Source organism: Parasteatoda tepidariorum, chromosome 8 (assembly GCF_982258835.1).
Source record: "Parasteatoda tepidariorum strain Cologne lab strain chromosome 8, Ptep-v5.0, whole genome shotgun sequence".
NCBI lineage: Eukaryota > Metazoa > Arthropoda > Arachnida > Araneae > Theridiidae > Parasteatoda > Parasteatoda tepidariorum.
The window spans coordinates 93,444,537-93,588,715 of NC_141762.1; the positions used below are offsets into that span (position 1 = coordinate 93,444,537).

The 144,179-nt window shown below is 31.0% G+C and overlaps 3 protein-coding genes across 13 annotated transcripts; 1 reads left to right on the forward strand and 2 right to left on the reverse strand.

Moving 5' to 3' along the window:
* Positions 1-9,089: 9,089 nt before the first annotated feature.
* Positions 9,090-76,203, reverse strand: cora (erythrocyte membrane protein band 4.1 like coracle). Of its 8 annotated transcripts, none has more exons than XM_087169415.1 (18): positions 75,721-76,143; positions 52,234-52,428; positions 50,460-50,564; positions 48,549-48,591; positions 47,341-47,358; positions 46,396-46,471; positions 43,459-43,503; positions 43,180-43,353; positions 41,830-42,070; positions 40,329-40,426; positions 38,194-38,387; positions 37,933-38,114; positions 35,063-35,191; positions 31,194-31,676; positions 29,352-29,552; positions 28,213-28,482; positions 26,043-26,244; positions 9,090-9,320 (listed from the first exon to the last, which is right to left on the reverse strand). In XM_087169415.1, the coding sequence occupies exons 2-17, from the start codon at positions 52,417-52,419 to the stop codon at positions 26,056-26,058; spliced, it is 2,634 nt and encodes an 877-aa protein (XP_087025541.1). In that variant the 5' UTR covers positions 52,420-52,428; positions 75,721-76,143; the 3' UTR covers positions 9,090-9,320; positions 26,043-26,055. The 8 variants fall into 8 exon arrangements, with proteins under 8 accessions (XP_087025541.1, XP_087025546.1, XP_087025543.1 ...); XM_087169420.1 differs by having other exon boundaries at positions 43,180-43,318; positions 75,721-75,936; XM_087169417.1 differs by lacking the exon at positions 31,194-31,676 and having other exon boundaries at positions 75,721-76,165.
* A 12,939-nt stretch (positions 76,204-89,142) lies between these two features.
* Positions 89,143-125,216, forward strand: LOC107441597 (calcium and integrin-binding protein 1). Of its 4 annotated transcripts, none has more exons than XR_015435949.1 (8): positions 89,143-89,748; positions 109,831-109,902; positions 110,280-110,314; positions 113,509-113,608; positions 118,442-118,589; positions 120,881-121,079; positions 123,281-124,026; positions 124,409-125,216. XR_015435949.1 is itself a non-coding variant. In XM_043055779.3 (7 exons), the coding sequence occupies exons 2-7, from the start codon at positions 109,852-109,854 to the stop codon at positions 123,300-123,302; spliced, it is 555 nt and encodes a 184-aa protein (XP_042911713.1). In that variant the 5' UTR covers positions 89,214-89,748; positions 109,831-109,851; the 3' UTR covers positions 123,303-125,216. The 4 variants fall into 4 exon arrangements, 2 of the variants coding, with proteins under 2 accessions (XP_042911713.1, XP_087025540.1); XR_015435950.1 differs by lacking the exon at positions 89,143-89,748 and adding an exon at positions 102,744-102,919 and having other exon boundaries at positions 124,409-125,093; XM_043055779.3 differs by having other exon boundaries at positions 89,214-89,748; positions 123,281-125,216.
* On the reverse strand, positions 97,512-98,245 carry LOC147806543 (uncharacterized). The gene has a single exon (XM_087149670.1). The coding sequence runs from the start codon at positions 98,100-98,102 to the stop codon at positions 97,512-97,514; it is 591 nt and encodes a 196-aa protein (XP_087005796.1). The 5' UTR covers positions 98,103-98,245.
* Positions 125,217-144,179: the final 18,963 nt, after the last annotated feature.

The following is a 144,179-nucleotide window of genomic DNA, read 5'->3' on the forward strand; positions in this document are numbered from 1 at the left end:
GGATCAATGTCATGCTCATCAATTCCTCTTTCCAATAAATCATAAAATCTGTAAACTTGAGGCCGATTGAAACCTCGTGCTCTTGCAATTGATGTTGGTTCTGGTTGCCTAACAATTATATTAGAATGTCGTTTGTTATAACCCAAATACCAATCATTTCCAGCACTGCCGTTCTTAAGGCGACAAGGGGGTTTCGAATTTTTATTTTTAACCAATTTACTTGTAATTTTTACAGATTATATATATTGATGAAATAAGTGTGGAAATTAAAATTCAGAGTGATATCTTAAAAATTTAATTAGTTATTAAACTTTAAAATTTAATTAATTAACATTTTTAATAACGCTCCATTCGTCTCATATTTGAAGTAATTGACAAAATCTTATCTCTAAAATAGTTAACATAGCCACAATAACATTTTGTTGGACTCACATTTTTTTATATTTTGTCTCAAATTAGAAAAAATTAAAAAAATCTAAGTTCGATAAATTTTTAGCAAAAAAAAAATCATCGTTTCGCAATGTAAAAATCAGAAGAATGTTATGCCAAATGATTAAACATTTTGTTTCCTCGTACAAACTGTTCTAAACATTATTACGTAGTTTATAAAAAGTTATCATAAAATTTGGTGAAAAATTGAGACGCATGGAACATAGTGAACATTACGTTCACTCTTAAAAATTTCATTATGAGAAAAAGAGGATTTTTAATATATTAATCAAAAATTTACTTCTAAATACTAACACTATATGTTGTTATTTTGCATGCTAAAGAATTAAAAAATATATAATAAAGATAACTGACATAGAGAAAGACAGTTAATATGAATAATAAACACAAAAACATTTATATATTGTGTGATATAAATACTGTTTGAAAAAGATTTATTGATATATGAAGTAATATGTGACCCATATCTATGAAATATGCAAAATTTTTATCTGAATATTATAAGTTAAAAGCCACCAGAACAATAGGTTGCTACCTCTTTAGCTTGTTTTTTTTTTTTTTTTTTGTCATCAGAAGATTTCTTATATTTTTTGGAATTTCTCTTCTGACGACGATACTCGCTTGATTGCCGAAATCTCTTTTGAGAAGCCCTGCGTTTTTTTTTTCACAGCAATAGCTAACGACGCACTGTTAGCATCGAAAAAAGATTCCGGTGAAGCTAACTCAAGCGACTTTGCGCCACCAAGATTGAACTCGCTTACAGCAGACGTTACAGCAATGTCCAACCGTTTTTTGGAGATAAATGTCTCCTTTGAACATTTAGCCCAAATACAGCTACGGAGACATTCATTTGCATTTTTAGTTTTGTTTTTAGTGCAGCGCGAAAGAAGCTCAGTTGATGCCAACCGCTGACAGATCGGCATTATCTTCTCGACTACCTGCTGGCTCAAACATGTTCTCAGCGTGGAATGTTTTTTCGGAATGGTATTTGTAGCCAAAGCCTTATTGTTAAAACACCAAGATTCTGCACCAGGTGGACATTTTTGGTATAGAGGTTTTTTATCTGTAGACATACAATGAAATAATGTAGCATGAATGGCAGTTTTCATGTTGTCGACGTTTGGGTCATTGTCTCGATATGCATTTCGATAGTAAGCTTGCAACATAGTTATGGAGCTGTCCTTCAAGCTACCACTCTTGCGCCCACCAAGAGTAACACCTTTTGCACGCCACTCTTTAACCTTGTTGCGAAGCCCTGTTCCCACTCTTTTGGCAACGTGGTTCAAGCACTCTTCTTTTTCTATTACGGTATCAGGTCCATACACGTGAGCGTCATTCAGAGCATCAAAAGTTTTTGTATCTCCATCCGAAAGTATAGTTGTGTACCTGAGGAGGCAGGTATCGATGTAGCGCTTCCACAGAATGAGAGCATCATGCATTTCCATGCTGTTAGATGAGCCCTCAAAGTTTTTTTTCACACTAAGACCTATGCCCTTCAAACCATAAATGTTGTATTCAGGTGTATCAGCACCCAAATCTTTCGCTGTTGTGGTACACTCGTGGCAGTACTTTAATAAGATTTCAAAGTCCACTACCAATCCTGTCACAACTTCAATTACAATTCCGATTCCATACAATGACGTATGGTCACGCTTTTGCCATGTACCGTCATATGAAACGCAAACATCAAAGACTCTTTTGTCATTGAGGTTAGAGTTTGCTTCGAAATGAACTTTTCTTACAGTTTCTCGTGAGGTTTGGAGAACATCGTACTTCAAATTTTGTTTTAATTCAACAATAGAATTGAAACATTCACGGAATGTCCAAAGCAGACATTCCCAGAGCCATAGTAAAAGTTTCTAGGGCTGCGTGACCTCTGCCTACATCAATAAAGGCAGAAACTATTTTGTTGTTGATATCAAACCGACGACTATTATCAACACGCAGGCTTAAAAAAAGTTTAACCAGCTATGTTACCATCCAACAGAAATACAACTTTTTTTTTATCATTCTCACTTAAATAAACATATTTGTTTTTAATGTAGGGTAAATTATCATTTTGAGTATTAAGATCAAAGTTAGAGCATAAAGATTTTAATGTGTTTGGATGAGGCAATTTTATGTAATTAATATTTCTTATAAAGCGATAAGCATGCGGAGAAATTGTAAATGGAAGAGTACTAAATAATCAGCTGAGTATTTTAAAGCGTTTTTGTTCTTTTGTAAAAGATCTATTTGTTCTAATAACAATACAGAGCAAGTTTTTTTTTTTTTTTTTACTGCCATCAATATTATTTAAATGATAAGTTAAAACATTATTAATTGATGTTAAAATGTCTTTCATACAGTTATTAGAAGTATTTATCTTCTGTTCTAATAGAAATAAAATATTTTCCAAATCATTCACAGAAATACATTTAAAGGGTAAAGAAAACTTACCTAACATATTTAAAGGTATATCCTTAAGATGCGCTTTAACTTCACAATTTTTATGAATCATAATACATTTATCAATTTGTGGACTAAGTTTGTCATCAATATGGAAAAATAAAACATACTGTTAAGTTCTCAAAGCATTCCATAAAGTTGAAAATATAGTTTTGTTTAATAAAACTAGCAGTTCTTTTATAACTTGTGAAGCTGTGTGAAACATTGTTCATGGCTTTCAATGCTTTCTAAAATAGCTTGATTAACATGAACATTTTCGAGTCTTATATCCTCTCTCGCCACAATGTAACACCATTATTGCAACAGCAATGGGACCTCAAAGTTCTCAATAAATTGCATAGCATTAAATCCGATTTAGATAATTTGCCAGTGCTGCGTTTGCGTAGTGCTGACGCAGAGCTAACCTGACTCCGAATCGGCCACATCCGGTTAACACGCCGCCATCTATTGTTTGGAGAGCCTCCTCCTCAATGCAGTACGTGTAGCGTTTCTCTCACAGTTCATCATATTTTAATAACGTGTCCATGTTTTAATCAACTTCGTTTAAAGCTTTTTGGGAGTACTATTTTATGTATGCAAGATTTGTTGGATGACACTCACCATCCTAACATTTTTGCATTTTTACGTGCCGTAGGTATTTTTAACAGCGTATAAAAGTTTTAACACATCTTCAGTTTTAAACATATCTTGCTACCTTTGTACATTTTACTCACTTCGTGCGTTTTATACTGTTCTCAAACTTTTATCTGATTTTCATAGTATTTATCTTGTTTTATTCACTGTTTTATAATTGTGCTGCAATTAAATTTTGTATGTACTTTTGCATGCTTTTGAACAATTTTACCGTATTATCTGGCGCAGCATGTCCTCATGTGGACTTAGTGTCATTAAACCCTACATTCAATCAATACAGGCCTTTAGGCCCGAAGCCAATGCAGCCCCAATTGAAACGCTTCCTACCATGCTCTACCTCCATCTAGTTGTCATGGTACGCAGCCATTTCAATCCTAGGTTTATGAAAGTCATCGTTAGGTACACAGTGTTCTAAAATGTCCTGGTCAGTTATTGGCTGGTCAAGGGGATCTGAGGTATAGTTCAGAGACCAGCCCGCTGCTCCGAAAGGAGCGCGATTTTTGATATCACTATTGACTTTCCAGAACTTCATACGTCCTGCTGGCACAGTTCGGTCAATTTTGATGTGTACGTTTGTCACCCCGACAAGATAGTCTGTGTCCTCCGTATAGCGGTCGGCGGATGTTAGGACTGTGTCGGTATAAATGTCAACCTGAGGTACACGATGGGTGCTCCACAATGTATTCAAGAGCCACATCATCCTCTGCTAACTTAGCGATGGTTAGCAAACTAACGTCTACAGGTTTTTCAGTGATCGCAGCTATGAGTAAAGGGTTAAAATACTAAACCCCATGATTTGTATAATCCAAAGTTGCTGTACATAATTGTGTGATGAAGGGTTCCATATCTACTTTTGTTGGATACCATCACATGTTGGCATACACGGGAATGACCTTGCTGATATTACGGCTAAAACCACTCAAAATGTAAGCAATAACCTTATAACATCTCTTGTAACAAAAATAATCATGGCATTAAGTTGAGTTGCACACATGACGCGAAATGTTTAAGCCTAGCCTACAAAAGCTATAGCGGCATGACGTTTATCTGCAGAAAGTTGTTCTCACCACTATGTTTTTATACATCAATTCCTTACAGTAGAGGCAGTTGCGCAATCGGGAAACCAATTCCTTACACAAGAAATGCATTTGCGGCGTTTAACTCCTTCCTTCTCGCTCTCGTGAAAATGACGGGGTGAGATTTCGCCCGCTATTTCTCGCGCCCGTGATATTGACCGGCTGGAGTGTTCAGTAGTAATGCGCCAATAAGAATAAAACTAATTCATTTCTTTTGCCCGGAAAACATTTTATTTCTCATTTTAAACACCTGATGGCAGTACCAGGATATTTTTAAGGTAATTGTAGATAGTTAGTTTATTTTAAACAAGTTGCAACACTAATCAAATACAAAAGCCAAAAAAATTGGCACTTTTAAGACCGTTTTCTTGAAAATTAACCGATCGTTAAGGGTTTAACTGCAAGCGTCATTTTATAAAGATATATTCGGAAAAAAATAATTTAAGGTGGAAAAACGGTGTATAAGAATAGAGATGACTGGAAATGTGTATATTTTTCGCGTAAAAGTTGACAGGTATGTAACCGATATCGATTTACCTTTTTCGGTAGTTCTATTTTAACCTTGTAGGATCTCTCATATCATCCTAAGCTATTTAAAATTTTATCATCTAATCTTATTCACGTTTTGCGCCGATTTAGCCTGATTTTACTCACTTTTAGATCTTTGCATTACCTTGTGTACAATTTGTACTATGAATTTTACCTTTGATTTGATACTTATTGTTTTGCACAAAGCGTCCATTAGTGGACCTTGTGCCATTAAATCATACATTCAATCAAAACCTCTAAAGTTAGTAATTGATAAATGGTGTACCTTCCCTTCCAGAAGTTCGTTTTGGTAAGGAAAAAAATGCTGATCAAGCAACCTTTGAAAACAAAGACTGCGTGTGATGAATTGAATCAGAACAAATTATTAAACTGTACATAGTAACTTTATTTTTTATTAGAGACTTTTCATCAAAATATCACAAAAAAGTTTAAGCTGTGAAATTTATCGACTTTCTTTTGTTATCAATGGCAACATCATATCAAATGAATGGCACATTAGCTGAATTTCACTAAACAAAAAATTACAAATGATGAAAAGCAACACCTACACCGGGGGGGGGGATGGTCAAATTTAAATACATACTTTCTTCTAGTACTAATACATGTAAATCATAGGACATAATTGAAAGTCGCCACCAGCAACAGGACGATTAAATATAACTAGTCTTTTTTAATTTCAAGAAATGCTTCAAAAGAAAATGCCTTACAATATTAATAATAAAAAAAAATTTAATTTTCAGCCAAGTAGCCACAGGTTTTAAAAAAAGGCCACTATTAAAAATGCTACAAAATTTCTCAATTTTGCCCTATAATATAAATTCAGATCTTGTATGAAAATTCAACACAATCCATTTCATGATTAATGCTATAGAAAGAAGACCATTAAAATTGTGCGGAAAAAAAAGACTTAAAACATGATTGTACAAAGATAAGCTTTTAGAACAAGAAACGACTGAGTGTTCACTATATCCCTGGTTCATTATAAGGAGATTAGAATGTATAAACTTGATCTATAAAATTTACATAGTACCATTAACATATACAGAAATAAAAAAAGTTCAATCACCGAGAGAAAATAAATAATACACACATACATAATATGTATGAAATAAGAAAAAGCATAGCAAAGGTGTAAAAATACTAAACAAAACACTAAAATTCACAAGTGTAAAATAAAACCAATAAAATAACTGAGTAAAAAAAAAAAGATGTAAATATTTTTTTTTAAATGTTTTTACGCATTTGAATTAATATTTTAATCGTAATCTAATAACACAAATTATATTGTTTAGATTATACATAATTTAGAACAATCAAAATAATATATCATTTATAACTCATTTCTTTGCACAATACAAAATCAGAAAACAAATATAACAGTAACAGCATAATACAGTCAATTTCCTTTAACCCGAATAAGTTAAAAGCAATGACTCAAATATAAAAATTTTGACTTCACTGCTAGACTCACAATTTTAATATTACAACATTTGTCTTTTTGATAGTGGGTTCATAGTATTGATTATCATTCAAGGATATTGAAATAATATTCTATACATCATCATGATTGTATTTTGGTCCAGATTTTTAATTATCTCTGTTAAGTTATAAGTTTTTAATTTTCCCTCATTAAGAACGTCTGAATCATATAAATTTGAATGTATACAATTATATTGAATCCTCTCAATTCAACAAATTAATGCAATGCAAACAATATGCTCTCAAGAAAACAGGTTACGCGTGGAAATCAACATCAAACTTATCTATCAATAGGTATCTCAAGATTGATTTGAGTTTGCATCTTATTATGTACTAGTTAATTGAGATTAATAATTGTAGTGGTAGTTATGCCACAATACTCTCCCATCAGAATTTTCACAGGGATAGAATTTGATGAACGGATACCACTAGATGCCATAGTTGCGAAAGACTGGGAGATCTATGTTTAATTCACTGGATTTTTGTGCACTTAAGGTGAGAGCTGTATTGAATTCACTGTTGTGTGTGTGGTCTCTAACGTGTTGCTAATAGCATCCGAGTGAGAGCAGAATTCCGTTGTGTGTAAATGAGATATAGCATATCAGCAGGTCACCAATGTGGTGGAACCGCATAAAATTCAACTTAAATTTAAACATAAAGTTAAAACGGACTTTATAATAGCAATTTTTGCTGCATTAGACTAACTGAATGTTAACATCAATGATCTCTGTGTGACAGCGTTGAGTTCGCATACAAATTTGGACTTACAGTGTTGAAGATTCGCTCAGTAAATTTTGCTACCACTGAGGAAAAAAAAAATCATAAAATTGTTCCTTGGATGTGAATTTTGATTTGTAAGGTATGTTAAAGATCTAGTTTAATGTTTACATCAATGATCTCTGTGTGACAGCGTTGAGTTCGCATGCAAATTTGGACTTATAGTGTTGAAGATTCGCTCAGTAAATTTTGCTACCACTGAGGGGAAAAAATCATAAAATTGTTCCTTGGATGTGATTTTTGATTTGTAAGGTATGTTAAAGATCTAGTTTAATGTTTACATCAATGATCTCTGTGTGACAGCGTTGAGTTCGCATACAAATTTGGACTTACAGTGTTGAAGATTCGCTCAGTAAATTTTGCTACCACTGAGGGGAAAAAAATCATAAAATTGTTCCTTGGATGTGAGTTTTGATTTGTAAGGTATGTTAAAGATTTAGTTTAAAAGAATAAATAACAAGAAATTTAAGAAAGTAAAAGCATCATTAAAAAATTATCAAGTTAGTTACAAAAGGTAATATTCAAGTTAATAGGAAATTGACTACATTATGCATGTAACATATGGGTGAGGGATAATTTACGTAATAATATAATGTAATCAATATTCCTTAATCGAAAACTCGAGTATTTTCTTAAATTACACAGTTGTGACAGATGAGCAAACTAAATATTATATATGAGTAAACTAAATGCAAGCAATAATAAATAAGATTGAGTATTTCATTTTTACCATTCTTAAATATCTATGTAAAGCTAGAAAAAGAGATTAATAAAATTTATTGAAACTTTAAAAATACATTTTTTTTCTTTTTCAAATGAAATATATCAAGCATAATAAACAGTCGATAAGTGTAACCTGCAACTATGTGTCAACTATATATTGTATATAAGAGTGCTCAACAATTAACTAATTGTGCATCTTTATACATTTTTCCAATATAAATAAATGAATAATTTGATTCATAAAGTGTCCATTATAATCAAATTTTATTCCTTTATTATCTTCTATTTGATATATTTCATGAAATAGTTTATTCATTTAATATAAAAGAGGGTGTAGTAACAAATTTCATCATAATATTTTTAAGTATAATTACTGTAACTAGGCATTTTTCAACAACTTTAAAATAAATGCATTTGACAAATTAATTGTCAAATTTTCAATTAAAATTATTAATGCTCTTTGATGCTGTTCACCATAGTACAAAATGCAATCTACAAAATATACTCACACAATTATTTAAAGACTGTTTATTAGGAAATTAATGAATTTAAAATTTCAAAATTTTCAATTCACATGAAAATTTTAAACCAATGACGAGATCCAAATTTATAAATTTATGAAATATACATTCTTTAAAAAATTTTAAAAATTTTTTTTTATATAAAATTAATTTAGGAATTAAATTTTTTTAAAGAATTTTGGAGGTTTAAAAAATGAAAGACTAAACACAAATATATAATCTACAAAATTTTAAACATTTCTGTTTGAAAAATCACTACGCTTTATAAACCGAATCACTTTAAATAATGGAAACGTTTAATGAAACATTGATCAAGAAATATCTCTTTGCAAAACAAAACCTAATTTTTCTATTTGAAAAATCCTTTAAATTCAGCTGAAAAATTTTAGTTTTAATTCTAAGAATCTGTAAGCAGAACTTTATATATCCAGTATTTTAATGAAGCACCAAATTCAACAAAAAAAAAAGATATTCACAAATTTAGTTTAGTTAATTTAAAGAGAGGAATGTTTTTTTTTCTTCTTTCTAATAAAATATGTATGTTAAAATATCACTAAAATTTTACAAGGAATGCGTCCTATCTACATCACACAATCACAGCACATATTAAAAATAGATACTTCATCACAAAAATGATTTCTGGTCCATCTTTGTTAATAAAAACCTATAAAGAAAGAAAATATTTTTAATAAATATTCAAAACATATTAATGATTCCAGGCGTCAAAAAAACACGAAGGATTTGAAAAATTTAGAAAGGGATAGCAATGTTTGGTTTATTGCATTTTGCTTAAGAATGCAATCAATCTATTATCTCAAGTACACAAAGCTTGTTAATAGATGCTGCTGCTGACTGAGTAAAACTACAATAAAATGTTTTCCTGCATGCCTGACTATTCCAACACACAATATTCACAGAGGCACGTGTAATTTTGAAAACATTGTTTTACAGATTTCTCTATCCTCAATTGTTGATAAACTTTGTAACAAATTTTGATATATAGCTGATTTCTGAAGCAAAATGCAGCAAACCATGTATTTCTATTGTGCATGACTTTTCAAATGATCCACATTTTTCATATACTGGAAGAATACAGAATTAAAATATTATAATTAATCCCTGCTTTAGAATATACGTTCTTATTTTTAAAATCATCTAAAATTACACAATTTTTAGATCCAACTAATTATCTTATTATACATGCCTCAAATGAAAGTGAATCTTGACCCAGTGTTCGAATTAAAACCTCTGAGGCAACATTGCTTTAATTTTCTCATTTATCTATTTTACTTGGTGACACTTTTCACTAATTTTAAAATTGGCTGAGTTGCCAGTAACTAAAAACTTATTAATTGGCATCAATAGCCTTGGTGGCTCAGGGGATAGAGCGTTCGCCTTCCTATGAGCCAGTGCTGAGTTCGAATCCCAGCACTTGCTAGTCTATACTAATTTTGCACCCGAATTGCACCGACCACGGTGCTGACATCGAATATCCTGAGTGGTAGAGGGAGCATAGGTTAGAGTCCACTTGTCGTGAGACTAGCCGCGGAAGATTTTCCTCTCCATGTAACGCAAATGCGGCTTAGTTGCCTGAAAAAGTCCTATGAAGACAAAATTTCTCCCAACATGGGCTGTTTAATGAGGGTTATAAAATAAAAAGTATATCCTAGTGACCCAATCAAATTATTTAATTAAATTTTAGATCGTGAAAAATAAAAAGCGGATCTCAGAAAGAATACTTTGCTTTGTGGGCATTTATTCAGTACATTATAATTTAATATTTGTTTTTTGCCCTGATTCGCCAGGACAATGCAGTGTTCCTTTACATTTTTGAGCTGTTCATTATAAAAACCTCTCCATTTATTTTCCCTGATTTACTGTCTTTTTCTCAAAGTGATTTTTGATTGTGGTATGATTAAGAGAATAAAATGACATAGAAGTGGTTGTGATTATGTAGAAGATGGAGCTTTGGGGCAATTGACATTGGTGCAAGTGGCAAAACTAGTTTTGGAGAAAAAAAACATTTTGGAGCACCGAAACAAAGATTCGGAACATATTTGATAAAAAGCTTTTATAGGTTACTAGTTTGACTTTTATAAAAATAAAAACTTCATAAAACTTATTTAATCTAACCTTGTATACTATGTACATGTTTTTTTACCATGACTAATTACTTTTGGAACTGTAAGCACTATTTTAAAAATGAACAAAAGAATTGTAAAATTAAAGAACGGAATTTTTTTTAAAAAAAAAAGAGAGAGAGAGAAATGAAAAACCAAGAATTTTTAATTTTGTTTATTAATAACAAAACTTATTTTTTACATTTTTCGAAGGTCCCTGCATTAACAAATTAAGTTTCTTTTTGGAAACTTCCAATGCTGTTAAATACTCTGCTGTCCTCGACTTAGCCTCAGATAAGAGGACCTGTTCTATAATAAACATGCCTTTATTATTTAACCCATCTTTAACATTTTTTTCCAGCTGTGGCTAAGAGATCCTGTGAAGCCTTCAATTTTTTTTTTTTGCAAATCAAATTCAGCAGCTTTCAATCTGCTTTCCTCAGTTTCAGTGTCTTCTCATTCATTGCACACGCCAAGTAAAAAGACCTGGCACCTAAATACATAGATTTTTTTTTCTCCCCTGAAGAAGATAAAGATGCCATCGCCTCTGTGGTATCTAGTCTGATATCTATTATTGAGTTGATGCATAAGTTCCCGCAATTTTTTTTTAATTTTTTTATAGCTTTATTTTTTGATATAAAATAACAATTTAATCTATAATGTACTCTCCGTTGTTTCTTACGACTTCCTCCCAATGTTCAACGAGTTTTTCGATGCCATTTCGGTAGAAATTACCCGGAAGCATCTCGGAAAAGTCGTCCAACCAATTCCGTAATTCGACGTCATTATTGAACGAAACGCCTCGTAAAGCATTTGAAATCGCACGACACAACTCTCTTGAGCAGCTTCTGTGGCTTTGGCACCTCGATTAAATGCAACAAGTAGTTGGTGTCAGTAACGCTCGTTTTTGTCAACATGACACTCTATTTAAATGCTCTAAAAAGTAACAATAATTAAAGTCAACAAAAAAGTGAAATACACTATTTTATAGAGCGAAAAATTCTCTTTCGAATAACACGAAAGATTATACCAAAACATTTCATTTCCAACGCAAATTTTTTAAATTACAAAAAGCGCAATAACTTATGCATCAGTCCAATAAATTTGAATTTTGCCAAATTTCTGCATTTTCTATATCCAATGATTTTAAACCATGTCCCGATAAACTGAGAAAGCAGAATTTTTTTTTAAAAAAAAAAAGCCCTAACAACGTTTTAACTAGAGACACCATTTTATGATACAGCAAGTGAATCAATTGTGTCTCAGTTTGAAAAAGACCTAAAAATATGTTTAAGATATCAGAAATATGTTGTTGTTTTTTTTTTAAAAAAAAAAGAGCTTTCAGCAAAAGCAATTTATCTTTGAGGGCTTGCTTTATCCCTTTGCAGCGAGCACCATCTCTGCTGGTTGAACCTTGATCTTTTTCGAAAAATGTTGAAATAAGATGGAACGTCTCAAGAAAACGCTCTAATGAGGTTTCTAATGACAGCCAACGGCTACTAACGTGTCTAAAAAGAGCCTTTTCTGTCGCATTTAGTTGGCCTTGCAACTTTCTAAAGTCTACTATTTTTTCAAACATTCCTCAGAGTGCAAAGGTTAATTATTAGACCTTCTACTTCTTCACCCAAAACAGTTAAAGCTTTAGAAAAGCTGTTATGAACTTTGTGTAATGAACAGGTGGATATGTCTAGTAACTGAGTATTTTGAGACTGGATCTTCCCTTTTAGACTCTTCATTATATTTGGGCCATCACTGAAAAAACACAAAAGCTTATCTTTTGGCAACTGATAAAAAACCTCACAGAAACATTATTTCAGTCGTTCCATGGCCTGTGTGAAAACTCTGTAAATGCTGGACAATAACTTGCTCTTTTATACCACCGTAAAAACGAATAAGAACATCCATCTGCTGCATGCAATTTTCCGGTAAAAGTGTTCCATCTATCATAATAGAAAAGAACACTCCACTATTTCTTTCAGAAGACTTTCTTTAAAATGTGGACCAAGACCATCTGAAATAAGGTATAAAGCTTTAGCTCTAGAACAAGAAAAGCAATCTCGGAATCAGAAAACATTTATGAAATAACATTGCAGTTGTGTCGCAAAACCGTTTCAGGGCCAATGTGAAAACTCTGTAAATTCTGGACAATAACTTCTCTTTTATGTCACCGTAAAAACGAATAAGAACATCCATCTGCTGCATGCGTTTTTCCGGTAAAAGTGTTCCATCTATCATAATAGAAAAGAACACTCCGCTATTTCTAATTTCTTTCAGAATACTTTCTTTAGTGGACGAAGAACATCAGAAATAAGGTATGAAGCTTTAGCTCTAGAACAAGAAAAGTTTTTAGCAATCTTAAAATCTGGAAACATTTGTGGAAATCACATAGTAGCTGTGTCGCAAAACGATTATGAAACTCCTTTCGCTGCCAAAGAGACAACAAACTGTATTTCAGCATCGGATACTCTTCCATTATGAGTCAGTAATAGTTTAAATACTGGACCGCTTTCCTCAAAAGGCCAAAATTTGTGACTGTCCCTGTCATGCCTCTATGGGTAGTAAAATTTTCTATTACCCAATTTAAATGATATCTGAATTTCTCGGCCATGTTTCACAAATTATCTGACGAAATGGATTGGGTTCACAAACGTGATAAATTGGAGTTTGAATCTTGGCAAGGTGTGTGAGTTGAAGTTTTTAATTTTGTGGATCTGTTGTTGTTGTTTTCGTGTCCATGTATCTTTAGATCACATCAAAGGTCTGTACTATTGTGGCCGCCAGTTTCGGCGCCTCTTGACTGTAGAGAATAGCTCTGATTGTCCTCAATTGGCACCCATCCCAATATCAAAATGTGTGGTGAGTGCGGGGCACTCGAAAATGTGTTTTGGGGCCAACATGACATCTGGGCAGTTTCTGCAGGGAACTTGTCCGGGAGAAAAATTCATCCCTTTGAAATGACAAGTCTTGCTATTACCGATGTCAAGGTTCTAGGGCAGTTGAAGTCAGTGATAAGTGGCTTCTTAAAGGTGTGAGGTAGGAACCTGTTTTTGGCAACTGCATTTTGCATCTGCAAGTGTGATGGTGTTACACGGTTGATAGTCTTCACGAGCTTCTTTGGCCAATTGGTCAGCACACTCATTGCTCTCGATGTTGACGTGTGCAGGGATCCACTGAAGATGACATGATTTTCCCCTACGATTCAGACTCTCTAGCAGTACATTTATGGCAGAGGTGATGTAAAATCATCAACGCGCATTTCAAAAAATTAATGTCTTTATAAGTTAAAATCATCGACATTTTCAAAACATGAAATTCTAAATAAATTATATGCAGCATAATTTAAATGAATAATTATGTATAAGTTTACTTTTATCTCCAATTACATTTATTATTATTATTAAACGCATAACTGCAATTTTCCTTTAAAAAAAAAAGGAACTGCTTGAAGTGAACAATTAATAAAAAATTAAACAAGCTTTTTTTTTCCTTTTTCAAAATATTTCTTAGTTTACTTAATATATGCTTAAAATTTTACACATACCAATGAAAAACCTGGAGAAACAATTGAAATTTACTTATATGTCTTTCTTTCTCGAGTTGATGATTAGAATAACTATTTACAGATAAAAAAAATGGATATTAATCTTTAAAATAAATTTAAAAAGTTTCTGGCTCTCCCTTATAAAAAAATAAAATAAACTGTGTTTTTTTAAGTTTCACTATTGGAAATGGAGTTATGAAGTATCTATTAGGAAAAAAATATTTACAAAAAAAAAAAAATTGCATAATAAAATTCATTTTCATACTTGAATTCAGAAATAACATTAATATCAAACCTAAACTTTACATGTGCAGTATATCAGATCTGATAATTGCAATGAATTAATAAATTTACAAATAAAAAAATAGTTTAAACTGAACTAAAGAGATTTTTAGAATAAAAAGAAATATAATTTAAGACTCTGAATGCTGGAATTTAAAAAGGAAATGGATTCTTCCAGAAAAAAAAAGTATTTACAAATGAGATAGCAGTCAGACATAAATTTTACTTCTAATAATTTTAAATGAATACAGGAATTTTTATACGTTAGTTCAGTTGCAGCATTAATATCAAACTGCTAAACTTTACTTTCATCCCTGACTAATACTACAATAGTTTCTCATGAAATCAAAAACTTTAAAAATAAACAAGACTTGAATTTACAAATCAAATCTTGAAACGATAGTTACAAATGAAAAAAATTTCAAGTATAAATTCTACTTCTAATAATTTTAAATAAAATGCACGGGAATTAATTTATTTTTTGCATAAATTCAGTAGCAGCATTAATTTCAAATTAACTCTCAACCTTAACTAATACTATAATAAGCATATTAAGTCTTGGTACTTAGTTTGTTATGAAATCAATAAATTTAAAAATAAACAATACTTTAAGCTCCACTAAAGAGATTTTTAAAATAAAAAGGGATTTATAATAAGATTCTGTATGCTGCAAAAATTTACAAAGGTGATATACTGAACTTTAAATTTTGAATCAAAAAAGAAAATATATTAATGTTTTTTTAAAAAATTATCTAACTTTATATGCTAAAAAGAATTTTAAAGTCAAGTTTCCTCTTTTTTGCATTACTCATCAAACTATAGTCTGAATTTTTATCAGATTGGGGGCTGCCTATAGAGTCAGTAGAGCTCGAAGTTATATCTGGTTAGCCAGCATCCCCTTTCTTGAACTGCGCCCAAGATGGCACTGAGGATCTTTCTTTCGAAGGTGTCCAGTGACCGCTGTCTGAATTTAGGGTCCAAGTTTCGCTTCCGTAAAGCAGTACAGGAAGTATGAGTGTCTAATAGAGTTTTAACTTTATTTAAGAGATGAGAAGATTTCAACAGTCCAAAGAAACATATGCCATCCAATGTTTCTATTTTAAATATGCAACGATTCTCATTTAAAATATTGTCCATAGCACTAAAAGCACTTTCTACAAGAGGACCATGAAAGCAGCTGAGGCGTGTTTTCACTAGCCTCTCTATCATAGGGTATTTCATTCAATTGAAACACTGTTGACCAATATTCATCAATAGAGCCTGTGATATTTTCTTTCAAATTATGGTCAGATTGGTGTCAGATCAGATAGCACTAAAAGCACTTTCTACAAGAGGACCATGAAAGCAGCTGAGGCGTGTTTTCACTAGCCTCTCTATCATAGGGTATTTCATTCAATTGAAACACTGATGACCAATATTCATCAATAGAGCCTGTGATATTTTCTTTCAAATTATGGTCAGATTGGTGTGTCTGCACTTCCAAGAGTTAAAGTTGATTTCTTTTTAACATAGAATATATGACTTTAAAAGTTTGATAATTTTTCAAAGGGGTTTGTCGGAGTTTTCTCTCAATTCTGGATCTATAGCCGTGAAGCTTATAAGATATGAATTACCCAGTGGCAATTTCTTTAGCATGTACTGTGCAGTGCTTTCATAGGCTTTACAATGCAGTTTTAACCTACTTAACTATGGATAATTAATTGATAAATTCTTTAGAAGAGCTGAAGCTTCAGAACCAACAAAAATTAATTTACAAGGCAAATAAATTTTACGATTACTTAGTCTTACAAGGAATTGCTGAACGGAACCTGACACTTTGATTTTATCGCAGGTTTAATAAAAAATGAAGGAAATTTTAACATTAACTTAAAAAATACTTGTGTGCAAAGTATGCAGCATAGGAGATTTTACTTCAAACAATTTAATATAGAAATTGAATTCAGGTAAAACTGCTGTATATGCAGACATATACGACAGTCTTTTTCTGACTTACAAATAGCCCATTAATAATCCTTTTCTTCAGTGCCATAGCACCTTTGGTTAATTGAGCTTTTAATTTGCTATAAATTGTAGAGACGTTTGCTTTTTTTAGCAGGTGATACTTGTCTTTGATTGTAAATATCTACAAATGATGAATAGACAGCCTTGTCCTTCTCATCTATATGAAAAAAGTAGAAGAGCATTCCATAATTCTTTTATTCTATTTAGTACTGTTAGAATATATAACCATCAGTGATCAGGGTCCTTCTAATCTATATGAATAAAGTAGAAGAGCATCCGATAATTCTTTCCTTTTACTTATACTGTTAGACCATCTGTGATCAGGGTTTCTCATAGGGTTAAGTCAAGAGACTTAAACCTCTGAGAAAGTGCAGAACAAATTTTAAAAAAGCTTTCCTTTTTGCTACAACTTTTCATATCAAAATAGATATCATCCAATAGACTCTCTAAATGTCTTTAAAAAAATATCTTCTTACAATTATTAATCACGTGGTAGGTGTCAGCATCTATATCCATTAAATGTGGCGTGTTGTTTTTCCGAATACTTGTTTCAACCCCACTCTTTTTTTCACGCATGGTGTTGCACAAATCCATCAGGACGACACTAATTAAATTATTCCAAGGAATATCATTTTCTTCTACAATAGCACAATTAATAGATGCAGCATTACATGGTTCAAGTTTAACTGAAGCAAGACGATGCACAGTTAATTCGTTCAGTTCTGAACTATAAAATTGTACGAGTAGTGTCAACACACTCTCCTGAGTATCACTTGTACTTTCGTCGAAGTTTTTAATCTTTCAATATTACCATCGTTTATTGTTTTTGCAAGTACATACTTTAACTTATATCCTGCAATAGTTCTTGTTCATTGAGAGTGTATTTTAAAGCAGTCTGATGTCGACTTAATATTTGACAGAGTTCAATTAATTTTGGTGCCAAACTAAATGAATTTTCGGCAAGAAAAGAATATATTAGCACTTCTTGTCTGGCTTTCCTGGAAATAATATCGATTGGTCAATGCTTTGGATTTTTTGCATTTGCATAATGATTGAAGTTGATTGAACTCTTAACACATTTAGCACTTTTTATATGCAATTCAACTCGCGGTAATTTGACATTGTTTTGACAGTTTGAAGTATTTAAGGATATGTCATTGTTAGATGCAGTATTGTTAATAGTTGTACTATTATTTTCGTTTAATTTTAACATTTCATCTTTTAAGGTTATTTTTAATTTATCTAGTTTTGAAAAGATATCATGCATTTCCTCTTCATAATTGTTATAATCTGTATCTTGACATGTGCTTAGTATGTCAATATTCAATTTATCGATTTCGATGTTTAATGTGTTATTTTCATAGACTTCAATTATTGAAGTAGATATTGTTTGATTGTTAAGTAAGTCAATTTGATTAGTTAATCTAGTTAGCTTACCTTTTAGGATCCTTTTTTGCTGTAGTAATTGATCCATTGTGTTTGTGACCTTCTCAATTAACAAGTGCGATGGTTTCGCTTTCGATTTGCTTTTGGGTTTTTTGAATGTTATTCCGTTGATTTAGAAGTTCCGTTGACTGTGTCACTGTCATTCATCTTAAAAATTATATGCTGGGGCTCGGACGGACCATTTCGATGATGAGACGAGACAAGAAACAGCACGCGCTTCTAAATCTAACTTTAATCCTCTTTGTTTACACACACACTGAACAACAAAATTAATGATTTGTGTTTGTTAAAAGATGAAATTTGCCACCTACCAAGTGGAAAATGTGCAGAGTAGTTCAATTACACCCCGGTATTGACAACCAGGTTAGAGTTGTAACTGTTAGAACATCAGATGGCATATTTAAAAGAAATGTAACAAAATTGTGTCTCTTACCAAAAGCGCACCATTAATGTCTTTAACGTAAACAATCGCAGTAGGCAATAATACGCCACGAGATACAATTGTACTATTGCTAGTAATGGTGAGTTCATTTCCCTCAGTTTGCGAGTCTGATTTGTTTTCGCTCGTATTTTTTGAACATAATATTGTATTGTGTGGTTTCGAACAATTTTTACACATGCTAGCTCTACATTTAGAGAGTGGATGACTTCTATTATCTTTTAAACAATTAGAACATAAACGGTTACTTTTAATTATTGTCCATTTCTCTTTAATCGATAAATTTTTAAAGCTATCGCAATTAAATAGTTTATGATTCTCTCCTTTGCAAAACACGCATAAATTAGAGACGATCGGATGAGAAACTTTATTCTGCCTATAACCGCAAAACGAACTTTGACCTTGTTTTTCTTTCTGGCAATTAGCCAAGGATGCGAGCACATTTGCTCTTTTTAATATAAATTCTTTAAAATATTGAAAAGAAGGTTTAATTTGTTTTGATTCTTCTAACGACCAATTTTTGAGTGTTTCGTGATCTAATTTGTTGCGCATGTTTAATGAAGGCTTTATAGCTTTCTGCACTATGTTTTAATGTTGAATTAAAAAGAGCTCCACCAGCAGAATCAATTTTCTTAAACCATAAGCTGACATCATCACTACTAGAATCCTTCCTTTCTTTCTAGTCATTTACAATGTAGTTGTCGTGTCCATGGATGATGTTGCGCACTAGATGCCATTTCCTCCCTAGAGGGCACGTCCCCAGGTGGAACATAAGGGAATGTCTCCATTGTATCTTCAATAGGCGGTAGAAGGGAAATAAAATATCTTCTGTGAACCAACAGGCAGAAGTCCTACCTTTCCAGGTTCTGGCAATACTTCATAATGTTATAGTATTCGCAGATCTGGTAACTTCGTAGAAAAGTTTTCAGGAGCAATGATTAAAAACATGAGGAGTTTTTAGAGTCATTTCAGGACTGTAACGCTAAACAAATTTAGTTATATTTCTATGCATAAATTTAAAAACTATATTAATAGAAGAACATATTTAATAGAAAATATGGAAAAGGGAAATTAATAGTTTTTCAATAATATTTAGACCATCTTAGATTATTAAATCATGATTAAATTATCTTTGGTATTTGGTAAAAATTAACAGAACTATATTATTCAGTTTTTTTATCAGTTTCAAAAAAAGTATAATTAATTTTAAACTGACAATATGAAGTGAGAAAACTATGAAAGAATAATTATGAAGCAAATGAAAAATAATAAATTTTAATTAAACAAAAACTCTCCTCGTGATATTGCTTCACATAAATATCAAAAATTTAATCTTTCTGTCCAGTCAAAGCAACAGAAGAAGCTTTTTTAGCTTTCAGTAAATCTTTCTCAGTTAATAGCACGTTTCAGTATTTTTTTCATTTCTCTATTAACAGTGCCTCCAAGGTTGGAAAAGCAAAACTGGACCTAAGATCAGTTAAATTTTTCTTTACTATTGAAAACACCCGCTCACAAGCAGCATTGCTGTGAGGCAAAACAAGTATTGATGGTAATGTTTTATATTTCTTTGCCTCATTCATACCCACTAAACTGGATATAAGAGTCCAAGCTGTGTCACAGCGTTCAACTGGTAGAATCTCTTCATTTAGTGTTACAATTTGGTATAAAGCAAACTTTTGTTCAATTTTACTTTGTTGTTCCCCTGAATCAGAAAAGAGAGACAGAAAATAGTCCAAAGAAGCAAATTTTGCTTCATGCCGAATGGCTATATCAGCAACTTCACAGTGCTTGTAAATTTCAATGGCATAGCTGCCAACCTCTAGTTATTAAAATGCAGAAGATAAACAAAAAAATGCAGAAGTGCCTAACAATGCAGAACATTCGCAACTGCATACTAATTATTAATAAATTTATAAAAAAAAAAAAGCTGATTTTAATCATTTATTTATAAATCCACTATAAGATGAGCATAAAAAAGCAATATACTCACCTATTTTTTAAGAAAAACAAGAAAAGGAAAAACATTTTAAAAGAACTTTTGACCAGCTACTTGATGGTACAATATTTATTTATTAATTCTTGATTAAAGGGAAATATGTATTATTTTAAGACTTATATTAACATTAGTTTAATTACAACATAATACGTTTCTATATATAATATAAACGTATGGAAAAAGAAATTATACTAAAAGAATTACATTATAAAAAATTATTTTTGAAAAGATGCTTTAGTAACACCTTTTTCTTTTACTAAAAATTCTTTCGAAAAGTCTCTTTCAAAACAAAGTCTACCTTCTTTAGACTTAATTACTAAAGGTTTTTCAAGTCTCATCAGACATCGCCGAGCAAAATTGAGTCCTATTTTTTTTTCACAAGAGAAAACACCCTTTCGCATTGTAAGGTATAGTCAATATAGCTTTCAGTATTTTTGAAATTTTTTTATATTTGGGGCAACCTTCTGCATCATAGATATTAATTAAAGCTGCAACTTGTTGATCCATAGGATCAGAGGAAGTGCTTAAGTGTTCAACTTGCAGGGAATTGAATTCAGTCTCAAGATTATCTAAAGCTTCATTTTCTCTTGTTAATAAAAAAGGAAACTTTTTAACAAAGTATCTTATACTGGCGAAAGACTTAGAAGAAATTTTGGCCAAATCTGCCACTTCAGCATCCTCCATTATCTTATCATTTAGAGAAAATCTCTTAACAATATATTCACACAGAGCTACAAAAAACTCCCTGACTTCTGCATAAAATTCTTTTCTTTCCTCAATTGTTAGATTCCAATATACTTAATGTGCGATTGCCTACATGTAGATCACCATCTTTTTTTTTTTGGACAGTATGATCCTGAAAGGGGACTTTAATAAACTCAAAATTTTTTAAACAACTAACATCAATAAAATAAAGAAATATGGTTTTCAATAGATTTGAAAGTATTTGCTTCAGATTATATAATAAAGCCTGTATCAAAATGCCTTATTAATATTAGAAGATAAAAAATAAAACATTTTTTCTTCTCTTTTTACAAAATTATTGTTACTTGCCACTTTACCTATTTTTTTTATTTATTTATTTTATTTTTTTAATTTTCCTGCAGTTGACAGTCTACTTGTCTTTTCTTGGCATTTGAAGGGCCCTATTGAACTCTTTCTGATCTTTTTTCATTGTACAAATTATTGGATGACTTTTCTGCTACTTTGGGTGTTATATTCTTTTTTAGACTAGTAGGTAAACTTTCTCTTTTTACTTCACTGAGAAAGAAGCTGAGAAGAGGATCCCACTGATCTAAAATTTGACCTAAGCAATGACCAAGAGACGGCCACCTAGTAGGGGCATGTTTTAAAATTTTACGCATTTCAACATCATGAAGTTGTTGAAAAAGTATTTTAATTTTTCTTAGAACTAAATTCCAGGTAGTAAAAAATTTCAATTACTGCCTGGTCAAGAGGAAAATTCATTGCAGAAATAGATTTCTGTAAAGCTAAATTAAGAAGATGACAAGGGCATCCAATAATAACCAATTAATTCATTTTGCACATCTTTCAAAAACTTTTGTGTACCATTTTTGACACCGATCATTACAGGTGCATTATCAGCACCAAAGGACACACATTTCTGAAAGGGTAAGTCTAGAGTGCTTAACTTGTCCAATACACCATTCGCAATATTAACCTCAGTACAGCCATCTTTAACTAAAACCCAGACAAAAAAGCTAAAACACAACTTTGAATTGATTCATCAAGAAATGTTACCACTAATGGATGGAGTTTTGAGTCAGAGTGATTTGTTCCATTATTTATTGCAATTGAAAAGGCAGCGTTTTTCAATTGATTTCTGCAGTTCATTGGCCATCTCATTTACTATAGCAGAGCTCTTAATTCTGCCACAACTATAATTCTTTGCTATATAAGAATCGGGAAACATCTTTTTAAAAAGTTTTCCAGCATGATCGGCTGCTCTGATTGGTAAATTATGCTCTATTAAAAAAGCTGAGTAAAAAGCGTGCCTCAGTATAAAATTTTCTGATCGAGAAATAAAATTGGCTCATTTCTTCTGAAGAAAGGTCTTAATCTTTTATGTATTGACTTATCTTGCCACCTATCACAATTTCAGAATCATCTTTTTTAATCTTAGCTTTATTGAAGTTGATTTCAAAAACTGAACTTGCATTTGCAATACATGCTGGTTTTATAAATCTAGAGAAAATATTGCTAAATAAGTTCATAAGATCTCTCTGGTATATATGAATCAATGGAGCTTGTTGCTGCATCATTGTGTTACATGATTCAAACAATGGGATAACAGACTGTAAAAAGAAAAGATAGAGTTGAGTTACCTTCAAAAATATTCTTTAATCATATGAAAGTTTCTTAAGAGCCATTCTCTTCCTCACAAAAAAATTTCTTTAGGGCATTCCACTTCTCTAAAAAATGATCAATGGTTTTGCCCATTATAGCCACCTTGTAGCCCCATACTTGAGAACCTTGCTGTTTTCGAGGTTACACAGTTCTTCGCAGAACTTTAAAAGCAGAATTCTCTTTGCACTTTCTTCAAATAGTAGTACACATCTATAAAAAAAACTTTCGACATGGAAATTGATCTTTTTTTTTGTAGCATGTTTGGCAGCTAGATGGATTAAGTGGCAAGCACAACCATGAATGATGACATTAGGATTCTTTTTCTTAATAAATGATCCCACTCCTGTATGTTGTCCAAGCATTACCAAAGCATTGTCAGCGCAAAAAGCGATACAGTGTTCCCAGGAAACACTATTTTTTGATAACACACTATCAAAGAGTAAAAAAAATATTTTCACCTGTACCATCTTTGTTCAACTTTGGGAGAGAGAAATGGGTTGTCTTAATTTTATCTTAATTTTTTTTTAAGAAAATAAAAAGAAATATAAAATTTAAAAAAAAAAATACAAACAAAAATTGAAAAAGGAAACAATTTGTCTATTAGTTAGGGCATTTGATTAAATAGTATCCAGAGCTAATTGGTCAAGTTTAGTAGTGGTTGGTGCTCAGCATTGCATAATTTTGTCATTTTTTCATGAAAATTATTTCAGGATTTCCTTGTATTCTTCTAGAAAATTAATCTGGTTGATTGCCTTCTGTTTCAACTTTGGATTATTATAGACTCTTCCAGACTATGAGGAATTCTAGCCTTGGTTGTTTAAAGTGGTAAATGAACATTCTATTGCATAATGCCACACTACTCCTCCACAGGCATATGTGTTGTCAGTAGCCAGGCAGAAGCGTTCTAGATATGCTTTAAAGAGGCCATGCTCTGTAAAGAAGAGGATTAGCTGGCTATTCCATTCTAAAGGTTTGAATGAGACACATGGTAAAATTCTCAAATTAATATTCCTGATTTCGATATGTGATGATGCCTGCCAGTAGTGTTTCCAGTCCTTTTTAATTTGTGTTTTAGATTTAAGCTTAATGAATGAATGAGGAACTTTGAGGTTGAAAAATTGACCCTTATTAATTGCCTCTTTAGCTGAGTTATTAGCTTGTTCATTTCTATCGTTGTTATTATGTGCTTTAATCCATGAGATTTGGAGACCAATAGTATTATTAAGTAGATTTTGGATGTCCTGTATAATCTGATGAGTGGTATTATAATTCTTAAGTGCTATTATTGTTGAAAGGCTGCCTGACCATATTGTAGTTTGGATTGCAATTTTATGTTTTATGGCATGAGTGATGGCTTCCTTTAATGCTTTTGCTTCCGCCTGGAATACATTGTTGTAGGAATTAAGTTACATACAAGAGTAAAAAGTTTGTCACCAGACGAATTGCTGCCATCCGTCGCCAAAATAAACTTTCTGGTTCTCATAATGGCATAAAAATCGTTTTGTGTTGTATCTGCTAAACTTTTGCAAATTTCAGTGGGTTTTTTCCTAGCACATTTGCATTTATCAGCAATACCAGAATCTGGGGACATGCGTTTAAATAACAGACCTCCAGATGACGTCATCGGTGAAAAAATTTAAAAATTAGCTATCAGGTTTATTTTCTGGGTAAAATTTATGGAATGAATCTTAAATAAATCATAAACTTATCTAATGGAAAAATCATAAAAGTTTAAGTAGAATATCATTAAAATTATAGAAACTAATACAATGTGGGAAAATGAAAATTATGACAACTTAGCACAACAAATAAGTTTTCAAAATCTTACCGGATATATACTTTATTTCTTTGATTGATTATCAGAGCATGATTTATAGATAACACTGAAATATTTTTCATTGAATTATAAATGAGTAATTGAAATTTCAATGGCCATATTGCCAAACATAAAAATTACTCATCTACCAACATAATGAATAAATCTAAACTGAAACTAAAAAAAGGAAAGAAAAAATAACAAAAACAAAATATTTCTTGAGTAACAGTACCACTGGCGCCATCTGTTATTGAAATTATAAAAAGAGTCAAAACAATTTATATCTTTGCGGAGTACCCGGATCACATTGGAATTTCATCCGGAAATTCCAGGGTAGCTAACGATATGACGGCTAATATTTGGGCTGATGGTCAGAAGTATGCGACGGAGACGTTAAATATCTTACCATTAAACATTAATGGTTTGCAGAAGAAAACTTCTGAACTAGGGAAAATTCTTCAGGAGAATATTGTGCATCCCCAAGGAAAGACATTTTTTACTGAAGTACAAAACAAGAAAATAATTAAGAAAGTGGCATTTTATATATATGCTTAAATTATTTATATGTTGTGGTGATTCTCGCAAGCAGAATCATAATAATGTTAATGATATTTATAAAATCAAGGGTAAAAATATTAAAATGTAAAATTTTGCTACCACTATCAAAAATTCCAAGAAAAAATTGGCAGTCTGTTAAAGTATATCATAGGAATTCTCGTCCACATGAAGCAAAAAATAATAATGAAAAAAGGCACATTAGGGGTCACAATTATTAACATGAAAAAGTTTCCAAATATTTTCAAAGTCTGATCAATTCATAAGAAAGAGGAAGAAAGGATTAAAAACTGTCTAAAACTGTTCATGTCTGTGGTTCATGAACCACAGGTTAAGAAACCCTGATATACGGGGATTGAAAAAAAGCATTTAGATGCTACTATTCGAGGTGGCTACTATTCGTGTAGGTCCCTTTCAGTGATGTTTTTTTAAAAAAGTTCCAAGAGGGTCGCTATCGGGACGGAAATCACCCCAAATATAATTAGGATATGAGCACTAATAAAAATTGTTTCTTCCTATGATTGAAAGTTCATATATATATATATAAACTTTCAAAAATAGGTATAAATTTTTTTATTAGTGCACATATCTAACAATATTATAATTGTGGTTGAATGAATTGTGAAAACATTGGATAGAATAGTGTGAAAAAAAGCTTTTTGCATAATTCGTGACAAAACCGACAAGACCTTTAAGGGCTTTTAAAAAACAAAAATAAGCACCTTTAAGTACTTTTTAAAAATGCTGTGCACCCTGTAAAACAGTTCTGTTTCTTGGTAGTATAAAAGTATTAAAATACACTTATAAGTATTAAAAAACTCACTTTTCTATAAATGCTAGACAGGCTGTTTTGGAGGCTGCTGTTGTATTTCTATTTTTTCTACGGTTAAATTGGGATTCATGAGAGTGGCTTCGTGAATTGCTTCAGCCAGTGCCTGATCATGATCTATGGGATCACCATCACTGTGAATTGTTATTTTCTTTTCTACTCTAGTCTCTATCACACCATCTTTCTCAGTTTTGTACTGCAAATTAAAAATGTTTTTTATTTCACTAAAAATTTCAAATACAGTAATAATATCGAAAACATTAAAAAAAAACATGCTTGTAACTTTACGTAAATTATAATCAGGAATTGCGTCATAACTTCTATCACATAACAAAATAAATACTGTCTAGGAATTATGCTGTAAGAAAGTAAAAATCTACAAATCAAGATATTAAGAGGACGCCATACTGCGGAAAAAAATTTTTTTCGTAAATTCTTTTCCTCCTTTATAATTAAATTACAAATTAAAGTGAAGAAAAAGTGAGTTCCGACAAACCTACAGTAAGCCATGAAGTTTTGAAATACCGAAAAGAAAATTTTAAAATATGTAAATTAAAATAAATTATGAGATGATAACTTAGGATTACGCAACTGAGAAGTTCTCTTTTAATAATTTGTTTGCATTTTAATATTTTGAAGTATTTTTTTCAGCAATTGAAACTTCATGACTTAATCTATGCATGATTGAACTTACTTTTTCTTTATTTTAAATTGGTAATGAAGGAGAAAGAGAATTTACGATTAAAAAAATTTTCCGTGGTATGGCCTCCTCTTCAGGTGCACAAAAAAAAATTTCATGCCAGGGCTATTTTGGAGGACGAATGCTGATATTGCATAGCTAAGATATCTTTGACCCAGTTGTAACGAGTAGTAGCTACACTGTAGAAAAGCTGCAAGTAAAAAAAAAAAGCTTCTTCTTTAAGATAAATCTGGACCCTTAAACAGTAAAAGCCACCAAGAAGGTAATCAATTTGCTTACGTGAGATATTTTGGCTCATAATCCTTATTTCCCAGCAGGCAATCATTTATCTCCAATTGACTATCATTTTCAGGAGCAAAATTTTCTTGTTTGTTAACTTTGCATTAATTTTAGCTTTAAAGTTAAATTAGTCAGCTTTAAAAGGTTTACATATTTCAGATGTTTCTTTTTTCCAAAATAACTTTTTTTCTAATTTAACTTTCAACTCTAGAAGTAAATCATTGATAGCATCGTGTTTAGTACACTCTGATTGCAACATGAGGTTGTATCACCAAAAAGAACCCTCTAATTAAGAGCCTAACACAAATATTTTAAATACATTTTACTTTATTTCTACTAAATTTTTTGTTTTCATATTTTTTTGCGTTTCCTTATTTGATTCTTTCCGCATTCAGTGCAGATGTATGCTCATTGCTGGGAAAGGTTTTAATGGTCTCTCCTAAAGGTATTCTTCAATACAAAATCTGCGGAAAAAATTTGGCTCCTCCTCTCAAAAGTGGTCGCAAATAGAGGTGGTCTTTCCTTGAGGTTTCACTGTATTTGTAATACATGAAAGGTAAGTATTTAAGAGACACCCAGTTATTACAGTCCCTGACCAAATTATAATAATTAAGATTCTATGTAAAACTTTTATTATCAGGTGATACTATACAGCTTTATTGTTTTTACTCGACTGAAACCGGTTTGCACTTGTTTGCGTTCGTGTATCGATGGGTTAACATTGTAATACAATACGTTAAAAATAAATACAAATAGGAAATATATAAAAAAAAATCTCCTGAAGAAAAACCCATTACATGTATGTTTTAATATAAAAGTATTGCTTATAAACTCAAGGCAAAACATGTCATTATTAAAAAACTACAGTGCGTCTAATAATTTTATCTAATTATTATAACATACTAATATAATATCTGATATAATAAATATTTATATAATATATCGACTAATTTATCCAATCATACAATTTATATTATACATGGACTAATTTGATTAATTGGTACACAAACGTAAACAAGTGCAAACCAGTTTCATTTGCGTAAAAACAACAAAGCTGTATAGTATCACCTGATAATTGAGATTTTTACATGGAATCTTACGGTGGTGCGTCTAATAATTAGGCCATGGACTGTAGAGGTAAGTATTTGTGATACACTCTGTCATAAGATTAGAAAAGATAATTACAGTGATTGTTTCTACTGTGCGTGTTTTGCTAGATACAGATGAGGTGTTGAGGATGTCTTCTCCCAGTAAAGATGTGTCCAGAGGAGGAGGTAGGGGTGAGGGGTTGGAGGAGCGACCGAAAGAGTTGAGTCCAGGCGATTGGGGGACGTCTGTTGAGTAAAATACTTTGCAAGTTTCTGTCTCCACAACTGGCACATAGGTGGTGCTTTGAGGACTACATGGCTTGCTGTTAGGATTATACACCACAGACTCCGTCTTCACAATAGCAGACTAATAATAGAAAGAAATAAAAAATGTAATGGAAACATAGCCAGATTTTTCAACAAATATAAGCAAATTTTAAGTACTTTTTAAGCACTCAAAAAATATTTTTAATTACTTTCCAAAAAAAAAAAAAAATCATTATTAGGATCTGTGCAGGAATAAAAATTATTTTTTTCTATTGTTTAAAGTTCTTAATTTAGAAACATAAAATCAATTAAATTTAGAAACATTTTCAAAAACTTTACATAATCATGATAAAATAACTAGTTCCTGATAAATATTGCAGAGAGAATTGTGAAAAATCATGAATTTTTTTTTCGTAATTTAGAAAGAGAATAGGCACGTGAAAGAAAAAAATCTCTTTTTAAAAGATAGAAGAAAAAAAAGCACTTTTTACAAACCCCAAATAAAAAGAGCACCTTTAAGGGCTTTTAAAAAAACGTAAATCAACACTTTTTAAAAACACTCCGTACCCTGCTAGTTATACCAACTGTAAGCAAAGAGTTAATTATTTCATTTCTGAATTCGCATTTTTAAAAACTGTTCTGGCAATAGTTATTAAGAAAACAGCTACTTGTTGTTTACTGACAATACCTTTTTCAAATTTTTTTCAATATTTTGATTCTAACGTAATTAGCATTTTGTTTTTCTGAGTAGTAAGGCCTAGTTTATATATACTTGCTGCATAGTGTCTAACCTTAAGAAAAATGTTTATAAAAAAGAGCAAAAGCACAATTTTTTGCATGAATAATATATACAGAGCAAAATTTTATGAATGAAATTAGAAAATGCTTCTAATCAATTAAAAATATATTTTGTAACCTGAGTAAAAATGGGAAAATTTCCTAATTCGCAATGAGTAAAATAAACAATACCTGTAACTCTTCAATAGGACAGGCAATAATTTTTGTACTTTTAGAAACTTGCTGTTGAACAGTTTTTTGTTCACTAGTGGTACTGGTTTTTTTCGTAATGCATTTTTCGGGAGAAGTTGGATCATTGGCAGTACTTTCAGTTGTGGTAATAGTTGTGAAAGTAGATGTAGATTCTGATACTATAGGTTGTGTTACAATGGACTAAATAAAAGAAAATTGAACAAAATAAAAGAAATTAATATTTTAAACCAAAAATAACTATAAATGTAATTTCAAAAATTATAAGATTATTATACTAATAAACAAAACATTTTGAAAATACGCCAATGATTCGTCATACAAAATTAATTTCTTCAAGGCATGGATTCGTAAAATTTCTTAAAAAGCTGACACATACCTTATTTTTTAGATATAAACATCTAATCTGATCCTTTAAAAAAAAACAAATGACATGCAGACTATTATTTTTGGACAAGCGAATGACATATTAAAGGAAATAACAAAAATCAAGTTATTATTCAATTTTGTTTTTTTATTAATATTTTTTAAAAATTCTATTCAATGATAGACCAGTTGAATTTAGCTTTAATAAATGTTAAAAAAAAACTGCCTAACATATGCAATTAAAATAGTACAGTACAAAGTAAGCACTTGGGCTTTGTTAAATAATTGAATCCTCAAATGTTGTTTTGGTAACAGAACCGTATTAGTTTTGAATGGTGGCAAATTGATTTGAGGCTGTTATCTATACATCTTCACAAAGAATCCACTGTTTTATTTTTTAGTCATGAACTCAATCATGAGAAAGGGTGTGAAAAAAAACAGCTAAAAATACTTATAGACTCAAATCACGCTTTCTTTCACAAAAAGAAAACATTTTAATTAATTATATAGTTAAAGTTTTTTAACAATGAGAGCCCAACAACTTGCATTTTATGAAGAAAAAAAAAACATAATATTTTGTGCGGGGTTTAGTTTGCTATAATTCTAACAATATTCAATATAAAAAATTCAATTTTTAAGTAATATGAAAATTATTATTTTAAAATTTGAAAAAAAGATTGTTAAAAATTTAACCAGATATGGGTATTTAAATTAGCACTTTTAGAGGAAAATATTATAAAAATTTTTCCTATAATTTTGCAAATAATTGTACAGTAGGGAACCGATTATCCGGGACCATCGCTATTCCGGATAACTGATTTTTCCGGTTTTCTGAATCGCTACAAAAAGCCGTTTTTTTTATTGTTAAACCCAACTAAAAAAAAAAAAATATTAGGAAATAATCTTAAAAAGAAGAAAAAATGATGAAGTAATACAGTAATGATTATTTCTAAAATGATGGTATGGTAAACATCTTTCAAAAAAGAAAGAAAAATCCTAAAATCTTATGAGGAAAAAAATTTTTTTTTTAAAAATGGTGGGAAAATTTATCGAATTTCGTTCCGGTATTTTGGTTTTCTGATTTCCGGATAACGAGTTCTGTACTGTATTTGGTAATTAATGATGAAAGTTCGATTTGCAAATCTTGAAAATTTCTAGCAAAGAAAATTAATCAAATTTTTTACTAACAAAAAAGTATCTTAATGGGCTTTTAAAAATGAAAATCAAAAATAAGCATCTTTAAGTACTTTTTAAAATGCTACACCCCTTGTATAACTAATGCATAAATTTTATTTTTTTCATAGAATTAAGTTGATTTGAAATGAATGAATAACCCAATATTTATTTGGCAGTATTGAGCTTTACTCATAAAATTAATTTAAGTTTATTTGAAAAGAACCTATAACTAATAAACTATATCCTACAAACTACTCATAGTAAATAAACACAAATCTTAACTGATTTCAGCAGTACTTCTTCGTTCACGAGTACCTGCGAGGGATCGAGCGACTGCACGTGGTAAGGTTCGTCTATAACTGAACAGTTAGCTTTTATGGTTATCTTTCGCGGCCCTTTCTGCACAATGGGAGAGGCAGCTCTCGAGATGTCTCTGTCGCTCGGGCTATCGACTTCGTATTCGTTCAGACTACCTTCGGAAGATGCTATGGATTCACGAGATTCGGAGTGGCTTTCCTTAGCAGCTGTGAAATTTTTTATGCCATTTTGAGGAAAAGAAATGCTTTTATTCGAAATCTGTTGGGGTGACTCAGCTGATGATTTGGAATCATTGTGGAACGATAAGTAGGATTGAATTTCTTCCTGTGTTAAGTGCTTACATCCAGATGGTGAGTTGATATTAGAAGTTCCTTGTTCCGTAGGCAATTGTTTCAAGCTTTTATTCAGAGGCCAAAAGTTTTGATAAGGTTCTATCTTAGGTGATATCTTGTGTTTTTTTTCCCCATAAATGTTCCACGTGCAACAGAGGTACAAAACACACACAGGCAACAACAAACATGCAAAATTCAGGCAAAAGGGTGATTTCAGAGAAGAACATGCAAATAAATACAAAGAAAATGTTTTAGAAAAAATGAGAGAAAATGTGTTTCAAAAGAAAATAGCAGAGGAACGGCTCAGGGCTGCATGAATATCATGTTTTGCTCATCAAGTGGTTGCCATCGTTATTTGATTGTTCCTGATTACTGAGAAATTTCTCGATGTACAGAGAAATCTGTGGACAAATGTTCTTTATGGTCAGGCTGTAAACTTAATTGCAGTGCAACTTGTTTAACCCTTTGAGCTGTGATTCTCAACCTTTTTTTGTCGCGGCACACTTTTAACAATTTTGAAATTTTACAGCACACAAAGAAACATATAAGATTAAAAGTTGTTTACTTACTTCTAATACCTGAGTAAAATATTTTATGATAATAATTTTGTCTGTAAAATAAAATATGTACAACAAAAACATGTTTATTAAGAGATTAATTAGTCCTTTCGACTTGTACAGTTCTTATTTTGCCTTCTTTCCTTTGCATTGCTTAATAGTTGTTTTGTTTTTTAGTAGTAATAAACAGTTTTTTTGCTAGTTCTCAATAGTTAGCTCGCTTTTTATCCTTATTAATTGTCAGTTTCTTTTTACATTAATTGTCATACTTTGTGATTCCTCGTTAACTTGTTTTGTTTTTTTTGTTGCTAATTATCAATTGTTAATTTGTTTTTATAACTATTAACTGCATAGCTTATTTTAATTGTTAACTTTTATTCCTTTTTTTAATTTAATATTTAGCTTGCTTTCTTTTGTTAATTACAGGGTATCTGCTGCATTTTAGATTTTCAAATTCATGCCTTTCCATGACTAATTCCAAGAATTTTTCGTAACTTAACAAAGTTACAATTTTCTCCAACAAAAACACGACAATAAATTTAAAAAAGCATTATAATAAAATTAATTGAAGTGATAAGTTTAACCAAAACTATTTTTCTCTGCATCTTCATATTTATAGATTTTAAATTTTAGAAACACAGTAAAGAAAGAGTTGAAGCAATAAAATAACTGAAAAAAATACAAAAGCAAATAATTTTTTCGTCTTTTTTTCTACAGAATTATGTTTGAAAATACTTTTCTTGTTCGGAAAGGAAGGAAATAAATACTCCTAATTTTTCTGTTCTCATTTTGGAATTTAAAAAAAACGCCAAAGACTGGCTTGCTACAGCCAGAATTTGTAACTGATAAAATCGATTTTGTGGTGGAGGTGGTCAGGTCAATTCCATTTTAAAAATTATATTTTTCGGCAACCTAAATCTATGACTTTCCATGATTAATAAAGCTATAGTAAATGAAATAGCTGAAATATCATCCTTAACTTTGACCATTTTTCAATAGACAAAACTAGGAAACAAAATTCTCAGTATTTTCCCAGTTTGAAAAAAAAAAAAACTCAAACTTTCCTGCATTTTCCCTGTTATATTAGGTGATTTCTAAATTCCCTGAATTTTCTGTGGAGAAATTTCATCCCTGCAAAACTAAAATAACTAATAATATAATTATGTAAAGAAAAAGAACTAGTTATTTTGCAGATAATAACCACTAAGGAGAAAAAGTTTTTGATTGTTTTTGTGTGTGAAATTTAGAAAACTATTGTAATTGTCCTTGCTCTCTTCCCCCCCCCCCCCAAAAAAAAAATTTCTTTTTTGCAACACTTATAAAATTTTCCAATTTTTTTAAAACTATAAAAATAAATATGAGCAACATTCCACCTCAAACAAAACATATATCTGCAGCCCTGTTCTTAACCAAATAAAGTTATATAATAATGTAGATAAGTTAAATAATTAATTCAGAAAGTATTATGAATAGCATAATGTTATTTTATTAATTCATTACAATTTGAATATTTTTAACTTGTTAATCACTATTAATTAGCTTATTACTCAACAATTTTTCCATAGAAATTAGTGCAATATTTTAAAAAATTGTATTACTCATTTTATACACCGCAGTGTTTATAATAAGTTGTGCAAAATTTAAGCATAAATTTATTTATTAAATGAAAACCATTGTATACATTTAAGAGGGCAAGGTTACTGATTGAAATTCTTATCATGGTTAATGTTTCAATTTACGCATTTGTCCAAGTTAAAATTTAGAAGTAAAAATTATAAATTAGAACAGATTGAACATGAATAAACAAATTAACTAACAGCATATTTCTACTAAAACACAATTATATTGAATTATATTAAAGTGGGAAAAAATGAGGGACAAATTAATTTTGTTCTTGACTATTTTTCAAACTCTATATGTAAAATACTAGTTGAAGCATTTTCAATTAACCACATTTAATTTAATTAATTTATAATGTATAAGTTATTTCAGTGTAAATGAACAAAACATAGTGTAAGCATAAAGGATTTGAAAGAACATTTGAAACACTTCAACAAGTACTAATTGCAATATCATAAATAAACAGAAAATAAACCAGTTGACACATTTTTAAACAAAAATAAATAAAGATACACATCAAACATAACATAAAACACCCCTACTTTTCAAACAAAGTACGATAAAGCTAAAATCATGCACTAACATTAAACACACAAATAAATGTATTAAACAAATAGGGTGTTATAGTCTAAAGCAGCAATTTTTTATTTATAGAGCGATTCACAATTATATTTGCAGAGAAACATTATTCTATATTAGTTATCAGCAATAAACTTACATACTTAGAAACTGATAATAAAAATCCAGTTATTTATGCAATAAAAATACTTTGGTAATTATGATAATTATACGCTTAGTAGAATAGTTTTAACCTTATTTCCATAATTATGCTAGGGATAACAAAACGGAATTCTGGAGAAGAAAAAAAAATCTTGTTATGGAATAAAAATCCTATCACAGAATTGGGTAACGTTTCGAATATAAAAAAATAGCACAGAAAAATGTTGCACATTTGCATACTCTGATCTGATTCTCACCCTTCGGTTACCCAGAAAATTTTCCCTGCCTAAATTTTTTTTTAAAAAGTACTCTCATTTAAAACATAATTAATATTACTTTTTTTACAATAGTTTTTACAGGTTTATGAGTAATTAAATACAGATGTACTTGATTACAATATAGTTTTAAATTTCACATTTCAGTAAAAACAGGAAATTATTTAAAATTATAAAAATTTGAAATTATAGAATTTATAATACAATAAAAATTATATATAATTATAATGTACTATTTGTATAAGTGCAAAAATTAAATGTTCACAGCTTACACTGGCAATAATTAGATAAGTAATTGATTATTTAAAAATGAATAGGATATGAAATACCTCAGAAATGGTTTTAATATTTTCCTCAGGATTCAAACGCATTTTACCATTAAGGGCAGGTTCTGGAGATTGCTGATTGGATCGAAAATGATCCAGGTTAGGCAAAACTGGTATTCCACCATGTGGTCGCTATATATATAAAAAAAGAAGCATACATTTTACTCATGCAGCTTAATTCAGAGTTTTAGCTTTGAAGTGTCTAAGAAAATGTTGCAAAATATAAGCACTGTCAGACCCCGACTTAAGAAATTCTTAGAAACCGAAAATATTATTCGCTAAATCGAGGATAATTCACAATATCAGGAGCAAAACTTTTAAAAAAATTGACTAACCTTAAATCGTAATTAAAAATTGACTAACCTTCAAAAAGTGTTTTTTCGACACCATGAACCGAAGAAATTTACATCTTGTTGCATAAGGTAAGTTTCACAGTTTCCAAAGCATCAGAAAAAGTAACAGTTTTCACTGGAGATTCATAATCATAGATTTCTATATCAGAGTCGTTATTCATTGTTTCCTACCTCTACTTCATTAACTTCATAAAATTTGTTAAAATACAAAATTTGTTAAATAGGGAATTTATTAACCCCTTAACTGCCGAGTAAAATTTACGTGATTCACTCTCCAGTGCCACCGTTTTTCGCTCAAGTGAACTTTCTTAAGCGGTGTTTTGGTGGGGTAAAATGATGCACGCGTTGCAACTTAAAAACAGTTTACTTTTACAAGACAAAAAGGAAAGAAAGAAAATACAAAATTTAATAATAATATACAAAATTAAATAATAAAAATAAAAATAATAAATTAAATAATAAAAATACAATATAAAAGATGTTAAAACTTAGCTGTTGTATGATAAATCCTGAAACATGGTTGTACACATAAACCAACATCACATTCATTGCACTGATAGCGGGATTCACGACGAATTTTTTTCTTGAACAAACAGCACATTTTCGCGATGCATTTGAAGACGTTGATGGATAGAATAAAAAGCGCCAAATACACACGGGAAATAAAATCGAAAAAAGAATAAACCCGACCTTACTCAAAATGAGACAAGCAAACGATTAATACGATATCACTTTTCCATAACATCCTTTTCCCATTCCCCCTCCTCCGAAATTAGTAATATATTTGCAAAGCAAACACTTTCAAGGTCATTTTACTGCATTCTGAAGTAGGGGTGTAGTTCTATTTATAGCAGCGCAATGCAAAGCATCGTACTTCGGGAAAGCGTATATATACGCCTGCGGCAGTTAACACATCGTCTGGCCGAGACGTATATATACGCCCGCGGCAGTTAAGGGGTTCAACCGGGATTCGATTGTAAAAATAGAACATTTTAAATAGTCATATTCATTTTAACCAGGATAATTCTGCCATCCAATTTTTTTACATTCTCAACATATTTTTCTCCAACATAAAAAATTATATTAAACAATTTATTATCTCTATGTGGCTATAAAACTATTAAGAGAAAACAAATTGCACAACATTATAATCTATATTTTAGCAATGTTTGTAATATTTCAGTCATTTGCCCGCAGAGATGCCAACTTTCCAAACTAGCTATCAGTAACCAAAAGTATAACACAAAAATATATACAGATAGTGTTTACCAATCAATTAGTAGAGTTTTTAAATACTACTTAAATAGTAATCAGCAAAATTTTTAAAACTAAGTAGATAAGTGAGGAAAACATTTCAAACAGATTATGGAATCTCTCATAAATTGTCTTTTTAATTACTCAATCCTAATCATAATTATGAAGTTCTAATTACAAATAAATCATAGTAGTTGCCATATCTGTTTTCCCATGTTTTAACACATGCAGGATGTAACTCATCATCCAAATACCTTTACTTTTTTGCATGATTCTAAATTGTACATAATTATTTTACTGTGTTTGCAATTTTTATCTGATATTAAATCTGAATTCAATTCAATCCATAATATTTTATTCAATGGGTAGTTATCATGGAACAATATTAAACTATGATTGTTTGAGCAGTATTAAATTTTATTTTCGTAATTTTTTTTTTTTTTTTTTTTAAAGAATACAAGAATGTTACAGTTGTTAATAATCTGGGTAGCTGCTGACTGGAAGAAATAGCTGAGATTGTTGGTAAAAACAAATGTATTATTAAATAGTTTACAGTTGAGATTACATTAGGATCGTATATATATATATATATATAATATGCAGGATATGGGAAAAAAATGTATTTCTTCATAAGTCTTGTCCCGTATTGGACTGGTCGTGCCGAGTAGAACTCCAAGGTCAGGCATTCGGTTAAGCAGGTCGGTGACCACTTTGATCAGCCTGTGTAGGGACCGAAGGTATGCGGTATCAGTCCTCGTTAAACTGTTCCACCATGAAGTACTCGACTTCTCGAGCAGATCGTCGGGCTACCAAAGCAGGGGAGCCATCCTCAACAGAGGATAAAAATTGCGATGGCATGTCTTCAGATCATCCTCAGGGATATTTCCCAGACCGTCACCAATAGCCCACTGTGCAGCTCTAGAGTGACGTACATAAAATACCTACCTAATTCAAAAGTCCGATTCTTAAACCATGTTAATATTTAATACTAAAACAAACTAATCCAAATTAATTGAATACTTTGAGATTATAGCATAGGAAAAATTCAAACATTAATTCCTTCATCACATCTTTCTTTATCAAGTTTTTATTACAGGAAAGGTTTAACACAGGTTTAAATTACAGGAAAGTTAAATAGTTTTCTTTTTACGACTGTAAGTTAATTTTTATTTTGACTAACATCGGGAAAATTTTATTATGGGTTTTAAGTTGGTATATAGACCAATGATTCGAACCTTTCTGTTAACTGGTTGAGATATTAGTTACCTTATCATAGGATTGCATAAATTCTGGCGTCGACTCGTATGCTTGTATGAAATCTGCAGGAGGAAGAATCGGCCTCTCTTTCCTGAAGGAGTCTCCGACTGGACTTCGAATGGGGTGGGCCAAAGTGTGTCGTTTGTTCTCAGTCCTGGACTCAGACATAGTTCGATTTCTGTAACCCAAAGCTACAGAAGAATGATAAATTTTGTCATGGTACGATTTTTTGTTTTCTAAAAAGATAAAATACTTAAAACAAGAGCTTACCTGACATTCCTCCATCCATACTTCTAGAGGTAAATCTCTTATTGCTCATGGTGCGCTCAAAATGAGGAGGTGGTCGATCAATGAGTGCACTAGCCATACGTGTTTGATACTGTGTACGACCAGAATATCTGAATTTGGACCCAAAGCGAGGTAAGAACAGGTTTGGTTTAGGAGGAGGTTCTGGCATCATCAACCTTCAATTGAGAGGGAAAAAAACAGAGCATGTATAATAAAAATTTATAAAACAGGGTTTCCACAAATTTTACTTTAACTCCAAAAATCAGGGAAAATTTAAATTTTTTTTTTACAAAAACCTGGAATATTCCTGTATTATAGCTGGAAAATTACAAGTCTTAAAATTGTCAGTAACAGTAATCAGTTACTGAGATTCGAGTTAAATAATTCTAACATCGATTGCAATTATTTTTTATAAAAATTTCCCATTTTAGTTCCCTTCCTCATTTAATAATATCTTTTTACACAGAATATCTAATATTTCACATTACAAATAAAAGAATCAAAGTTTTCTGATGAAAATATGGTCTTGATTTTCATTGAAATTTACCTGGAGTACCTAGAAAAGACAGGGAATTTTTTTTCTGAAATTGAGTGGGAACCCTGATAAAAGCATAAATAAAGCAAGTGAACTACAACTGTAGTAATTCCATTCTAAATGGGGATCTAAATTTCTGAAATTTGGATGTGAAGTATAACTCAGAAAATTTATTTCAACGAGGAAAAATCAATCTAAGTTTATGTAACAAGCATGTGTTTTTAAAACTGAAACTGTAGATGAAAAATGCATTAAGTTACATTATTTCTTCTAAAGATCATTTGGGGGAGATTTTTTTAAAACAAAAATGTTTTTTTCTATTGTACTACATTTCAAGTTGCAATTATATATGTTGCATAGACTAGAAATTCAAATTTGTGCAATTTTGAACTAATTATGGTACCTTTGGGTTGAAGATTAATAGCTAATTTATTTTTAAACAAAAATACAGGCTACTTTTTAATTTCCCAGCCTATTTCTTTCTATTAATATCCTTCATATATTATAGATACATAAATAGAGTAGCAAGCGCTAATTAAATTACTCTATGTATCAACCATGATTACATTATATTTAAAACTTTTCTCATAGTATTTTTATACCATTCAAAAAAGTTTTTCCTTATGTTAGTAATATAAATTATAGTTTTTTTTTTGTTTTTTCATTACTATAAGACATATATAAATAATTAAGAAAAGCTTGTTTTTTTTCCTTTGTGAATAAAAAAAGGTTTTTAAAAAAAGTCACATTTTCACATTATACTTCTTTAGGTTTAACCTTGTTTTTCTCATTACAATCAACTAACTGTCTTTCATAAGAAATAAAATGTTTAAGAGGGGTTTTAAAAAGAAAAATGTTTACATTTTTTTCTGTGTTGATATGCATTTATAATACCTTAATTAAATATACATCAAAAGAAAATTAATATTGATAAAAAATAAAGTTAAGAAATTTTTTTTATGTAAGTAATGATACTGTTTATCAAATGTATATTGATGATATGTGCAATCAAATGATTGCACGTTGAGGTAAAATAGCAGAAGATAACATAAAAATTTGAAATCAAAACAAAATATATTTTTCTAAGGATAAATATTTTCAAGGGGCAAATTAAAGAACATTGAAATACCATCTTTTTGAATTAATATTAACTCAGGAATATTGAAAATGTTAATGATTGAACTCAGGAACATTGAATGGTTAAGATACTCTGGGAATCAATAGTCACAATTAATTTTAAAAAAAAAATTTCTTAATTATGCTACTAATTTGTATTAAAGTGCTTGTTATTAAAATGCTTTTAATAATGTCTACATTTAATAATGTCTACATTTAATAATGTCTACATTTATTTATTTTCATTTCAAATGTAACTAAAAAAAAATTTTTTTTACTATGTTTTATTACCAATAATAAAACAAATCTTAGTGATTAAACTTCAGAAAAATTATAATGATAGTAGTAAAAACTGAAATAATCTGTAAAAAGTCATAGATAAATCTTTTTCTAACTGAAAATGGCCTATTCATAAACTAATTTTAAAAAAAGGCAGAATAGCAGAGCAGAAATTTCAAACTATTACCTGAAGAAAGTGTGATGTTCAACACAAACTTTCCAAAGTCTTTTTGAAGCACGATGACTGGGTAGTTTGAAACCAATAGTACTTTCAAACTGCTCAAACTAAATATAAAAGATATATTCAATCAATCATCCATGTGATGATTAATATAAAAATATGAAATTAATTAACAAGGAACAAAATTACACAGATAAATTGCAAAATCACAGATAAATTATAAATTTAAACGGGACGCATTGTCTAAGGGGACACTGTGTCCCCTGATGAAGTGCTGTTTCTGCTGACATACACATTTTTAGAGTTTCGTTTTTCTTGTTTTTGGTTTCTAACTTTTTATTTAAATTTTTTTTAAAAATTGATTATATTCTAAAATTATTTTTGTGTTTGTACAAATATTGATTGTCTATGTGAAAACATAATTGGTTATACCTCTGTCTGTCAGCATTTTTAACTATAATAAAAAATTATAAATTTTTTTTAAGTATATATAAGATGGTCCCCGCACCAATTAAATTTATCGGATGGAGCCAATGGAAATAACTTAAATATATTTTGTAACATGTCAGTAGAATTTTTGAGTGATAGACCTGGGAATCTACTCAGAGGTCTGTCTAGGTTTCTTTAAATGGTACCTATTTTGTGAAAATTTAGAAATAATTTGTGAAAATTTGAATTTATGTTAACAAATCAACAGAAAAGATAGTAAAATAAAAAAATATTTTCAAAAATTGTAACTACAAAAAAAAAATTCTTTAATGACCGGTAAATTTCTAGATACAATATTTTTTCCATATGCTCAAAAGAATTTTGCTACTGGAAAATTTTGGGCTTAAAATTGTATCCAAATTTAAAAATCATTGTCCTTTCAAGTCGTGTGGGAAGCGAATTCTTCTACTATGTCATAATAGCAAACCACGGGTGGGTTGCATTGCAAATCGAAATGCGTATTTAACTCCAAATTTATAGTTTTTGAGTGGACACAACAAAAAAATTTAAAAAAAGCAGGAGGGATTTTAGAACTTGCTTTTTTAAAAGTATTTTGTGAAACCATAATTTTTCTTTAAGTTGGATTTGTGAAGGTACCGTTTAATGGTAGTAAATTTGCCCTGGACAGACTACTGCTACTAATTTCAAAAACAATCTAAATGGGTAGTATTAACATTATAAGAAAAGCATTAGTGATGAGAAAGTTAAAACAAACAGAAAAAAGAAAGGTGAGGGAACAATAAACAAGGTTAAACTTAATTAGGAAAGATTAAAAGTATATAAAATATTAAATTAAGTAACTCTACGAGTATCAAAAAATTTAGTGCAAACAGCCATTTCAATATTATAGGTAAGCATCATTGATCAAGTGTCACAACAGAGAATGATGCACTAGACATACAAATAGAGCCTTTTTTCACATTAAAAAAAATTAATATTAATGAAAATAGTGAAACCTGAAGAAACATGAGAATGCTAAAAACAATCTAAATAAATAATAAAATGAACAAGTGCTCACCTCACCAGGACGAATTTTGATGTAGAAATTGTTACGTTTGTATGAAATTTTCAGTATCTTAGGCCAAGCGAATCGATTGATTCTCAGCCGATCCCTGAACACAAGTAATCCCGAAGCACAGACACCTAACATAATTTCGACACCTTCCGAGTCTTTAGCATCGTGAAGATCCACTCCGTACATGGCTAGTTTTTTGGCATTTTCTAAATAATGTAATTCTGACTCAGCTGGAGTTTGTCCCCTGAAATTAAGAAGATAAACTATTAAGACAATGCCAAACAATTGCATGAATATTGAAAGAAAAAGCAATACAATGAATGTTTCTTTCAACTAGCCGGGGTGATTGCGAGCCCAACTCAAAGATCCTGAAAATGTCCTGATGAGTAAAATCATTAATGACACATTTCAAAAAATTTATGTCTTCATAAATTTAAATCATTGATATTTTCAAAACGTGAAATTCTAAATAAATTATATACAGTATAATTTATATTATTAATAAGTTTACTTTTATCTCTAATCACATTTATTATTCTACCAGAAAAAATATTTACAAATGAAAGAGATGCACCAAGCATAAATTCAAGTAGTTCTAATATTTTTAAATAAAATATACAATAATTTTTATGCCTAAATGTGATCGATGATTTTTGTTTATGTTTTGTTTAATCCAATATATATTCAAAAGTTATTGTAAGTATTAGTAGTGCTTTTTTTTGCTAATTTTTTCTTACTTTTTTGCTTTTATACACATTGTTTACAAAAAATGATAACAAATGTTAGTAAATAATAAGACATGATAAATAATTCAGGCAATTAAAAAAAACTTTTTAAAAAAAATTCGAAACAGCAAAATTCCCTTTAAAATGGAGGATTCAGTAGAGATTTTGCTTACAGTAGCTCATAATTTTCTGATAACTGTGTGATAACAGTTTTACACAATAAAATATAGAATCATCGTTGATGAATGAATTATCGTCATCTTGCTCAGGGTGTGTAGCCAAATTTTTCAACAAAAAATAAGCACCTCTTAAGCACTCAAAAAATATTTCTAAGCACTATATACATTAACAAACTGCAAAATAACGAAATGGATTGTGGTCGAATTAATTGTGAAAATGTTGAATAGATCAATGTGAAAAGCACACTTTTGCATAATACATGGCGAAAAAGACGTGGAAAAAAAAAATCTCCTCTTTGAAAATGGAAAATTAAGCACTTTTTAAAAACACCCAATGAAAAAAGCACCTTTAAGGGGTTTAAAAAACGGAAATAAGCACCTTTAAGCATTTTTTAAAAACGCTACGTACCATGTTGCATATTACTTTGTTCAAATGTTTTGATTATTACCTGTGCTGTCGATGGAGAACAGCAACTTTTTCCTCGAGCTCTGGAGTTTGATTGGGGGCAAAGCGAAAATCGGACAGGTAGTTGTCTGCGTGTTCTTCAGGGTCGTAGTCTCCGAGCTCTGATTGCACGAGATAGGATCCTAGGAGTGCGTAAGTTATAAATGAACATGGAAGTCTGCAACGAATCAGGCACAGCAAGGTTGAAGGAGGGAATAAAAAATGACAGACTAAACAGAAATAATTTTTAGATTCAATCTAAAACAAATTTTTTTCAACTCACTTTCCAGACAGAATATCATTCCGAAGTTGCAAACACAATAGGTACCTAGAATAGAAACAATGATTAGTTTAATCACAATCAGTTAGTAATTACAAAACTTTCATTTTTTCCTCCAATTGCAAAAGGAAAGTGACAAACTCTTACAGATTTATTCTGAAAAGAAAAATGTTCGATTTAAAAAGAAATATCATTGTTATATTATTTATCAGTCATTAGGTACTACTTAGTATAGAGTGACTTCACTAAATACAGGAAACTACGTGCACTTTGGACCCAGGACTTTCAAATTACCATGTCCTTTTTAAATAAAAGCATGTCCCTTCTTAAAATAACATAAATTTTTTAGAAACATTCTAAATTTCAAAAAATTATAAATTCTACATGAAGTAAAACAATTCAACACTTCAAAAATTTATAAAAATAAATTAATTAATTAAAAATAAAAACAAACGGGAAAAGTTGATGGAAAGGTGGTTTTGAAAATGGGGGGGGGGAAACTCACAAAAAATTATCTGTGATATTGAGTACAAGATTAATTCTCTATCTATTAATCAATCAAATAACATGAGCATTTTATAAGTATTCCTTCTATTAATAGACACAACAACGGATTTTAAAAAAAGAGAAGAGTTAGTTTTGAAATCAAACTTTTTATTAGAACTGATCAAACATTTGCATTGAGGAAATGCAGGTATGTAATTTGGTAATCAAAATCACTTTTTTTCTTCTTTTAGTTTGTTCAGAGAAAAGTTTTTTTCAGAGGCGCAGAAAATTCTCACAGCCTTATATATTCTCAGAACTTTTTTGTTGTTGTTAATATTTTAACCAACTTTTGAATAAACTAGCATGTGTTAAAAATTATATGAAATCAAAATATATTGGAATAGTAGTAATATATACAACTATACTTATGGAATTAAAGGTAATTAATGAACAAAATAATATATTAAGTTATTAGTGTTTAATTTAATACAACAGAAAATATTATTTTCCTTTTTAGAAAGTAGGTTGATAAAGCTTTAAAAATGCATATTTTAATATTTAAATGATAACTTACATATCTTACTGGTACAAAAATTAAATTTTTAAGTTAGCAAGAAGATTTAAAAATTGGTTGGAAATTTTTTTTTTTTTTTAATAACACTAAAAATTATCCCAATGGATCTATTTTACAAGAGCTTTGTTTATTGAATCAGGTATATTCCGCACTACTGGTTTGGTTTAGCTCTGCCTACATAAATCTCTGCAGGCATAACTTTTTTTTGACGGAGAACCAGCGAATGTTGTCCCAATTTTTTTTTACCCTCCCACTATGGTTTACGCTAATTTGACATGCAATAATAGCACATAAGTGAAATCACTGGCACACTATATTAAGGTTTTGACATAACTATACAACACTTTTTATTACTTGTTTAATTCAAATTTTCTATCAGGGTACGCAGCCAGATTTTTCAACAAAAAATAAGCACTTTTTAAGTACTCAGAAAATATTTTTAATCACTTTCCAAAAAAAAATTTATAATTAGGATCTGTGCAGTTATAAAAATCATTTTTTTGTATCATTTAAAGTTCTTAATTTATGAACTTTTATGTTCATAAATTAAGAACTTTAAATGATACAAAAAAAAAATTTTTATAACTGCACAGATCTTAATTATAATTTTTTTTTTGTTTTGGTTGTTGTTGTTGAAAAATATTTTCAATCAGTAAAATCAATAAAATTCAAAAATATTTTCACAAACTTCACATAATCATGATAAAATAACTAGTTTCTCATAAATATTGCAAAGAAAATTGTGAAAATCATGCATTTTTTGTAATTTAGAAAAACAATGAATACAGCAAAGAAAAAAAATATTTTTAAAAGATAGAAAATTAAGTTACTTTTTACAAACCCCAAATAAAAAAAAGCACCTTTAAGAGCTTTTAAAAATGTAAATCAAAAATAAGCTTTTTAAAAATGCTACACACCCAGTCTATGGTGTAAGCTTTTAAAATGAAATCAGGAAGACAAAATATTCTATATAAGGCATATTTAAGTTTCATCTTTTATAATAGTATAGTTTAAAAAGTATCTAATAAAATAATTTTTTATTATTTAATCAACTTAAAATAAATTTTTCAACAAAGGATATTTTTTGAACAGCATTCAATAAGTAAATTTAAATACTTTTTTAAAAATCTAAAATGTTCATTGAATGATAATTTAAAGAATTTGACAAATCTGTTTAAAGAAAAATTTGTGTGATGAATACTTTCAATGCATAATAAACTAAATGTAAATTCCTTTTTTTAAAAAAAAAAAAAATTCTCTAGTTCTCTTAAATTTAACTTTTGTTAATTTTCTATTTTTTGAATCAATATTAACTTTTAACATTCAATCAGCAAGATTAAATAGAAAATACCATTTTAGGACAAGTTCTTTAAAACAGTAATTAATGTGAAATATTAGGCTACGCGCAAACAGCTTTTTCGCTCGTCAATGAAATCGATGCCTCACAAAAACAAATTGAAAGAAATTTAATCCCACCACAAAATTTGTAGGCTACAAGTCGTTTGTGGTTGCTCCCTTTTACATGGTAGACTATACAGGATGGGGGATGGGACTGTGAGAGGACCATCCATAGGGTTAGCAAAGGAGATAAGGATTGATAAATTTATGAGGAATTAAAATGCAGAAAGCCTTATCCTAACAATTTGTTCTTTAGGAATGTAACATTTCTTTCAATTTGTTTTTGTGGGGTATCGATTTCATTGAGGAAGGAAAAAGCTGTTTGCACATAGCCTCTCAAATTATAGTCATTATAAAGACCAGTTTCTGGAAAAGTATTTATTTTGTAGAGCTTGAATGACTCAAGTGTATTTTTTGACAAAATAAGTAAGGGAATTGTTAATAAAATATATTCAAGAGAGAAAATTCTAAATTTTGCATACCTAGTTATGTCTTCTTGCAATTGAGAAGGATCTGGTGGATAAAATTTAACTTCAAAGCTAAATTCCCAAGGACCTCCTAAACAGGGCATAAAAATGATGCTTCAGAAAAATAAAATATGCATAACACAAATAATGAAGGAATTATGAACCAATAGAACAGCTGAAAATGCAAGTGGAGTGGGGAAAAACAATCTGATAGACTTTGCAACATTGACATAATATAAATTTTATCCAAACTATTTCACAATAAATGAAGAATTTCACATACAAGGTATTTTAAGAGTTTTATACAATTAATAATGGAAAAAAAGCTGTAAGGTTTGTAAAATAATAAAAATGTTATACAAAATATTGCAGAGTATGACAAATATTCAACACACAAAGAATATTCAACAATCATTAAAAGAATCTAGTAGACTTTGAAAATAAAAAGAAATGTTACATAAACTATTGTATAATAAAGAATATTTCACACAAATAATATTTTTTTAAAAAAACATTGGATAGAGTTTGCAAAAATAGAAATATTATTCAATATTATAGAAACGATTGCAATCTTTTCCATTCGTAATTAATACTAATGAGCTTGAATAGAAAAAAATTATTATGCACATCATATCTTAAAATTCATGACTTTTAATTAAAAAAGTCTCAATTTTAAAAAGTCTGGAATTATTAAAAAATATATATAATACCAATTGATATAGAAAAACTGTAATTATTACAAAAAAATTATTCACTTGAGTGGTCATTTAAAAGACAAGAATTTTTTTTTTTTACTTTTTTGAGCAAGAAATAAGAGCTGTTAAAATATTTGTTTTTATATATTTTGGGGATCTTGAAATCAGAAAAAAATATAAACCTAAATTCAGGTGAAACAAGCAAAATCAGATACAATTTAAAGCTATGCTACAGCATAGTAAGAAAAATAAATTTGTTACTTGCCTTTATAAAACTTCAGTTCTGCATGAAAGGAAAAAAATGCAAATAGTTTTAAAAAAAAGAATCAGAAAGGAAATAAATGAAACAACTAAATTTATTTGAATGAAAACTTTTAAACCTAATTAGTTTTTACTAAATTTCAATTTCCACCAATACTCTCTAGTTTAACTCTCTACATGTTATTCTTAGCATTTTTAGAACTTTTAAAACTGGTTTTTCACCATCATAAAACTAGGTTTTTGTCTGCCTATGTTGGAAAACTATAGTAGGAAATGGAAAAGTAGTTAATGGCAGATAACTTTCAGTATAATATATCCAGGGATAGTATAATATATTCAGTATAACATAGTATGTTAGAGGAATTTCTTCAATGACTACAAATTTTTTCATTTAGCAGTGCATGGTTCCCTGGACTGCTAAAACATCCAGTCTTGAGGCTGCTTTTAAAAAACTCTTTAATGAAAAGAAATAATAAATTTTAGTGAATAATGACTACTATAATCTTATAACAACAGAAATATAATTAAACTGCCTTGATTATTCTTGCTAATGCTCACTATGCTAAAAATGAAAATGGTACAAAACTGCAATATCAAAAAAGTCCATTGTTTTTTTTAAAAATGAAATTAATTTTTCAATACATTAAAAAGCTGTATTGTTTGGGGTTTATAAATAGGACGAAAATTGAAAATTATTCATTTATTATAATAATTTTTATCAAATTAAAAAAGAATCTTGCCAAATAAATTTGATGCTTTCTTGTTTTTTTAAATAAAGAAAAAAAAATTTGTGGATATTTTTAATATTTTTTTCACTTTTAAAGTCTAATTTTTTTCAACAAAAAATTATAGTGAATTATAGAAAAATAAGAAATTATAATTACTTAACTAATTTATTGATTAAAGAGAATTAATCATAACACCATTAATATATAAATTTGAGAGTGCTATGGAAATAAAATTACTCTTTACTTCAATGGCACTCAGCTGTAGCATATTAATTTAACTAGCAAAAGAGCCTAAAATAAGCGACTATTCAAAAAAATTATTTTCTATTTACTCATTTGTCTTACTGATAAGATTTATAAAAATATATTAAATAAAAATACTACATTAAATAAAAAATGTATTAAACAAAAAATATATTAAACAAAAACTTTATTAAATAGAAAATATTTTAAATATAAATACATTAAATAAAATGCTACTTGCCTCTGACTTGCTTTGAAATTCTTTTTTCATAATTCAACCAATTCTGTTAAAAATACAAAAATGTTAAAAAATTTTATAAATTGGTTATTATACAATGATAACATGTGCATAAAAGTTTGTTTGAAATTTTTTTTAAAGAATAAACGGAAGATTTGGTGTATTCTCAGTCATTTAAAAAGCTCCTCATACTTTTCAAGGACAATTTTTAAAAAAATTAAATATTATATCCTAATTCATTAATTGAAATATTTTTTTTTTCATAATAAATCGACACAGGACACATTTGTAATTTGTCCCCACAAAAATTTTATTAACTTAGACGAGCAAAGCTTGATACAATAATAATCAGTACAGAAAACAATAATAATACAGTCGAACCTCATTAAGGTGAACACGTTTAACATGATTTTTTTTAAAGAGAACTAATTTCCGATCCCCCGTCTAATTGAATACGCATATAATGCTTCAAAGTACTTTTAACGTGAACTCGAATTTCATTACTCTTGGAAAAACTTTTACTTTGAATGTGGACTGAAAATTTATTTCCTCTCTTACCAGTAAGAAAATTGATCATTCACAATTTTATATCAACAAGGGAACGCATTTCAATGATTTGTTGTAGTTTTAATAATTAGTTTATGCTTGGTTATATTAGTTGAATATGTTGAAAGGAGGTGACATTGCAGAACACAATACAAGCCTTTTTGTATTCTTAATAAGACTAGAATTTTCTTTACCTCATTGGGGGAGGGAGATACCTGTTAAGTATGTTTCCAAGAGAAATGACCATCCATATTAATCCTTGATTGATCCAATTATTTTGTTAATAACCCTCTCTAACTGGTGCAATAAAAGAAGTTTACTTTTTGAATTTTGTCTAATAATATATTTTTCTTCCTTTCTAAGCTTATAACATTTATAACTTTGTTTTATTTTTTTTTAAGTAATAAGTTGTAATTATTATGAAAATATGTTAAACAGTTATTAATTTACATATTCATATTAGAAATTTACACTTAGAAAACACAAATAGATATAATAAAGAATGTCTGCATATTGTATGATTTTCATAGAAAAAATCTGCACCGATAATGTGAACTACTTTAAACGTGAACAAATTTTCTGTCCTCCCTCAAATTCATGTTAACAAGGTTTGACTGTATTTATAAAGTACTCCACAAAGAACAGCAAGTTAACGCAAGTTTAATATTTGCAGATCCCCCTCACTAGTTCATTCTTAAATAAACTGGTTTTAAATAATTTAAATACCTTTTTACCCTTCCCAAATTCAATTATGATTGAGTAATGATTAGTCCTACATCAGAAATGTTTATGGAGAAATCTTCAGAGGAAGGTATTGACCCACATTGGACTGTCTGGCCAACTATGATGATGAGTGGTTAGTCCTTCCAATATAAATAATAATTCGTGATTAGTGTTTCAGTGATTAATTTTTCAGTGGTGAAATGCTAAAAATTCCAATATACTTTTTTTTCTTTTAAGAATAACATGAAGTGTTATAGAAACATCTGTTTGGAACTGCATTTGGCTTAGAATTCTGTAGCTTATAACCATTTTAAAACAGAATTGTTTCTAATTAATTTAAATTTACAACATAATTAAAACAACAAAAGGGGCTAGTTAAACAATTCTTTTGAATTAACTACAATATCCGGGATGGAAAGAGTGATTAAGGATGTGTGACTAGTTTTGGTATTTTGTGTCAAACTTTCCTGCAGTGTAACAGCAGCAAGAAATGACATTGCACACAGAAATTCTATTTTTCAACAAGCTTTAAAAGAACAAAAAAATTTCAATGCATAAAAAAAATACAGAAATAAGCAAATTTAGCAATACATAAAAAAATTTTATGACTATGATGAATTTGATAAAAATTTTAAATTTACTCACCCTACTTCCATCCGGATCCCGAAATGTTATTCCAAAATAGTCTTTTTCTAATAAATTCAAATGGTCTGCAATTAGTAAAGCTAACTCCAAACCTCTGGAAGTTCTCTAAAATCAAAGAATTAACATTTTGAAAAAGGAAAAATTATGAGGATATTCATTTTAAAACATTTTCATAAGCATGTATTTAATCAAATAAGCAAATTCATTTCAAAGTGCATTTTTGCAAGAATATTATTCCACATTAAGGACAAAACATGCATGTTTCAATAAGGAAATGGAATAACCATTATCATATCATTACGAAAATATTTTAAATCATTCTTGAAAGATTCTGGTATTGTGTAAGATCATTTAAATTTGCTACTCACTTTATAGATTTTGTTTTGTTCTGTATTTTCTGTTTTTTGCTTGATATGTTTTATTTCCCAAATATTTTTTACTTAATCTGTTCTATTTTCGTTTAGTTATTTTTTTAGCGCTCCCCACACTATTGTATTAATATATTTCGCTTTGGCTATATTAATGCAATATCAGAAAGCACTCTTTTATGCGGATATAATTGTGTGAGCTGATGAAGAGATTATATCTTTTCATTATTTTGCTTTCTGGCTTTATAATATTTTTTTTAAATATTTTATTGTTCTTCTCTTTTCATTAATCTTTATCATTTTCCATGTTTCCTCTATATTTTTAACATATATATATACAACAAAATAAATGAATACAAGAAAACAAGAAGAAAGTTAAGAAAAATAATAAGTTTCATTTATTGCGCATAAGCAGCAAGCAAACAGAACTCATTAGATAAGTTCAAAATGAAGATAAAACAAAGGAAAATTATAGACATATGGAAAAAAAAGGGGGGAATAATAATGAAAAAAAATAACAACTGATTTTAAAAAAAAGAAGAAAAAAAAAGGATGACATTTTTTTTTAAAAAAAACCGGAAAATAGAAGATATAATCTTTTCATCAGCCCACACGATTATATCCGCAACAAAGAGTGCCTTCTGATATTGTATCAATATAGCCAAAGCAAAATATATTAATACAATAGTGTGAGGAGCACTGAAATTTTTTTTTTACAAAAATTACAACAAATAAAATATAACACAATAAGTAAAAATAACACGTAAAAACAAAAAATAAAATAAAAAGAAAAAACAGTATAAAACAAAATCTATAAAGCGAGTAGCAAAATCAGATGTACTTACATGAACGGGAGATTTTTCAAGAATGATTTAAAAATATTTTCGCAACAAGATTGCCAGATCACAAAATATGAAAACAAAAGCGCAAATTGAGTGTAACTAATTCCTCTAGTACGAATTTTATATTTAATCTGTACGAATTTCAATTTATTTACGAATAATAATTTGAGTAATGATTTGCAAAATTCGAAAGAGGAAATAGTGCATTTTTCCGCCTACAAAATGCAAGAATATCGCCTATAATATTGGAATTAAAAAAATATTATTTACGATTAAAACTTTTTATAAATTTTTATTCTATACTTTCGTCTGTAAACATAACGTTTCTGTTACTTTAAATTAGTAATTGTTATAATTAAAAGTATCTTAAAGCCAAATATCAGTGCTAGGGAAGTTTGTCACAGAAAGCCTGAAAAAATTCTGCCAAAGGTACTATCTGATGCTACGCTTAATTTTATACTCTGCACAATAAGTAGAAATATCTGACTAACAAAACTATAATTAATGAGTCACGAGAAGAAGAAAAAAAAATGAGAGTTTTTAAATGGTGAATAAAATACCAACATCGAGGTCGCTCTCAAAATCTGTTCCATCCAGCATCCTAACTCTGCACTGTATTTTCTTGGAACGATTCACACTTTTAGTTCGCTTCTTGTGAATTTCATAGTGTGGTTCATAGTCATTGATGACGATTCCACTCTCTGTGATGGGAAGGGAGGTGTCCATGGGATTGCTGCGAATATCCACCATGCTGAAGGCCTAAAGTAAAGAAGAAAATAAACCATTGGTGCAAATGCCAGAAATTCAATCACACACAATTAAGTCCATTAAAAAATATCTACACTTTACTTAAAGTGGGTTTTCACTTATTCAGAAAAGATTAATTATTTAGTGGAGGAAATTTTTCTAAAAAATTACTGAATAAGATATTAAAAAAATAATAATAATATTTGTTTATATCTTCTACTTTTATGAAATACTTAAAAACAACTTAGCATCTCTTTTTCTCTGTTAAAAAAAAATAACAAATATTTAAAAAAAAACTAAAACAGTGGCACTAAATTTTGTTATAAATAGGGTTTCGCATCAGCAATGAAAATGGAGTGGTCTATCTTTTCCTATAAGATCTATCTCTTCATGACGCTAACAGAAGTGGCTTTTCCGAACCAAGAAAATGACATTGACTAAAGATAAAATCATTTGCAAAAAATCATGCACCTTCGGTGAAAATTTTGAAGTCAACGCAGGCAAACTTCATCAACGACCATTTTACGATGCAACGGAGAGGTTTCACTGTTCTTAGAAAAACTCTTACCAGGGGTCTGTCCAGACATTTTGTGAAAGTTCCGTTTTTGTAAAATTGTGAAAAAATTACTCGTAATTTGTTCATATAAAATAAACGTTAAGCCACATTCTTTCAAACAGGGTCCGCTTTTGTGAATTTGTGCAAATGGGCCCGTTATTGCAAAAAAAACTTTTTCAAGGAGTTTTTAAATTTGTAAAGACATACAAGATTATGCTCAACACTGTAAAATCATAATTAAAAAAGTAAAATTTTAAAAAATAAACAGCAATTGCAGCTTCTAAATTTGCGATGCAACATATAAATATTTGGCATTTAGCCTATACTGCTGTACGCAGAATATTCATTTCGAACGAATAAAGGAAGAAGCGTCTGTGGAAGACAAAATTTAGTTCCTTTACATCTGTCTTTCTTTCCCCTCCCCCCCTTCCTGGGAAGGGTATATTCGATTAAATAAAACAATAATGAAGATAAACAAATTTTTGAAGGGTCCGATTAAAAGAAAAATTATTTTGTGAAGGGTCCGTTTTTAAGTTAAAATATTTTGTGAAGGGTCCGTTTTTATGAAAAGATATTTTGTGAAGGGTCCGTTAACGGACCCAAATTTCTTCTAAACAGATCCCTGCTTACCATTATTAAACTTCCTTTCTCTCTCTCTCTCTCAAAGAAAAAAAAAAGCTATTACGTGGTATTTGATTTGATAATTTCAGAAATCGTTTATTATTCATCAGGGTGCGTGGTCAAATCTTTCAAGAAAAAATAAGCACACTTTAAGTACCTTTCAAGCACTCGAAAAATATTTTTAAGCACTATGTACATCAATAATTGCAAAATAATTTTCAAAGACTTAGCATGATTATGATAAAATAACTAGCTTCTGACAAAGAACTCTTTTCTTGATTATATTAGCCATTATAAAATGATCAAGAGAATTTTTCGGTTCGATATCAGAGGGTGGAAAATGAAGCCTGAAATTGAGAATATATTGTAAAATGCAGCAGAGTTGCACATGAGAGTGCAAGAATCTCACTGAACCCAGCTCAGTGACGCGCATTTGGATTCCCTGGTATTTCATCAAACCTGTAAAATGATTGGCGCTTTCATACGCTATGGACCGATTGTACACTGAAATGGGGTGGAATAAATTGTGAAAACGTTTAATAAAACAATGTGAAAAGCACGCTTCTGCATAATGCGTGGCAAAAATTGACATAGTAAAGAAAAAAATATCATTTTCGAAAAGAGAAAAGTAAGTACTTTTTAAAATCACCCAATCAAAAAAGCACCTTTAAGGACTTTTTAAAAACGCTACGCACCATATCTAATTTTTCATGTCTGTACTTTTTAGAGTAATATTTTAAAATATATTTTTCTACGTTTTAGAACATATTTAATTCTGAACTTGTTATCTCGAAAACGTGCTATCTCGAAATTCTTTATCGTCCCTTCAATTCTGAGACATCGAGAATATATTGTATTTTAAGTCATTTAGTGCTTACATTAGTTCAAACAACATTTTAAAGCACTTGGGGTGCAAAGAATTAAAGAACAAAAAAAAGCAAACGATCGTAAACACTTTTCAGATTACAGACTATAATATCTTCTTTTTCCTGATGAATTGGTAATGGACATTCGAAACCCCGTTTGGCACTGAAAGGAAAAGAGTGCATTATAACCCTGCATTTTTAATCATCCATCATCACAGGTACACCTGCCGTATGCGATGACCATAAAAATCACTCTTCGCCCCAGGAATCGAACATGCCAACGCCCAATTCTGGAAGATCGCCTTCAAGAAATGGAAGACATTAATTCGGAAGACCATCTAAGACACGCCACAAGACTCACGCAAACATCTCCGCCTACTTTTACGAACGCAGTATAAAAAATATATCACCTGACTATGAATGTGTATAAAAAGCGTCCTTTTTATATGGGTCGTTAAGTCCGTTGTTTTCCAAGTAAATGATGTCTATCTGTGCTGGGCATTTATGATTATTAGCGTGAAAGGGAGAAAGAATGTAAAGTTAACAATGGCAAAAAAAGTCCTTTAATGTTTGCTTGAAAGGGTGAGAAACGCTAACAAAATATTTAAAAAAATATATTAATAAAATCAATCTAAATATAATGAAATAAAATCATTTCAAAATTTGTTAATGTTAGTGTGAGTTTTTAAACAGGAGATGTAGAGTTCTTGTTTCGATAGAGATGGCTTCCAATAATATATAAAACCGCCGTTGAACAGTCGACCCAATTTCGGGTTTACGACTACTAAGGTTCAACTCTGTAGCCTTGTAGTTTTGAACCCGATCCAAAAGACAAATGAACTCCTGGATCAAGTATAGGGAGAAATCTGCCTTCGTGGCGGACTTTTTGATGGAACTAATGCAAAAACCACGAGAATCTCCCACGGTTAGCCTAACGGCAAGAGGACTCTTAACTCATGATCCGTCTACCACTGAGGATATTATGTCCGACCTCGTGAAGCTAAATCAGATTTATCAAGGCTTAAGATTTCGACTAGCGACTATCACGGCGAGTTTTTCGAACACCTATTATTTTCCATGTTTTCTCTATATTTGTAACTTCAACACACACACACACACGCACACACACACACACATAGATAGATAGATAGATAGATAGAGAGAGAGAGAGAGAGAGAGAGACGCACGCACGCACGCAGGTTTCATCATATTTGTTAATTAGAGGAAGAATCATCTTTTTTTTCAAGTTGTTTGAAACTCATGTGGGTGTCTCGGCATGGTTTGTTACAAATTACTCCCCATCAAGCAGTTTCCTAATAAGAAAAAATATTTTTTTAAATCACCCGCAACGCAAAATGTGGCTTGATTAGTAACGAAGTGAGAAAGATTGCGCAGTAAAATAAATTCTTGAAACAGGCCTTCCCCCACCCCCCAATTACCCATACTTATCCGACTTTCAATTTTATATACATTTGATGTCCAACAACTCAACATTTAGACCAACTTGGTCCGAACATCAAGGGGCAACAATCTTTAAGGCGTAAAACACAAATATACGAGAAAAATGACACTCTTAAACACTACTTTTTTTTTTGGATAAAAAAAGAAAAAAAAAGTTTTTTTTCTTCTTTTTCATATCATCAGAATATCTCTTTTATTAAACACACTAAGAATAAAAAAATAAAAAAAAGAAACAAGACGAGAAACAAATTGCGTTTAGTAATTGCTTCAACTTAATGAAGGTTGCTAAGCCGGTTAAACATTCATTCCACATTTTGAGAAGAAAGAGTCAAGTAAAATCCATCCTCAGTGGACTCTCGATTTTGACAGATCTAATCTTCAAACCCATTTATGCGACAGATATTAATTAGCAGATGACAACGGGGCTTATCTGTCTGGGGGTCACTTTCAAAAAGGTTCGTGTTGGCCCAGAGCCAGCCGAGACCGGACAGCGGTAGGGTTGGGACACACAAAACAATTGTCCGGGTAGCTAATCAAGGTTATAGAGTCGCTCCTTCAATTGAACCCATCAAATTCAATAGGATAATTTTCTATAGCTTTTCAAAAGCCGCCATTATGCAACCCTTTTTAGATGTATAATGTAACTCAGAACAAGTAATATAAAAAATAAAATAAAAAGTCAATTCCTACTTAGGGTCAACAAAGAAATTTTTTATTTTAGTAACTTTATTAAATAATTAAAAAATTTTCTCCCATATAAAACTGAAATTAATTAAATTTAATTAATGAATTAATATTTGAAAAATCTGGATTATCATTCACTACAAGTTTTTTAAAAAAAAAATTTTTTGAACTGGAGATGAAAAAAAAAGTATTTTATTAACGATCGAAAATTTGAATAAGATATATGGATATAAATAGGGAGAATGTGAATTAATAATAGGAATTGAAACAAAAAGGCAAAAAAAATATATATAAATTTGGTGACGTGAACCACACGTGCTACCACGTCATGTTCTTTATGGAATTTATCTGACACAGCGAATATAAAATAATTAAAGATTTAAATGTGAGCAATAAAGTATTTTTTTTTTTTGTTCAAATGGAGCTATAAGTTAGAAATTATCTCTGATATTTTTAAAATATGTAAAAAACTGAATGGCTTATAGTAAAATTTAAAACAATGACTCACGCTTAACCCATCAGAAAATTCCATTTCGTTTTTTGCTCATCCCTATTTAATGAATGAATAAATAATTGAAAAAACTGTATGAACATCATGTGTCATCTACTACAAGTTCAAAAAAAAAGTGTATTTGAACTTGAGTTGATGAATAAAAAGTATTTTATTAACGATTGAAAATTTGAACAAGATATAGGGAGAGTGTCAACTAATAGTAGGAATTTAAACAGATTTTTTTTTTACTCAATCTGAGACAGTAATCTGCCAACTATAGTTCTAATTGCAGTCAAGAACTAGAACTGTTATAAATTTTGTTCTCTTCCAATAACGTAAATGTTACTTTCATTTGTTTATAATTTATACTTTTTTTTGTCGAAATTCTTTTGCCATAAAGACTATTAAAAGAGGCAGTTTAAACGCCTTTTCACTCGAAGTAAATGGTGTAATTTCAAACTAACTAACTTGCCAATTATTTGATCTTTCCTCTCAACAAGCAGCTTAAATGTACGAAAATGTTTAGAAATTTTTAGAAAATTACCAACTTGTTTTTTTTTTTTTTTTTTTTAAATTAAAACAAAAATTATCAAAATCAATAAATACTTTCCTCAAATAAATACTTTCTTATTTCTAAGTAAAAATAGAATTTTCTGCCAATATTTAAAGCTCGATTAGAACTTAAATATGCGTTATACGCTCGCTCGTAATGCAAAACTTATTATTTAAAGACCAACAGACTTTAACAGGATACAGACAGAACAAACATTCCTCAGACAGGTAGCTTCGATAAAACGCCTTAAAATTATTTTGTAATTTTTTGCAACCTGCTGCTATTGTTTTAAAAAGGCTTCAATTCAAAAATTGTTTTAAAATAAATAAAAGCCACTCACACTTGACAGGTAAAAAAATTAACAAGGAATTTTTCAGCAAACGATTTCGGGCACATTTTTACAATGCGCTTTTTTTTCCCTTTTTTTTAATTTTATATTTATTACTTTTCTAGATCCGAAATTGGATATGACTTTGTTAAGAGTAAAAGAACAATTCTAATTTGCTACACCGGAAATGTTGCGGTTACCGCTGCAACCGTACCTAAGAGAATAATATTAGAGTGCTTGGCCGGAAACAAAATTCATTAATGATTCACTGCACAATTATATTACAATTCCTCGACTACAACTATTGCAATAGGGTTGTCAAACTCACAGAAAGTTCTTATTTATAAAATTCGAAATCAGAATAAAGGATTTTTTACGGAAGCATCAGTGCACAAGATCCCTTTTTCTAGGGTGCGTTTTCTTTTTCTCAACAGCGCTCTCCTCAGGACTTTTTCTACATCAAATCTCTCAACAAAAAATAAGCACCTTTTAGGTACTTTTAAAGCACTCAAAAAATATTTTTAAACACTATATACATTAACAAAATGCAAAATAATTCTCAAAGTCTTTACCTTAACACCAAAGACTTTGACTTAAAATAATTTTCAAAAACTGATCATGAAAAACTAACTAGTTTCTGACAAAGAACTCTTTTCTTAATTATATTAGCCATTATAAAATGATTAAGAGATTTTTTGGTTCGATGTGAGAAGGTGAAAAATGAAGCATGAAATTGAGAATATCTTGCAAAAAGCAGAGTTAAACATGCGAGTGCAATAATCTCACCGAATCACTAGACGCACATGCGGACTCGCAAGTATTTCATCAAACAGGCAAGATGATTGGCTCTTTCATACGCTATGGGACCGAGGGTACGACGAAATAGATTGTGGTTGAATGAATTATAAAAACATGGAACAGAAAAATGTGAAAAAGCACGCTTTTGCATAATACGTGGCGAAAACCTACATGGTAAAGAAAAAAATCTCATTTTCGAAAACGGGAATGAGACACTTTTTAAAAACACCGAACTTAAAAAGCACCTTTAAGGGCTTTTAAGAAACGAAAATCGAGAATAAGCACCTTTAAGCACTTTTTAAAAACGCTAACAATGTATATTAAATATCTATATTATATCCATATGAACCTAAGGTCTGAGGACCACTCATGTTATTTAAGACATTTTTGTGTAATCTGTAAGTGTTCCTAACAGAGTTGTAGAGTCGGTAGTTCCTGAGAGCTAGACTCCATCTAATATTCAATTAAAATTTCCACCGAATTCCAAGGAAGGGTTAATATTATTATTAGGTAGTTGTTCATTTCAAATTATGTATTACCCATTGGCGAAATGAGTGTTGTTTTGGGTTTGATGGCGAGCGCACCTTATTTGGACGTCATCACACTTTTCAACTGTATTCAAGAGTAATAGTAAACGGTGCGCATGAGTCTGCGTTGCTATGGCGACCGCTGCTGTTAGATAATTTTTTTTAGAATTCCTTTTTTTCGTTTTTAATTTCATCATTTGAACGATATTTTTGTTATTTTGTTCATTTTACCAATGGGTAACCTATGATCGCCCTTCAGCGATCAAAATTTTTTCTTTAATTTAGTTTCATTAAATGTTGTTGAAAAAAGTATACATGTCTTTTCCTTTTAATGTATCGATGAAGTAAAAGAGACTTCATTTAAAATTACATTTTATTTTCTAAAATAAGAGTAGGAAAAATAAATTTATAAAAAACCATAAATAAAAAAACTATACATCAATATTTCAAGCGCACATATATAAACGTTTTATGACAAAAAATAAATAAATTGTTTAGTGATTAGTCATGAACTAGGAAACTATCACAAATTATATATGTTCGCATATTTTTTCTTTAATTCTCCTATTAATTTAACTAACAAATTTGGTTATGGAGTTTATAAATTAAAAGATAGCTTAGAATTTATGTATTTATCGTCATTTTTCAATCGTTCCGAAGTTTTTATGCTTTCTTTTCTCAATAGTTCGTACGTTTGGGATAAGTAATAACTTAAAGGATTGTTAAAATATCCATTCACGTAATATTATTTTTAAATAATTATATCACTTTAGGTGCCGAAATAATTTTTAGATACAATCTTTTTTTTTTCATTGAGATTGGTTATAACTAATTTCAGCCAATATTGAATGAAATGTAAGATCAAGATCAAGGAAAGCCAATCTAGTGAGTTTTTTGCGCAGTATATCACTCATGTGATTCTCTTGCATTTTTTGTTATACTGTGCCTACAACTATGTTACTATCAAAAACTATGCTCTATTGCAAGTTTAGAAAAAAACATCCTTAAGAAAAGAGCCTGTTTGCACGCCAAACTCGTGGCGCAAACGTATATCAACATCGCCAACTCTTGAAACGATGTTGCACAGCCTTCGTTTTGCTTGCTTTCTTAAATTGTGTGACATGAAGAAAATAAAACTTATTTAATAAAAATTACTGTTTTTTTTTTTTTAATAAGAATTAATAAAAACGATGTCTAAAAATCGTAACAAATAAACGAATTTTTATTCTCATTCAAAGAAACTGCTGATAGAATGATAAATATTGCATCGCATGTCATCTTGGAGATTTTAATAGTATTTTGCTTGATCAAAATTTTAGAGGTTAAACAGTTTTTTCAAGTAAAAAAATTTTTCAGAATGGATTTGTTTTGGAATTTTTCTAGTTATTTTAACGCTATTTCATATGAATATATTATTTTGTAAAAAAAATTACAAAATATTATTCAAAAATTGCGATGCAGCGTATCCGTTAGAACGACTGATCACAGTCGTAGTTGGTCGTACATGTCTCAACATCACATGAAATTTCCCAATTCCCTGTAGAATTAAACACGTGAAATTGTATCGGATTATTCCCGACAATAGAGAAATGAGAATCACACAAGAGCTATAAGCGCAGATAAAAATCTTGACAACGAATAAAAATTGTGGAAAAGTTCGAGCAAAAGCACTGAAATCAAACAACACCTCCCCACCTAGTTGTTTTTGTGTGGCGTACAGACTCTGCAAACATTTCAAGAGTATGTGATAGTTGGATTGCGCAAAATAAGGAATGGCACGATAGGTTAGGCCACCACCTGTTCAGGGGTCAGCCTCGAGAGCTTCCGTGACTCCGACCACTTCCGTGAGAGTCACGCTCTCGTGAATCGACACCACAGAACAAACTTATTTTTCTTCTTTCGACGAACGAACCAATTAACAGGCGATTCTTTGCCGTTTTGGAGAGGATGCTAAAGAGACACGAGAATCACTTCTGAAATAGTAATTCCGGTCGAGATTTCAACATTTTCAGAAGGTCAGCCAATCATAGTACAATGACCAACAGAATCTGGATTAAACTTGACCACATGTTGACAAGTGGTAAATGATAAGAACTAAGAAAAGACAGTCCAGACTTGCTGTCACCTCAGTTTTGTCTTCAGAGGACGCTATCCCACGGATAAACTTTTCATGGCAAAATCTGTTTGCCTTTCATTTCTAGTATAAATTCTAATAGCAAAAGACTTGTGCTAACACTTTTTCTTTTTTTTCTTTTTTTTTGAATATAAGAACAGTCTTTCTGAACTTCCGACAGATTTCCTGCCTTTAGTATTTCAGAAGCATATTTTCCATGACGCATCATGGAAAATATTAATATGTTATAATTAATTATCATTATTACACCTGGTGTTAAGTAAACTTGAAACCGGACCGTTAACGGTTATTGGGTAGTTAAAACAAGAGCTTAAAGCTGAACTAAAGCTATAATGACAAACAAGTTTGAATTAATTTAAAAGATAAAGTTCAAAAATAAATTTAATTAAATTCATAGTAAAAAGTTTAGGGTAAATTTATAGCTCTTTCCACTGACAGGATTCAACATAAATTTTCGATAGAACTGTTTGAAAAAAAAAGTATTTTTTTTCCTCCAAACAAAAGGGGCAATCAGGTTAATAAAGAGTCACGATGTCAATAGATTGATACGTTATATATTTTTGAGTGAATTTCTTTTTTTTTTTTTTTTTTTGTTCATACAAAGCAACTGAGTATTTTGATTTAACGTACAATACAGAGCTGTCATTATATAAGAAAACTATCTTCGTATGCGGAAGAATAAAAAAAGAAGAAAATAATCAATAAATTAGTATGGAACAACACTAAGAAATCATGCGCAAAACTAAGAGGCATATACCGACACAATTAATAAAGCTAAAATAGTTTTAAATATTTTTTATTTATTTATTATTATTTGTTACCCTTCGTGGTGGCTTTACGTTATTTAATTAAACAAAACAAGTTTTTTTTTGTGTAGTTTATCCCAACAGAATAGAGATAAACTGCATTCAGCATTACTTGGCATGATGATACTGCTCGCGGCCAACTCATTGTAGTCGAAATTTACCACTATCAAGCAATTTTCTCCGGCCCTTTTGAATAGCCGTAAAGCACTGTTTTCTGCAATATCGTTATTATGCGCCGCGATGGCTCAGGGGTTAGAGCGTTCGCCTTCCAATGAGGTGAACCAGGGTTCGATCCCGACGATGGCTGATCAATACGAATTCCGCATCCGGCTTGCACCGACCACAGTGCTGACATGAAATATCCTCAGTGGTAGACGAATAATAAGTTAGAGTCCCCTTGCCTTCAGGCTAACCGTGGAAGGTTCTCGTGGTCTTCCCCTCCATGTAACGCAAATGCGGTTAGTTCCATCAAAAAGTCCTCCACGAAGGCAAATTTCTCCCAATACTTGATCTAGGAGTTCCCTTGTTTTCAGGATTGGGTTCAAAATGACAAGGCTACGGAGTTGAACATCAGTAGTGGTAAACCCAGAAATTGGGTCGGCTGTTCAACGACGGTTATAAAATATAATAAAATATCGTTATTATGGAGCCGTGATGGCTCAGGAGTTGGAGCGTTCGGTTTCCAATGAGGTGAACCGGGTTCGAATCCAAGCGATGGCTGATCGATACGAATTCCGCATCCGGGTTGTCTTTAATATTTTTATATTCAAAATAATCTCTTTATCGCATGCCTTTAATATTTTTATAAGAGATGAAGAAAAAAAAACATTCGCAAACAAAACAAAATTTATGTGAAGGCATAAATTATAATCAGTTTAAAACAAAAATTATTTTTTTAAGTAATAAAAAAACAAAAATTTAAAAAATTTAAAAAAAAAAAATTTATACACATTTTTATCAATAAGGCAAGTTCGATTTTATTTGGAACTTTCAACGCGTTACATGATTGATTCATTCGTTTAAAATTCTATAAACTTTTCTTCGCCGATAAAAGACAATAAATTTAGAAAAACATGCAGATATCGAAAAATCTAAACTAACAAGTACATGCTCCAGACTCAAAAGGGAAAGAGGGGGGGGGAAATATTGACGTGCCCAAAACGTATTGCAATTCTCTTGACAAAAGAGGAAAAACTTGTTTTATATTATTTCTCAAAATGGGGAAAATAAAGAAAACTAAATCATTTTCGAGACTGGATAAAAGAAATATGGAAGAAAAAATATATTTTTTTTTTGTCTTTCAATGCGAAAACAAATTGTGAGTTACCATTATTTTTAGAGTTCAATAAACATTATTATATTTCTTCTAAGTTGGCGCAGACTGCTGTTAGACTCTGAGAAACGGTACCAATAGCAACAACACAGGAAGGGGAAAAACAAGATTCAGAAAATTGGACAAAACAGCAGAAATGATGACTCACAACAAATAATGTCATTCACCCCCCTGCGAGATGGGGGATGTATCTCAGTGAAAACCATCCCCCTCCATCGCATTGATTCATCATGACATGATCCAAAGTGATTTTTATCAGTACGCAACCCCCCTCCCTTATCGGCATAAAAGCAACCGGAACAAATAAGAGAGACCCTTTTAATGCGGTGTTCAAAACTATAGGCGTCTATTAAATTAAGATGCCGTACAATGCCTGACAAAAAAGTGATTCATAAATTCTGTGATAAATCATAATCAATTTAATATTATTCTAAAGCAGCAGTTTCCAACTGGCGGCCGGTGGGCCGCATCCGGCCAGTGAAGCTTTTTTTTGTGGCCCGTGAACTAAAATATATTAGAAGTCATTATTTTGCGGACAATTTTCGTAAAAATCTGTATGGGTTTAAAATACTTTTCTTGTTAATAAAAACCTCATTTCTTCGCTTCTGTGAAATTTAACATACCAACGGTGCAAAAAAAAAAAAAAAAAATATTTCTCAGGTTTTGCATCCAAGAAAATATTTATTCGAATACAAAGGTAATCGTGTATGTTGCTCTTTTTTATTTCATTTTTTCGAATTTTGTGAATATAATTTAGCATGTGTGTATCAGAAATTTTCTCGAAGAAATTCTCCGATTTAACTTTTTGAAACCACTCATTTTGAATGAAAATATTTACACACACATTTTTAAATTTTAAATTTAAAATGTAAGTATCTATTCTCTGGTGGTTGCAGCAGACAATTACCTTAATTTTCTCATTGAACATTTTGTGTGCTACTATGTAAGTTCTAATACCAACCTTTATAAAGTTTTATATCTTAACAATTAGATATCTGTTGCACATTAATTGTTTAATACATAGGTGCACATTAAAGTTATTGTATTCCGAATTTTTTAATATGCAATTGAACATTTTTAAAAATCTACTTCTTATTTAAATTTGTAATTCAATACTTTTCTTTTCTACAACTTGGTAAAAATTTGACAGTAATATTTAATGTTCCTTCAAACATTAAAGAGTCTTACATGAAATTTTAATAAAGTTGCGGTCCGCCATTTGATTCGTGTTTTTCATTGTGGCCCCCCGGCCTCATATAAGTTGGAAACCCCTGTTCTAAAGAACTCAGAAGTTTCGCCACCTACTCACTTTGCTCACTAATTCCAAAGATTTTTTTTTTTTCGTCTAAAAAGTCAATTTTTTTAAAAAAAAAAAGATTTTTAAAAAAAAAATGATTATTTTTTTATTGTAATGAAATACATAATTACTATTGTAAATTTTGAAAAATGGGGAATGAGAACCAAAAACATTTTATTAATATGACAATTGAAACGAAATAAAAGTTTGAAAAATAAACAACACTTACACTTCCTGACCAAATTATTCGACGCACTATAAGATTCTATGTAAAATCTTAATTATCAGGTGATACTATACAGCTTTATTGTTTTTACGTAACTGAAACCGGTTTCCATTTCTTTACGTTCGTGTATTAATTGGTTAACAGTGTAATGCAATACTTTAAAAATAAATACAAATGGGAAGTATCTAAAAAATCTCCTGAATAAAAGCCCTTTACATGTATGTTTAAATATAAGAGTATTGCATATGAACTCGTGCAAAACATGTCATTATTAAAACACTACAGTGTGTCTAATAATTTGGTCTATATATTATAATATACTAGTGTAATACCTGATATAATAAATATTTATATGATATATCGTCTAATTTATCCAATCGTCGAATTTATATTATATATCGTCTAATTTAACCCATTGATACACGAACGTAAACAAGTGCAAACCGGTTTCAGCGGTGTAAAAATAATAAAGCTGTATGGTACCACCCGATAATTAAGATTTAACATAGAATCTTATAATGCGTCGAATAATTTGGCCAGGGACTGTACTTTAAAAATTAATAAGCAAATCAACTTAGGAATACAGATTTGAATGATGATACAATAATGAAAAATAATTTTAATTGTTAAAGATGTACGAAGATTACCTTATATCGTAATAACAGTTAAAATTGAAAAAGGCTATTATCTCTCTTGAATTATGTTTCGCATGTCTTTAAGAATCTCAATATAAAAGTCAAGATTTACATTTGGCAACATCTAATCTGTACCCACTATTATTTTATTCCATTTCTGACATCTATACAAGAGTGAGTATGAAATAAAGGTCTCGAGAGAGATGAATACATGCATATTATTATGCGGTTAATTATTTTAGATAAACATTAATATTGTACATCTCTCCGCTATATATATATTTAAACTAACCATTATTAGTGTTTAAACACATGAAAATAGATTCGGATAATAATGAAAATGACTGTAAAATATTAATTCAAAAACAAACATTTGTATAATAAAAATAAATAAACAAAATCTAACAGAATTGGAAATCCTTGAACACGAATGGCGATGGATTGAACTAATTATCAGAAAACCGGGAAAGTTCGAAGTAACGAAGGAGTAGACCTAAATGGACATGACACAGAAAGATTATGAATGAAATAAAAGCTGATGTACAAAACATGGAGAGAGAGATTGAAACAAATTGAAGTGCTTGGCCACCAGCAGGCTGAGGTGGGGAGAGCCCCATATTATATATATAGCTCCATAGCCCCATATTATATATATAGCTCCATAGCCCCATATATATAAAATTTTTACCAGGATTTAAATCGAGTGATTTAAAAAAGGCCAACAGTAACAGAGAGTATGCCCTAGCAATAATTTTACCTAGGTCTCAGTTGAGTTCAAATTTGGTTCAATATGGGTCCTAGAATAGCCTACATTGGCCAATATAGATCCTATATTGGCTAAATAATGGATATAACATATCGGGTAAATCTAACGATTCTATGTAGGACCGATATTGGTTGTAAAGTGGCTGTAAAATATCGGGTGAATCAGAAAATTCTATATAGGGCCAATATAGGAAGAAAATAGGCCCTTTGAACCCTTACTGAGCCAATATTCATGAATATTGGTGCAACAAGCGCCCAAGTTATTTTGATCCTAGGGTGTGAATGACCAACAAAAAAATTTAGCCATTTTTTTTTTTTTTTGTTAAATAATTACCACAATCCGTATACGTACCAATATTTGCAAAAATTGTGCTACTAGTCCTAATAATAAAACTTATCGGTCCGCGATAAAACACTGTTCCAAGCTACATATTTCTAAACACCTACTCTAGGTGGTTATGGTTAAGCACATCTACAGGATGCGTAGCCAGATTCTTCAATAAAAAATAAGCACCTTTTAAGCACTCAAAATATATCTTTAATCACTTTCCAAAAAAAAAATCATAATTAAGATCTATGCAGTAATAAAGAAAAAAAATTTCTATCGTTTAAAATTCTTGATTTATAAACATAAAATCAATAAAATTCAAAAACATTTTTAAAAACTTTACATAATCATGATAAAAATAACCAGTTTCTGATAAATATTGCAGAGAAAATTGTAAAAATAATGTTTCTTTTTTTTTTTTTTTGTAATTTTAGAACAACAAATCGATACGGCAAAGAGAAAATCTCTTTTTAAAAGACAGAAAACTAAGCACTTTTTACGAACCCCGAAATAAAAAAGCACTTTTTTAGGGCCTTTTTAAAAACGTTACGCAAAATGTTCTAATAAACTGCTGGTTTCAGAAGGTGATACACCGCATTCGGGAAAGAAAAAGAAAAAAAAGAGTGTCATTTAGTAGTATTGCATTTATCAATTATGAGATCGTGCTCCCTCCGAAATCACATAACAAAACCCCGTGAATAGTACCCTTGGGGGGGGGGGAATAGAGATCCACGCGAAGGCATGACGCCGGGTGCCCTTCCCAAATGAAAATTTTCAAGTGGCGAAACCTGTTTAAGGTTCACTAAACCGCACGACACAAGGTTTAAAAAAAAGAAGGGTAGAGTAATAAATGTAATAAATTGACGAGGGACAGAGTTTTTCTACTCACGCGTGGGTTTAAAATATTTTTGATTAGGAATTTTTTTTTTATAGATAAGATAGGCGTCATTTCTTTGCAGAGATCAGCCAAGCGTAGCAGAAAAAAAAGTTCTATTATTCCCATCAGTGGCCATAACATGACACATCTAACATGGGCCGCGGTGAAAGAAATTATATTTAAGTAGTCAGACAGGGGCGTACCCTTCGAAGATCAACGTTCGAAAAAAATGCGATATAAGTGTCGAAATATTGAAATAAAATATAGTTTTATGAAATGCAGACATGCTTTCCCCCTCAGAATTAGAGTTGCTGTTATAGTTGTACTTCCCGTGGCAAAATCACGGCAACATTGTCGCAGAACTTAAAATAGTTCTTGCAGAAAGATTTTGCCTTTGAAAAGAAGAAGAAAAAATTTACTGAAATGAAAAGTAAATTTTTATGAGAAGTAAAAAAACTTACTTCTCTTTTTTACGGAAATTTACACGGAATATTTGCCATTCATGCATTTAGAATTTTAGATAATCACTTTTTGTCGCGCTCAATTAACGCCGATAGTATCATAAATCGATGTCATGTTTCGATTGTATTTTTGGCAGTTATTGATATCGACTTTCACGTGATTTTTAAACATACCGATATATTTCAAACAATACGGAAAATTCGAATGGTGCATTTGAGTATTTATTTTTTAAGGCAATAACTCTATCAAATTTTTGGCAGTTATTGCTATTGATTACTCCACAATTTTTAAATCCGAGATTTTTTATACATTATTTTTTACAACAACCTAATCTCGAAACTAAATACGCGTTTGAGGCGTCCGATTCGCGTGATTTTGTCGTCGATCTTTTTTCTCCTTTTTTTTCGGCAATTACTACTGCAGATTACATGATTTTTAATTAATTTTTTTATTTTTTTATTGTGACGATTATTTACAAAATGCGAAGAAGTAAATAATTTGTGCGTTTTCCCCCAACGAAATACGAGAATATTACACATAATATTAGAATAAAAAATTATGACAAGTTCAATTTAAAAAATTATACAGTTTTTTTTCTTCTTTTTTTTTGTTAACACAGCGTATTTGTTGTTATAAATTAGTAACATATATGTTTGTTAATATTAAAAGTATCTTGCAGGAAAGATATGAGTGCTAGAGAGTTTTCTTAGCAGATAGCTCGAAAAAATTCTGCCACAGGACTTGTACTTAATATGTGTTGCACAAGAGGAGTGGGCTATTGGCGACGGTAGATGATGCGAAAACATTTCATCGCAATTTTGATCCTCTTGAAGAGCGATGAGGAAGTGCTCTACTTAGCAGGCAGGTCGTCTGGCTACTAAAATGGGATAGCATGCGAAGTTCAACATTTTACCGTTAAACGAAGACCGATACTCGCGCACCCTCGATCCCTTCACAAGCTAATGATCCAAGTCGTCACCCACTCGTTCACTGACCGATGCTAATGTTGTTTGACTTACAGGGATCTCCCCATTTTAGAAATCGAAAATTTTATCATAACATGAAATTGAGGGGGAGGGAGCATAATTTTGAATATTACTAGTATTTCTTAGGTTCATTCGATTTATGAATCCAAAACATAAAATTTCTTATTTTTTTTACTGAGCCGGTACTGACACTTTTTTACTGAGAAATAGTTTTAATATACACACAAAAATAGTTTTACTTATATACATATATAACATGTCACTTTAAAGATAATACGCGCGAGTTATTTGCGATGTTCTGTATTGAAACACTCCAAGCAAAGGAAAACGTCACGAATGTTTACAAAAATTAACTGATCACAAAAATTAACTTTCAAAGGTATATGAAAGGTTATTTCATATAGGTACCTTTTCGTTGTAAATAATATTTCATCAAAATATGCAACGCATACTGAGAAAATTATTTTGGCCAGACGGGCAAGCAATATAAAATAAGCGTGGCATTCAACTTATTAAAAAAAAAAAAAGGTATCCCAACTTACACTTAGCAAACAAATAATCTAAGAGCATACATTTTGTTATTTTAAACAAAAAATAAAATGAGAGAAGAAAAAAAAGGCAATGTTAATATTTTGGGTCTGAATTAGATTCAGTTGGGTACACATTTTATATTTGGGGAAATAAATTGTCTCTGAAAGATTTCCTTGGGTATACGTAATAACTTTAGAATTGTGTATAGGGACTTTCGATGTTCTTTAAAAATCCATGGACACGAAAACAACAATTGTGTACAGAGATCAGTTCGGACATGCTTTCTACCCCGAAGAATATTAATCCGAGAGCCCGTCCGAAATATAAAGTCTTACTTACAGCCCGAGATATACGTCGGATAAAAGCCAAATTTTGTGGTCTGGTCTTGCCTCTCGGACTTAGAATGCTCAAATGTCAAAACAAGGAAATTAGTAAATTTAAACCTTTTTATCACTAACCTGTAAAAGAAACAGTGAAGAGAATAACTGAACCAACTGAAACTCCAAGATAAAAATAAAATAAAAATCTTCTAGACTGACAAAGTAGAAGCACTGTACAGAGGTAGCAGATCGAAGTAATTTCATATACCTTATAAATTTTACATTTTTGTTACTGAACCAAACCTTTGTTTATAAGTCGTAAAAAAGTTTAAGAATCATGAATCCGTCTCATCGCTCCAGACGATATATCTTTGTTTGCTTCAAATTCCTCGAACAATTTTAACAACTAGTTATCGTACGCTAATTAATTAAGATTTTGAATATTTTACGACGAAGAGAAAATTCCATCTAACCGTCGTTCTTTCTAACGCTTATCATTCTATCTCTAAGGAAAGAAGTTTTTAATTAAGAAAAAAAAAATCAATATAACTTGAATTGTTTTAAAATACATTTTTTTATGCGTGCAGTTAGTAGTTGTAGTTAGTGCTAGTACTAGTTAGATACCACAGCTAAGTTCTGAACTATAAAGGAAGTCACCAAAAAAAAATTTTTTTTTTAAATAAAAGGCATTTATCTTTAGAGGTCATTAAATGAGAAATTTGGGTCTGTTAACAAACCCTTCACTAAATTTTTTATCATTAAAATGGAGTCTTCACAAAAATATCAAGCTTAACAATATAATTTATTTTGTTTAAAAACATACGCAAATTTTTATCACATTTAACATAACATAAACATATTTGTTTAAAACAATTTAAATCAAAATATTTCAGGTTTTGGAAAAGTGTAAATGTGAACTTTTAGCTATGATGGAATCGGTGGTGAAAAATAGAAAGTCGACCACTAGAACAGCGGTTTCCAAAAGGCGTTCCACGGAACCCTTTCGTTCCGTGTAAGGATCAGAATTATTATTGGAAATTGGTGAAGGTGAAAATTAGAAAGTCGACCACTAGAACAGTGGTTCCTAAAAGGTGTTCTCCGGAACCCTAGAGTTCAGTGTAAGGATCAGAAAGGATTCAATAGTTAAGATTATTTTTAAACCTAAAAGCTCTACAACTGTTTCTCATCGAGTAGATTACTAAACACAATATAAAATACATTTTAATTACTATAATCAAATTCATCTTAAGAGCATTTGATTTTTTAAACCGAAATAACTACATATAGGTAAAAAAAATTTAGGTTATGAACTTTAAAAATTAAAAGATTAGAAAGATTATATACTTTGATTAATACTGAATCAACATCTAGCATTTTAATTAATTACGGCTACATTTTTTAACTGACAGAAAAATTTTAAAATAGTAACAAATTTGTTTAATCAGCAAAATTTTAAAAAAAATCATAGTTTTAAAATTTGTAAACATTTTTATCTCTTCCAATATTGTTCTTTGTATCTAAGTTCATTTTAAAACATTAAGTGCTGTTCTAGCATCTATTGAATATAAATTTACCTTGTTGGATAATTAATGATTATTGCCACTGAATGATGGTAGACATTCTACAACTTTTATTAATTCATAAACTGTTTCTATTAGGATTTCTTTACATCATAATTTATTTTTTTTAAATTCCACCATTTAACACTCAAATCAATCAAGAAAAAAAAATTCTCTGTTCACTATTATACACAATATATTAAGAGGAAACCCACAATCATTGTGCTCTTGTATGAGCTATATTAGGCTAACTATAGTTTTAATTGGTGGAAAAACTTAAAAGAATTAAGGAACAGCTTAACCTACTTAAAAAAATAATGTTATAGTAAATGAAACAGTTTAGTATAGCAGAAATATCCTTAAATATCCCATAGTATGCACCTTAAAAGGTAACCACTTTTTAAAAGACAAAAATAAGAAATAAAATTGCATGTATTTTCCCAGTTAGTAAGGAAAAACTCAAAATTCTCTGCCTTTTCTGCTATTTTAGGTAATTTTTAAATTCCCTATATAATCCAAGTTTTCCTTATTCTCCCTGAGGAGTATACGTATATGCTTTCAAAACATGAAAAAATAGAAGTTCTATACATTCAGGTAAAGAAAAACAAATAAAAAAATTATTATTTTAAACATACGTCCTACACAAATTTGATTTTACAAAATAATGATAAGGATTTTTATAAAAGGACAATTTTAGCATGTTTTGATATTGTAATAATCTAGTTTCAACTGATTTGATTTTAAAAAGCAGATGACTTTATAATCCTGTGATTTTATCAGTGAAGGTCGTTGAGTTCATTTATATCATATATTCTTTAAGAGCAAATAAAATTAATTTTTGATCGAACAAATTTAGAAAGGGCAAATAAATCAATTTTGTCCTTTCTTCCAATTCTTAATTTTAAAAAAATAACTATGCATAAATTATGTCTTCTAAAATAACTTAATATCTTACCATGATAGATAAGAATTTCCATCTTTAAAATATAAACTTTTTTAGCCACTACCCATGCAATCTGAAACTGGCAAACTAAATATTAATTTTTTTTCACTTGCAAACCTTAAATTAAAATAATAGAAGAGATAAAAATAAATTTCGCTTTCTATATTCATGTAATTTTTCCAGTCTAGCTAGACAAAAGTAGTCCAAAAAAATTTTTTTTAATAATAATAGAAAATCCTGGAACATTAATAGCATGAAATAGCTGTAATACAATGAAATATAAGAGTATATTGTGGCCAGGGTTGGGTTTTTGACGTCAAAAAGTAGTTTTTGACATGACAAGGGTATAATACTGGTTTAAACTGTCAAAAACTGAAGTTTGCCAAGAAAATATATAAACTTCAAAACTACCAACAGTTGCCATGCATTATATTGAAATTTAATTATACTATAGGTAATCAGCAGATTTTAAAATATTTTTTAATTAAAATTAAGGTAAAATAACAGATTTAAAATCTCAGGAATTTATATTCAAATGCATGTGCAGAAAAATTTTGCACAAAAATTTTTTAAATATTTTTATTTTGAAAAAAAAAAATTTTTTTTTTTGATACTTAAGGAAATTAAAAGTTTATTACTATGCATTTTTGACATATAAGGAACATATAACTAATATTTATAAGGAACTTACAAGTTATGTTGTATAAATACAAACTTGATACAAGTGTATAAAAAAAAATTTCAATGTTATACCGAATATCTTTATTATCCAGTATGTTAATTTGAATTTAAAAGTAGTTATATTTGTGAATAATGATAAATATAATTCATATTGTTTATTATACTTATTTATAATTATTACACTTATCATTTTAAAACAATTTTTAAATCTTAATTTTCTTTTCTCCACCTGTATTAAGAATACAAATAATGCATATCTTGAAAGCAAGAAGTAATTATTCAACAGCTGAATATTTAGATATTCAACAAAACTATATAGTATTCAGCAAAATGAAATTCACAAGTATTTCGATAAACTAAATTTTCAGCATAGTAAATGAATAGGCTGAATATACTGTAAATCGACACTAACTACTCTGTGTATTTAACAGAAAGCACTTAAATTTGTATTGTCTTATGTTAAAAAGATTATTAAGAAGATTTAAAAGAATATTAAAAAGATTTTTCTTTAAAAGATGTCTAATGTACAAAACTGCTAATGTTTATCTTTAAAAATGTCTAATTTTTAGTATAATCTATACTATACACTAAATTTGGTTATAAATAAATTTCTTAATATCACTGCAGATTTTCAATAACACATGAAAATGAATACATAATATTACAAAAGATGTGAGCTTTCAAAAGTACAAGATTTTGGTTACTATTCAAAATATAAGTGTTTCTTCAAAATTTTAAATTTATTTTTCTAGAACATATTTAGAAACACTATCCTTTATAAAAAATATATAAATTTTATGTATTAATTAAATTTCACATATGAATATAGGTTTTTGACGTTTTCGACAGTGAGGTTTTTGACGTGACGCTATAAACCATGGTTTAAACCGTCAAAAACCTTCCAACCCTGATTGTGGCCACAAGACAATTATTTTAAATATTAATTTAGAATTTTAATTTTTATTATCTTTAAAAACAATTTAAATAAAAAAAATATTTCAACTAAAAGAAGGAAAAAACAATCAATAATATTAGTTTCTATTGAAAAAAGAATTTTTTTTTTCTTCCCCTTATACTACTGAAAGGACAAGTAAAAAAAATAAATTTTAAATACCTACAGTAGACAAGTTTGAAATATAACAAAAATAAATATATGAGAAAGTGGTAAAGATAACAATTAAATAAGACTTATTAAATTATGAAAACTGTGCTTAATTCTTGATATTATCACTCTTTCCTCAAACAATTTTTTTAAATCTATTATGAACAGTAGAGTCGAAGTCAAATTACATTAAACAAATAGTTAGAAGTCAGATTCTTAAAGTAATAAGACTTTGATTTTACGAAAATTTAGACAAATATTTATAATCATATTAACAAAAATTTTACTTAATCGAATAGTATGACAATTATTAATATCACTTATCACAAACATAATGTATAACTTTTTTTAGCATATATTTGATTGAACTTCTGAAAAAGATAAAACAAAAAATTATAGAAAAAATGGCATTAATACATTATTAGTAATATTAATGTGTTCAAATCCGAAATGAACTTGACTAAGCTAACTTTTAAAGTTAATTAAAAAAGATAAATAAATAAATTTAATGTAGCAATCTTTCTTTAATTCAGATATTTAAATTATAAATAGGAGATACTGATATACAAATCCTCCTTTTTTTGTCTTCCAGTAACAGTAAATAAATAACAGTACTTTATACAAATATATACTTTCTTAAATTTATTCCTCCGATCTTTATCTTATAAAATATAATTCCTCCTTAAATAAAATCATTCTAGTTGTACATAAAAATAGATAATTTATCTATAATAATAATACTATAATAATTATCTATAGTAATAATACTTGCAAAGGAAACCAGTGAAAATTTTAACACAGTACAAGCCGCAGTTGAAGTCGAGCATTCAGAAACAAAAATCCGGAATCGAACAATTCTACTGCAGACTCCACACTGATCTATAACAAATAACTTGACCTTTTTTTTTTTTTTTTTAAATTAATTACTAGATAGGTTTTCAATAATGTATAGTATGCATCGCATACATTAGTAATGAAAAAGAAGTAATGCATGCTTAACATATTCTTTATACGAGCTTAATTAGTGAATGAAAGTAAATATAGTAAAAATTCCAAAATTTAGCAATAAGCAGTAAAAATTTCAATAAACCAATAACAGGTATGACTGGAATTTATAAAATCAAAATTTGGCAAGATACCAGTTTATGCGAGATGATCGATCTATAGCATATTAAAAAAAAAAATTCCTAAAATACATTTTAAATTTTCGTTAAAATATTTGGGAAAACAAATGTATACATTTGCTCTCCAGATCAAGTTAACTTTTTTTATCCAATTGAAACTCCACATACTCAAAACCAAATATGCATTCTTAAGAATATTTCATATTTTTAGATTATTATTAACTGATTTTCATAATCATGAAAAGCATGAATTATATATACAAAACGATACTCAGGATTAGGATTGATTTGACAGTAGTAAGACTTACCTGGAAGTCAGACAGACCCTATAATCAATATGAGATTTCAAAACTCATCAATTAGAAATAAATATCCATGTTTCAGTCATTAGGTGAACAATAATTCCAAAAGATACAATATAAAACACTCTCGAGTGTAAATAAACAACCGGCGTCAGTTCTGTCACACTCACAACATCAACAATCCAATAACAAGTCACGCAAAATTCTGAACAACTGTCAAAATGAGTAAAACGGATGCATTTTCATTTTTCAGTGAGATTGGTGCTCTCGTAAAAGCGATGTATGCAATGCGCACAAATCGTTTCGATGTATTCAATTCATTTCGTATAATCTGATACCCGTTTCCAGCATTTTATGAACAACAATCGTTTAAAACTGTATGACCTGCATCTATTGAAATTTTTCAGTCTATAACACTTTCAGAAGAATAACCAATAAAATGATTGGATATGCTGCCATCTAGGAGTTTCTTAATAAACAAAAATGATCGAATATGCTGCCATCTAGTAGTTTTTTCATAAACAAAATAACAATTTGTTTGTAAAATTAAACTTTTTTTTTCCTAACATTTTCTCAAAAAATGAAACAAATAATAAGCTTAAGTAAACTAATAAACTTTTTGCTAAAGGATTATTAGTACCAACGTTGATTAAAGGAGCGTATTTTTTTTCCTGAAGTGCATAAATACATTATTCCTTTTCATCCTTTTTTTTTTTTCAGAAATCATAGTCTTGTAAAACTTTTTTTTTTTTTATTATTTTAAAATTAAAAATAATTCTTTTATATCTATCCTATATTATTACTGAAATAAGAGAGAATGTAAAAAACAATACTATCCTCCTCTCACCCCCCCCCCCCCCAACAAAAAACGGGAATAATTTTCTAACTTATAACTCTCAATCGAAATTTAATTGCTTTTGCTAAGACACCAAGTTCAAGACACAGAGGAGAAAATTATAACAATAAATTAATAGATTAATTAATTAATTAACTTTGAGTTTGAATTAATATACATATAAAGATAAAAGAAAAAAGAAATTAACCAAAAAATAAAGAGATACATAAATTTTATTTACTGCGGATAAGCTGCAAGTACATGAAACTTATAAAATATATTAAAAATATAGAGAAAACAATAAAATAGTGTGAGGAGCACCAAAAAGTTTAAACGAAAATAGAAATTACTAAGCAAAAAAGGTAAAATAAAAAAAAATAAAAATTCATTCACAAAAAAATTCACAAAATAAAGCAATCAAACAAAAATAGAAAATAAAAATTCAAGACATACACAATAAAACTCAAAATGTAATATATTAAGGGAGTAACGAATCCTAATGTATACTTAACTTACAGGCATTTTCAAATTATCTTTTTATTTTTATTTGGTGAAATTTTACTCATTTCGGGTTTTATAAGATCGAAACAAAGAATTTTGAAGTAAAAATTAGTAAAAGAAAAGCTTATCTTGTAAATATCATTATCTTCAGGGGAGAAAACAAAATCTTTTATTGGTTTAATATTGTAATGTCCACATTAAAATATTTTTCCTGATTAGAAATAAAATTTACATTTAATTTGTCACTATTAAGAGAGTTTTTATTTAAGTACCTTCCAACATACAAAGATTAAATTTAATAACTCCCAACCCTCAACTTTTTACTTTAAATATAAGTGTACAAGTTGAAGTAAACGGAGATCGGGAAATAATAAAAACTCTCTTAATAGTTTATCCCATATGGCAAAATAGTTTTGTGTAAAAGCATGTAATAATTATTTTTTTTTTATAGTTTTAAATCAATGTTTTCTACTATATCTAAAACATTGATTTTAACACATTTAAAATTATGCACTCTATAATGCATAAATGCTTTATTTTTAATAACATTTTTTTTTAAATTTGTGAATGTTTTTTAAAAACACTTTTTAACAATTTTTTACTTCTCCTTTAAAAAATTTTACATCGTTTTTCTTGTTTTCTTCATATTTACATTTTTCACCACCTTTCAGGGGGGCAGTTAAATTTTAAAAACTTTTTTGGTGGAGGATATTTTTTCAGGCAAATTTATTATGTCATCAATGCACAACTTTACAATCACATGAAATAAGAAATAAGAGAAACGCATTTAAAACTAGGGGTTTAATTTTTGGGGAAAGGGGAATTTGTTTGGGAGGTCGGATGGATTTGAAAATCTTTTTATTTTATTTATTTTTTATTTTTTGGTGTAATCAAAATCTGCCTTATAAGCAAAGCACATTTATAACCAGTGGATTGGTTGAGCTAAAATATTAATTCTGATCGAGTCTTTTTTTTTTTTTTTTTTTTTTTTTTAGAGGAGGAGGAGATATTTTTAAAAACCTTTTTGGTGCAGTTATAATTTGATCATTTTATTTTACATCTTTATTATATTCAATATAGGGGCCGTTCAAAAAGTACGTACATCCCGAAGGGGGGGGGGGAGGATTCGATATTTTGTACGGTTTTGTACGATGGGGAGGGGGGGAGGTATTATACAAAGTACGTACTTTATAAACATACACCAAATTTAAATTTGACTTTATCCTACATACTCCTTAAATAAATATTTAATTTTATTTAAAACATTATTATTTTAATTTTTATGAAAAAGGGGCCTCGACTAATAAAATGCACGTACTCTAAGGGGGGGGGAGTAAGACCTTATGTACGGTAATGTACGAAGGGGGGGGTTAAAATTTCTCCATTTTTGTGTACGTACTTTTTGAACGGTCCCATACGTTAGAATTCTCAAAAAAAATTAACTTTTTTTCATGTTGCAGATCCTTATTTCTTCTGACTGCAAAACTAACAAGTGAAGAAATAAATAAGGAATAAATGAATGAATTTCTAAGAAATGAATTTGAAGCACTTTACAAATATATTACCGGGTTAAGACTTTCAATTTTACGACGTGTAGTCTACGAGAGAAATTGGTAGGTAGGTAGAACAGGTAGGTCTGGGAAACATCCCTGAGCGTTGATAGCCCAACGATCTGCGTGCGAAGTCGAGCCCTTTACGGTAGAACAATTTAGCTAGAACTGATATCGCGCACCCTCGGTCCCTATGCAGGCTGATCAAAGTGGTCATCCACTAGCTTACTAACCGCAACCAGTGATGCTTGACTTCGGTGGTCTATTGGGACGTTCTTTGGGTTTTTTAAAGATCAGTCCACTACGGGACACAAGAAAATTTGGAAAGTAATGCCAACAATAATGAAGTTAAAGATCTTTATAGAATATAAAAGAAATTTATTCTGAATAAAATTAAGAGAGAGAGAGAGAGATGGAAGAAAGACAGAGATACCTGAGAATTTTGATAAGTCTTACATAACAACTTCACTTAATCAACCAGTTCTCTTGTTTACCAATTTTTTTTCTGGGGGGGGGGGGAATTTCTTGATTGTGAACAACATTAACTTTTACAAATTGTTATACCGAAAAAGCTTAACTTATAAAGAACAGTCTCCGTCATGCTTGAGAATTGATATTCTCACCGATAAACGAAAAATAACCCAGAAAAAAAGCACTAGAAATAACCTCAAAAAATTTAAAAAATAAAATAAAAATAATAGTGGAATAAAATTGAGTCTTGTTTTTTTAATTAGTACCTATTAATTAAATATCATTTTATTTAATGAAATATTGATGAATTGGTTACACTTTATTTTAAAATAAATCAATATAGGGTAAACCAACCAGTGAAGGAACACTACCCAGTGAAGGAACATTTCAATTATATATTGATTAAAAATAAGAATTTGAAAGTTTTTCTTTAGATTGATTGGTAACAATAGCTTACTGCCAAACAATAGGAAGTTGGATTACCTGGTCACATAGACTTCTCTGAAAAAATTTTTAAATTTTTTATTATCTCTGCAACACCTTGTTCCTTTGAAAAAATTATAAGATTAGTGTTTGTATGTATATGTTTGAAGTGGAATTAATTGCATATAATACTTTTATTTTTCTCACTGTGAAAATAAGAATTCAAAATATAGTTATTGAAGTTGCGTTTTATTTTTTTTTTTTAAGCATCATAGCATAATCAAGTACTGAGATAAGGGGGTGCTTATTCACCAAACGATGAAAAACCAGTGAAGGAACAAGTGTTCCTTTACTGGGTTTTTTTTCTAAGTTAATGAAAATGAAAGAAAAACTTTAATTAACTTGTTCTTGTACCTTTAATGATGTTCTGCATCAAAAGTATGTCAAAAATACAAAAAACAACTTCTAACCAGTGAAGGAACAGGCATGTTCCTTTACTGGGCATAAATTTCCCAGTGAATGAACAGTATGTGTTAATATGTTGACACTTTAATTTTCAATTCATGAATACAAAAAAAAATTTACATTTTCCAAGTATTTGTATGTTATAATTTCAAGAATAGGCTTGTTATTAGATATTTGTATGGCATATAAATTCATAAAGAACATTAAAAAATAGTTCTTTCACTTGGTCTTCTTACTACTTGTTATTTGAACCTCCAAAACTTTAAAACAATATTATGTAAGTTCTCTATAATTTTTTTACATAATTTGCAATTAGTAGCAAATATGTTGACACTGTCATTTAACTAAAATTACGAATTTTGAAATTAGTATGATTTTTTAAAAGGCAAGCGAAGCTTAAGTGTTCCTTCACTGGTTAGTTCCTACAAGGATTAGTGTGAAGTGTGCGGAAAATAACTCTTCACAACTTTTTTTTTTTATATATAATCAATATTCTTTAATCATTCTATACTTATTATATAATCACGCCAGTCGTATTGTAATATAATCATGTAAAAATAATTCCTTTTCAAACAAGTGATCCTAAAAAAAGCATATCTTAATGAAATTTTTCATAATTTTTATGGATATTTTTAACTTATCATAAGATTAGCAATCCGAGAAAGTACTGGCAATTGATACAGATAATTCTTTAATATCATAGGAGATTTTAAAAAAATATATAGATAAATTTCAAAAATGCCTTTCCGTTCACTTTAAATTAACCCTTCTGTATAAATTAATTTTCTTTTTAATTATCGAGTTATATTTAAATAAATGTTTAATTGCGTTAAATTTGAGCTCAACGACCTGAAAGGAACAGATCGTTAAGTGGATTTAATTTTTTTTTTTTTTTTTTTAAACGAAAACAACGGATTACAGCTTTGGAAGTCAGTAATGCATTGCGATTTTTAAAAAACTTTTTTTTCTTTTTCCTTTTATTTATTTCTTCTTTCTTTACAATGTTAATCTTGTGTTGTTAAGTAATGTTTTACCATATATTTCCATCTGTGAAATTACGTAAGAGAGATAAGATATATCTTATCAGATATAATTAAAACTTTTATTTATTTTTTATTTTCCTTCCTCACTATGTAAATTTTGTGATCTGAAAGTAATAATTTACCATATATTTCTATTTGTGAAATTACTTACGAGAGATAAGATATATATTATCAGATATAATTAAAACTTTTTTTCATTTTTTATTTTCCTTCCTCACCATGTAAATTTCGTGTTCTGAAAGAAATAATTTACCATATATTTCTATCTGTGAAATTACGTAAGAGAGATAAGATTTATATTATCAGATATAATTAAAACTTTTTTATTTATTTCTTATTTTCCTTGTTAATTTTGTGTTACTATGTTAATTTTGATTTCTGATAATATTGTTTTACCATATATTTCTATCTGTGAAATTACTTAAGAGAGATAAGATATATCTTATCAGATGAAATTAAAAAAATTGTCGTTTAAATTTAAAAAAATTTCTATTTTTGCTGTTTGCGGACCTAGAAAAGGAAACATTTTTTCAAATTCGAGGATTTTTCACATTAATAAAATAATGCTTTAAAAAAATAATTTCGAAAAATCCTATTTTCTTTAAAAGTATTAATCGCTGTCAATTAATGTATTTAAATTTGGGCAAGAATTTTGAATTAACCTTAGTTTTTTTTCAAAACTGGTATTATTATATTGAATTCGAAAAGGAGAAAGCTTTCTTTAATTTGAAACAACAACAACAAAAAATTAGGTGTTCATTTTTCCCCTGAATTTTTAAAAGGTTTAGCATTGGATTCAAATGTAAAAAGAATCAGAAACTTTTTTTATTTTATTTTTTAAAAGCCATCTTTATCACTGGGTGCGGTCAGTGTGCGGGTGGGTGACCACTTGGATTAGTCAGCGTAGGGACCGAGGGTGTGCGGTATTGGTCCTCGTTAAACTGTTCCACCTTAAAGTGCTCGACTTCGCGTGCAGGTCGTCGGGCTACCGAAGCGGGGGTACCATCCCCTCTGCAGAGGATCAAAATTGTGATGGCATGTCATCGGATCATCCTCAGGGATGTTTCCCAGATCGTCGCCAATAGCCCATTGTGCAGCTGTAGTGCGACGTAAATTAACTACAACCACAACAACAAGCAATTGTATTCCTGTGATGTTATTTGGAGCTAACCTACATTTTGCTCCGCAGCGCTGGTCCCTATATTCCAAGCTGACTCCCTATGAGGAGTGAGTAGTTGTCTTTCTTTTGAAGATTTCGAAAGGTAGGAAGTGCATCGTATTCCAATCACTGAAGTTCTTTTTTTTTTTTTTTTTTTAAGTAAAGGGTCATCGTTTGGTACCCATTAGTCTAGTATTCCTTAAACTAATGTTTCTTTTTTTCTTATTTTTAAGTTTAAAGTTATTTTTCGGTATACACTTGCCCTTAATGCCAGATAAATGTAAGGAATTACATTCATATTGCCCGATATTTCCTATTGCCCGCTATACAATGCCCGATATTTCTCACTCTGACATTTTTTGTAATCTAGATTGTATGAAACTCGCAACCATTCGTGCGATCAAAATTATTCCAAATACTCAAGAGGGCCCAGATAGCCTGGTTGGTAGAGCACTGGACCCATGTCCAAGAGGTCGTGGGTTCGATCCCCGCCGGCCGAAGATACCCCATGTAATAAATGGTGACTGATGCTCGTTAAGTCTGTCGAGTCATGAAGTCCTCCATGTTCCCATAACAAATCATACCTCTGGGGGTACTGATCCAGGAGTTTCTTATTTTCTGTATTGGTTCAAAATTACAAGACTACGGAGTTGAACATTAGTACTCGTAAACCCAATATTGTGGCGGCTGTTTAACAACGATTATAAAGTAAAATAAAACTACTAAAGAAAAATTTATGTATACAACAATTTAAAATGAAAATTAATACTTTGAGAAAATGCTCCATGTCATTTTTTTAATATTTTACTTAAACAATTTATTAAAATGCGAGATTTTTTTAAAATAATCTTAATACATATTTATAGTCGCTATTTTTTGAAAAATGCTTCATATTCATTGAAATGCTTTATATTCAATAATTATTTTAATAAATTTAAAATTATTAAATAATTCGATTTTAAGAAAGCGCTGCACGATTTTTTTAAATGAAGTCTTTAGAAGAAAAGAAAAAATCGTTGAAGACCGTTGCAATAATTTGAAGTACACTGGTGTGTTAGAAATTAAGAGAATTTGCAGAACTACTAGAACTTGCTAGAACTAATAGACCGATTTTAATGAAATTTAATGTGTACATACATGGATACAATACAAAACAAATAACCATTCAACAATTGTAATACACACGCATGATCGTGCGTAACATTCGTTGGAGTCAGAAGGTAGGAAATTGCCGCAGGACAATTCAGGACAATTGCCACAGGAAATGATAAACTGCCTTATTTCAAGTATGAAATCACGCCGTAAATATCTGTAAGAGGGGACCTTACACCCTATTAGTCCATTTATTTTTTGTTTATTCTGCAACCGCTGTTTCATACCTTCCGACTCCATCGAATGTTACGCACGATAATGTGTATGTATTACAATTGTTGAATAATTATTTGTCTTGTATTGTATCACTGTATGTACACATCAAATTTCATTAAAATTGGTCTAATAGTTCTGGAGATAATCGACCAAGTCTGCAAAGTCCCTTGATTTTTTTACACCAGTGTATATATATGTATGAAGTTACTCAAAAGCAAATGCGATCTTTTGTTATTACATGTATAGCATAAAGTCTGTCTTGAAAAGTTAAGCACTCGTCGAAATTCGCTGGTATTACAACACCTGAAAAATATTTGACGTAATAACGGGAAAATTCTTAAATTATAACAGAAATGAAATGCTATCAATAAATTTCTTTAATTAAAATTGATATTGTGTTGATTATTGATAAATATTTAATATTGTGACTTTCAAGATTTTAGTTTGAAAGGACTGATTTAAAAGTTTAAGAAACTTATGAATTTCTTAGTAATTTGGTTGGATGAAGTTACGTATTTCCTACAAAGGATTAAAACAGGTCTATTATTTCTAATCAAAAGCTCCAACGCTCACAATCCCATAAGCTGCAAAATTAACAAAAGCGAAGTTTTGAAAATTTATAAGTTAAAATCCGAAAAAAAAGAGTTTTTCTAAAATTTTTAGCGCTTTAAATAGATTAAAGTGGGGTGTTTTATATTTTCTTTTATAATCGTCGTTGAACAGTCGACCCAATTTTTTAGGCGTACGACTACTAATGTTCAACGCCATAGCCTTGTCATTTTGAACCCAATCCAGAATACAACGGAATTCCTGGATCAAGTATTGGGAGAAATTTGCTTTCGCGGTGGACTTTTTGAGGAAACTTACCCGCATTTGCATTACATGGAGACTAAGACCACGAGAATCTTTCAGGGTGAGCGTGAGCCTGACGGCAAGAGGACTCTAACCCATGATCCGTCTACCACTGAGGATATTTTATGTCAGCATTGCGGTCGGTGCAAGCCGGATGCGGAATTCGTATCGACCAGCCATCAGTGGGATTCGAACCCGGTTCACCTCATTGGAAGGCAATCACTCTATCCCGTGGGCCATCACGGCTCGAGTTTTTCAAATGTTGAAGAAAAGAGACGATTTCGCCCAAATACCGAGATGTGGACTACTGATAGGCAAATTCGGAGATAATTATTAAGGCAGCATGTGTCATTTCACAAAAAGAAAAAAAAAGACACTATTGGTGTAGCAGTGTCTAAGGGCGCTGTAAGGTTTTCCTGAGACGTATGGCCTAGACTCATTCGAGAATGTAAATTTTATAATTTTGAAGAAAATTAGTCACAAGCCATGTCCTAAATCCCTCCCATCATAAACCGACAAGAATGAACTCGGCGAAAAATCAGAAGTCGTATGGCAATAAATGGTTATCTGTACTATTATTCAGCGATGAGAAAAAAATGAAATTTAAATGGTCCTAACGTCTGGAATATTGGCATGATCTTCGAAAAAAAACCAAGGAATTTATTCAGCAGGCAGCAAGGTGGCGAGTCTCTAATGGTTTTGGAGAGCGTTTGGATTTAATAGGCAGACATCCCTCCATTCCCTTAAGGCAGTGTTTCCCAAACTTATGACTTTTGTGTACCCCTTATAAATTTTTTGTAGCACAGTGCACCATTAATAAGAAAAATGAACGCATTTTTTACTACAAAAAATATGCACAAAAATTAAAAATCGCAACTGACTGTTGGCACCACTAATTATGAACTGTTAACTCTGCAAAAAAAAAAAAAAAAAAATAGCCAATAGAAAAATACCTCATAGTAAATTTTCATGGCTAACTTTTTTTAAATAAATTTTTTTTGATAATTTCGTTTGTTACAAGATATTTCGCATAAGAACACGTACCCCCTCTTAAATGTTTCCGTACCCCTGGGGGTACGTGTACCACACTTTGGGAAACACTGTCTTAAGGGAAGACAAGCATCTGAACACATATCAAGAAACACGGAGGCAACATATGATTCCTTTTCAAGACCTCTCGGAAAGAACTAATTGTAACTTTCAACACGACCAGGCCTCGATACGTACTTCATTGCTGCAGTGTTAGAACGGCCGTTGAATTTAACCATGAATTTATCAATGCCGTAAAAGGGACTATCTTCTCGAATTTGCATAAATGTATTTTTTTAAACATGCCACTATCTGATCTATGAAGCCGCGATGGCTCAGGGGATAGAGGTTCGCTTTCCTATGTGGTGAATCGGGTTCGAATCTCAACGATGGATGGTAGATACGAAATCCGCATCCGCATTGCACCGACCACAGTGCTGACGTGAAATATCCTCAGTGGTAGACGGATCATGGGTTAGAGTCCCCTTGACGTCAGGCTAACCGTGGGAGGTTCTCGTGGTCTTCCTCTCCCTGTACAGAAAATGCGCTTTAGTTCCATCAAAAATCCCCCACGAAGGCAAATTTCTCCCAATACTTGATCCAGGTTTTCCCTTGTCTTCTGGATTGGGCTCAAAATGAAAAGGTTACGGAGTTGAACATTAGTAGTCGTAAACACAAAAAATTGGGTCGGCTGTTCAACGACGGTTATGATATAATATACCTGATATGTTTTTCGCGCATTCGCTTCTTTTTCGGGTTTATTGAAGTACATTTTGTAGGAGTGAAAGGTATCTGTTACAAGAAATTGCATTTCTGATGGCTGCATTTTTAAATAAAGAATTACTAAAACCAATAATCTGAAAATTTTGGTTACGACACATCAAGCATATCTCACAAAACCAGTATAATTTCTGCGGAGTTGGTACCAGGAAAAACTACTTTTTTTCACGTCTCATTATTTAAAGACTCTCGTTTGTACATTGAGAAATCAGATCAATAAGACTATGTGTAAAAATACAAAAATAAAACACTCGATTTCATTAGAGGATATCTTAATTTGAGCTAGTAGAGCTAGCATTGCAGTTGGTCGATTTTCGGACACATGGAATCGTGGCTCAAAATAAAGAACATTTGACCAAATGACATGATCCAGTAGATTTCAAAGAAATTTTTGGACGTTTATTTGGTGGCCGGATGCTTCATCGGGTGAGAAATCATCAGAATCTGAGACAACGGATGTTTCCGAGGAATGTTAAAGACGTTGAAGCTTTGCTTAGGTTGGTTCCTTGGGGTATTCATCCACTTTTCCTTCGAGGTTAATATCTTCCTTACCAGTACTATGCATGATTCTTTATCGCCTTACGAGATCATCGCCAACAAAACCAATTATTTTTATTCTTTGAATGCTGGATGCTATTTAGGCAAAGTATGAAGTAATCGTCCTGATGAGGTTATTATATAAATGATGTGCATGTTACTGTGAATGACCGAAATCGGTGGTTGTTGACTTTCACCGGTGAATGTTGACAATCAAATTAGTCGCTTTGGTGAATGTCCGAAATACTTATTACATCCGATTTGATATTAATTTATTCGTGGATATAATTACATTTATTCGATATTTTAATACTTACTAACGATAGATTAGAACAAACATAGTGTTTGGAGTATCGGGCAAATATATACCGGGCAATGGCACTTGACTTTAAAAAAACATTAGTGTATGGTTTACCGGGCAAATGTATACCGGGCAGTGGCACTTGACCTTAAAAAAAATCAGTGTAGGGTATATCGGGCAAATGTATACCGGGCAGTGGCACTTGACCTTAAAAAAAACATCATTGTAGGGTATACCTGGCAGTGGCACTTAACCTTAAAAAAACATCAGTGTAAGGTATACCGGGCAGTGGCACTTGACCTTAAAAAGACATCAGTGTAGGGTATACCGGGCAGTGGCACTTGACGTTAAAAAAACATCAGTGTAGGGTATACCGGACAAATGTATACCGGACAATGGCAGTTGACCTTAAAAAAACATCAGTGTAGGATAAACCGGGCAAATGTATACCGGGCAATGGCACTTAACCAGACCTAGTATGACTAGATCTTTGGTAAATGTCCGAAATATATACTAGGTCTAGTGCCACTTTTGCTATAGCTTAAATATTTGAAAAAAAAAATTAAACAAAGCGTTTGAATCAATTTTAAACTGATAACGAAATTATTGCTTTAAAATTAAAAAAAATAATAATAAAAACTGCACCAGATAAGAGTAATTGAAGTAGTTGCTTTATACAGCGCATGTGCGAAAAAAATGTTTCAAAAAAATTATCCAGGTGCATCTAAAAGTGGATGAATATCCCAAGACACCGTTTAGGTTCCCATGAATTTATTATATTTTGTCCCAAATTTTAACTGTCACCGTAGGCACATATTTCTTGTCTACATCCGAATCGACGAATTCATCTCTTGAATCCGGTTCATTCATCACTTCAATGATTTGTACATTTGGGCTATACCTGCAGCGTTTCATGATAATTTGACGCATAATAAGTGCAATGGAAATAAGTGCAATTAAATAGGAATTAAAGAAAATATTTACCTTTTTTTTCACCACAATATTCTTTCTTACCGTTTGGTGTCCCTCTACCCCGGAGGCCCTCTGCAATCGCCGACCTGGCCATTCTGAGCATATTCGTACATATGTTACTGTGATAGATATGTAGGTACTTTATTTACGCCGCTCTAGAGCTGCGCAATGGGCTATTGGCGACGGTGTGCGAAACATCATCCGAGGGATGCCATCGCAATTTTGATCCTCTGTAGAGGTTGTGGCTTTCCTGTTTTGTAAACCCGACGACCTGCGCGCGAAGTCGAGCAGTTTACGTTAGAACGAACGCGGTATATGTTATAGAAGACATATACCGCGCTTATTAGGTCCCTACGCTGGCTGATCAAAGCCGTCACCACCCTCTTACTGACAGCAGCCAGTGATGCTTGACTTCGGTGTTCTACTGGGAACCGTGTTTTTACGATCAGTATGTAACTGTGATCAGGTTACTGTGAATGACCGAAATTGATGGTTGTTGACTTCCACCGGTTCAATCACATAGTCACTTCCCGGTATACATTTGCCCGGTATGCCCTACATCAGTGTTGCTTTTAAGGTTAAGTACCCCAGCCCAGCATGCATTTAACTAGTACTCCGAACACGGATGTTTCTCCCAAATCTTCATCAAATATTAGAATATCGAATAAATATAATAATATCAACGAATAAATTAATATCAAATCGGATATAACAAATATTTCGGACATTCACTAAAGCGAATATGTAATTGTTGACATTCACCGGTAAAAGTCGACATTCTCTAGATTTCGGCCATTCACGGTAATGCGAGAATATTTTTAAGAAAAATTATAACAATCTATCTCTTTTTCTCTCTCCAATTCTAATATTCAAAAAATATTGCTTCCAATAATATATAATTGATAACTGCAAAGTAGGTAATCGTCTCATTGTTGCCACTGAAACACAATGCCCTTCATATTGCGCAATCGCCAGTGTTTTTGTCCTGCTCAATAAATAAAAAATAAACGTTAAATGCAAGGAAACAATTGAATTCGAAACTACTTGGGAAGTCAACCTATTCACTTTTTCGATTCAATAAAACCGTTGCGGCAAATTTTTAAACCTTGAACCTCTACATTCTTATTCGCCGGTAACGGTGCACGACGATTTCTTGCATGAAAAGAATAGATCAATTGGGAAAACCCCTTTAAAAATCCTCAGTTTACGAATTGCATAGCAAGACAGCGTTTCTGACCAAACATAAAGGGCTGATTATTCGCAGCTGCAACACGATCCTTTCCAGAAGATTAGAAACAGAAGGGAAGAAAGAAAAAAAAGTTTGGTGAATCTCAAACATTCCTCGGATTATTGACAGTTCGTGAAAAAAACAAGCAAACAATCAGGACGGAAATATATCACTCAATTTAGGTATTCATATTAGATAACCCCGTTATCTTAGGGAGAAAAAAAAAAAGAAGAGATAAAATTGGACATAAACTTCTCGTGTTCTCTCTGTGACGTTGGAAGATTTAAAAGCAGTTAATTCTCTTTTTATCATCCTTTCACAATTTGTTGAGAGGCATTTTGTTGTCGTATTTCATGAGAGAAAGCTAAAACTTCTGACCATTCGTCGCCAAAGGAAGAGAAGAAAGAAAAACGGATGTCATTTTGGCTTATTTCCTCCATATTTCCGGACTATTTATTTTGAATTTATATGTGGATTACTTGTTGACCGGGGCTGTTACACTGAGTCATCAAAAAATTGGGTGAGTCGCTCTCTTTTTCTATCTTCGTGAAATTATTTAATTTATTTTACTAAGTACTTCGAAATTGTTTTTTTTTTAAAAAAGGAACCTTTGAGTTATTTAATTAGATAAAAAAAAAGCTATGATCTCATAATGTGACTCTTGCATCACAGACCAAATCAACCAGAATAATTCTAACCTTTTTAATTAATGTACTCCGAGCTTAGAAAACTTAGAAATGTGCGATATTGAACATTTCATCTTTAACTCGGTATTCTGAACACTTCAATACCTAGGACTTTAAATTTCGAACAATGTATTTCCACAACTCAGTAAAAATATTTAAAATAAATTAATCATAGCTTTTATTGTAGATTTTTAAATATCCTATTAATAGTTAATTTGCATGCTTGTGAAATTATTATAATTTAACTATTTTGTTTAAAACAGTGTATACTATAACTATACTTTCGTAAAAAAAGTCACTCTCTTTTCTATCTTTGAAAAGTTATTTAATTAATTTTATTAAGTACTGCGAAATTGTTTCCAAGAAAAGGAACCTTTGAGTTATTTAATCAAATAAAAAAGAAAATTATGATTTCACAATGTGATTTTGACATAACAGACAAAATCAATCAGAATCCATTGTAATTCTATACTTTTTAATTAATGTTACTCCGAACTTAGAAAACTTGTTAGAAGCGTACGATTTTGAACATTTCATCTTTATAACTCTGTATTCTGAACACTTCAATAATTAGGACTTAAGATTTCGAACAATTTATTTTCAGAATTCAGTAAAAGCATTAAAAATATTTCAAATAAATAAATTACAACTTTTAAAATTGTAGATTTTTAATTTTTATTTGTTCGCATTTTTGTGAAATTATAATTTAGCTATTTTGTTTAAAACTGTGTATACTATTAACTATACTTTCGTAAAAAAAGAATTAGCAAGCAAAAACCTTTTTGAGTTTTATAGTCTGACAAACTTTCACAATTAAATAAATACAAAATATGCTGAATTACCCAGAATCCAGAGTAAATATTTCTTAATTTCAATTCTTTTGTATTTTTAGTTCATCTTTAAAAAGCGAAGTATTTTTAACATTTCATCATTAATGACTTCAAATTTTAAACATTTCTTTATCACTGTTGAAACGTAAAAGTATTGAAAGTATTAAGATAAATTTACAGCCGTATTTAGAATTAGAAGATTTAAAAAAAAAAAAAAAATTATAGCAAATTTGAAACGTTTCCTGAACATATGACTGTTTTTTTAATTAAGATCGTACGAAAACGAAAAATAACTCGTTGCGACCTACTGTAAAAGAAAAGAAAGTTTTTTATAAAAATCTTAATATCTCTATAAATACGAAATTTTATGCAGTTATTGCAAATAACAACCTAAGTAAATGATACAAGTTGCAAGCTTATTGCTTGATTTTTTTCACATAGGGCAGTGTTTCCCAAACTTAACCCTTTCTAAATTTTTATAACACTGTGTACCACTAATAAAAAAATGAATGTATTTTTTACTAAAAAAATTTCATAAAAGTTAAAAATCACAACTGGCTGTTGACACCACTAATTATTAACTGTTAACTCTGCCAAAAATAGCCAACAGAAAAATACGTAATCGTAAATTTTCATGCCTAGCTCTGTTTTCAAATAAAAACTGAAATTTTCTTTTGTTGCAAGATATTTTGCACAAAAGAACCCCTGGGGGTACCACACTTTGAGAAACGCTGACATAGGGTGACGAGAAATACTTGTTTCCTTTCGTAATTAATTGTCGGTCTCTCAAATCTCTGAAAGCTTTAAACTTTATTGCTAACTACAAAAAAATTGCAAGAACTAATACTTCTAAATTTACAAAAAAGACCTCTAAGCATTTCTTGAGAAATTCAAAAAAATATACATCAAAAACTGAAAAGTGTCTCTTCTATTATTGTAGGTTAGGGTATTTCAAACAACTATTCCAAGTGATGAGAACGAAAATTTGAAATGAAGTGAATCGGTCAAATAGTTCTTGAAAAAATGACTTATTTTGAAATTTTCCCTCTTAATGTTCATTTTGGTTAATGCATAAACCACGATCCCAGAAAAGTCATTGTGAACTTTCTTTTACTGTTCTTCTCGTCCTCGAGTCCAGCATCACTAACGGCGGGTAGTAAGCGGGTGAGTGATCAGCCAGCAAAGGGAGGGAGGGTGCACGGTATTTCGAGTGAAAAAAAAATTAAATTTTGAACCTGGTTGAACCATTGTATTCGTTAAAATACTCTACTTCTTGGGCATGTCATCGGGCTGCCAACGACGAAGCCATCTCCTCTGCAGGGGATCAAAATTGTGATGGCATGTCTTCGGAACATTCTCGGGGATGCTTCCAATAGCGTCGCCAATAGACGTGACGCGACGCCAATAGCCTAGTGAACCTCTAGTGTGCCCTAAATATACTATTACTACTCTTCACCCTTTTTATTTGCGAGATAAACATTCTAATACCGTTTAAATCGAATGTTTTTCTTCTGTACCCACAGCTTGAACTGTGATGGTTAAGGGGATAAAGCGTTCGCCTTCTAATGAGGTAGACTGGGTTCAAATCCCAGCAATGGCTGGTTGATACGAATTCCACATCCAGCTGTTATCGACCACAGTGCTGACGTAAAATATCCTCAGTGGTAGACGAATAATGGGTTAGATTCCCCTTGTCATCAGGCTGACCCGTAACCTCCGAGAAAGGAAGAAGGCCATGACAGCTGCGAGTGACTCATACCTAGCCGTCCGACGGGAAGCATAGCTAGAAGACGGTGATAGCGGAGGAATGTAAAAGGGAAAAATAAGGATCGCTTCGTTAAGCCATAATTCTGACAATTATATTAAATTAAACATCACTTATTTAAAAAAAAACTAAATTCAGTTTTTAAAAACATTCGGAAATCGAATTTTTTTTAGAAATTCTTTTCAAAGATTATGAATTGACCTGTATAATATCATACATTGGGAAAAAAGAAAGAAACACTGCGGATTTTTAACAGATAATTAAATATGCAATAAAATATTTTTCAATAAGATTGAAAGAATTTATTACTTGAATTAAATTAAAAACATGATTATTTTAAAATGCTTTATCATTGGAAACTAAATTTTAAAAATAATTACAAATTGCTGTAATATAAAGTTAAATATCTATTTGAAAAAAAGAATGTATCATATACATATGTTAATTATTGTATTAATTAAAATAAAAAGTCAAGGAATACTATCAACCTAAAAGGAAATAATCCAATAGATTTTTATAAAATTTGAATTTATATTATTTCAAACTATCTAAAATGTATGAGATTTTAGGGATTTCTATTATGTGAATAAAATAAGAAGAAAAAAAAAACTGTAGATTTAAATTGACTGCAATACTTAATAATTCATAAATGTTTTTTAATGTTTATTCTATTTTTGAGTTTAGAATTTGTTTTAGCAAGAGATATTGAATTAATTTTAGACTGTAAGATATTATTTAATTTGAAAAATAAAGCACTATATAATACTTCATATAGAAATAACTTGTTTACATACTCAAGCAAGCAAAAAACTTAATAAAACATATATCTTGCATTGGAAAATGTCCAAATTTTAAAAAACTTTCTAAAACATAGAAGAAACCAATATAATTTTTAGAAAGCCAGAAAATCAAGAGAAATTTGCAAAATCCAGTACAGTTCACATCTATGACGCTACTATTACTGTACAGGAAGAAAGCTACTAAAGATTAATATTCAGAGTTAAAATTCAAATAAATTAGATTCACATAGAAAGAAATTTGATTTCTAAGTTAGTGTTATTTATATTAATTTTGTGTTCAATTTTATTTCAAAATTTTTATTTGCTCTAATGCGTTATCACAATCATATTAAAATTTTGCGTTAAATATGGTTTAATAAATCATTAATATCAGGTAACTTTATTACTCGGTGACAGTTTATGAAGGGAAATTTATTAAAACAAAATAAACAGAAATGTTTCATGGTGTAACAAATTTATTAATATATTCATTTCAATACTAAATATTACATACATTATATGATTATATTTAATCCTTTACTTTTAAGTTTAGAAAACTATAATTTTATTTTACCGGCAAGACAGGTTAATTTCATGAAACACGGCAATGGTGTAGCCATGTTTCCTAACTCAACATTACTGAAATAGTATTTGGAAATAATGTGAGGCTTTATTAATTTACAATACAATATAAAAATTGAGGTACCTTTTCAACATCATAACCTTACAGACCAGAAACTTTAATAGATTTTACAAGCATATATCGTGATAAACAGAATGAATGAAATTATTTATTGTTTTTTCCAAACTTATTTATGCCTGTTATAAAACATGCAGTTTTTAAAATGGTTAGTATCAATTTTTATCTCTTCATAGTCCTCTTTTATTTCAGACATATTTGAATTATAGAAGCATTAACATTCTTATCTTTACTTACTGAAACAGTTCTTTTGCTCATTCTATAGAATTTTATAAATAGAAAGTGCATTATGGAAAACTATAGATTTCAATTTTCTTATTAACATAAAATCCATTACTATAATTTTACAATAATGAAAGCAAAGTTTGTTTATTACTTCACAATCAAACACATATTGTTGATTTTAATGTACTAGCAAGAAGAATAGTTGATTCATCAAATGTACAGCCAAGAGAATTTGTTCTATAGATTTTTGATGTCGAAGAGAAGAATGAAAATAGATTTATCAAGGTCAGGCTTTGAGTTTAAGAAAAATTATAATGTAAAAAACAATATTACTATTTTAAAATAATAGCACCCGAGCTTTCATTAATGATAGATTTCATCAAGCCTTAATTGACCAACAAGAATTATACTGCCCGTCAACGTTAATCAATAAAAAAGTAACATTTTTTAAATAATGCTATAAATACTCTTTCAATAAATTTTATAATGATATAAACATAGTAAGGGTAAATTTGTGATAATTAATTATAAAATTGAACTAACTCATACTCTGGGAAGGAAATTTCTGCCATTCTACAAAATATATAGTTAAAAATAAATATAAAATTTCAGCATTTATATCTGATAAGAAATAGAATGTCAGAAGAAAGAAATATAATAATTTAGATAAAATAAAATTTTTCAGATGTATGCCTTGATTTCTTTCAAAATAATTAGGTAATAAAAACCATAGATTTAAAATCATTTAAAAAAATATCTGTGTATTAATTTATTATCAAACAGGTTTGCTATTTTAAATATGTAAAAAATATGGATACATTGTCCATTAATGGTTCATTGCAGAGTTAAAAAATAGAAGAAAATAACTTAGAATAAATTTTTCTCAATTTGAAATGGTACTATACTAATAAAAGTCAGACTACAAAGAAATTATTGACAAAAATCAACACAATTATAAAAAGTAGATAACATAAAGTACAGCGAGAGTATAACTTACCAAATTTAAAGGTAATATATAAAAAGCACAACAAAAAAATTAACGAGGTTTGAATTTTTTCAATTTTCGTTCTTGTAAATTTACAAGATTTTTGTCAGATAGCACTTTAGTATAATTTTTTAAGCAAATGTTACTAAAGGTGGTGATAATTTTACAAACAGAATTAAACAATTCAGTTCCACAAATGTCACATTTCTCTTGTAGTGAAAACAAATCACTGTTCTCAAGATAAAATTTAATTAAGTTTACAAGAACTTTATGTTGTGGCATGTTACACTTTTGAAAGTTTTCTTCAAATTCAGAAGTTAAAAGCTTTTTAAAAATACTATATGCATGAATGATTATGTTTAAAATTAGTCTTGAGGGTTTCTTTAATCCTCCTCTATTTACGATGTTTATAAAAGAGTCGGGTTTGTTTTCTGAAATAGGTGCCAAGTGAATCTCACTAGGTTCAATCAGAATATTATGATTAACTACATAATGTTTTAAACACATACTGCATGTTAGATTTAATTTGAAGACACAATAACCAGAAATATATGTAAGAATCTCTACTTCATCACAACTAACATCGACGTTGAAGTCGCACAAGACATCACTGAAATCACAAATGTCCACTTCTTCAACGTCACCTGAAGTATCATCACCACATAAACTGCGAAAGAAAATGTTCCCCAAACTGCTTGAATTCAGAGTGAGGATACTTTTGATTCGAAGTTTTCTCTCACTTTCAATTACATCAATTACCGAAACATGGTAATTGCTACCAGACATTTGCCGGTAAATGCCAAATCTAGACTCTAAACAGTCTGTCTGAAACTTGCCTGTGAGGACATAAGAGTTTCCTTGGTTCAAGAGATGTTCAATTAAGGATATCATGCATCGAGTTGTTTGGGTGAGGGCATAAAAGGTTTCTTCTGACAAACATCCACAGCGAGGCTTCAGTTTCAACTTTTTCCATGCATCTAACCACGCAAGAAAATTTCCAAGAAATTGAAACCTTTCATCACTTAAAGAGCGAAATGGAAAAGAAGCAGCATTTCGTTTAAGGAAACCTTTCTTAGTGTTCTTTATGTTCATAATATCCCACCACTTTTTTACTGTTTTCAAAAATTGAACAGTAGGTTGCCAGTTTGAAAAACAGTTTTGTTCCCCATATATCTGAATTGCAGCTTGAGTACTTTCATCAAAAATATTCAATGCCAGGTTGACATTTTGTCTCTCAATATTAGTTGGATAAGTTGTCTTAAAAGACAACTTGTGGGCATACTTAACAATCGAGTTTCGTTCAATGTTAAAAACTTTTCGTAAAAACGAAAATTTCACATTCACGATTTTGGTAAAATCTTCAAAATCTGGGCACACAAATGTCTTTTCTGAATCTATCTGATTTAGTAAATTATTTCGTATGGATTTTACGATGTGCACAGAATCAAATAAGAGAAATAGGGGACGAGAATTATCCACAGGATTTTTAATACAAACTGAATCCTCAGCTTGAAGTTTTAAATGTTGAAACATATTTCGATTAATTCTATTATTATCTGATATGACAGTAAGCACATTGAATGATGAACCATGCAACACCGAGAGAGCAGTTTTGGTAAAATTGGTCAAATCTGAAGCACTCATGTTTTTCACCGGAACTAGTCCAATTATATCTTTATATGTACTGAATATTGAAGAAACCATGAAAGCTTGAACTGATGTTGCCTCAGTATTAACAGCATTTTCAGCAAAACCATACAAAGCTTTGCCCTTGTAAGAAATTGCAGGTTTTACATGTACTTCATCAATTAATAAGCTTACAGTTTTCTCATGAGCTAAAAGGCTTTGGCATTTTTTTGTTAAGTAACTAACATTATTAACATTGTTTGTAGATGGTGATAAGCTGAGGAAGGAAGTTAATCGTTTTAGATGTCTAATAGATGGCAAATAAATTATCTGGCTTTGACGAAGCTCTTCGTAGCAGGCAGCCGATTTAATGTACAAAGAATAGGCTAGCGTTGTCAAGTGAGGACTATACCTTCGACTATTTGGTGATTTTTTGTGAAGCTTTAACTGCTCCGAAACGAACACCTCAAAAGAAAATTCCTCACATGCTTCTGCTTGCACAAACTGATCCCATACTTCAACAGCGGCAGAATACATATCCTTGGAGGATTCGACATTATTTTCCACAGAAAAATTATAAATAAAACTGCATACATTTTCTAGTTCACTCCATAAACTTACTTTAGTCGAGCTGTTTAAAATATGGTGCAGGTGCTTTTTAAGATCCAAATGATCTTGCATTATGTATTATATATTTATATTCATATTATCATCAACTATAATACTTTTTAGCACAACTGGAGAAGGATCATAACTCATATAAAGAACAAAAAATTTTGACTCAGCTTGGTAAACAAGCAGATTTTCTCTACGCAAGAAGTTTTCCATCTTTGCAGAAAATTCATTCACAAATTCCTTAAAATTAGAAATCTGATCATCTTTCACAAATGATGAAATCATCTCACTGTCCATTTTGAGTCTTTTTTCATCTCTACTGGATCTCTGAGTAGTTTTTATTTCACTCAAATAAGGGGGACATCCATCAAATATGCATGGATATGCATCTTCAGTTAAAATAGGGCGTTCTCGTTTTATTTTATGAGTGATTCCTTTGGAGTCTGTAAAATCTTCTTCCCTGATGATCATATGATTTTGGAAATGCTTTTCGCACACCACTGAATGTTTAGATGGTGTAAAGTTTTGCCGAGGGATTTTACGTAGCCACAATTTCTTCCTTTCCTCATTTCTAGGAAATTTAAAAACACTGACATACTCGACACTAGCAGCTTTTGATGTATAATTAGACTTGCAAGCAGGCACACAACAACGGTCCGGCATTGCTAACACTAAAATCTTTTAACGATGTTTAAAAACAGTAATAATTGTGAAATTTCAACAATATAAAAATGTAAACAAAACAATAAGAAAGTTTTACAAAAGAAACTCAAAAATTATAACAAGAAATTAGATAATTCGCTCGAAAATGATCGTATTTATCGCACTGTATACATAAGTAAACAACGCGCATTGCAAAGTTGCTGCGGTCGAGATTACACTTGATGGAAGGCGGACGACTAGCTATGAGTCATCAAAGATTCGGCGGTAGCCGTCATGGCCTTCTATCTTCTCGGAGGTTACGGCTGACCGTGGGAGGTTTTCGGGGTTTTCCTCCCCATGTAACGCAAATATGGGTTGGTTCCTTCAGAAAGTTATCCACAAAGGCAAATTTCTCCCAATATTCAAGAGTTCCCTTGTCTTCTGGATTGGATTCAAAATTACAAAGCTACGGGTTGAGCATTAACAGTCGTAAACCCAGAAAATTGGTAAAATTAAATACCCCTTGCTTAGTGTTATTTAACCGTACCGGCTGCTATGTTATCAACCTCTACAATCACTATTACTGAAATATTTTTTTCATAACTTTTTCGCTCTGAATTTAGAAATGAAACTGCTTGGCAGCAGTACACAATCAGCAAAGAGTTTATTGGTTGCAAAATATTACATCCGTGTTATTGTCTCTGTATTTAAATTGCAAAATCAATATCAAATTGAAAAGTATGAATTGATAACGTCTGATTAGATATGCTCATCTTGTCAATCGGTGAACAAATACCTACCAAGCCTCTTTACGAAGAGATATAAATATGAGCATGCAACATTTGTTTACATTGCTTTTGAATCTTACAAGTTGACTACTTTTTATTTTTATTTTGGACGTTGCTCAAAATACTCATTTAAGAAAATCTGCATAGTTTTTATGCGTGTTTAAGAAGATGGACATAACTTGATTTGCGCGTTTAATAAAATAGACATTGCTTGATATGCGTATTTAATAAAATAGACTTAACTTGATATGCGTATTTAACACTAGAAAGACTGAAACTTAGTATATATCTATATTGCAAGCAGTCAAAATAACTGGATTGTGAAAGAATAACTAATGTGTAAAGAAATTTGTTAAAAACTAATTTTTAATATTTTTTATATTATTTACAGTTATATAACAAGTTATTAGTAAATATTAACAGTAGAAAAAATTACATGTTGTACAAAATGTCCCAAAGTTCTAAGAAATTGTGTCATTATATACATAATTGTTTTTCAAATTGAAATTAAAAAGCAGTCAAAATGACTTCCTTGGGCAACCTAGTGTTAATAAAATAGACTTAACTTGATATACATATTTAATAAAATAGACTTAACTTGATATACATATTTAATAAAATAGACATAACTTGATATGCATATTTAATAAAATAGACATAACTTGATATGCATATTTAATAAAATAGACATAACTTAGTACGCGTATTTAACAAAATAGACATGACTTGATATGCGAGTCCAAGAAGTTGGACATAATTTGATATGCGTGTTTAATAAGGACATAGCCTAATGTGCGTGTTTAGGAAAATGGACATTGATGAGCGTGTTTAAGAAAATGAACGTATGCACGTTTGGAAAAAAAAAATGCTTAGCTCAAAACGCATATTACGAAAATGGACATAGCTTGATATGTTTGGGGAAAAATGAACAAAGCTTAAAATGCTCACTAAGAAAAAATATTAAGAAAAGGGGTAGTTGCGTTTAAATAAAAACATAATTTTATTACTGATTTCGAACTGCCCTTTTTCAAGCGTTGGGTAGATGCTAAAAACTTTGGTTGGGTGAAATATTTTGGTCCAATATTGAAAAGGCGCATTTTCAGCTATGTCAATTGTTTGAAACATTAATTTTAATAAAGTTCATTTTGAGCTTTATTAAATTTTTTTTTCAAACACTCAATTGAAGAAATGAAAGATCGAGGTCGTAGACTAACAGAACAAAGGGAGAAAGACGAAAGACATTCAGAAAAGATGGTTTAAATTCTTATGCTTTAAAAAAACGAGTTTCTTTTTTCGTGTATTTTAAAGTTTAATTCGTACAGTAAAAATAAATTATAATTGTGGTTTTATCTTTCTCTCATGAATGCTTTCTGATAAGTTATTCAATGTTAGCTGTATCCATTAGTATTTTGTCCACAATTAAAAGCTCACCGACAGTAAAACGAAGAGTAGCCAAAGATAAAGCATTGAAGATTTGAGTTAATCAGAGTATTTTCGTTGATTGCGATTTCCAGAAGTTATGTGTATTTAACAATTAATATTTTATTTTCTTGCTTAATAAATGCTTTTTTGTAAATTCGACTCAACGATGTCATTTTCCATTCTGCTATAAACTCTGCTAGTAATTTCTTAAACGCGAATTTTGAACTGTTTATACTTTTTTTTATGACCGTTGTTGAACAGCGTATCCAATTTAGGGTTTACTACTACCAATGTTCAACTCCGTAGACTTGTAATTTTGAATCCAATCCAGACGACAAGTGAACTCCTGTATCAAGTATTGGGAGATGTTTGCCTTTGTGGGGGACTTTTTGATGGAACTAACCTGCATTTGCGTTACATGGTGAGGAAAACAATGAAAACCTCTCAATTATAATATATAACTGTCGTTGAACTGCCGACAAAATTTTAGGTTTACGACTACTAATGTTCAACTCCATAGATTTATAATTTTGAACCAATCCAGAAGACAAGAAAACTCCTGGATTAGTACCCCCAGAGGTATAGATTTGTTATGGAAACATGGAGGACTTTGCGACTCGACAGATTTAACGTGGATCAGTCACCATTTACTACGCGGGGAGTCTTCGATCGACTGGTATCGAACCCACGAGCTCTTGGACATGGGCCTAGTGCCCTACCAACCAGGTTATCCCGTCCTCCCAATATTATTAATTATAATTATTCGGTGTAATTTGATGATTTTTTCTATGTCTGGATGCTTTTACCGATTATAAATTTTATGATAGTATAGAACTCGCCAGACGTTCTTTTCCTGATCAGTCGCAATTCTGAAAATATGGTACCAACAGTTTGGTCAAGAGAGCGCTCCAAAGTTTGTACGTTCGGCCTACTGTGAAGGGCTACAGTGAAGAAAAAATAAGTAAGATGTCACTACATTCGGAATACAAAAAGATCGGATTTCTCGTTTATGGTAACCCGTGCAGAGGCCTTCTCTTATCTGGGAGGTGCTGGTCTAGCACTCTAGAGTGGAAGAGCGACTTACCTTAGAACCTCCCAGATAGATGGCAGCACCATTCATTCGAGAGATCATTTTTATTTTATAACCGTCGTTGAACAGGTGACCCAATTTTGAGTTTACTACTACTAATGTTCAACTCGGTAGCCTTGTAATTTTGAACACAATCCAGACGACAAGAAAACTCCTGGAACAAACAGTGGGAGAAATTTTGATTTCGTGGAGGACTTGCTGCATTTGCGTTACGCATGGAGAAGGGAATCGCGAAATCTTACCACAGTTAACGCGGCAAAGAGACTCTAACCCATGATCCGTCTACCACTGAGGATATTTTACGTCAGCATCGTGGTCGGTGCGAGTCGGGTGCGGAATTCGTATCGATCAGCCATCACTGGGATTCGAACCCGGTCCACCTTATCGGAAAGCGAACACTCTATCCCCTGAGCCAGTGTTTCCCAAAATTATGTCTTTTGTGTACTAAATTTTTCGTAACGCTGTGTACCACTGGTAAAAAAAATGAATGTATTTTTTACAATAAAAAAAATTGCACAAAAGTTAAAAATCACAATTGGCTGTTAACACCACTAAATATTAACTGATAACTCTGCAAAAAATAGCCAATAGAAAAATACGTAATCGTAAATTTTCATGGCTAGCTTTGTTTTTAAATATAAATTTTTGAAATTTTCGTTATTTTCAAGATATTTCGCGTAAGAACGCGTACCCCCTCTAAACTGTTCCCGTACCCCTGGGGGTACGCGTACCACACTTTGGGAAACACTGCCCTGAGCCATCACGACTCTTGTTTATACTCTTGTCCGCAAGCTTTAAATTGAATGTGCGGATTCTGTAAATCTCTCCGCACTTATAAAATTTTCTCTTTGCGTTTTTATTTTGGCCGAAAAAACAGTGTGTCGGAGAATTTCTTATTCTGGACGCAATTCGAAATGCGCATTTTTAATGTTCGACCTAAATTTAACAAGAAATTCCGTGCTTACTTACCTTTTCTTACATATTTAAACATTATAAACTTAGTTATTAAGATGCTTCTCTGTCGGGGTGGCTGCGTATACTGCAGTTGAAACTTTTCAGGCGTCTCTTCGCATTCAGAACACTGAAAGATAGTTTTTTGTAAGCATCTAAATTCGTCTAGCGTCAATTTAATACCACTATTATAAATTAATAGGACCCGTGACAACCTTGTCAAAAGAGCTGCTAACTTTTAATATCTTTTCAACGAAAAAAAAATACTAATTTTAAAAAATGTACAAAGTAATGTAGGCAAATGGAATTATGAATCATCATGTCTCAAGCCCTCATGGTAAAAACTGTCTCCAGATGGCGCTGCGAGCAGAGAGGAAAATAATAACTTTAGTTTTCTAAAACTTAAAATTAATTGTTAATATGGAACTGAAGATGCGGCTTGCCGCAATTAACTGTCAGTATCTTTCATCACCTGTTTAAATATCATGAATCATTTCATTTTATATATATTCATCCTTTTTATCACCTTGTAGTATAGAAACAATAAATGTTTATTCGCAATTAAAAAAGGTGGTCCATAATAGAAGGTAAGTGAAAACCTTCCATTACCTTCCAAACCTTCCATTTATCTTAAATTGAAAAACTAGAATTAATTAGATTGAACACATCACATTACGAATTTATTCGGATAAATCAGTTTATTGTTTAAAAAAAGAATTTCCAAAACAGAATTTGAAAAACGAAATCAAATCCTATGTCTTTTTTTAAACAGTTATTTCCATATTCTTAAATTACTCATATGGAATTAAATTGAAAACTTGGCAAAATAAATTATTGTAGTGAAAAGAAAATTTAATAAGGCTGTAAAATATTTCATCGCTTGTACAAATAAAAAATGTTACGAAAACTAAATATAATAACGAAATGCTTCTATCTGTTCATAAACTGACATTCAATTTTTATTCGAGATTCAACTATTTTAACTATATTCTCTGCAAAGTAATTATTTTTATCCACAAATAAAATAAATAAATATTTACTTGGGACACAGACACGAGCAAAACAAAACTCTTTTTTCCTTCATATGTCACTGGGTAATTGTTTTTCTCTCTTATTTGTTATAACTTTGACAACGTGAGGGAAAATTTATGATATCACTCGTTTCCTCGTAATCTGCTGACATCATAACATAATACTGTAGGACTATTACCCGTCAATTCTTCTGATAGATTGTCTTTCATAGGTTAATGACCCTCTCGTTTGCTTTTTATATACACGATGATTATGAACTTAAGACTATAACTTCGCAGACACATGACCTTCTAGAAAACGTACCGTTTGAATGATCGGATTAAAATATTGTATTATGATCTATGTGCACAAGAATAGTGTTAAAAACGATTGTGTAATTGCGACCCAACGAGTCGTTGGGTCGCAATTTCTGGTTACGCTTTATACTATTAGATTTACCATATTCTGCGTAACAGGTTGAGTTTACTAAAATATAGACACATACGGTACACTCATACGGTATAATTAAAAATGTGATATTCAAAATTTATTATATTTTTTCCAAGCCTTAATAGTTCAGTTGGTTTATTGCTTATTGGAATTACATACATTTGTAGTCTTGTTTGCTCAATTTAGGCTTCTCAGTCCCGCAGTGGACAGATCGTTAAGACACGGTTTCCAGCAGATCACCGAAATCAAGCATCGCTGGCTACGTTCAGTGTGCGGGTGGGTGACTACTTGGATCAGTCTGCGTTGGGACCGAGGGTGTGCGGTATGGGTCCGCGTCAAACTGTGCTACCGTAAAGTGCTCGACTTCGCGCGCAGGTCGTCGGGCTACCGAAGCGGGGGTGCCATCCCCTCTGCAGAGGATCAAAATTGTGATGGCATGTCTTCGGATTATCCTCAGGGGTGTTTCCCAGACCGTCGCCAATAGCCCATCGTGCAGCTCTAGTGCGACGTAAATTAACTACAACAACAACAATTTAGGCTTCTAAACCTTTGTCCATAAAAGGACCGATTGCACACTACAGAGAAGGACAGCACGAAGATACATCCTAGCCAACAGAGGGATTCGAACCCGCTACCTCCGCGCTTTGGGAGCGATGCAGCTCTGCCACTGGGTTCAATTGGTTACTTGTACTCTAAGAAGAAGACAACCGATACCCACCCATGTGACGTTCAGAGCCAGCTAATCTTTATCAACAAAATGGCGTATTAAAGTTGAACTAAGCTTCTCTGCATAATTTAGAATGTTGGTTAACGAGAAGTTAATTAAATACATAGCCGTATCGCACATCGATTTTGTGAAAATATAATTCTTTCTCATCAACGTCTTTTACCTAACTTAGATTTATGATTTATTTATGTATTTTATTGTAACCTGGATATAATTTTTTTTTTTTTTTTGTGAACCTGGCGACATCGATGCATAATAAGTTTGTGTAGGCTCTACATGGCTCTGTGCCTGTCTTTGCGTAAATACATAGTGAAAGAATTGAAATATTTGTGAAAGAATATAGGCTGTATTACTTAAGAAAATTGGTAATTGACGGGCTTGGCTTACTTGAAATAGAATGAGAAGAACGGTTGCTAACGTAAACAAATGCCACGTTTCAACAACCAATCAGGATCGAGATACCCACACTACGTCACTTGCAGGTATCCCATTCATTAGTCCTTGTTGAGTTTCATTACGAATTCGTTGACATTAAATTATTAACGTTGATTTTACTTGTGATAAAACCTAACATAGGAGACCAAGAATTCATAAGAATGTGCCATATAAATAATTTTAATCGATTTCAGCTTTAAGCTAGAAAATCACTCATATTATAAAATATTTTTCACATCTTAGGGGGACCGGTAGTGCGTGATGTAATGCTTGAACCGGTGGTTAGAGAAAGTTTTAAAGTGGACAGTCAGGTCTTTGAGCCATGTCTTAAAGCGTATTCACGCTAAATTTGATGCGAAGTGGTTCAGAATTGTCAATTTTTTTATAAGGTATTACATATAAACATTCTGCTTTATTAGCTCTGCTTTCTGCTTTTTTATAATTCCTGATTAAATATTATTTTAAGCGTTAATACTCCTTAAAAAAAGCTGTATAATATAAGAATGGTTTGAATAAAATAATAAAATTAATAAAGTAATAAAAAGAATAAAATAAAGAAATAAAAATATACATCCTTTGCGTCAATAACTATTGGCACAAATTATATTTCAATCATATTCATAACTATATAATTATATTTATATATAATTTTATTTCATAACTATATTATTCCAATAATTCGCATGCTGCAAGGGATAGGTATTTTATTTTATAACCGTCGTTGAACTGTCGACGCAGTTTAGGATTTACGGTTACCAATGCTCGTAGCCTTGTAATTTTGAACCTAATAAAAAAGGCAAGGAACTCCTGGATCAAGTATTGGGAGAAATTTGGCTTCGTGGAGGACCTTTTGATGCAACTAACCCGCATTTACGTTACATGGACAAGAAAATCACGAATCGATACTTATCAGACATGGTGTGTAGCGTTTTTAAAAAGTACTTAAATCTGCTTATTTTCAATTTTTGTTTTTAAAAGCCCTTAAGGGTGATTTTTTCATTAGGTGTTTTTAAAAAGTGATTAATTTTCCCTTTTCCAAAATGAGATTTTTTCTTTACCATGTCGATTTTCGCCAGGTATTACGCAAAAGCGTATTTTTCACATTGTTCAACGTTTTCACAATTCATTCAACCACAATTTATTTCGGTGTACCGTCGGTCCACAGCGTATGAAAGCGTCAATCATTTTACATGTTTGATGAAATGCTTGCGTTGGTGGATTTGTTGAGATTCTTGCACTCGCATGTGCAACTCTGCTGCATTTTGCAAGATATTCTTAATCTCGGGCTTCATTTTCCGCCCTCTGATATCGAATCGAAAAATCTCTCGATCATTTTATAATGGCTAATACGATCAAGAAAAACGTTCTTTGTCAGAAACTAGTTATTTTATCATGATCATATAAAGTCTTTGAAAATTATTTTGAATTTTGTTAAAGTATGTAGTGCATAAAATATTTTGAGTGCTTAAAAAGTACTTACGAGGTACTTATTTTTTGTTTAAAGATTTGGCTATGTACCCTGTCAGAGAGTGTTACGTAGCGAGTATTATTTTCAAGTCATCCAGTCATTTAAGAAAGCAAATAGGGATTTACTTTCACTTTGGTAATTAGAAAGAAACTTATTCCATTTTCGAAAAAAGTGTTTTTGCGATAATTTTCAGCTCTAATTCTTTTTGAAAAATCGGGCTACATTGGATGTATATTAAAAGATTTCAATATCTTACTAAAATAGCTATTTACTATTTTTTCTCCCCGAAAGTTGTCTTATTTCACTTTCGAAAACAACAGCTCGTGCACGCCTATTTCGTGTGGCAATAACTATTAAATGTGTCGCTATTCCTTAGCTTTGTGATAAGGGCCTATCACTTAAAGTACATAACATAAAAAAGAAAATCCTTAGCGATTTCATTCAATTGCGTTGATTCAAAATGATTGTTGATTCAGCACTCTTAAAATATACAAAGAAAATTTATCTTAATGGCTGTATTTTTCTGTCTTAAATGTCTCGATCGGCTTTCGAAAGCTTAGATAAATAAAGGCGAAAATTTTGCTTTATTGCTGAACGTTTTACATGCCTCATTTTAAAGCGTACAACGAACGAAATCGAAAATAAAACAGCTTTATCTTTTTTCGTTTCATTATTTTCTCACTACCATCCCAATGGTTCGGGAGGTTGATTGTAAATATGCTAATTAATTTATGCAGACGGTATTTTAAGTAAAAGAAAAAAACTGACACAGAAGCGTATTTGCTCTGAATAATATACCTTTTCTTTTCCAAAAGATTTCAATTTTTGGCCCTCTCTACAAACTGACTGAACCAATAGTTTTAGTGAAGAAAGTGGTCGGAAATTTGAACATTCACTTTTTGTTTATTTCATCACTTCTATTTTTTTTTTTATAACCGTCGTTGAACAGCCGACCCATTTTTGGGTTTACGACTTTTAATGTTCAACTCCGTAGCCTTGTAATTTTGAATACAATTCAGAAGACAAGGGAACTCCTGTATCAAGTATTGGAAGAAATTTGCCTTCGTGGAGGACTTTTTGATGGAACTCCAACGTTTGCGTTACATAGAGAGGAAAACCACGAAGAAAAACCTCCCACATGTAGCCTGAAGGCAAGGAGACTCTAACCCATGATCCAGATATTTTACGTCACTGAGGATATTTTACATCAGCTCTGTGGTCGGTGCAGACCGCATGCGGATTTCGTATAGAGCAGTCATAACTGGGATTTGAACCCGGTTACCCCAAGAGATATCACTTGTTATTGGAACATGGAGGCCTCTTGGACATTGACCCAATGCCCTACCAACCAGACTATCAAGGCCCTCATCACTTCTTTTGAACGCTTTAATATTTCTTTTTGGCACTATAGTCCAGAGTAAACCGAAGCCGTTCTGTAGTTTGTCTACTCTAAGAACTCCCCCCTTCACAAAGTCTGAGGCAGTCTACTGCTATGGAAACAAGAATAACGCATTTCAGGGAGGGGAGCTTCTCTTCACTCTACGACTAACACAATAGACAGAAGAAAAATATTCTCTTTCTTTCTCCGACACGAACCAAAACCTGTCCTAGACAATGACCTCACACCCCTACTTGAAATAATTATACCTCGTTACCATAGTCACCGCCACGGATTCAGACGAATGACTAGGGGAGTTCTTACTTTAGAGAAACTATAACGAGTTTGTCAGATGCCTGTTTTTTCCAGTTAGTTGCTTTCAATGCTTTTAAATCTTCACTGTCATCTAAGCCATGTTGTGAGTGGAAACCTTTAGCTTTTTCCAATGCCATCTGTCTTGTTGAAGGTGAATATCTGCATGGGGTTGTAATCCACTTATCGACTAATAATATTATATTAATAATATTATAACCGTCGTTAAACAGCTGACCCAATTTTTGGTTTACGACTACCAATGTTCAACTCCGTAGCCTTGTAATTTTGAACCCAATCCAGAAGACAAGGAAACTCCTGGATCAACTATTGGGAGAAATTTGCCTTCGTGGAGGACTTTTTGATGGAACTAACCGCATTTGCTTTACATAGAGAAGAAGACCACGAGAACCTCAAACGAGTATCTTGAAGGCAAGGGGACTCCAACCCATGATCCGGATATTTTACGTCGCATGATACAAACACGGTGCCACGACAACAACAAAAAAAAGTACTTTTGTCCTTTGAGTTAAATAGTTATTAACTATTTTAGACAACATTATATTCTTTGTAAATAAAATAAGCGTCTCAAGGTTACGCGATATTCGTACTCTACCTTTTGTACCTATGGTTTCTTCAAATCAAGTTTTTGTCGAAACCGGGGTAACGAGGGTGGGGGTGGAAAGTAGGGAAGTCGCGTAAATTTGAGACTCTTTATTTATTTACAAGGGGTATAATTTTATAAAAATTATGTGTTCTAAAATCGCTGTATTTTCTAGAAATATCTGATAATAAATTTTTGGAGTCTTAAGGACTGTTTTATTCACCTCCAAACGACACGAACCCCTACGCTCTGTGCAATACATAACATGATTATGTGTTTAAAACTCAAACTTGGAGTGCTTTTTCAGATTATGACAGTTGTACTTTCTTCCTTCTTTATTAGTACTTTAATTAGAAGATTCCGTTGCGGTGAAATGTGAAAAATTATATTGGCTGCAGAAGCCACTCAAATCTTCGTTTTGTCTGTTAACTCTTTAGTTTGTGAAGTTGACTGAACTTAATTTAAATAAAGTTCTTCGTCCGTTAGTTTTAGTGGCATTGAACTATGAAAGTTTTTACCCATTGGCAAAATGGGTGTTGTTTTGGGTTTGATGGCGTGCGCACTTTATATGAACGTCATCAGACTTTTCAACTGTATTCAAGAGTAAGAGTAAACAGTGCGCATGCGTCGTCATTGTATGCGTTGCTGTGGCGACAGCTGCTGTTTGATATTTTTTTTTTTTATATATATATCTTTCACCAAGTTCCAAATGACTAAAATCTAAGTAAATGTTCACTGCATTACATTATTTACTAAAGTATAAAGTGAGCGTTTAAGATTTATCGTTTCTCTCTCTCTCTCTCAATTGAAATTTTTTATGACTAAAATATTGTTTATTTGAATCATTGTTTCCTTCGTTAAATTTCTCCCAAATATACTATATGTATCTTACCGAAAATTTGATGAATATTTCATGAAAAGTTATTCATGAATTTCATTAAAAGTTTGCGAAAATTCTTGCCTATCAACATACAATATGAATGAACAGAACATAAAATGAATTCGTAAGCTCTATTTGAGTAGAATCGCACTCTAATAATCCAAATTATATTTATTTAAATTTATTATTTTCTCATTTATAATTTTAATTTTTTTAATTTTAATTTCTTTCAGGTTTTTTAGAAATTTTATGGAATGGGTAACAGTAAAAGCCAGCTGACAAAATCTGAATTGCAATATTATAAAGTAAGCATTCTCTCTCTTCCCCCCCCCCCGAATGTCTTAAAAACACTTAGTTTCTCAGTCAACACGTTAGTTCATGACAGTATTTTTCCTTTGCTTGTCAGTGTTGTTTTTATGACATGATTTAAATCTTTTTTTTTTTTCAGAGTTCTACGGTAACTTTAAAATAATTTTATGAGCTTTAGAGCATAAATATTGTTATTAAATTTTAGATATCTCTTTCGCCACTTTGTTTTAAAAAAATAAATAAAGTGTTACTTCTTCTAATGGCTTAAATCATTCTCTTTCTTTCATGTCATTGTTACGAAACATTTGAATGCTCATTCTTTTAAACAATGCTAATGAAAAATAATTTATCCTTCCTTTTTTTTCTGTTTTAGGAATTAACATATCTGACGGAGAGTGAAATACAATAGTAAGTTCAATTTTTTTTATATTTCTGTATCAGTATCTTATTGTTTGTTCATCATTTATTTAAATTTACAACAGATAAATGTATGAATTACTTTAACTAAACAACAACCACTTCAAGTTCAGAAAAAAAAATTGTTATCTGTGTTTTCTTGAATTTAAATAATAATTGAATATGCGCATTGTCTAATTGGAGCAAATAAAATTATGAATAATTACAAGATAATTAAATCTGTGTAATTATCTTAATTGAGCTACTCCTGCTTCAAACAGAACAACAAATAAATCATTGTATTATCTAAAATAAGTAACAACTTTTGCAAGTTGAGCCACAATTATGTGCATTAACAACTATTCCTTCAAATAGAGAAAAATTAAATCTGGGAATTATCTTAAAGGTATACAGTTTACCAAACTTTTTTTTTTGCTACTGGTATGGATTTTTCAGTAGCGTAATCGAATCTGATAAAATATGTATGTAATGCAAAATAAGATATGTAATAAAAATGTTGTTAAAGATTTATCGTATCGATTCGACACAAAACTTATTAACTTTTGAGCATATTTAATCAATAAAACCGAAGGTTAAAAATAAAAATGACCAGTATTTTCTGTAACTGTTATCTTGTATCTGTTATCTATCTATTTGAAAAATAACGTGTTACTTTAAATAGGTCTGTCACATAACTCGAGAGCTGTTTTTTTTTAAAGTATGGGCCGTTCGAAAATAAAAAACCAAACGAAAGAGAATTTTCATGAAGCAAATTAAATTTTTTACTCTACATGCATTTCTCTTTTTTTTTTCTTTCAAAATAGCTGCAAAGTTTGTTTAAAAACTTATCGTTCCTTACAACTAGATTTAGAATACCCTCTTCATAGTAACTTGCCGCCTGCTCCGATAACTAGTTGGTCACGACCGTTTTCACGTCTTCGTAATCGTTGTAATGGCTGTCGCCAAAATAATGTTTGAAACATCGGAAAAGATGAAAAATCACTTAGCGCAAGGTCTGGGCTGTATTGGGGGTAGTCCCAAACTTCTCAGCTAAAAGAGTGCAATCTGATCTGTGGAGAGACTCATTGTCATGAAGTACCAAAATTTCCTGTCAGCACACTAGTACTTCCTAAACTTCACAAATCTACTGGTGAATGTACGCAGCAGACAGGTTTTTTACCGACTAAAAACTGACCGTACCTCATACGCTGCGGGTGATTTGTTAAACTGGAACATTTTAAATGCACAGGACTGACCGCATAGGTTACCTACACGGCTGTACTGAGCACTTTTATTCCCAAGAAATACCAGGCCACGACGCAAGCACTCGTTGCGACACACACCCTAGCTATTAGTGAACACAACAAAATAGCCATTACTGAAAAAAAAACAGCCCTCGAAATAGCGCCAAGTGCGATAAAAAACTCATTATTTTAACTGTTCAAATGTGACAAAACTCATACAATACCTCAATTGTCTAGAAAGCAATGTTGGGCCCGCAAATAGGTATAAATCAAAAATGTGCAAATTTTTTTAAACATTATAGTAACTAAGATCCATCACCATAGTTAAGACAATGAGCCCTCTGTCTTACGGACTGTGGTTCGATCCCCGATGGCAGTTTGAAGTCCACTCTGCTTTAGATCGATGGGCACCAGGACTAAAGAGAATAGAAGGTCTGGTTTACTCCTTTGAAGAAACTCTCGCATCGGCAATCCTCCGATTTTCTCTAGTGACGTCACTTTGGCGCAAGGCTCGTACTTTTACTTCAAGAACAGAGCTTTCGGCCTTACTAGCTCTAACTAATATTGGAGCATTTCTTTTTGTGACATATTCTAAGACATTTGTTATTTTCTATAATGACTTTCCTCAGTTTTTGCCGTGAATTTACAAAATTTTAAAACTATTAACGAAATGCCAGTTTGCGCCAAAAATGCTGATAGGAAAACAAAAGGAAAAAAATATAATTTTCCGCGTGTTCCCTAAAGTAAATGAACAACTATGTAAAGAATGGATTCCGAAATAACACAGTTAATATAAAACAGCAATACGTTTTTTCTATCGTTAAGAACTTTTATAAAAACTCGTTATCTAAATAGAAACCGCCTCGTTACTTCAAAAAGAAAGGCATGTGAAAAAATTAAAAAATGGATGAAGTCAAAGAAAATTAAAACGTAAGTAAAAAGTATAAATACAATATATAGTGTACAGTTAAAATTCTCCTAATTTCATAACTTATTTTTTTAATGTAGTTATTCTAAATATTTATGATTCTTTAAAAATTATATTCTCTTGAATTTAAATATCTATAAATTATATCATCTTAAATTTAAATATCTATAAACAATTGTAAAATTTTTAATGTCATTATGAACCTAAATTATTATTTTGTTTCAGTAATTAGCGTTTAAGGTTGATGTTTCCTAATGATTAAATATGAACAAATTGCTATTAACGGCATATTTTAAAATCGGGGATTCTAAATTTAACTCAACTTATTGTTATAAAAGAATATGTAGATAAAAAAAGTGTCGATATATGCTTTCATTTTTCTTAACTATTAAAGTTAAAACTGAACTTTTTAAAATAAAGTATTTATAGTGTCATTTTCGCCAACTAGTAAAATAATTTTATGAGTTTAAAATGGTATTTTTTTAATATAATGGCCAAGAAAGTTTTTTTAAACTATGTTTATGAATGGAAATAATGTGTTAATTACGTAAAGTTTGAAAGCTAATAACCAGAAAAAGTCTAACTTATTTTTACAAAGAGAAAGATGCAAAGTTATCATAATATCTTTGCGTGCGATCTTCCGAGATCTGTGGACACAGTGACGTCATGAGGAGGTAAATCGTAGCTTCAGCTCTAAGAGCGAAGTGAACTAGCCCTTCTATTCTCTTTAGCCCTGGATGGGCACTAGCTTGTCTGAGAAGTAATCTTGTGAAATGCTGCTCATATTGCCATTATCAGTCCTATGGTTACGAAATTGGGGAACATTAACTTTTATGATCTTCCTAGGCAAAAATAGGTTGCATTATATACAATGGAATCTGCTTCATTTAATAGATATATTTTACATATTTTTTTTTTAAATATTTGTACATTTTTTGTGCTTGTTATTATTTTTAAAGCTAATATAAAGCGTATTTTTTAACATATTGCAAAAATATTACAATGTTTTAGTTTGTTTTTTATTTTTATTTCAGTGCATTTAAAAGGTTTAAAAATCTACAGCCAAGAATATTGAACAAAGATAAGAATGCAAGGATACCAGTGGATCTCATAAAAAGAATGCCAGAGTTCCAGGTACGTTCCTTTATTCTTCTACCCCTTTTTATTCTTTCTTCTGCCTGAGGATTTGTAGTAAATTTAAAAGCCATTTATTATTTTTATTGCTGTTAAAAGTCGACTAGCAGTTAAAATGAAAAGTAATAGGAAAAAAGTCTCAATTATATTAATTTGAAGGTTAAAGAAATCAGGTTTATTTCCTTAAAAAAAAAAAAAAAAAAAAAAAAAAAAAACTCAGCTAAGTTCGTTGCGCAAACCATTCCAATTCAAAATTGTTTATACCACTAGTTTGAAAGCTAGGATTATTGGAATGCTAAAGGCATTTGATTGAATCAAAATAATATGATTTACTCACTATTTCAATTCCATCTTAAATAGTTAAACGACGTTCACAGTTTTGCAGGCGCACATGTGCTTTTTTTAATCGAAATTTTCAATGATCATTTTGCATCAATGAAATTTGTTGATTCATAATATTTTCTATTAAGGCGTGTTAGGTTATGGGCTTAATTAGCATAAGTTTTAAAATTGGAAGAAAAAAAATAATAAAGATGCTTAGACATTCAATCGGAGCATCTAGTCGGCCGATTCTGATCAAATAAACTTGGAATGACGATCAAGAAATCATTCAACAATCTTTTTTTGGAGAATAGAAAAATTAAAAATTGCTTTTTTCGAACAGTATACCTATTTACAAGTTAATATATATGTATTTGAGACCTTTAATTTTGCATTGAAACAATCCTATTTTATGTTGTTGTTACATATGACTTTATTGGAAATATTAATCCGAAGTTCAGCTTTAAGTGGACATAAACAAGGAGTAAAAAGGAACAAAATTACATTAACGAACAAAGAAAACACATGACAAACGCATATTAACACAAAAAGAACACAGAGATAAAATGAAAGTTAAAAAAATCAAACATATACAGGTAAGAATAGGGAGTAGTCTTTACAGAGAGTTCAATCTATTTTATAAAAGAGATAAGTTATGAATGAGAGTTAATTCTATTTTATAAAAAGAGATAAGTTAGAAACAGTGTGTAACTAAAAAAAGAATTTCCTTTATAATTTCTGCGAATTTTAATTTTTCCAAATGTTGTATTGAAATAAATAATAGTTGAAATAATAATAATAAATAATAATATTAAAGGTGAAAATGTTTTTCTCACTTTTTAACTTTCGCAATAAATACTCTAAATATACATTTTTAGAATCCTTTAAAAAAAGAAGTTCAAAAAGTACGTGTGTATGTGGGACCGAGAATTAATATTTAAGCAAGGAAAATCAAATGCGATGGCGAATCATATTGAGGAAGAGAAGGCTAAAAACTCTAAAACATGTTTGATTGCCAGAGAAAACACAAATGGGGAGTAGAAACTCTTTAGGCCGCTAATTTCCATTTAACAATCCATCTAGTTTTGATGCTTTCCATCCCATCTTCCTCGCTTGTGATGTGAAGGATTTAGATATCGATTTTGTTTTTCCTCGCTTCAATTTTAATTTGAGAGCATTAATATCTATGCTTTCTTTCTACAATTTTGGCAAGAATTCTAAAAATATACCTACAGGGCGTTCATTGAATGAAAGACTGATTTCAAAATCGCTGAAACAAATGATGATATAGGAATGATTCAAACGTTTTGTCTATTGTGAAAGCTGGAAAAATTTTATGCAAAAATTTTAGAAATTAGTTACAAATGTTGCCAACAGAACGCACTGTGCCTAGAGTTATTGAAAACAATTCAAATACCGTAAAATTGAAATCAAACTTTGATATTCCAGTACCAGAAACACATGTAGTTGAATGGAATTCATAACTTAAACCTTCGTAGTAAACTGTAGGACAAACTCCTTTCACGGTTTAATGCTGTAACTCAGTGGTTCTTAACCTTTTTAAGCAGCGACCCAAATTTGAGAAATATGTTCATGTCGCGACCCAAAAAAAGTCAACATTTTTTCATTGCTTTATTTTAGATCCTATTTTTAAAAAATCTTCAATCCTACGATGATGATTTTTTTTTAACTTACAAATTTTTTATTTATTTTTTTAATAATAAAGATAAACAAAAGTACTTTTCGATCCAAAGAAAATTTAATTAATAATCAAGTGTTTTTAATAATTTTTATTGACCAAATTAAAATATATTTAACTTTTTGAAAATAATTGACATTTTAACTTATTCCTAAAAAAAAAAAGAAATATCAATACATATGTTAAGTCTTTTAAATTTTAAATGCAAGTCATACAGTTTTAATGAGAACCTTGTGCTTGAATACATTTTGAAAGATCTTCAAACCTCGGTTGAATGCTTGTTAAGGAGCACCTTATACCTATTTCAGAATTTAACTTGTTCCGGTAATTGTTTTTGATTACACACAGAGCCGAAAAACCAGCCTCACACATATATGTTGTTGAAAAGGGCAATAATACTTTTTGGGCTTCTTTAACAATTATTGGCTTTTCGGTTTTTAATTTTAACCAGAAAGCACATAAAGATTCAGTGTTTTTGTAGAAATTGTATCGAAGTGCTTGGTCACTTTGTATTTCTATTAATTGTTCTTGAAATTGATTAATATTAACAAATTCCTCATGCAAATCACTTACATCAAAATTAAACGGCATTCGAACCCAATTATATTTGAAAACATCGTCTGCAGGGAAATATCGATCAAAGTCTGCTATTAGTTTTTCTAAATGATTAATAATAATTTTCTGTATTTCAAAATCTGTGATATCAATATTATTGTCTTCAACAAGTAAATTAAGAGTCGGGAATGAAGCAAGTTTCTTTACTTCAACCTTATGTCTCCATAATTTGAGTTTATTTTTAAAACATGTAATTTTTTCAGTTAATTCAATAATACAGTGAATTCGCGATAACTCGAATCTGATAGGACTGACGAAAAACTTCGACATATCGGAAGTTCGACTTACCGTTAGTTTCGGTTTTGGACTTTCAAAATATTGTCGGATTACTTAATTAATGCTTATTTATTAATTACAAATCTTCTAAATGCTTACAATATTTAAGATCATTTTTCTGACAAGCCATTTACAATAAGACTGTTTGAAGCACTTTATGATACCCTGGTCCATCGGCTGCAACTTTGCTGTTGTGTTTGGCGGGAGAAACTGCAAGTTTACTGCTTTCAAATTAGGTAGATCACTATGCGTTGTGCATTTATCCATAGAGAGTATCACTTTTTTTTGGCGAAGAATCTCCGATCCAATTTTTTTACATAGTCTTCAAATAAAACTGATGTCATCCAAAACTTTTTGTTAGACTTGTAATCCAAAGGATACGTTTTTACATTCTTGAAACATCGGGGATTTCGGTATTTTCCGATAACAACTAAGGGCAATTTCTCTGTCCCAAGCGCATTTCTTCCAACTAGGACAGTCAAACGTTCCTTGCTCATTTTACCCCCTGAGTAGTTTTCATCCTTAAACATCATAGTCTTATTTGGAAGACATTTAAAAAATAAACCCATTTCATCAATATTGAAAACATCATTTTAACTGTATCCTTTAAGTAAATTTGGTAACGTTTCATTTAACCATTTGCTCACATACTTCAAGAGGGACAGCTTTAGCTTCTCCATGAAGAGTGGAAAGATATTGTGTGTGTGTTGCAAAGGAAGGGGCAAGATATCAGCTCCTAGGTTTTTTTTTCTTACTTTAAAAGATCCCAAAAAAAATCGAGTTAAAGGGAGTAAAATTCGAGTAATCGCGAATAATTAACATGAAATTGAAGATAAAAGGGTCGGGGACCTCATAAAAAAATCGAGTTATAGTAATATTCGAGTTATCGTACTTCGAGTTATAGCGAATTGACTGTAGTATGATTACGTCCATGCATAGACGTATTTAGATTATTTATTGCAAATAAAATATCTGACAAATAAGCAACTTGAGTAATCCACTTCAACTCGGAGAATTTAGATGCTAATGGGTGTTCCTTTTCTCTCAAAAATAATTCGACTTCTGTCCGTAATGATAATACTCTTTGAACAACTTTGCCCCGGGACAGCCATCTAACTTCAGAATAATATAATAAATGTCCGTATTCTGCACCAGATTCGAAACACTGTTCGCGGAAAATTCTACAGCTAAGAGCTCTTGATTTGATAAAATTGACTACCGCAACAATTTCATCCAAAACGATACATAATTCGGGTGATAATTTTTTTGAAGCAAGATTTTGTCTATGTAACAAACAATGAATCGATAAATACTTTTTTACTTTTTTCTTTTCTTTTTTATTTTAAACATTAACTACTAAGTATCTTTTATACTTATATTAATTTTGCACCTTGATATGCTAAACTAATTTTTGAGTCATGTGCCTTTTTTAATTATTATGAACGAGGATTAAGGGTATAGAGTTACCCAGGTATCTCATTAAGCCTAGGCTGAGTAAGCCACAATGACTTCTTCTAGGAGGTGTTGGTATTACTTATTATTTGGTGTATTACTAACTTTTTTGGTTCGACTCAGCGCGACCCAAGAAATATGTTTCACGACCCAATTTTTGGTCGCGACCCATAGGTTAAGAACCGCTGCTGTAACTGATCAATCTGGTCATCAATGCCTTGAAGCACCATCTATCGGCAACCTTTTTAATTAAATTCGAAAATTTCTGCATTGAATTTTCAGACATTTCACAATAAACATATCGTTTGTTTCATTCTTCTTCCTTCATTTTCGCGGTTTTTAATTTTGAAATCAGCCAGTGATCTGCTGGACACTCTGCATATTAAGAGTGGTGTTTACGTAATACTTTTCGTCTCTTATTTAAGCAATAAATACTATATTTTGATATCAATGAATGATTGTTGTTGTAGAACAATCCGTTCAAGGAGAGGATTTGCGAACTGTTCTCCTCCACCAACGATGATACCTGGTCTTTTGAAGATTTCCTGGATATGGCTTCTGTATTCAATACTGATTCTCCAGCCGATAAGAAGGCAGAATATGCTTTCAGTATCTATGGTAACTTATTGATCTTCTCTCACTAATTATCCACATAGTGGGCTTACGGTCTCATACTTTGGGAAGTGTAATGAACGTAGAATCGTCGAAAATTTGGTCAAATAATTTCAGATTTTTAAATGGTAAAATATGAAGTGTGAGCGCAATCAGTCGAATAGCTTCTGTGTTATCAAGTTTTAAGAAAGTCTTAACATTAAAAATTTAATCTTTCACGAACGTCCGATTTCCTTCAAATTTTGTATTTTGTCATATAAAGTTACATTCTTTGAAATGATGTAAAAATTTGTATACCTCACAATTGAAATTTTCAGATCATTAATAAGAAAAATGTTTAAAAAAAATAGTAAATAATTATTAGAAATATTTTTTTTAATCGAATTATCTTTGGATGAACGAATTTTATATTTAAAAAAAAATTCGATTTGCTTAAGTTTTACAGATATGGTGAAAAACGCAAAAAAGAAAATAAGCATTAAAAAGTGTCCAAAAATTTAATCTCTCGAAAACTATTCGACCGATTTCATTCAAATTCTGTATTAATCTGTATAAAATTACATTCTTTGAAATGATGTAAATTTTTTATGCCTTACAACTGAAGTTTTTGGATCATTAATAAATAAGATGTTAAAAAATAATAAATAATTATTAAAAATTAAATTTTGCATGGAATTATCTTTATATTAACGAATGTTATATCTTAAAAAAAATTTCGATTCATTTAAAAAATTTCTGGAGATATGGTGAAATACGTAAAAAAGAAAATAAACATTAAAAGTGTCAAAAAATTTAATCTCTCGAAAACTATTCGACCGATTTCATTCGAATTTTGTATTATGCCATACAAAATTACATTCTTTGAAATGATTTTAAAAAAATTGTATACCCTATAATTGAAATAAACATTAAAAGTGTCCAAACTTTCGACTAATCTCCGGGCTCTTGCGACCATATTTTCCAGATTGAGAGTTCCTCCTTTATCTTGCAAATCAAGAATCCGAAAAGTTATATTTCTTCAGAGAAAGTGCGTTTTTTAGTTCTGACTTCGTAATTAATTAATACGAAATTAACTGCACTAATTAATTAGCATTTTATTTTATGCGCCTCACATACATATACCTTCCCAAAATAAAATTTTGGCTAAATAAACTAAAAATAATTAATAAAATCTAAAAACACTCAAGTTACCGCCATCTTATCCAAATTTGTTCAACGTTATTTTCATGCATTTTGTGTTTTACAACTTGCGTGTTCTTCGTTCCTTAACGTACATTTTTGTTAAGCAAAATTTTCTTAAAATGAGGGTAAATCCCAAGGACCACCCGCTGTGAGAGCATACGAGCGCACTGCGGAACCGGGTGATTTTTACCATTAAACCTAATTTCATTTAAAAATTCAGATAAAATTAATACTGCAATTAAATACGCTAAAATTTGCAGTTATCATTGATAGTACTTTAGTCTTAAAACATATTTATAAGAAAATGTGTAAAAATAGTACAGAACAATCCAACGACAAAAAAAGCGAATTTTTCTTCTTCACCCCAACGCTTCCCCTTTCCCAGTATTGATTAGGAGAAGAAGAGGGTGCAAGCTCGTTTATAGAACCTTTGCTGTTGTGTCCCTAAATGTTTTTTCCCTTATACACAGGGACCACACCTAATCTTGGGGGACTATTTTACATTAGGTCAATGAAAGCTAGACTTCTTCATCTATGTATATTCTTTCATCTAATGCCGTTTAAAAATTGAAATAAAATGTTCCAAATTAAAAACTCGCCCGAGTTTGTCTAAGCTAAGGACTCCCCCCGCCACCCAGGCCGTCTTGTGCTATGGAAACAAGGGTGGCGCATTTTAGAAAGGGTAGCTTCACTCAAGGACTAACACTAATAGACCGAAGAAAGAGACTCCTTTTCTCTCACCGACACGAGTCGAAACCACTCCAAAACAGTGACCCCCTGCTTGAAATAGTCATACCTCGTTACCATAGCCACCGCCACAGGTCCAGACGAATGTGTAGGGGAGTTCTTATTTCAGACAAACTATATGAGCTACCGGTTTCTTAAAGGCTCTTCTCATATATGATACCGTGGTCGATGAAGGGAGATTTGCGACATAATTTATCCTGAGGGGGACAAACCTCAATTTACCTCCCCTAATTTGCATAATGTGCTAATTCCGGTTTCAACAAGGAATCAAAACACATGTATTAAGGGTGATCAGGGCAGATTACATTGAATATTTAGCTTGCAAAAATACCTGCAGAATAAGTAAAACAATAGGTGATATGTTTCAGACGGAGATGGTGATGGTTACTTATCAAGAGGAGACCTCAAGGACTTGATCAACTTGCTGACTGGAAGTGATAATTTGGATGAGCAGGATATCGATGACGTCATCGACAAGGTGATGGATGAAGCAGACATTGATAAAGATGGAATGCTCTCTCCCGGTGAATTCAAGCATGTCATCATGAAGTGCCCGGATTTCGCTAGGTATCTCGCTGATTTTTATTTATTTTTTATTATGGGAGACATCCAACTCTTGATGCAAATACTTAACTTCCATCTAAGTACTATGTTATTTTTCGACTTCCTAAATACTAAATTTTCTTTGGTTCAGGTTGTATTGTATAAATGTTCCGTAATGACAGTTGTTCCTTCTAATATTTTTAAATACTTACGATACAGATTACTAAAAACTTTCTTATCCATTAACATTCCAAAGGAGACGAGCATGCTCTCATATGTTAATCGAAGTCCGCAGTGAACTGATCGTAAAGACGCTGTTCTCAGTAGAACACCAAAGTCAAGCATCACTGGCTGCGGTCAGTAAACGGGTGGATGACCACTTTGATCAGCTTGCGTAGGGACCGAGGGTCGTCGGGCTGCCAAATAATGGGAGCCATCCCCTCTGCATAGGATCAAAATTGCGATGGCATGTCTTCTGATCATCTTCGGGGATGTTTCCCAGACCGTCGCCAATTGCCCATTGTGCAGCTTTACTGCGATGCAAATAAAGTACCTACCTACAAGGGCGCTGGCAGAATGAAATAAAAGGGGCTGCAACCCTTTAACAAACTAGCCCCCCCCCTAAAGAATATTCTGTTATTACATTTTGTTTTGTTATTACTTATACTTTCATCTGCTGATTTTTTTCATCTGTTTTAATAGAGAAAATTCTTATGAATCCCTCGAATACATCGATTTAGTTATTGAGGCCACACCGTTTTATCCAGCTGTAGCGGAGGCAATCAAAATTGGCCTAACTCTTCTAGCTACTACGTGCACTATTAAATGCACTTTTAGTACAATGCGACGCATTAAATCATGGAATCAGTTTACAATGTCTCGGGAGAGATTGAGTAGTTTGTGCATGCTCAGTGTGCATAAGAAAGGAATCAAAGATGACTCAGAATTCATTGAAAAAGTTATAAACAAATTTGGACAGCTAACAAGACGATTACAATTCTTGGTTAATTAAACAATTTTTTAATTTTTATGTATCAATAATTACCTAATTATTTGTTTTTGAATAAAAACATTTTTGATAAAAAAAAATTTTATAACAAATTGTTTTTCTGTATCTCTTTAATTGTTTAAAAAAAAACCAGGGGGGTGCAAGTGCACCCCGCTGCCGGCGCCCTTGCCTACCTACTTATGTAATTATAGGGTATCTTCTAATTTTTTCTTCGACTGATGAAGTAAATTCTAAAAGTGTACAAGCGAAAGAAAACGGATTAATTTTAACAAAAAACAATATATTTAAATCTAACTTAGTTTCAATTTTTTTTATTTACGATGGACATTTGCCATATAACATTCAAGGGTAAGGTAATCTATCTCGCAACAACTGTCTTTAATACATATTTTTTGAAAAGTCTTAAAAAATGTTACCTAAATTTTTATAGACTTTTAAATAAATCAAAAAATAAATACCTGTACAAATTTTTTTCTGTTGATTCCATAAAATTAAAAATCAATACATGCGGAATTTTTGCCTCAATAGGTTTAAATCTTTTACAAAAAAAAAACAACAAATATATACTTAATGTCTAGAGCTAGGATGATGGCGACCTATTAAATCTTTAGAAATACCCTCAAAAAATTTTGAAAAAGCCCTCTATAACTTATCAAAATCACCTTAAAATGAAAATTAATACCTTAAAAATTTTCGAAACATGTTTTTTGTTAACTTTTTTTAAAAATTATAAATCGTAATTTGTATTCATAAATCAAATAAATAAGGTAATAATCAAAATAAATATGCAATTTATGAAAAATAAATGCTGTAAATAAATACGATAAATAAACCATTAATTTTTACTTACGAACTTCAAAAACATCAGAAATACATTTTATTGTCAAATTTTTTTTGATAATCTAACGGTTGAAAGATTGCCTATTGCCCAAAAGCAAATCCTAATGTCTTGGAAATTTTTATTCAAAAATCAACAATAGTTTTTGGAGACTATTTAAAATAAAAAAATTCAATGCGAGATTTCCACTAATTTATAAAAAAAAAAAAACTTTCAAAATTATCTGAAAATGAAAAATATCATTTAAAAAATTCTTCAAACCTTTTTAAAAACTGAAAAGCACGACTAATGTCCTATAAAGGAAAAATGTGTTGATCATCGTTTTAATCTTGCTGATGTATTAAAATTGCCCGAATGACCTTTCTATTTTATTTTTAGGAGTTTTACAATCAGAATTTAAAGATAACTGAACAGAATAAGCCAAACTTCAACTGTGATATGCAACTGCTGTAATAAGCCTATAAGTACAAATACATCATGTTGATCTCACATAATAAAAACAATGCATCTTTCGAGGTTCATATTTTTGACCTCAAACAGGATGGAAAAAAAAGTTGTGAGTCCCTATGTGCTGAGAGACTTACATCTAAAGTTTTCCGACTGTTTCAATAACGCTTGCTGCAAATTTTGCAATATGAATGAATGCTGTATAGCGCCCTCAAATGTATAGAAATAAAGTCAATGGAAAGAAAGATTCACTATTGAATACAGTAACCTAGTGGTTAAAAAATAAGCACTTGGTTATCCCATGGCTAACATACCAAACCAGAAAGCGGAATTTTTTTAAAGTATAATATGGTCTCATACAAGAGTGTTATAAACGATCATCTAGCTCTGGGGGTAACAGTAAGAGTATTTTGTAATTTTTAGATGGCAACACAACGATGGCATTTTAAAACTTTTATCGTAACTTAATCTCTTCTTCGCATTGAAAACATAAAAAGGAGTTGGAATGATATTTTCAGCTCGAATAATGCAACATAACACAGTAAAATGCAGCATACAAATCACTGTTATTTTCTTCCCTCCTCTTGTCCTCAGAGCACATTAGAAGAGCATTCTCACTGCAGCTTGCCAGTCGCATATACGATTCAACACAAATTCGATTCGCGCATGCGCAAACAGTTCCCCTGAAAGGAAGCCACAGGAGAACGCTTCGCGTCAAATTTTCTTTTATCTTCATAAGTTTAGAGAAAAGTTTCAAATGCTGCAGAAATATTTTCGAAATGTTAGCAAAAATCCCTTCCCACTGCGTTATTCTGATTAATCCTGCCATAATATGTTTGCATTTCAAACACATTTCTCCAGCATTCGAAAATTTATTGTTTTCTCTAGGTGAACCTGAACTGACTTTTTATTTAATTTTAAATGTTAAATTCCCTAAGAAGATAAAACAGATTTTGCTATAAAAAGTTTATCGCGTGATGTAGTAAATAGAGCAGCAGAATGCAGATACATCGAAAACTTATAAAATATTGTAAAATGACCTCAATTTTTTCATTAAAGGAATTTCTTACTGTGAGGACCGCGTTTCGATGATGAAGAAAAAAATTATCTCCGTTAGAAAACTATTACTGTATCCATCAGGGCTGGATAAATCTCACGGATTTATTCTTGATCTCTTATTTTAAAAATACAAAATTTTATTTAAGTTCGCTTGAAAAGTAAGCTTGCCAGGGAATCACATGTTGGCAAATTTATTTTGCGAAATCACGTTTGTATTTTATCACATTTATATGTTTACTTCCTAGATATTGATGAGAATTAAATCTATTTATAGAATGTGTTTACTAATTTTTATACGCTATGTTATTGGTGCAATTGAAAAAACAACGTAAGTGCTTCACGATAGATTTCGAGACACGTGACTTGACAACTATTTTCTTTCTATAATACTATGAACGCTAAAATAGAATTTTAAAAAGCTGATAAAACAAAATTTCTTTTTCTTTCTTCAATGTGTATTTATCATACAGAAATGCTAAGTATATAAAAATCTCAATTGTGAGTTCTTTATCGCTTATGTTGAATTTTCTATTGCCTCGCAGTATACTTTTCAGCACAATGACACTTACTCTATTCATATTTTCTTTAAATTTTGATACCTAAAAAAAAACAATTTTTTGCATGTTTTTGTTTTACTTCAATTGAATTTTGTAAATGACTAAGAATAAATTTGTAATGATATCCATTTAAGTCATGTGTCACAAACTGAAACTTTTTACGAATTATCAAAATGTATTTTATTGATGTAAAATTATAATATAACATTGGTACGATTTGAAAAAATCAAATAAAAACAAATAGAAATGCATAGATTTTAAGCTTATTTATTCTTTTTAAGTTTCTAAGCTGATCAACTGATGGCCCTGTTTACTGCAAATAAAGCGACGTCAATGGTAACCAAGGGGATAAGAAGATAAAAACTTGGTTATATGTTACTAACATTCCGTAACAACTTCATATTATTAATACGCTCATTTAATAATAGTAAACCAATTTTTAATTAAGAGATGCAAATATTTCGAATTACTTATCGGCATTTATAAAGCAATTTCGGAACTGAAATCTAATTCGATCTTCATCAGTATTCGCTTTTAAATCACGTTTCTTATTTACTATAACTTATAGTAAATCGCTAATATTTGATTAATTATCTTTTTTTACCGGGAAGTTGCAATTATATTGTCTTATTACAGTTCTTAATACAGATTTGCGTTTTCTGATCTAGGTTTGTGCTTTTTACGCAAAAGTATTTTGAAATTTCAGAACGATTACAAATTAATTATGACTCATGTACAGTGCGGGAAAAAAACGAACCACCTTGAATAACTTTTGATCTAATAATCGGATTTCACTTTCTAGGACTCGATTTTAATGGCTCTATGGGGTGACTTCAAATATGCTAATTAATAATTGCAGACAATATTTTAAGTTACGAAACAGACACAAAAACGTACTTTCTCTGAATAAACATATCTTTTTCCGACGAATTCGGATTTCTGACACCGAAAATATAGGCGGTAGACGCAATCTGGGGAATGATTCAAAGCTTAGACAGCTTAATGTTAATTTTACTTTTTTCGTATTTCGCCATATTTCGAGAAATTTTAAAGCGAATGGAAATTTTTTTACAGAGAATTATAAAATTCGTTCATCCAAAGAAAATTCTATGTAGAAAATTAATTTTAGTAAGTATTTATTATTTGTTATTATTTTATAAAATAATAGTTGAAAAAGTTTGGAATTGTAAGTGTAAAATTTTTTGCATCAATTTAAAGAATGTAATTTTACACAGCAAAGTTTGAACGAATTCTGTCTAATTCCTGAGAAATCGAATTTTCAGAATACAATTTCACAGAAACTATTTAAACGATTTCACACAAATGTTGTACTTTGCCATGTAAAATTATATTCTTTAAAACGATGTAAAAAATTATCTATCTTGCAATTCCAACTGTTTTCGACTAATATGAAATAAAATAGTAAATAATTACTGAACACATTATTTTTTGCATGTTATTATCTTTGGATAAATAAATTTTATAATTGTGTACAAAACTTTTTCAAATTCTCTTTAAAATTTCTCGAGATATGGCGAAATACGCAAAAAGTAAAATTAACATTAAGGGGTCCAAACTTTGGATCGTTCTCCTGACCAAACTATGGGCACCATATTTTCCAGATTGATCAGACTGTGAAGGGACCGAGAATGCACGGTATTAGTCCTCGTTGAACTATTCTACAGGAAAGTGCTCGACTTCGAGTGAGGACCATCGAGCTAAGAAAGTGGAAGAGGGGCTTCCCCCCTTCAGATGATCAAAATCGTAATGGAATGCCTTCGATCATCCACAGGAATGATTTCCAGACTGTCACCAATGGCCAATTCAAAAAACTAATATTCTCCAGTGCGACGTACATAAAGTACTACTACTACTAAAATATTTTTTTTAAAAAAAAAAGCTTCCGTGAGAGTAAATCTGGCCTCATGTTAAATTGTACAATAAATAGAGAGCTACTTACAGCTATAAGCAATACAACAATGCAGTCGGTTGGTCTGCAGTCGGTTAACAACATTAGCAAAATATGTGATTCATAGACATTTCACAAATATCAAATATACTTTATTATGGATTCTTTTCCTGTTAGAAATTAATAATTAAATATTGAATTGTTAAACTTTGTTTTTGTAAATAAAAATATTCTATTTGCCGAAATAGACCCAAAAGTTACACCCAAAAAGTTTATTGGCAATCAAAATGGGCCACAGGTGGCGTGAAGCAGAATTCGCTACCTGTGGCAACTATTTGCATGCTTTTACCTGTAGCTTGTGGAGAGTCATAGGAGAAGTAAGTAAGTTTGTTTTTATCTTGATTTTCAAAAGACTAAAATCCTTTAAGTTAGGAAATCATATGGAAATGAAAACTACTTTGAACGTAGTTCTTAATTAAAGCGTTGTGGAAATTAAAAATAATATTTTTGACAATTAAATACAAAATATATTAAGAAAGGGGAAAATATCGTAGTAGTACATTTCTATACAACTGAGAAGAGGAGGAGAGGGTAGGGGAACGAGTCAAAACATGGAACCGGTCTTCTCCCCAGATGGCGTATTCAAGCGTTGCGATTGTAAATCAAAAATCCATCACTTTTGCGGGTGGAGTAAAACTAGGTATAAACATCTGTAGTTCTAGTGTTAAACGAGCCAAAATGCAAGTGGACCTTGGTCTTATAGCAGTTGTTGCTTGATCTTCGTCTAATAAAATTTGCATTTTTATTTAGTTGCATATTCTTACATTTCTTTATTTTTGTGAATACTTCAACTGTAACGATAAAGGTATAATTTTGAATTATATTGTAAGCAAAATAAATCATTATTACATTATGTAAATATAAAAAAAATGATGTAATAATAAAATATGTAAACCAAATTTTGATCTGTAACATGAATGAATTAAAATAGATCTGATATGAAACCTGTAATTAAATACATTTGTGGGGAATGGAGATATGTACAATGTCAACCTTCATTTATCATAAGGTACCATAAGAGAAAATCGAGTTAGCATGAGTTATATAGAAGTGAATTGATGTTAAATAATAGTAGTGATAGTTACGCCACACAATTATAATATCTGAATTCGTAATCGCTAAGACGTTTGTTTATATTTTTAAGTAATATGAAATTTAATTCAGTAATAATTGCTAAAAAAGCTGAAGGTATTTCTTTGAAAAAAGTTCTGTGCTGTGTCATTTGGCGTTCAAAATGGGCTTTAGGTGGCGAGCAGAAATCTCTTCCTATGGCAACACTTCTACTGCTTTCACCATTAGCATATGGAGAGTCATAAGAGAAGGAAGTACGTCAGTTTTTCTCTTGATTTTGAAATAGATTAAAAACTTTCAAGTCAGGAAACTATATGGAACTGAAATCTACATTGAACATAGTTCTAAAAGAAAGCATTGTGGGATTTATAAAAAATATTTGTGACAAATAAATAAGAAAAATATTAAGAAAATGGAAAATATTGTAGTATATTCCTCTATACAACTGAGAACAGATGAGCGGATAAGGGAAGGGTCAAAACATGGAACTGGTCTTCTCCCCAGATGGCGTTTGCGATCGTGAATTATAAATGATACCTTAAAATTCTGCAACTCTTCACTGTACGCTTCCTCTTTGACTTGTGAAGCATATTTTCCGATGTATTTTTTCATGCTTAATTGAATGAGACCAATCAAGTCAAGCATCACTGGCTGCGGTCAGTAAGCGGATGGCTGACCATTTTGATCAGCCTGTGTAGAAACCAAGGACGCGTGATATCGATCTCATTAAACTGTTCTATAGCAAAGTGCTCGACTTCGCACTCAGGTCGTCTGACTGCCTAAGCGAGGGTGTCATCGCCTCAGCAGAGGATCAAAATTATGTTAGTATGTCTTCGAATCATCTTCAGGGATATTTTTCAGACAATTGCTAATAGCTCATTGGTGAACTGCTCTAGTGGTGACGTACTGGGTCACCACTAGATCACACATGAGTGCGATTTGCATATGATTTTTGACTAAAGGCTCACAAAAGGAGTAACACAATCTGAGCCAATACCTGGTAACTTGCTTAAAAACGTATTATCTATCTGAAATTTCTTTTCTTTGTTTAATTGATTTTCAATTTGCATTTTACTCAAATGAAAAAATCTTTGAGACATTTAATTTGTTTACCTTTTTTTTAATCAAATAAAATAATTTTTTTTGCTTGAGAAAAAAAATAAATAAATAAAAATTAGCATTAGACGTCAACATTATAATTTTGGTGACTGAATGAGATTTGTGTCAATTTTATAAGTGTCTAATTTTAGCCGTAATGATATGTATTACCTACTAATAAATATAGTATACTCTCTTTCGTATAACTCTCGGTGCAGTGACACTATCATTATAACGACATATACATAAGTAGTGGTGAATAAAATTATTCAAAGCATTTTACTATCTTGCCACAAATAAATAGTTAACATGTTAACGAAGTAATTTGGCTAACACTTTTTTAATAACTTTATTGTCGCTACTCTGACACTAAACCGCTCGTTTCAATAGAGCGATTAAAATTGAGTTTTTTTTTATTCCCATGAAAATCATTTCGAACATAAGTATAAAACATCTGTCTATTTTTTATACAAAATTATTCTATTGACAACGAATCATTCGGTTTCGTGAAGTTTCAAACGAATTATTTAAACTATCATTCATTTAATGCTACCGCACATTATTAATATCTTTAATTCCGTTTAAATAGCAGAAAAATAACTTGTACCCCCTTCGATAGGTTAAAAGGTGGATTTAGGTAAATTACAGTCACGTAAATTTCTTTTTGAAAGATATATTCAATTTGTTAGTTATACTTTTCTTGTTTTAAAAAAATTTTATTCTATCTTCTATTCTATTGAAAACGTTAGTTCCTTCGCGCGGTTTATTTTCTAGTTAAAACAAACAGTGGCATTTGAATTTCTGGATTTTTTTTGTTTCCACTATGTTATAATCGGGACTTATGTTACAGCTGTTAGTGTATGTTATCAAAAATATTATTATGTTTTAATAATGATGCATATTTATTGATGCCAACACATTAATATTATTTATTAATACATTAATATTTGGGATACAGCTTGCATTTTTATTAAGATATTTTTTTTAATGAATTTATTTTAAATACTTTTTAACGTACTAATTATTATAAATATTATTGGTTGCATTATTAATTTGTTAGTTTCCTAATTCTTATTAAAATATATTTCATTGTTTTGTATAAATTATAGTATTTAGATATCAGAAAATAATTATGCAGGGTTCACAAGGCCATTAGATTAGCCACATATCAAAAGTATTCACCAATTTTTAAAAGTCTTCTCCAAATGCAAATCCTAAAAATTTTTTATGATTAATTTTTTCCCCACAGAAAACTATTTCACGGTAATTTGTTTCAGGCTTATATTATTTGGACCCTATTCTAATTGATTAAGCAGCACATCTACCGAAAATTACTGAAATCGAAGAAGGCTCGACTTAAATACATATTTTTCTTTCCAGTGGAAAAAATCATTCGCTAATACTTTCACCAAAACAAAATGTTATTCACCAAATTTATAATTTTATCGCATTTAACGAGGTGGTGAATGCTTAGCGTGAGACCCGTAAAGCTAAATTCTTACATTACCGTTAGAGGGCTTATTGAAGTTCTAGAATGTGAAACTATATAAGCTATAAGCTAATAAATTCATTTGACAGCTACTTGGGGAAGGAGGCTCACTCTTAACTCAAGGACTAATAGATTAGCGGATTTTGTTTACGATTCGACTTTGAATTATTGACAAGTAGGCGGTGAGTTAAATATTCTTATTCTCTTGTACTTATATAGTAGTTAACTAATTACTATATTCGCATTGCAATATCGCCTTTCAAATAATATTGCAAAACTACCTGAATTATCAACCCGGGCACCGCCCACCGGTGCGGCTTGGCTTGCCGCAGTTCACTACCGTAGTACAGCTTGAGGATTGATTCATCTTCCATATCTCAATATGAGGGAAGATGAAATGGACTTCGACTCGCATTTGGAAAGACCTGCTAAAATATCAACTTCAACAATACTGGAATTTGATCACTCAGTTGCCGAGAAACTCGAATATGCAACGGCTGGTGGATTATCAATATACGCTATCCTCTTCTCTCCTAATGACCAAAATTCATTTCCGAAAAAACCGATCCTGTTAAAAGAAAGCCTAAACAACACAGTAAGCTGTCCCGGAAAAATCATTTCGTGTATGCACACACGTCAAGGAAAATTGTTAATTAAGACAAATGACTCGACGACTGCAATCGAAATAAGTAAAATTACTAATTTAATGGGAATCCCAACTCAGCCATACGTTTTTCCTGAAAACATTACAACGAGATTTCTTCTTCAAGAAATTCCCACCGATCATTCACTATCTGCTTTAGCTTCAGAACTCGCGTATAACAACCTATTTGTGCACAGTATTCGAAGATTCACTAAGAGGAAATCCTCAGAGTTATCAGAAACCTGCTTAATAACCATCTATGGCACGTCAATTCCAAGAGAGGTTAAATTCTGGTACAATCTTGTGGAGCCTACTATCTTTTGTGATCGCCCGCGTCAATGTTCTAAATGTTACAAATTTAATCACTCTGTGAAAAAATGTACATCTAAATCCCAAATATGCTCATATTGTGGAGAACAACATACTTTTTCAGAATGCGACAGTAAAATTCCACACTGTTCTAATTGCACAGGGAATCATCCAGTGAACACTCAGACTTGTCCATCTTGGGTGGAAGAAGCGAATTTCCTGGAATTTAAATGCAACAGACAGCTAACCTTCTCCGAAGCTAGGCGACAGTATAAGTTTGCAAATTCTCAACCCACCTACGCAACTATATCCAGATCAGAACATACCAAAGTTGAGGACATAAAGACAATTGTCAGGAGCGTCATATCAGAGGTTGTTACAACCTTCGACGCTAAACTTGAAGCACTTGCCAAACGTCAAGATATCCTGTTTGAAAAACTTTTTTCAGTGATGGATAAACTCACTTCTCGTCTCGATACCTCAGTTCCCGAATCACACCCATCAAGGAAGAAATTCCGCCCCTTGAGCGACCAAGATAACCATCTGCCGACACGAACTGCACTTGAACCCGTGTCCTCTCCCTCAACTGATTCAGCAATCGAACCAACTCCTCCGAACAACAAATCTTCTGCTCACCCACGACGTGAAACCACTTCTCCCGTATCATCTCAAACATCAAGCGCAATAACACAGAACTCCTCCTCCAAAAACACCACCAATAAAAATCTGCAAACCGTCCCAAATGTCTCAATCAGTGATACCGTGAAGCTGGACAAACGCCATGCTAAAATCCCGAAACGCTCGTAACCACCAACCAGTGACCTATAACCGCTCTACCTATTTACCTTTTATTAATTTCATGTTTCAGATAGTTTCTTGGAACGCTAGAAGTCTATCAAATAAACGGCAATGGTTGAGAACATCGTATTTTAACCACGCAGAATGCTTATGTATCCAAGAGACCTTTTTAAAGCACTCGGACGCTTTTAACCTGCCACCATTCTCTATTTATCGCCAGGATCGTGATGGACATCGAGGCGGTGGCCTCATCACTGCAGTAAATAGTCGTTATCCCTCCAGACTAATACAACCTCCTCCTACCCCCTCCATTGAACATGAATGCATTATCGTTGAGACGGGTGTCGGACCACACGTACTAACTATTATTAACATCTACCCCCCCCCCAGGCAGGCTGGATCTACATTGGATTGAACAAATTGTCCACCAATCAAAACCACCATATCTGATAGTAGGCGATCGCAACGTCCGCCATCGGCCTTTGGGCAGCTCCAGTGACTCACCAGGATCAGCCCAATTCCTTGACTATGTAATATCAGAAAACCTTTGCATGCTCAATTTATCAACCCCAACCCGTTTTGATCAGCACCATAGACCGTCGCTGCTAGACGTGGCTCTTGTATCTCCAGACTTATATCTACTTTGCTCGCATGAGGTCCATGCGGACAGCTTCGACAGTGACCACGCGCCCATAAAAACGTCCATCAATCTGGGGTCCGGCAATGATCTGGATTACTCCCGTCCCCGAATTCTTTGGAAAGCCTTTTATAATCAAATAAACGCTTCCCTAAAAAATAGCGATTGTAACACATTGGCAGAATTCACATCGATGTGCACTAGCACACTACAAGCAAATCGCAGCTGGCAAAAATTTCCGAAGGCAAAATACCCCCCATGGTGGTCTTCCTACCTTTCTCACCTGCTTGGAAGAAAAAGACAAGCATGGAGGAGGGCCAAACGCTCAGGTGACACGGCCTTATGGATCAAGTTTAAGAGAACTGCTGCTCACCTTCGACTCACGATAAAAAAGGAATCCAATAAATACTGGTCTCAACTTTGTTGCTCCTTAGGCTCCTCCCCAAACATCTTTAGGTTACTCAAAAATCTTCAACGCACGCAATCTCACGTGTCTGACTCAAATCTTATCCTATTGTGGGGAAATCAACACGTCTTTGACGCAAAACAACAGGCCGACCTTTTTGGTCAGTTTTACGCCAGGGAACCTATTTTAATGACCATCCCTTACGACTCCAGCGAATTAGACACATACCCAGCTCTTTCAAAGCCTTTCCAACTCGTGGAACTCAAAACAGCCATATCCCTTGCCAAATCAACTACACCAGGTCCGGACAGAATTTCAACCCGTATGCTAAAGGGGCTCGATGACGAATCCCTCAATATACTGCTGTCCTTATTCAACAAATCTTGGTCTTCAGGATCACTTCCGATGGAGTGGAAAACTTCCACGGTGCTCCCTTTCGCCAAACCCGGAAAATCACGCCTCAAAACCTCTTCCTACAGGCCTATATCTTTAACCAGCATTCTTTGCAAAACTATGGAAAGGATAATACTCAAGCGCTTGGTTGCACACCTCGAACATCAAAACTCTCTTCACCCTTATCTACACGGATTCCTTCCCCGTCGTGGATGCGACAGTCTCCTCTCGACTCTAGATCATCATATCCGTTTCGCAAAAGCGAACCACTACTTTACTGTCGGAATCTCCTTGGACATCGCCCAGGCCTATGACAACGTCTGGACTGATGGCCTTGCATACAAACTATTGCAACATAACATCAGGGGCTCCCCTCATAAGTGGATATGTGACTTCGTCACGGATAGATCCTTCCGAGTGCGCTGGAGACATACATACTCAAATACCTTTATCAGCAGTAAGGGCGTTCCACAAGGATCAGTGCTCTCGCCTCTCCTCTTTATCTTATATATAAATGACATCTTTGATATCCTTCCAGACGGCGTCAATTGTTTCATCTACGCAGACGATATATTCCTTCTGATCTATTCCCCGAACCTGCCGTCTCTAACCCGCAAACTTCAGTTATCTTTTCTACGTCTCCAAAAATGGTTAGCAGAATGGCATCTTTCTGCTGACATTGGGAAATGTCGAGCAATAGATTTCTCCTATAGAGCCATCGAATCCCCTCCCACCCTGCATTTCCAGGGAGAAACTATCATATGGACGCCGCATATCCGCATTCTAGGGGTTTACTTTTCATCGAACCTGAGCTACCGCCATCACTTTCAGGAAGAAAGAATCTCCACACTAAAAAAGCTTAACATACTAAAATGTATATCCAGAAACTCCTGGGGCGCACGCTCATTCCACCTACTCCGAATTGTCCAGTCATACATTACGCCTACGCTAGATTTCGGCTGTCACCTGCACTTTCTCGCCAGCAAAAGTGAACACAAGATACTCGACACGGTGTACCATGCTGCCTTGCGGATAGCCACGGGCCTCCCGAAGTGGACTCCACTACCGCTACTTTATCAGGAGGCGGGCTGTCCGAACCTCGAAGAACGCCATAACATGATCTCCATGCGGTTTTATGTCAGACAAATCCATTATCAGTCACTAAGTGCAATTACATACCAGAATCTGCTCATTCCGAATACCTATAGGAGATCAGCTCTTCCCCTACAAGCAAGAAACTGGCTGAACGACCACGGCATAAACATCAATCATATGATTAAAATGCACCATCGAACTCCAAAAATACCCTCAAAAGTCCGTATACACCTCACAAATCTCCCCTATCAAAACAAGAATCTACCACCGAACTTAATACCTACCATCTTCTGGGACTTTGTCCGCAATAATTGGCCACATCACACTCTGATCTATACAGACGCCTCCCGAACACCAGACAAGGCAGGAGTGGCAATATACAACTCCCGCTCCGGGTCAGCGATATCCGGATCCGTTCCATCCATTTGTTCTGTCTTCACAGCTGAGGGAATAGCTATATTATTAGCACTTCAAAAATGCCATACAAGTTCTCAAATTATAATTTTTACAGACTCACTCTCTGTTCTGACAGCTCTAAATTCGGCTGCAGACTTTTCACAAGGGATCATACACCAAATAATAGCCTCGATGGAAGCGCTTCCACCCTCATGCCAGTCTATAGATATAGCATGGATACCCGGCCACTCCGGGATTCTCGGCAATGAAATCGCCGACGAGCTGGCAAAGACAGCGCTCTCCAGACCGAGAATTTACGATAGATTTACCATGGAAGATATTTACCAATCAATTAAACGAATCCACCAACAATCCAGAAAATCAACCTTCATAAACAGTAAATACTATACCGAGTTTCGTCATTTGGGCCAAAATAAAAACGAACTTCTACCCTTCTCCAGCAGGCTCCAAGACGTTACGTTCTCTAGAATCCGCACTAGATCCTATCCAACCAAAGCAAAACTTTTCCGATTTGGACTCGCTCCAGACAACAAATGCAACTGCGGCTCTATCTCTGATATCGATCACACTATTCTAGAATGCCCGCTCTTCGATCAACAGCGCACCACCTTAAAAACACAGCTAGGACTTGGTGCCTTGTCGTTTTCATACCTTATGCATTACCTAAAATCTATCCGCATACTATAATCATCCACTTATCTCCGCCACCCTGGACATAAGCGAGCTATAAGCTGAAAACTGCATAAAGCTCCAAAACAGAACGCCAACAATCATCATCATCTTAACTCAACTCAACTGGATACTACGCGAACATTGTTTAGAATGTTTTTCTATATAATTATCTGATTAACTCTTGAGTTGAGAAAGAAATTATTGCTAACTCAAAGTAGGATTTATCCAGATATTTATTCTATGTTACTATTTAACTTCATTTATGACATCTTATATAAGAAGGTGGAAAAAATGGCGTGGATTGCGTAAAAGTTTGTTCTAAATTAAACTTTTGTGTTTTTTTTTTTAATGTACTTGATCATTAATGAATTTTCCTCAATTTAACATAATATCTCATTTTCAGACATTTGTTCAATTTTTACTTTGATAATCTTTTAATTAAATTTTCACGTTTAAATTTTTCATTTTTGTTATCGAAATAACTTGTTTTATTCTTTGGATAATTTACAAAATTTTGTATAATTCTAATTTGATTTTATTGCAGACTGGGTAACCTTATCTTATGAAATAGGTAAATGTGCAGTCACAGTTCAGTGTATTCATACCACTATTCTAGCTTCTTAGGGTTATAACAATTGTAAAAGTTTCATAACTATATAGGATATTTTATATTCATGACGAAAAATGAGATTACTGTTTGTATTTCAGTGTAAATTGAAGGATGGCTCTGGTTTTTTTCACTGTTTAATGACCATTTTTTTTTTAATTCATTGATTACATAACTTTCTGCTAATTGTCCAAATTTAATGGCTCTCTGTAAATTATAGAAGTTAATAACATTTTCATACAAATAATTGACTATCTTTTAGTTCTAGGTTTGACTGGTGGTGGAGTTGCATAATTTATTTTCAGCTGTGATTAAATAAGTTTTAGCATTAGGGTAGTAAAAGGTGAAGATTTTCATACAGTGTTTTGTGTAAGAATGATCTTGGCAACTTCCGGGCAGTGGATCACGTGAGACGAAAAAATTAATACGTAATAGAAGGAGACCAACCCGAAGGGTATAACTCGTAGTCACTGCAGGCAAATCTCTACTTATTTTTTTTCTTCTTTTAAAAATGTACAAGTTTAGAATTTATTTGGTGCCTTGGCGATTGTAGTTGACATGACAAATCATAACACAAATACCTACAAAGTTTTCTTCATGTCTCATTGTAGAGCCATGCTTTTCATAAATTTATAGTTTACTTTTAAAAAGATTATGTATGAGCTTAATAAGTGCTGTGTATTTAAGTTTTTCAAACTGTATTAAGTTACCATTTGTTGGTGTCGATTTATTATAATTTTTACTTACAAACTTATATTTGTGGTAAGCGTGATCTTTAAACATTGTATAATATGTTATGTAATATATTACAATACACTAGCCATTTACCAGATTGTTCTATTCTAGGGGTGCACAACCTTTTTGAGTGAAGGGCCACATGCACAGCAGATTGACCAATGAAGGGCCGCATGCCAAAGTATTTCGACAGGCATATTGACAGCAATTGTGGGTAGTAATTGTTATATAAACATCATTGTTCTAGGCACTAAATTCCTTTTGTTAGTTAACCTTGTAATATCTTTCCATAAAATTATATACTTGTAAATGTTTAAAATTAGAAACTGCAAAACTGATTACTTAAGAAAAAAAACAGAATCAGAAAATCAGAATCAATTTATCAGATAAAATTTAGATAAATTGAAATAATTAAAAATTTGGGGAAATTTCATGTTTTTTTTATCATATTACTTAATACAAAAATCCATTTAAACATAAATTTTAACATTAAAAAATTTGTTCATTTGTTCAATTTAAAATAAATAAATAATTATTCTAGTTATCAAAATAAATGCAAGTTAAATACTTTGATTTAAAGAAAGTTTATAGGGTTAAAAATGATTAAAGTTAAAACAAAACCCCTTCAGTGGAAATAAGATTTAGCATTTAGTAGAGAATATATTTTAACTTTAAAATGGTTACTTTAAATTAATTATAAGAGATGGAAGAATAGGAAAGAAAGAAAACATGAATTTTGAAGGAACTATTTTCCTTAATAATAAAAAACTATTAAGATACTCGTTTACAACTTTTATGACTAATATTTTTTAACATGATACTTACTATTTCCAATTAATACACATATATATTGACAATTAATAAAGTTTACATTACTTTTCGAAACAATTTTTTGTTAAAGTTAAAATTTAATGATATACAAATCTTTCCCAGTATATGATCATAAATGATATGAAATGGTCTAAGTAGGCAGAAAATGGTTTAAAAAATTTCTAATTGGTTACCCTGTAATTTGCAAAACTTTTAAATATTGTGATAATTTTATCTACTCGATAGCTTTTTCGAGCCATTAAATGAAAATTTAATGATTTTGTTTAAAGACTGCTCTGTAATTTTAAACAGGCCAATTTCTTTTTGGAAAACAGTCTTTCGGTAGAAGTTGTTATTGTGGCTGGTATTAAACTAAAACTTAATCAGTTTTGGAATTTGTCCTAGATGGTGTTATTCCTTTCCCAATTTTTAAATTGCGTGAATACAAATAGCAATGTGTTATTTTTAAATTGCTTGAATACGAATTGCTATTATTGACTTTTAAATTTTGTAAATATAAAATGCGATGCGTGGATTTCAAATCGCGTGAACACGAATCGAGATGTGTGGTTTTAAAATTGCGAGAAGACGATGTGACTTTTTAATTACGAAAAGGATCAAAACGTTCGATTTTTAAAATGCGTAAATACGAATCGCGATATGTGATTTTTAAATCATGTGACTACAAAAAATAGGTTGTGTGTGTTCTTAAACATGCACATGTTCATGGGACAAAATAAATATGCACGCGTTTTGAGTTATTTTTTGCAAAAGGGTACGCATTTAATATAAATATTCACATCTCTTTTTTTTTTTTTTTTAACTGTCTTTGGGAAGGTATCTGTTTTGTTAAGATACGTAATTGCTTTTTTAGTTACGAAAAAAAATAGAATCAAATTTCACGAGTTGTAATATTGTGTTAAAATATCAGGATATTCTAAATTACAATTAAAAATGCAGAACTGGAAAGAGAAAAAAAAAACGTTAAAAAAAACCTCTTATATTTATGTTAAAATCGGTGCAAATATAGCGCGTAAAAAGCTATTATTTTAATGCGCGATTCAAAACTCTCGTGCAGTCAAATTATTAACAGTATTAAAAACATCAGAATTTTTTTTTTTTAATCACCAAAACTACCAGAAGTATTATCAAAATCCTTTTATATTTATGATAAAATTGGCTTAAATAAAGCAGGTCAAAAATGCATGTATTTAAATGCAGGATTCGAAATTAAAGTCGCAATAGCGTATAAAAATATCGGGACTTTTAAAATCTTGTATAAATGTGTAGCAATAGTTTCCAAAATAACGATTGAAAAGTAATTTGACTTGCGCTAAAATCTGTACAAAAAATGGTTACATAAGCGATGCTTTACTCGCGATTCATGCTGAAATAAATATTGAAATTGTAAAAACGTACGGAAATGCGCAGCAGTAACTGCCGAATAAGGGATTAAAAGTCATTTAGATTTTCCATGAAGTTTGCAGAAATAAAACGTTTCAAAAGTCGCAATTTCAGAAACTATGTGAAAATGGGTAGCAATAACTACCGAAAAGTCATTGGATTTACGATGAAATCGGCACAGACGAAAAGCGACAAAAGTGTTAACTAAAATTCGTATATTGTAATAATGGCGTTTTAGAAATATTGGGATTTTTAAAACTATGCACAAATTCGTAGCGTTAACCATCGAAAAAGTACATTGATTGAAATTGGGTAAGTCAAAAACTTAAATGCGTGAATTTCAAATATCCGTTTTTTTTTCCAAAAATAATAACAAAAAAAACTAATTTTTTTCCATTTTGTTCATATTGAAGCCGCAGGCCGCACATTGAAGGTTGGCGGGTCGCATTTGGCCCGCGGGCCGCTGGTTGTGCACCCCTATTCTATTCTCAAGATGCTTAGTCGAAATAAACAAAACTTTTCCTTATTTAAAGAAAAAAAAACAATTTTTTTTCACTTGTAAGAAAACAGTGTTAGTAAAGTAAAAAGCCTTTTTTTTTCTTGTTGCTTTGCAGAGACAGTCAACTATGAATTTTAACGATGCTGAATACTAATAGTGTTTGAAAAAAGCACTACCAAACAACATTTGTTTGCTTTAAATTTTGGGTGTTTTCATTAAAAATTCTGCTTATTTCTGTCCAATGTTTTTACATTATTTTATTTATTTCAAATCTCAATCAAATTTATCAGAATCATAAATTTGATTGAGAATCATTTATCAGAATCAAATTTTTCTAAGCTCCTTTTTTATAATGTTATTTTTATCTGATTATCTGGGCTGCCATTTACATCATAAAGAAAGGAAAAAAGAAGGGAAAAGCATGCACTGGTTATTACAATTATAGAAAAGTCATTAAAGTGAGCCATGGGTGCCATTCTTCAGTCCTGGGGACTGAAATCAGTCTTGAGAAAAATCAATGGACAAATTCTATCAATTAAATAAAATTTTCTTTTTTTTTTTTCATTAGAAATTTGAAATTTTTTTGAACAAAATAGAAAGAAAAATAAATTATATCTTAATGAAAACATATGATATGGTAATGATGTCAGGACTGTTATTTATCTTTTTTTTTGTCAGCTTCACTAAATCTTATTCTTAAATTATTGACAGATGGGATTGATTGAACTTCATATACTTGTGTAATTAAATTTGTACCATTGCTGAATCTAAATCTGCTCGAGTTTGCTTCCCCTACCCTAACCTATTGTGATGCTGGCCAAAGTTAAATCAAGATTATTTTTAAAAAAAAGAAAGAAATTATAGTGCTAGATAAATAAACATAAAATAAAGAAGATTTTTTTTGGAAAAAATAATCAAACGATTGATTTAATATGTAGGCTATTATCAAGGAAAGGTAAATTTTGGTGTCAGTGAGCTATAAAATTCTAAAAGTTTGGTAAACAATGTATCATTTGGTCAAAAAGTAAGTTCATTCTTGAAATTTTTTTAGAGTGGCACCCCTGAATGAGCGTAACTCAAAAAGTTACTCATAGAATTCAATGGAACTGGTACACATTATAGTGAACAAAATAATGTATGAAATAACTTAAAAAGTACATATTAATCAGACAATTATTCTGTACAGAAATAAGTAAGTTTGAAATAGAAAAAGCATTTTCTATATGGAGTAGAGGTGCGAAGATTGCCAGTTACATGTGGCCCACTGATCGTTAATGTGCTACCTGTGGAAGTTTTTCATCATACTATAAAGTAAAAAATGTTATTTTTGGAAAAACAAAAAAAATTGAGAAATATTGAATTGCACATTTAAGTCAATTTAGCTTTTTCTTCTTTTTTTTTTTGACCAGCTCTATTTGCACAAATTCTATTGAACATCATTGTTACGGAATTCCACATGTTTTTTTTTTTAAACCAATATTTTTAATACGGTATTAAGAGACAAATTTCTGCTCTCGCTTTTAGATTTGCATTATTTTCGATTTCATCATGAATCCAAATGACGTCTTTGATCCTTTTTTCCCACAATTTCCATGTAGTTTTTAAAATCATATTGCTTTTAATACTATATTCTTACTCGCGAGTTATGAAATGTGTGTTTAATGCTTTTTCTGTGCCGATTTAATTGTAAATTTCAAGATGTTTTAGGCAATAATTTTGTTTTGAAAATTTTGATATTTTTAATATGTTAGTATAAATCTCAGACTTGAACCACATATTTAAATAATCATCCTAAATCTAAGCTATTTTTTTAAAGACAGTTTTTCCCTTGTAATTTTTATACAGTCCTGTATTTTTAATACAGTATTACGACATGCGAGGTTTCAAATTGCACATTTAAATATTCACTTTAAACTCGCGTTATTTGTACCAGTTTCATCATAAATCCAATTTATTTTTTAAATATTTTTATTGGCAGTTTTTGTTTTGCATTCCCTTGTTTTAAAACTTCCAATATTTCTATTTTATGACACGTGCATTTAAATAAAGTGACTATTATTTAAATAAAAAAAAAAAAAAAACTCTATAACCTTTTTGAATAGGTAACTATAATTTTGAATTAAATTTTTTTACATAAGAATTTTTTTCTTAATCATAATTTTTTTTTTTTTGCATAATAAAGTGATTATTTATTTATCATAATTAAAATCAGTGATTATTAATTTAAAATATAGAATGAAACACTCATTGAATACATTTCAAATTGTGTATAAATTGTTTTTATGGTGACTTATTTAATCATGAAAAGCGTTCTTTGTCAGAACCTAGTTAATTTATCATGATCATGTAAAGTCTTTGAGATTTTTGTTAATATTTACAGCACAAGAAGGATAAAAAAAAAAAAAAATAGAGAAAAATGAAGAAAATTATTTAAGTTTTATTAACTGCACATAAGCTGCAAGTATATAGAACTCATAAAATAATTGTCATTAATCTTTAAAGTTTTCTCAATATTTTAGCTTATATATATGTGTGTGCGTGCATGAAGAACTTTCAGCAATAGGAAGAAAATTTTTTATTAGTGGGCTTATCATAATTCTGATATTTTTCTAAAGTGCTTAAAAAAATATTTTGAGTGCTTAAAATGTGCTATTTTTTGTTGAAAAATTTGGCTACCCACCCTGTCACCTGTAAAAAGAAAAACTCTATATTGGTCCTACGTCTGGTCGCCTAGTGAAAAAACCACATTTACAAGCCTTCTACTCTCAGTAGATGTTGAGACAAATCTCCCGGTGGCTGTACTAAGAGAAGATCTGCGCTGACTGGGAGTTGTCTACTAGTATCATTTGAAAATATTAATGTCAGTGAGGGGATCACTCCCTGGATCCGGCTGTATTTGGTACTTTGAAATAGTTCCTTTTCAAACTTGATTTAAGGAAGTAAATATATTTAATTTGATATAGATTTGTTCAAATTGTGACAGATTTTCGAAATGATTACATTTCCACACATATATGTTTTCGTGTTATATTAAATTAATTGGACAATATTTTAATTTGTTTAAAACTTACAAATATGTATATTTAATATTTACTATATTTATTGTAAACCTAATTATTATAATTGTTTTAAAATGTTTGTTTCTATTTTAATTTATACGTGAGTTTTTTTTAAAATTATCTCATTTAAATAATTATTTGAAATTTGTTAAAAAAAAAAAAAATAAGAATTTCTATTTGATTACCTTAATGTTTTCACATGAGCTGAAGTAGTTTAGCTTTTTGCCAACAGATTAAATTATCAGGATATAAACTTATTTTGTTTAGTAATTTATTCATTTCATTTTTAGTTGTTATTAATATATAAACTTGTAACTGTTATTTCTGTGGATTTATTATTATTTTACAACTTCATGGAAAGTATTCTATTTGGTTTAAATCAACTTTCGTTTTATTTAACTATTAAAATTATCCATAAGTCTGCAGTTTAAGCAAATTAAAATTAAAGATTGTTCTAAAATTCCATATCAGCTTTTAGCTCTTCCTAACTTAAAATATTTTAATCTATTTAAAAATCTAACATACTACTTCCTTCTTCTATGACTCTCCACACGCTAATGGTGAAAGTAGGCGAAATGTTGTCATAGGTAGAGAGTTCTGCTCTACACCACCTGTAGCCCATTTTGATCACCAGTTGATAATTAAGATATAAATTTAAAAAACAAAATCAAAGTGATTAATAGCTTTCCTGCTTTAATTTTAAGTCTCAAAAGATGTATTAAGCTATTGCTACGTTCTGCAAAAAGTTTTATTGGTTTCATAAAATTAAGAAGATTGTTAATCATTTTGAACTAGAAATCTATAATAAAGTGTTTCATGTATTTTATATCTTATTTGCTGAGTAAAAGTTGATTCAGATAATTGAAAGTTTTTTTAAATAGTTTTCCTGTAAACTTGTATGGTTTATAATGTAGCATACCTTCACATGACTCTACAGAAAAGGTTTGGCTTCATAAATTATGTATTATGAAAAATTCAATTATCTGTAGCAGTATGTAAAATAAGTGCTTTTTGTATTGTATTTGTTATTTGCTGAGTATTTACTTTAGCACAGATGCTTGGTTTTCTTTTTAAATCTAATAATGGGGTGTAATGTAGCAGGC

Coding starts and splice junctions, on each gene's coding strand:
- cora (XM_087169415.1), bottom strand. CDS start 52,419: ATGGTGGATATTCGCAGCAATCCCATGGACACCTCCCTTCCCATCACA. Junction 48,592..50,459: donor GGGATCCGGATGGAAGTAGG/GTGAGTAAATTT, acceptor TATTTTTAACAG/AATTGGTTGAATTATGAAAA. Junction 38,115..38,193: donor TATGGATGGAGGAATGTCAG/GTAAGCTCTTGT, acceptor ATTCTTCTGTAG/CTTTGGGTTACAGAAATCGA.
- LOC147806543 (XM_087149670.1), bottom strand. CDS start 98,102: ATGCCGGACCGTTGTTGTGTGCCTGCTTGCAAGTCTAATTATACATCA.
- LOC107441597 (XM_043055779.3), top strand. CDS start 109,852: ATGGGTAACAGTAAAAGCCAGCTGACAAAATCTGAATTGCAATATTAT. Junction 118,590..120,880: donor ATATGCTTTCAGTATCTATG/GTAACTTATTGA, acceptor GATATGTTTCAG/ACGGAGATGGTGATGGTTAC. Junction 121,080..123,280: donor AAGTGCCCGGATTTCGCTAG/GTATCTCGCTGA, acceptor TTTTATTTTTAG/GAGTTTTACAATCAGAATTT.